We start from the raw sequence: 127071 nt of genomic DNA, 5'->3' as shown, positions 1-127071 counted from the left end.
TGGCTTACAATCTTGCATGTTGAATCGTGACAAGATCTTCTTCAAGTAATTCTTTTGTGAAAGCCAAATCTTCCTATTACTTCTGTCTCAGTGAATTTGCATCCCTAGAATCTTGTTTGCTGATCCCAAGTCCTTCATTTCAAATTCCCTAGCCAGTTGTGCCTTCAATTCTTCAATATGATCTTTGTTGGGTCCTGCAACCAACATGTCATCCACATACAACAGTAATATAACAAAATTGTTATCACCAGACCTCTTGAAATAAGCACAAGGGTCTGCATTAAGTCTGTTGTATCCAAGGCACATAATAAAGGAATCAAATCTCTTATACCAACACCTCGGTACCTGCTTTAGACCGTACAGAGATTTGTTCAACCTGCAAACCAAGTTCTTCTTTTCTTTTTCTTCAAAACCTTCAGGCTGGAGCATGTAAATATCTTCTTCAAGATTTCCATGAAGAAAAGCTGTTTTAACATCTAGCTGCTCTAGATGTAAGTTCAATGTAGCACACATTGCCAAGACTACTCGAACTGTTGTTAGTCAAACCACAGGAGAAAATATTTCATTGAAATCAATACATTCTTTTTGAGCATATCCTTTGACCACCAGTCTTGTACGATACATCTCAACTTGATCGTCACCATTTCGCTTGATTTTGAAGACCCATTTTTTACCAATTGGCTTCCTTCCTTGTGGTAGTGGCACAAGGTCCCATGAATTATTTTTATTAAGGGCTTCAATTTCTTCTTGCATCGCCATCATCTACAGTGAAGCATCTGAGCTGTTTATTGCCTCCTGGTATGTTGATGGCTCACCGTCCTCTGTTAAAAGGCAGTATGCAATATTACCTTCTATAACATAATTTGAGTGTCAATTGGGACGTCTTCTCACACGATTTGATTGACGAGTTATTGGAGCTTCAGAACTCTCTGGTTCTTGTTCATCATGTGCTGGTTCTGCTTCAAAAGAATCTCATTCTTCAAACTCTTTTTCCACAATGTATCTGAGTAGTCTCTGACTTTTCAGCACTATTCTTTTCTTTGTAGTTTATCTTCTACAAAGATAACATCTCTACTAATGATCACTTTGCGGGCAGTGGGATCTCACAAGCGATACCCCTTTACTCCATCAGCATACCCCAAGAATTTGCATTTCCTGGATTTTGGATCCAACTTTGAAATTTATTGGGAGTTGTACATCACGTACACTATACTTCCAAATATATGGAGGTTTGAATAATCAGCTGGTTTTCCAGTCCACATCTCCATTGGTGTCTTCAGCTCTATTGCAGTTGATGGAGCTCGATTCACCAAATAACAGGCGGTATTGACTGCTTCTGCCCAGAATGATTTTTCTAGGCCTGCATCCCTCAATATTGCTCTTGTTCTTTCTAACAAGGTTATGTTCATCCGCTCTGCCACTCCATTTTTTTGAGGAGTGTTCGCCACTATGAACTGTCTTTTGATGCATTCTTTCCTGCAAAAGTCATCAAATTCTTCGCTTGTGTATTCTCCTCCATTATCTGTTCTGAAACACTTGATCTTATTTCCAGAATCAAGTTCCACCCGCGCTTTGAAGTTTTTGAAAGTTGAAAACACGTCTGACTTCTTCTTAATAGGGTGCACCCAACATCTCCTGGAGTAGTCATCAATAAATGAGACAAAGTATTTTGCTCCACCTAGGGATGTTACTGGTGCTTGCCATACGTCAGAGTGAACCAATTCTAGAACACTTTTGCCTCTAGAATTTGATGTGTTGAATTTCAACCGGTGCTGCTTACTTGTTATGCATGCAATGCTCACATAAAGTAAGTGATACATTTGTTAAGTCTGGAAGTAGCTTTTGCTCCATAAGGACTTTCATTCCTTGTTCTAACATGTGTCCAAGTTTCTTATGCCATAACATTGCAGAATCTGAACTACATGAGGCAACAGAGGCTTCTACTTCTAGTAATGTCTCTCCCTTCAGCATGTACAAGTTTGCAACTATCTTTTCACCTTTTAGCACCACAAGCGCTCCATGGAACACCTTCATGATTCATTTCTGTGTTTCAATCTTGCTAGCATTATTATCCAACAATCCGTAGGATAATAAATTTTTCTTCAGGCCTTTCATGTGCCGCACATCTCGAACAACTTTAATTGTTCCATCATACATCTTTAATTTGATGGTTCCCACACCAACGATCTCTAAGGCATGATCATTGTAACTATACACAGATCCTCCTGAGACAGGTTCATAATGATGGAACCATTCTCTTCTTGAGGTCATGTGATATGTCGCTCCCGAATCAATGAGCTATATATCTGTAAATCTTTTTCTGCCTTCCACGGTGGTTGACGCTTCACAGCATAGAGCATCTCCATCATCTGAAGTGTTTGCGGTATTACCTTATGGATTGGAGTTTTTATTTAGACTCCAACAATCCTTCTTCAAGTGATCCTTCTTTCCACAGTTATAGCACTTTAAATTCTTCTTGCTCCTCGACTTTGATCTACCATGTTTGTGACTGCTGCTTTGGCCACATTCTGTTGATCTCCATCTCATCGTTGTCAACGTTTCTGCTTGTTGCAGATTTACTTGTCTGTCTTCCTTGTTCTTGCGCCGATTTTCTTCTTGTAGAACAGCAGCTGCAACGTCATCGAAGACTAGACTGGTGACATTACTATTTGTCAAGTTGATGATGAGTTGATCGTACGAATCCGGTAGACTTTGAAGTAGAAGTTTAACACGTTCTTGTTCTCCTATTTTACAGCTTAAGGATGTAAGCTGAGAAAATAAGGTATTCAGTGTATTTAAGTGCTCCGTCACTGAAGTAGATTCTGGCATACAGAGAGTGTACAATTTCTTCTTAAGGAAAATTTTATTGTGCAGCGATGTGGCCTTGTACAATTTGGTGAGATGATCTCATATCTCCTTAGTTGTCTTCTTCTCCTCGATGCTTGACAATACTTCATCTGCTAATGCTAGATGAAAGTTTGCCATAGTATTCCCGTCCATTTCATTCCATTTGATGTCATCTGCGAAATCCACCGGCCTTTCATTGATAGCCGCTAGACACCCGTCTTTCCTTAGGATGGCCTTCATCTTCAATTTCCACAATGAGAAATTTCTCCCATTGAATTTTTCAATATCAAATTTCGTTGCCATAGCTTCTTTTACGGATAGCTCCCACTATTTCACTATCGTGAATAGTTCTCTGGAACCTTCAAAGAATGGGTAATAACTTCTTATTTTCTTATGTTGGAGGATCCACCTTTTGGTGGCAACCACAAAGACAATAAGCAGATATTACACACTCTAATCTAGCTCGGATACCAATTGTTGCGGAAGACGGCTATCGGATAGAGCAAAATCGCAACTGATAATTTGAGAAAATAAAGATAAAGATAAAAGAGACACAAAATTTACGTGGAAAACCCTTAAAAATTTAGGGTAAAAACCACGGGCAACGGTAGAAGAATTTCACTATGAGAAAATAGGAATTACAACCTCTCTCGATCTACCAAGGAGAAAACAATGATAATTCTCTCTTGATAAAAAAGAGAAAACAACTCTCAAGAAACTCTCTAAATTCTCTAGTATTTGGAAGAAAGCTAGAATGCTTTGGGATGGTTTTGAAGCTAAATGGGCTAGGGTATTTATAGCTAAATCTTAAGGACTTAATCTTGTAAATACCCTAAAGTACAATGAGTAAATGTGTAGTTTTACCATCTATTTTTTTTATCAATTTGGTGGCCAAATTTGACCACTAGCCGCCCCATTTATTCCCATCAACATGCACACTTGTTGCTTGATTGAGAAGCAACAATGAACAAAACCTTCTAATGGTCCAGGTTGGAGAATGAGCATCTAAATAATGCAGGCAAGTTCAGGGCAATCAAGACCGTGCCACTTCCCTTTCATGAAGTAGACGAGGAAGAGTGATGTCCATTGGAAAAAGGTTGGTCTTGGAATTCGATTCGGGTCAACTCACATAATTCTTTTATCAACAGAATTTACGAGATGGAACCATGTCATTGTTGCCGTCATCATCGTTATCGTCTTGTTATTCATTACCAAGGCATAAAGATGCTCGTTATTGTTCCAAAGAAATCTGAGAACAGTTTATACTTTTTAGAAAAATTCTTCAACAAGCAATAGAAAATTGATGCAAGTGTCTCTTATGATAATCTCGAATATAAATATTAAAAATCAATAAATAATATAATAATAAGTAACTATTAGTACTAATTTACTAGGTGCCTCACTCGAATATTCAACCTTTATCACTCCAACTCCAGCAGCTAAACAATGGCTTTGGCAACGAGCAGTATCTGCTTCCCCTCAGCTTTTTCCTTCCCAAAACTTCACTCCCACTATCACAATTACAAACCCATCACTTCCCTTCTATTTAACAACTCCTTCAAATCAATTCCCAGGTAATCCTTAATTTATGGGTTTGTTTTTTCTTTTCAAATTCACTAAATTTTTCTCATTTTTTTTCTAGCCTGAAATTTTTCACATCCCTCACTGGTGCTTCCCGAGCGAGCATTTCGGGTTTTGGCTTCTGATTCTATAGCCGACCCAAATGAAAATGAGGCTAGTTCCAACGCTGTATGATATGATTCACTTTTTCTCTTATATTTTTTGAGCTTCCTTAATCCTGCTACTCTTTTCTTACTCTCTTTATATATCTTTGGAAATATATTACTCTTGCTCAGATAAATCTTAATCGGCTTTAACTTTTCTTGAAGTGAGGACAATTTCCCCCCAAAGATAAATCTTACTCTTGGGCTCCCGAAGAAGACGAATCTCATTAGATCTTGTTTCTTCAATTGTGGTTTTGTTTTAGTTCATATGGTTGTAGGTGTTGCTTTTAATTTGCATTATGTTCTGTTGCGCTATTTTATTCCTACTGCTGGTGGTGTAATTAGAAGTAAGGTGATTAGACTGTGGCTTTGTATGAGGTTATATGAGGTTAAGGTGTTTGTTGTAATGGTGTTCATCACCATGAGAGGATATTCCGTGGTGTCTTTTGTATCGGGTATTATTATCAATAAAATTTGAGGTACTCTTTTCTTCCTTCCAATGTTCGTTAACATAATTTAAGTATGTGAACGAATAAGAAGGGAGTTTTTAATGAGACCTCCAACTTCTATAAAAAAAATATTTCTGTTAATCAGCTTTGGTGTTATTCATATCTATTTCTATCATATTATGGTGCACTTTACGCGAATGACAAACATGTTGATCAGGTTTGAAGTTTGAACGGAGAAAATTTTGCGATAAAGGCGTGTTTGATGATAAGGGGATACAATCTCTATCTGGAGAAGATTAAGAAAGGGTTTGCTAAGAAATAGGCAATGTTAACAAAGCTGCAACAACCTACCTATTTTCAAATGCGTTGGTAGACCTGACAAGAAAAAACTTTCACTCAATTTGATTTGAGGAAAATTAGCACTTTGTTCATAAAATACATTATAGAACTTAATAAAAAAAAAACAGTATGCTGGTTTTCCTAGTGTCACAAACAGAACATCAAATGCAAGATATCATGCATCTTGGTAAAGAATTTCGAACGATGACTTGTTACAGGAAGAGAAGATGGTGATTGGGGCTGCTCTGCATTCTTTCCCTTATTCTTTCTCCTAAGCTGGAAAAATTGTTGCATCATGTCTGCACACTCTGAAGCCAATAGCCCCCGTCTGATTCCCATATTTGGGTGGAATGGATGGACTGGGGCTGCCGGCTTGTCTGTCACTTCTGAACCATTTCCTCCTCTTCCGTCAGGGAAAAGTCTACAAAATATAGGGTAATTCCCTCAGAAAAAGTTCCTATTCTATTTCTTTAGTAGCCCGAATATAAAGACCAAAACCACATGTTATAATCAGCAACAATTTTGTTTTGGCAAGTATGTTGTTGCAATTTTCAAACCATGAAAAGTATAAATTCAAGCTTATAACAGTGAAATCTCACAGTACTACCATCTGCTCCTAGAAGCTTATTGGGAGCTCCCCACACAACAGTGTCAATTCTTTCCTGAAGAATTGCTCCAGCACACATAGGACATGGTTCAAGTGTAACATAAAGTGTTGTATCCTACAGGGGCAAAAGATTCAGTCGCTGAATGGATTTTACTATAGAACCATTTAAAATGGGGAAAAGAAAAGATATTTGTTCTGATATTACAACAATTGGAGTAAAAGCATGAATTTTGTCATCAAACAGAAAGATTACTAGAATTTTTAGGGAAATTATATTCCCTTATCAGGCATGATGCATCGTCATCATTTGGATATAAAATTGAATGCTTATTTATGATATGGTGGCAGGTAGATTACCAAGTTCATCAAACTGCCAATAATAACTACAAAGCTAAAAACCTTTTGACAAATAAGTCCATTGCAAGTTAGAAAACGGCATTGATAGTAACTGCTATTCAAGAGCAATAAGCAGGCCCAAGCATTTTGCTGGGGGCATTACTCATTTGTTAATGAACCATATTTGAACATATAATCCTTATTATCAGAGAAATTTATGTGCACATATCCTTTACATGTTTTCTCAGCAAACTGCCTGGTTAGCAGTGAAACTAGAATTATTGAGGAACTGCATCTTTGGATGTTTTGACATCCCTCTCCACCAAAAAGTTAGTACACTTCAGAACAGAAAAGAAGAAATAGTACCGCAAGCCTCCATGAACATAGTATGCTCGAAGCTTCCCGTATACAGATCATTTCTGCATGTGCAGTTGAATCCCGTAATTCCTCTACCCTGAAATTAAATCATCAATAAAAAATGTTAAGAAATGATAAACAGTCAAACAAAAAGCATGTCAATTTATTGAACTCACAAGTTGCGTCCACGAGCAATTATCTTCACATGCTGCACTAGTACTGCCCCAACAGGCACCTCCCAAGAATCAGCAGCTTTCTTAGCTTCCAGCAATGCTTCTCTCATAAACATTTCATCAATTTTTCGCTGCTCACACTCAAGTCTATATGCTTCTTCCCATTCGTCAAATCTATCTCTTGGAACTTGTTTGGTCGTTGAAGCTTTCTTTGTTTTAATTCCCCCTCCTTCCTGAGGACCTTATGCTTCAGGTATTCTTGAACCGAAAGGTTGGTCCATTGTCCTTATTGAACCACTTCCCTGGATATTAATTTTATCCGTTTCTGAAATCTCTTCTAGAACAAAGAGATGCTTTTGTGCTTCCAGCTGGTAATGGTAAAGATGATTGTACTACCTCCTTGCCTGAAGGGGCTACCTCAGAGCTACTAATGCCATGTTTTTCCTTCTGTGTGGGCAATGAAAAAACTTCTGATGCAGGCACAGTTTCTAATATATCTGAAGATGGTGAAATGTTGCCTTCAAGGTGTCCAACTTTTTCAGTTGTCCTTGTTGAGTCAGAAAAATCTCCTTCACCTTGAGTCCCTTAATATAAAGATGGTGAAATGTTGCCTTCAAGGTGTCCAACTTTTTCAGTTGTCCTTGTTGAGTCAGAAAAAACTCCTTCACCTTGAGTCCCTTGTCCCAACTTATGAGATATGACCTCTGAAGCCAGGTTTCTCCTTTCCCTTCTCAGATTTTCTTCATTGTTTTCATTTGTTTCATGACCAGAAAACGATGTCTCACTGTGAACAGACCCATTAGGTGAAGTCCTTCCTCCGGATTTTGCAGTTAAACTTAAGCTAGGGGTCTGAGCACGTGAACTCCCGCAATCGAACTATATCTCCCATAAGGGCCCACAAGAACCTGCCACTTCTCTTTATGGAAGCATTCCCTGATGTAGAAATTCCCTGAGGAGTTTCTGCTTCAAGCGGTTCCTGAACAGATTACATCCATACCCGTTTATGAGATTTTAGTGGCTCGGGTGAATATAAAAATTAGGCCTCTAATAATAAGTATCGAACAAAAACTAATTTGTAAGAGCAAGAAAAAATAAAAAAATTTGTTTGTAAATTATTTTTAGTACATTTAATAAACTATTTAATAAAAACATAGTTGTCTCAGACATTTTCAAGACCCTAAGCGAAAATAAAAGATAGACTCTTATAAAACGAAAGTATATTATAATACTTTGAATAATTAATTTAATATTATGTTAATAAATAGTATAAAAATGATTAAATTAGGGGCTTAAACTATAAAAGTAAAAAGTATGATTGAAAAAATTAGGAATATAATTATAAAGGTAAAAAGTCATATTAAAAAAAATAGGGACATCAATTTTAAAGGTAAAATGTGAGATTGAAAAAAAAAATTAGGGGCCTAAATTATATAAGTAAAAAATGAGATTGAAAAAATTAGGGGTGTAACATCCCAAACTGGTCAAAATAGTCATTTGATAGGAAAGATATTTTTTCCTATATATGAATGAATCATGTGGGGAAAAGGGGAAGTTATCTTCTTCTTCTTCCTCATTTCTTCTTTTCCATCATGAGCAAGAGAGCAAAGGTAAGATTTCTTAATTTTTGATTATTAGCTGAATTTTAAGTTGAGTTTTGATCATTAGATGATAACTAAACTTAAGGAGAGCTTAAGTTGTCTTATAATCAAAAGATGAAGAAGTTATAAGAGATTAAAGAAATGGGTTTTTAATTGAATTTATGGAAAAAGAGTTGATAAGTGAATTTGAAGTTAAATTTGACTTGCATCATGCTAATTAAGGAATATGAAGTGTTAGAATTGTATTTAGAACATATTGAAATTTGAGTATGATTCTTGAATTACATATGAGGGATAGGATTTTGAGGTTAAAGATGGTTTTCATGGATATAAGTTGGTTTAAGTAATGGTGATTGAGTTTAATGACATGATAGGGGTTTAAAATAGAAGAATTGAGTGAAGAATTGATGATTTTCAGGATTAAAATACAATTTCTGGGCATAGGGAATCGGTACCCTATGAAGGGGTATCGATACCCCCTTTTGAACGAAAATTCCAGTATGTGCAGGGGGAACAGATTCCCCCCTGGGGGGGTATCGATTCCCCCTAAATGAAAAATTGAATTCTGGTTCATTAAAGTGACTTAAGTTATTAACATCAAGTTTAAGGTTTAGGCTTCTGATAGTTGTTTTGAAATGTTATATTTATGTAGATATTGAGCCTAAACAAGTGTCGGAATAATCAAAGAATTAGGATCGAATCGAAGTAAGGCTAAGGTGAGTGCACTTTAATTGTACTTATGTTATTAATCAAACATTGGCTTGCAATGAGCCAGTGAAGGAGTTATTATGGTAAGAAGTAACTCCTAAAATGTTACATGATTGATGTGATTCTTATGAGTATATATGTTAAATAATATGTGTGAGTACATGTTAATGTGATGCTAAATAGGTATAAAAGAAATAAGTGATAATATGAGAATCTATTATATGATATAAAAATGTGATAGTGAACTATGTGAAAGAACCATAAGATACATGAGCTTATATGAATAAGTTTATATGTTATTCTTATGTGACATGACTACATGATTATATGTTATATGCATCATTATACTTAAGCTATGTCTGACATGTTATTCTACAAGCTATGTGACATATGAACATGAAATCATATGAAAAGTGACTGAATTACATGGAAGTAAACTACGTGATTATATGTACATGTGGTATGTGACAGAAGAAAAGAAATATGTGATCATAAGAACAATGATATGAACTGTTATAAATGATAATGCCCATGTTATATGATACGAGAGCTATAGGTATAGTTGGCATGCCAAGAGTAGAGGGTCTACGCGGTCCTTCGGGATAATTCTACGTGGTCCTTCGGGATGTATATGTATTCGTTGGAGCATGTATGAGGTCTTTTGAGACACTTATTTGATCCTTAGTATATGTATATGGTTCTTAAGGAATTTATATGTGGTCCTTATGGAAAATATTATATGGCATTACGGTGCAAATTTCTACACGGTCATTCGGGACAAAATTCTACGTGGCACTTCGGTGAAAATTTATACGAGCTGTGGTGACAGCATAGTGTACAACCTCACAATACTCACATACCTTAGGTTCTCAAAAATGTACATGGGCTAATAAAGAGACAATAACAAATATAATACATATGATGTATATGTTTTTGATGATATGAAATGTTACAAGAATTATATGATGATGTGTATATTGTTTAGTTAAGAATGTTAGATACAAGAGCATATGACTAAGAGATAAAGGATAATGCTAAGAAGGTAAATGATGATATATATTTCTATATGATATGATAGTATTAATTATTTATGCATTGATATGAGTAAAGTAATGTTATATATGATATGTGCATGTATGTATATGTTGCAGAGAATAATATATGTTTTGGTATGATAAGGTAGTATCAAATGTTCATGCATTGTAGAAGTTACAGTTAACATATAATTATGTTTTATATGCCTCACTAAGTCATCGACTTAGCGTGTGATTGTTTCACACGTAGGTTTAGAAAGCGAAAAGAGAAGTAAAGAGGAGCAAGACAGGTTAGTTCTCCTTACCGAAAATCAGATCAGAAATGTAAATTGAATTACATGTATTTTGTTAGAAAGAGTTTAGTTGGCATGTAATAAATAAACGATTTGTATTGGATACACTCTGATCGAGTTTTGAAATGTTTTAAACGTACATATGTAAATGATAATTGTATAATGATGAACGTTTTAAAATTTCATGGGTTTTATACATGTTTTACGGAAATACTGTAGCAGTACTATAACAATACTGTAGCAGGGTATCAGTTCCCTGTAGCAGGGGAATCGGTTCCCCTCCAACATTCTGGAAAATTTTAACATTCGGGTACTGTTTATACGGTACTGTTCATATTGTATTTTGCTATTCATAAATACATTTTTGACTCAAAATTTTATACGAAACATAATTTAATAGAATATTGTGGTATTTTCCTAAAATGAGTCCAAATGTTTTGATATTTTGTAAGAATATCGTTTTTAAAAGTCAATGTGACATCTCGGACTCGTATTCGGGTCGAATATGGGTTAGAGTGTTACATTTAATGGTATCAGAGCTATGGTTTAGCTGATTCTAGGCTAAAAACGAAGTCAAAAGTGTTTTTAAAAGTATACATGCCAACTTAAAGTGAAAAATTTTCTGATCTGATAGTGTAAGGAGTGTACTGTCTTGATAATAGAGTTAAAATGCTATGTTATATTAGATATATGATTATAAGAGTTTTCCAAAGTGAAACATAAGATAATAGACTGAATGTAATAGCATTCACCTGCCCTGGCCAGGCAGGGAGAAGAGCGAAAACCTCAGGGAGTGCATGTACAAGATTAGAGAATGTTCCGTGATGTTGAATGATATTATGATGTGTTTTTAATTTTATACTTTTATAATTCATAGAATGAATGTATCGAGAAGAGTTGAGAACACTCGAGTTCAAAGGTGAATTTTGAGAAATGTTCTACTGTTATAGACATTTGATTTATGATAGAAAGATATTGTTAGAAGGTTTTTATTTCTCCAAATCGGAGAAGTTAAATTGAGTAGTTTCGTTACTACGTGGGAAAGCTAGAGTATGGTGGACAAATGTTACCATAAGAATGTTAAAAGACTCAATGATGTGGGTATTATTTGTAGAAGAATTCAAGAATAAGTACATGGATGACCTGTTCATAAGACAAATGAAGCTAGAATATACGAACATGAAGAAAGGGAATTACACATGCATGTGTATGAGTATAAGTTTAATAAGTTAAGAAAATGTATTGCTGAGTTGATTTTGATTAAGAAGGATAGGAAGAATACATGTGATTGGTTGTTTAAGGCTTGCGCCTTAAATTAAAATAGTGTTACTGATTTTGAATTTGTTCTCATTTCAAGAAACGATTAATTGCGTTAAAGTTTTTGAGAGAGCTCGGAACAAAAGGATTAGAGAATAAAAATCTCAGATGATTAAGAGAATTAGTGCTTCATAAAGTTAAGCACTATAAAAGAAAGATAGAGATTATGGTTTTTAACTTTAAACCAGATATAAATTAGTTGTATTCTCCGCTAGAGAATAAAGTCAATCAGTTCAGACGGATGGGAAATTGTAGTATTAAAGAAACTTTATTATTCTGAAATAGAATAGTTTCTTAACAGCATGGGCAAGATAAAGTGGAAGAGATTGATGTTAATTGGAGAATATTAAAAGACCAAGGAAGGGTTTAAGAATATGTATATCAGTGATCAGTTATAAGACAAAGGTAAATGGAATGGTTGAATTCGAACCAAAGGAATTGTATTATGGACGAGTGAGTATAAAGGACATGATATGAAAGGAATGAAAAAGTATAAGGTAAAAAGGGGTAATGAAAGAATTAAAGTAATGAAGTGAAGTATATGATAGCACGAAAGATTTATTGAACAAGTGGTATGAGAAAAGGAATAGTAGACGTGTAGATAGTATTGTATATCAGCAAGAGTATATATATGATAAGAGTTTATACTTTAGAAGGAAAGAGTTAGCATTGGCTAACAAGATTTTGTGGTGAAAAATGTATTGGATACAGTTGTATATTTTGACCATAATAATGTGATAAAAATGAAGTGAGGATTCATATGGTTGAGTAAAGATGAGGATTGATAAGAAAAGTTTAAGAATGAGTATATTGGTAATCGTTTTATAAGACAAAGCAAATTACAACGTTTGATTTTGAAATAGAGGAATAGTACAATGTGTGAGTAAGAGTTCGAGTTTTAAAAAAAAATTGAGTAAGATATGGTTGAGGAAAAATTTGATGGAAAAGAATGTATATGATTTGGATTGCTAAGGGTTGTATCCTAGATTCAAAAGTTAAGGATTGTGTTCAGAAAATAGAATGTGAAATAGAACAATGTTAGAGAATCTCCACTATCTTAAAGTGGAAAAATTAGATGAAGTAATTTAGTTGCTATGCGGTTGGGCTCAAATATGGTAAATAAATGTTATAATGGGAATAATGGAAGAATCATTAATGTGAATATTATTTTGGAATGAGTTTAAAGAAATAGGTACATCAGTGATTATTTTATAAGATAGAAGATGTTGAAATGTTGAGTGTGAACAAATAAAATTTCATGATGCATGAGAATGAATGTGGATTTGATAAGTTAAGTAAACTATTGTTGAGATAATTCTGATTGAAAAAGGGGTATATGATTAATTGATTAGGGCCTGTGCCCTAAATTGAACAATTGTAAGAGTAAAGGTGATAGAGTTATAAGATTGGAAGAAATTATTAGTACATGAGATGGTAAAAGAAAACGTTCTGTATAAATAAAGGGAATTATCAAAGTTACGAAGATGCGATGAAGATCAATAATCAGGGATAAGTATAAGCGATATGAAAAGAGTATAAGAGTTTGAGAAAAATATATGACATAGGTTGTAAGGAGATTTGGATTTGTGAAGGAATGAAGAACTAAGGAAATTAAATGATGAAGTTTAAAAGCTCAAGTATGACAAGAATTATGATGAGGTATAAAGTATGAGTTAGTATAGAAAAAAATGTTCGTAAGACTATATGAAAAATAGTTGGATTTTGGCAAAGTCTATATATTGATCATCTGTAATGAGGATTTAAGATTATGTTTCTTGGTCAAGTGGACGTGTACAGAGAGATAAAGAATGATTCATACGTATTAAGGAAGTTAAGATGTAGATGAATAATGATAGAATAAAAGTTGGTAATTAGAGACTTATGAGGAAAGTGAATGATTTTGGATTTTGAGTAATACGAATTGATGTTACTATTTATATGATAAGGGATATGATATAGATGTATAAAAGAAAATGGTAATTGAAGGATTGAAGTAAGTTAGCACCTTTTTGTTATAAAAGGGTGATTATTCCTTAGACAAGTACGTGAGATTATATGAAAAGATTTTTTTGGCGTATTGTAGTACATACAAGAATTAAGGAATGAGTAAAGATTTGGTTTATGGTGTAAAGCGATTAAAGAATGATGAAGGAAATCAATTGATTCATAATATTGAGTAGTAAGGATTAGAGTATTGTCTATATAATGAATGACATTATATGGATTTATAAAAGACGAATGTATATGAAGAATTGAGTAAGGGAAAAAGATAAGTCTGTTAGCGATAAACAGGAAAGATTAAGGAAATGAAGCAACATGAGAATATTAGAATATATGTTCTTATTAATGTGGGCAAGGAAAATTCGAGGACGAATTTTCTTAAAAGGAGGGGAGATTTGTAACATCCCAAACTATGGGTTAGTGACTAAATTGTATTGTAAAATTTTAGAATTGATGATTAAAGTGGAAAAGTTGAATAGTTCAATGACTTATTTAAAAATAATTCCTGAAGGGTTATTAGTAATTATTAAAAGAATGACAGGGCAAAATGGTCATTTGATAGAAAATATACTTTTTTGCAATATATGAATGAATCACATGGGGAAAAGGGGAAGTTATCTTCTTCTTCTTCATTTCTTCTTCTCCATCGTGAGCAAGAGAGAAAGGTAAGATTTCTTAATTTTTTATTATTAGCTGAATTTTAAGTTGGGTTTTGATCAATAGATGATAACTAAGCTTAAGGAGAGCTTAAGTTGTCTTATAATCAAAAGATGACGAAGATATAAGAGATTAAAGAAAATGAGTTTTTAATTGAATTTATGGAAAATAGTTGATAAGTTGAATTTGAAGATAAATTTGACTTGTCATCATGCTAATTAAGGAATATGAAGTGTTAGAATTGTATTTAGAACATATTGAAATTTGAGTATGATTCTTGAATTACATATGAGGGATAGGATTTTGAGGTTAAAGATGGTTTTCATGGATATAACTTGGTTTAAGTAATGGTGTAACACCCCCAACCTGTATCCAACCCGGATACGAGTCCGAAGTGTCACATTGACTTTTCAAACATTTATTCGTATAAAATAGTGAGTAATTTAAAAACTTTGATAACAATTAACTCATTCAAAACGTTTACAAAATATATCAGAGTTCATACAATTTATATCTTTAGACTACATGCCAACTACACTCTATAACCAGTACATATATTTTCTGATCTGACATTTGGTAAGGAGAATTGACCTGTCTTGCTCCGCATTACTCTTTACTCTTCTCGAAACCTACGTGTGAAACAATCACACGCTAAGTCAAGACTTAGTGAGGCATAAAAACTTATAATGCACTTTATAACATATATTAATACATGCATGTTCTGTTCTATCATGTTATACCAAATTACATGCTTTCTTCGTATCATATAAAATCATATCAGATTAATTACAGTAAATACATGCATACACATAACATCATTAACAGTTTATCATGTAATCACATACTTTTATGCTTAACCTTTTCAATCAACACTATACACACACAACATCATATCATTTCTATAACATTTATCATACCACTAACATATATTGTTCATATCTCTGGATTAGCCCATGTACATATGTGAGAACTATAGATATGTGAGTTTATGGAGGTTGTGCACTAATGCTGTCACCACAGCTCATATAAATGCACCGAAGTGCCACATAGAATTGCACCGTAGTGCCGCATAGAATTGCACCGTAGTGCCATATAATAATGTCCATAAGGACCACATATCATTCCTTAAGAATCATATACATATACTAGGGATCAAGTATGCGTCTCACCAGACTTCACACATGTTCCAAAGAATACATATATGTCCCAAAGGACCACAATGTCCCGAAGGACCACATATCATTCCTTAAGAATCATATACATATGCTAGGGATCAAGTATGTGTCTCACCAGACTTCACACATGTTCCAAAGAATACATATATGTCCCGAAGGACCACAATGTCCTGAAAGACCACATATCATTCCTTAAGAATATACATAGCTAGGGATCAAGTATGTGTCTCACCAGACTTCACACATGTTCCAAAGAATACATATATGTCCCGAAGGACCACATAGACCCTCGACTCTTGGCATGCCAACTATACCCCTAGCTCTCATGACACATAACATGGGCATTGTCATTTAATAGTTCACATTACTTGTCATTTCTCTTCTGTCACATACCATATGTATGTGTAATCATGTATTCCATATCATATCACATGTTCATATAAGCTCATAGCTTCTTTCACATATACATGTAATCACTTAGTCTATTTTCATGTAATTCTTTTCACTTCTCATATGATTTTATATTCATATCTCACATATTCATATAGTCACTTGGCTTATTTCATTTCACATTGGGCATGTCTCATAGCATATATCACACATGCATATAATCATGTAACATATATAATAACCTAATCCATTTCATGTCTCCATGCACATACCAAAATCATAAATCAAATGACATTGTATTATTACATACTTTGTTCCATAGTCATATTTACATATCTTATACTTACCTAGTTTACTCTATTTCACACATAGTCACATAATCACGTAATATACTTACGCATAGATCATTTTCATACCTAAATCATATAACACCCAATTCTTCCTCATAAAGTTATATATTTATTCATATAATATCATATCCTATAAGTAAATACTTATCTTATGGTTTGGTATCATCATTTATACTCAATTCCCTTCACTAATATATTATTCTCATATTACTCTCTAGTCTAATCTTATTTAACTCCACCTCTCATGTAGTCATATAAATCTATTATATAAATTCTTATAATTGATCACTTATACTATTAACATGTATGGCCATTATATAACTTATTATTCCCATGCAATCATATAGCATTCATATTAATTCCTATACTTATCACAATACATGTATTCACACAATCATTTAACACATATTGTAATATATCATATACCCAAATCAAACATATGCCTATGATCATAAATTAATGCATTATAATATAGGAAATAGACTCGTCGCAAGTCTTATTTGCATTAAACATCATAAACTAACTTGTATGCACTCACCTGGCCTCACTAGTCCATTCCAATCTTATCTTCCCTTTTATCGATCATACTTGTCAATGATTCCGGAACTCGTTTAGGCTCTGAATCTACATAATAATTCATTGATACTTATCAGTATACTAATTAGTATATTCTAAACTATCATTTCTTAGGCTAAAAGAAAGCCATTTTCATCTTTAATGGAGGGCATCGATGCACTCTGATGTATCGATGCACTGAGGGCATTCGATGTTCATTTTATTAGAAATGCATCGATGCACTCCTTATGCATTGCATGCATCGATGCACTTCATATGCATCGATGCACCTTCAACAAATTTCTGGGATTTATCATTGATACATCGGTGCATAATGAATGTGCATCGATGCACATTGCCCAGAAATGCCATTTAAGCACGAAAATCTCTTCTTACTCTACTTGACACTTTATATTTCCCCTCTTTTAATATCCCTAACTTACATACTCTTACTTAAACTAATTATTATCCATTAATACTTCTAAAACTTAGAAATCTAATTCTCCATGTAGAATTTAAGAATCTAACCCAAATTCCAACATGTTCTAATTTGAATTCTAACACCTCATACTTCTTAGTTAGCTTTATGACAAGTCAAATCCCAATTTCAATTATTATTATGAAACTCTACTTCAAGATTTCACTTTTCTACTTCCTTTCTTTAATTCTTCCTATACTCCCATCTTATGGTTTTAAGATAATCTAAGCTTTCCTTAAGCTTAGTTATTATCTAAGGATCAATAAGCAACCTTAAATTCATCAAGAATTTGATTCACAAGAAAACTCACCTTTAGCTTGGCTTCACGGGGAGAAGAAGAAGATGAGAGAAATGTCTAGAACTCTCATTTTCTCCCAAATGCCATCCACGGGTTATAAGATAACCCCAAATAATATTAAATCATTTACTTGATAAAAGACTAGTTGCCCTCTTAACTTTTCCTTATATGCTAATTATCCTTTTCCAAATATTTAATCCAGTTCATGAACTTTCAATTTATCTAATTTGATCACTGAAATTAAAATCTCACAATTTGATCACTAACCCGGTATGAGGGATGTTACAAATCTCCCCCTCTTAAGAAAATTCGTCCTCGAATTTTCACTGCACATCTTAATAAGAACATATCTTCTAATGTTCTTATGTTGCTTCCCTGACTTATTCTTTCTGTCATCATCAGAAACTTACTTTTCAATCCTTTAGTTTTCCAACTATCTTTTTCGTTTATACATTCATCTTCTGTTGCTTATCATATAAACAATAACCAGTAATACCAATCCATTATTGTCTTTTCTCTCATTCGATTATGCATTTTTCCTTTGACCTTTCTAAAATTCCATATAATGTCACTCATCACGTTGACAGTAACATCCATCTCATCACTCTATATCATAAATCCATCTATTTCTTCATAACTCTCTAATTACCTTATAACCATACCAACTTGTATTTCGTCATCATTTGACCAAAACACAACTTTAAATCTTCTTCAATTGTGATTAAACATATACTTTAAGGAGTCAAACATATTTTCACATCACCTTGCACACTTTTCGTGTTTCTATATCGCACTTATCATTTACACTTCCATACAAATCCTCACTTCATTCACTATATCACGTTTATGTAATCAAAATATACAACTATATCTAATACAATTTCATCACAAAATCTTGTTAGTCAACGCTAACTCTTTCATTCTAAAGTATAAATCCTTATCATCTCCACACTCTTCTTATACACAATACTATCCCTTTGTTTCAAATTCATACTCTGATTCCATTCATAATGTTACTTATCCTGTAGACAGTAACATCAATTCTTATCACTAAAAATAAAAAAAATCAATCAATTCATTTCTTTCCTCATTTTCTAATTAATTCACCACAATCCAAACTTTTACTCATTCTTTCATCCTTGTCGGTATTACAATACACATAATCTCTTCATATAACTTACATATTTTCTTACTTCTAATCAAACTTATAATTTGCACTTCCTTATAACCCTTTATCATATTTACTCATTTAAACACCATCTTTTCATTTCTTTATCCATTTATCCTTTATTATCAAAATCTTCTTATATACAAATCATATCTTTCCTTCCATGTTCACATACTCTTGTCTTATCACTTATTTTTATCTCTGTGTAACCATCTTCATTGCATCCTCATAACTTTGATATCCCTATTTCTTCTACCGATCTTTATTCTTTATCATCTTGTATTTGTATTTTCTTCTTTAAAGCCACTTTTAAAACATACCAATGCTTATCTCTTTGCCTACATCATATTGGTATGATCAAGATACATAACCACATCCAGATTCATATCATATTTGATTAACTCCACTTTATCTTTCCTACAATCTTATAACTCTAGCACCTTTACTCTGACAGCTAGATAATAACTTTTGTTCAATCTAGGGCACAAGCCCTATTATACCAATCATATACATCCTTTCCAATCTAAATTATCTCAAAATTCGCTTACTCAACTTATCAATTTCACTTCTATTCTCATACATCCTGAAATTTCTTTTGCTCAAACTCAACATTCTGACTTCCTGTGTCCTATAATCTGATCATCGATATACACATTCTCAAACTCTTCTTATCAATCCTCAGATTTACTTAAATATACAAATTCTTACTTCTTTTTCCTTTACTATACCACATTACTATGATCCAAATATGCAACTGTATCCAGATCCATTGCAGATTTGGTTATCATATCCTGACAATATCTTATAATCTTATAATTCCAGTACATTTTTATCACATACTCTAGTTAGCCAATGCTAACTCTTTCCATCTTAACTGCAAACCCTTATCATAAACATACTCTTGTTTATGCGTAATACTATCACTTCGTTTCAAACTCATAAGCTTTGACTTTATACATCTTATACACTTGTCACTGATGCACTTATCCTTGAGTTCTTCTATACGTACTCACCACGTCATTAAATCTTTTTAACATTCTTATGGTGACACCTGTTCACCATATTCTAGCTTATCCACATAATAACAAAACTACTCTATATCGTGTTTCCGATTCAAAACAATGAAAACTTTCTATCATTATTCAGATATGATTTCAGCTTTCTGAAATCAACTTTTGATCTTACTAGGCATTTCCTGAGGTGTTCGCTCTTCATCCTGCCTGGCCAGGGCAGGTGAATAGCTATCACAATCAGGAATATCACCTTTCACTTATTTCGAAATTATCACGATCGGATTTCTACTGTATTAAACTATTCTTATTCTATTAGCAAGACAACATATTCCTTACACTATCAGATCAGAAATTTTTCAATCTATGTTGGCATGTACACCTTTTATGACACTTTGGACTTCGGTTTATGTCGAGAATCGGCTAAACCTTAGCTCTGATACCATTAAATGTAACACCCCCAACCCGTATCCGACTCGGATACGAGTCCGAAGTGTCACATTGACTTTTCAAACATTTATTCGTATAAAATAGTGAGTAATTTAAAAACTTTGATAACAGTTAACTCATTCAAAACGTTTACAAAATATATCAGAGTTCATACAATTTATATCTTTAGACTACATGCCAACTACACTCTATAACCAGTACATATATTTTCTGATCTGACATTTGGTAAGGAGAAGTGACCTGTCTTGCTCCGCATTACTCTTTACTCTTCTCGAAACCTACGTGTGAAACAATCACACGCTAAGTCGAAGACTTAGTGAGGCATAAAAACTTATAATGCACTTTATAACATATATCAATACATGCATGTTCTGTTCTATCATGTTATACCAAATTACATGCTTTCTTCGTATCATATAAAATCATATCAGATTAATTACAGTAAATACATACATACACATAACTCATCATTAACAGTTTATCATGTAATCACATACTTTTATGCTTAACCTTTTCAATCAAACACTATACACACACAAAATCATATTATTTCTATAACATTTATCATACCACTAACATATATTTGTTCATATCTCTGGATTAGCCCATGTACATATGTGAGAACTATATATATGTGAGTTTATGGAGGTTGTGCACTAATGATGTCACCACAGCTCATATAAATGCACCGAAGTGCCACATAGAATTGCACCGTAGTGCCGCGTAGAATTGCACCGTAGTGCCATATAATAATGTCCATAAGGACCACATATCATTCCTTAAGAATCATATACATATACTAGGGATCAAGTATGTGTCTCACCAGGCTTCACACATGTTCCAAAGAATACATATATGTCACAAAGGACCACAATGTCCCGAAAGACCACATATCATTCCTTAAGAATCATATACATATGCTAGGGATCAAGTATGTGTCTCACCAGACTTCACACATGTTCCAAAGAATACATATATGTCCCGAAGGACCACAATGTCCCGAAGGACCACATATCATTCCTTAAGAATCATATACATATGCTAGGGATCAAGTATGTGTCTCACCAGACTTCACACATGTTCCAAAGAATACATATATGTCCCGAAGGACCACATATCATTCCTTAAGAATCATATACATATGCTAGGGATCAAGTATGTGTCTCACCAGACTTCACACATGTTCCAAAGAATACATATATGTCCCGAAAGACCACATAGACCATCGACTCTTGGCATGCCAACTATACCCCTAGCTCTCATGACACATAACATGGGCATTGTCATTTAACAGTTCACATTACTTGTAATTTCTCTTCTGTCACATACCATATGTATGTGTAATCATGTATTCCATATCATATCACATGTTCATATAAGCTCATAGCTTCTTTCACATATACATGTAATCACTTAGTCTATTTTCATGTAATTCTTTTCACTTCTCATATGATTTTATATTCATATCTCACATATTTCATATAGTCACTTGGCTTATTTCATTTCACATTGGGCATGTCTCATAGCATATATCACACATGCATATAATCATGTAACATATATAATAACCTATATTCATTTCATGTCTCCATGCACATACCAAAATCATAAATCAAATGACATTGTATTATTACATACTTTATTCCATAGCCATATATTTACATATCTTATACTTACCTAGTTTACTCTATTTCACACATAGTCACATAATCACGTAATATACTTACGCATAGATCATTTTCATACCTAAATCATATAACACCCAATTCTTCCTCATAAAGTTATATATTATATTCATATAATATCATATTATCCTATAAGTAAATACTTATCTTATGGTTTGGTATCATCATTTATACTCAATTCCCTTCACTAATATATTATTCTCATATTACTCTCTAGTCTAATCTTATTTAACTCATCACCTTTCTCATGTAGTCATATAAATCTATTATATAAATTCTTATAATTGATCACTTATACTATTAACATGTATGGCCACTTATCATATAACCTATTTCATATTCCCATGCAATCATATAGACCATTCATATTAATTCCTATACTTATCACAATACATGTATTCACACAATCATTTAACACATATTGTAATATATCACATATACCCAAATCAAACATATGCCTATGATCATAAATTAATGCATTATAATATAGGAAATAGACTCGTCGCAAGTCTTATTTCCATTAAACATCATAAACTAACTTGTATGCACTCACCTGGACTCACTAGTCCATTCCAATCTCTTATCTTCCCTTTTTATCGATCTTACTTGTCAATGATTCCGGAACTCGTTTAGGCTCTGAATCTACATAATAATTCATTGATACTTATCAGTATACTAATTAGTATATTCTAAACTATCATTTCTTAGGCTAAAAGAAAAGCCATTTTCATCTTTTAATGGAGGCATGCATCGATGCACTCCTGATGCATCGATGCACTGAGGGCATTCTATGTTCATTTTATTAGAAATGCATCGATGCACTCCTTATGCATCGATGCACTGACGACATTCGATGTTTGTATTTAAATTAATGCATCGATGCACTTCATATGCATCGATGCACCTTTAACAAATTTCTGGGATTTATCATTGATGCATCGGTGCATAATGAATGTGCATCGATGCACATTGCCCAGAAATGTCATTTAAGAACGAAAATCTCTTCTTACTCTACTTGACACTTTATATTTCCCCTCTTTTAATATCCCTAACTTACATACTCTTACTTAAACTAATTATTATCCATTAAATACTTCTAAAACTTAGAAATCTAATTCTCCATGTAGAATTTAAGAATCTAACCCAAATTGCAACATGTTCTAATTTGAATTCTAACACCTCATACTTCTTAGTTAGCTTTATGACAAGTCAAATCCCACTTTCAATTATTATTATGAACTCTACTTCAAGATTTCACTTTTCTACTTCCTTTCTTTAATTCTTCCTATACTCCTCATCTTATGGTTTTAAGATAATCTAAGCTTTCCTTAAGCTTAGTTATTATCTAAGGATCAATAAGCAACCTTAAATTCATCAAGAATTTGATTCACAAGAAAACTCACCTTTAGCTTGGCTTCACGGGGAGAAGAAGAAGAAGATGAGAGAAATGTCTAGAACTCTCATTTTTCTCCCAAATGCCATCCACGTGGGTTATAAGATAACCCCAAATAATATTAAATTCATTTACTTGATAAAAGACTAGTTTGCCCTCTTAACGTTTCCTTATATGCTAAATTATCCTTCTCCAAATATTTTAATCCAGTTCATGAACTTTCAATTTATCTAATTTGGTCACTGAAATTAAAATCTCACAATTTGATCACTAACCCGGTATGAGGGATGTTACAAATGGTGGTTGGGTTTAATGACATGATAGGGGTTTAAAATAGAAGAATTGAGTGAAGAATTGATGATTTTTGGGCTTAAAATACAATTTCTGGGCATAGGGAATCGGTACCCTATGAAGGGGTATCGATAACCCCTCTTGAACAAAAATTCCAGTATGTGCAGGGGGAACAGATTCCCCCTGGGGGTTATCGATTCCCCCTAAATGAAAAATGAAATTTTGGTTCATTAAAGCGACTTAAGTTATTAACATCAAGTTTAAGGTTTAGGCTTCTGATAGTTGTTTTGAAATGTTATATTTATGTAGATATTGAGCCTAAACAAGTGTCGAAATAATCAAAGAATTAGGATCGAATCGAAGCAAGGCTAAGGTGAGTGCACTTTAATTGTACTTATGTTATTAATCAAACATTGGCTTACGATGAGCCAGTGACGGAGTTATTATGGTAAGAAGTAACTCCTAAAATGTTATATGATTGATGTGATTCTTATGAGTGTATATGCTAAATAATATGTGTGAGTACATGTTAATGTGATGTTAAATAGGTATAAAGGAAATAAGTGATAATATGAGAATCTATTATATGATATAAAAATGTGATAGTGAACTATGTGAAAGAACCATAAGATACATGAGCTTATATGAATAAGTTTATATGTTATTCTTATGTGACATGGCCTACATGATTATATGTTATATGCATCATTATACATAAGCTATGTCTGACATGTTATTCTACGAGCTATGTGAAATATGAACATGAAATCATATGAAAAGTGACATGAATTACATGGAAGTAAACTACGTGATTATATGTACATGTGGTATGTGACAGAAGAAAAGAAATATGTGATCATAAGAACAATGATATGAACTGTTATAAATGATAATGCCCATGTTATATGATACGAGAGCTATAGGTATAGTTGGCATGCCAATAGTAGAGGGTCTACGCGGTCCTTCGGGATAATTCTACGCGGTACTTCGGGATAATTCTACGTGGTCCTTCGGGACCTATATGTATTCGTTGGAGCATGTATGAGGTCTTTTGAGACACTTACTTGATCCTTAGTATATGTATATGGTTCTTAAGGAATTTATATGTGGTCCTTATGGAAAATCTTATATGGCACTACGGTGCAAATTTTTACGCGGTCCTTCGAGACAAAATTCTACGTGGCACTTTGGTGCAAATTTATACGAGCTGTGGTGGCATCATAGTGCACAACCTCACAGTACTCACATACCTTAGGTTCTCAAAAATGTACATGGGCTAATAAAGAGACAATAACAAATATAATACATATGATGTATATGCTTTTGATGATATGAAATGTTACAAGAATTATATGATGATGTGTATATTGTTTAGTTAAGAATGTTAGATACAAGAGCATATGACTAAGGGATAAAGGATAATGCTAAGAAGGTAAATGATGATATATATTTCTATATGATATGATAGTATTAATTATTTATGCATTGATATGTGTAAAGTAATGTTATATGATATGTGCATGTATGTATATGTTACAGAGAATAATATATGTTTTGGTATGATAAGGTAGTATCAAATGTTCATGCATTGTAGAAGTTACAGTTAACATATAATTATGTTTTATATGCCTCACTAAGTCATCGACTTAGCGTGTGATTGTTTCACACAAAATGAGGGGGCATGAAAAGTTGCTCAATGTGCACCTCTAATAACAAAAAAAGTAAAAATAAAATAATTTTAATAAAAAGAAAAAAAATAATTTAAAAATATCATATCAATATCGTTTTTGATTTTTTTAATGATAGATAACCATCAAAATTAAAATGTAACGTTAAATATAATTTTAAAAAATAATTAAATAATTAAAACAAAAATAAAATAATATATGAATGACTAAATAAATAACTTATTATTTTTTTAATTATATATGAATTTCATAATTTTGGGTTTCGGGCAAGAGGGACCTGGGCTAGTGCCCCTCTTGCCATGCTCAAATACGGACCTGGTTACATCCCACATTTCATCAGAAGGTCCCCTTCCTCCAGAGCCTTTCAATGACTGCCTCGAGTCATGCCTTTTCAACTTTGATTCTTCCTTGTCATATTGACCAGAAGCGTTTGGCCCATACTTATCACCTTCACATGCTGAACTGAGGTCAGAACTTATATTACACTGTTGGACCCCAGAAATAAAGAAATCACGCCTTGCCTTCTCAACAAACTCCCAACAAAAATGCGATGATGATTCCTCTAATCGTTGAGCAGAATACATAGAATCTTCATGGGTAGTCCAGTTTAAAGATTCCACATAAGTCTCACTCTTTTTTCTTGCATATGGTTCATGGTGTGCAAATGTAGTCCTTCCTCTTGAATGCATGTGTGAGGTGGCAGAGCCACTTTCTGAAGTTTTACCGGAAGCCTCCTCAGTAAAAATCCTAGACATTGAATCATCATGCGGGAGACCTCCAGTTATCGCTTGAGGATGTGGAGGCATCAAAACATACTCCGTGCTCCTCTTTTCTGATTCCTCTAAATTAACATGAGACTGTTGTTCTCGTGTTTCTGAAACCAAACTCAAAGATGCTTGAAAACTGGAGCCCTCCTCAGCTTGTCTGAAAGAACTTGATACACTAGTAGGTTTCAAGTTCTCTTTCTTGATTTCTTTTGCTGAACTCTACCATTGGCTTCATTATGTATTTCACTGCTCTCATTAATCCGAACCAAACCCGAATTGTTACTTTCATGTCCAATCAATCTTTCTCCAGAACTTGTTTGAGTATTGGTAACTATATTAGTGTTGTCAGCATGAACAACAGATATATTTGTAATAGCTGGCATTCCTTTACCGGGCTCAACTCTCTGATATTGTTTCTGATCAGATGTGAAATTTAAACTTGAAAGTATCATCATATTTCATCTTTTGTGTTCTGGACTGTAATATTGAGGCCTTCTTGTTCTTGGCTTCATTAATTTCACTTGAGCATTCCGACTTTCTTCTCATTTCCGTTTGTCGAGTGATCCATTCACCTCTTTGCTGCTGTTGCTTTCTTGTCTGCTGAAATGAAGTCTGAGCCATGGTTGTATCTTCTTCCCAGATCTTCATTTTCGATCCTGATCGGCTCTGAACTAGATTCCTATCTTCTTCCTCAATCTTCATTGTAGATTCAGACTGCCACAGCAAAGTAGAATTTCTTTCAGCACTGTCTTCAAGTTCTGACACTCTCACATTTGCTTCCCTTCCAGTGAATTGCTTCTCTTGGGAAATTTTGCAAACATACGTAGTCAATCAATTGTACCAATGGTTCCAAAATAAACAACTATTAAACTCTGTACAATTCTACTAGCACGATACTTGAAATATATATAAACAAGTGATGGCACTAGAAACAGTAATAAAATTAGAAATAATAGTGGAGAAGGATTACCGTTCAAGGAACAAGTGTTGAAAGTTAACGACGAGACTTAGCACAGAGGCTAGAGAGAGGGGGGAAATGGAGGAAAGAGACGGTTTAAATCTTACGGGGAAATGCAAGTTTTTTAAAACTGAATTTGGTTCTAACATTTAATAAGCTTTCCATTTTTCATACAATATTAATGAAAGTTTTTACCATGTCTTGTATATATCTTGATATTATTTTTTAGGACGATTCTTTTATTTTCGACGAGCATCGATGAACATCGATAACGATGAGCACCATTAGTTTAATTTATAAAAATTTAAAATTTTAAAGGACTCGATGTATAATTATAAATTAGTTAAAAATTTAAAGGTAAATTAGTTAAAATAAAATATTAATTATATTATTTTTCATAGTCCTTTTTGGGTAAACTATAAGAGTGACCACCTAACTATTATTGTAACACCCCAACCCGTATCCGACCCGGATCCGAGTCCGAGGTGTCACATTGACTTTTCAAAACATTTACTTGTATAAAATAGTGAGTAATTTAAAATTTTTATAACATATAACTTATTCAAAATAATTACAGAACTATTCAGAGCTTATGTAATATATTATTTTGAATACATGTCAACTAGAACTTTATATATTAAAATCCATATTATTCACCTTTCTTCTTATCTGACCTTCGGTAAGGAGAACTGACCTGTCTTGCTCCACATTGCTTTTTTACTCTTCTCACTTATGTAACCTACGTGCGAAACAATCACACGCTAAGTCTATGACTTAGTGAGGCATTACATTTATAAAAGAACTCTAATTATTTAAACATGTAGGAACACATCATCTCATGATGTCATACCAAAACAATTTAACATTACATACAATGTAATATACACATATACATATCTCACACTATTTCCATTACTAACCTTATTCCACTATCCATATTCTTATCATTTATGTCTCATAATCATATACTCATATATTCATTCTTTTAAGCCACATATGATTCAATTAATCAAGCAATATACACATCATCTCATATATCATATAATACAATTCATATCACAAAAGCATATACTTTACATGTAATATATTTATTTATTGTTATCTCTTTGTTAGCCCATGTACATCTGTGAGAACTTGCTGAACAATGTAATATACTTCACTCATCATTTCAGGATTTTCAATTCCCAACAACAGTGGAAGTCTAGCCCTAGTGATGCCCGATAATCCAGGTAAAATTTCATCAAAAGCATTTTCCTCAACCTTTTTCTTACGACATAAAGCGGTAATTAAATTAGGAAACACCAAAGCACTTGCCTTTTTACCCAAACAGTCGTGAACTTGCTGAACAATGATACGACCCACATCGATCGGACGGGATACCATTATAGAATGTAAAAGCAATAAGCGTGAAAGTGATACCGTAGTGTTGTGGGAGGTGGGCATGAGTTTATGCTTGAGGAAGTGATTCCATAATTTGGCACGCGGCTGAAGACGTTCCCGGTTGATCGAGTATCGGCTCATCTGGCGACCATTCCACTCAGTGTTTTCGAAACAAAGGTCCTCCAAGACCCCATCGTATGTGTTGCTATCAGCTTCCTCTTTGAACGTGGCATGGTTATCCATAACATCCTGCAAATGAAAATAACGATTAATAGCAGTGGATGTAAAACGAATTTGCTTACCTCGAACGAAGATGGAGTGTTGATTGGGCTTGGAAATATTCGCATAGAACTCCTTAACTAATGAGGCGTTCACCGAACCAGGATGACGGGCAAACTTCTGCCACTTGAGTGGCGTCACAATGTCCATAACTTCGGGTCCAAAACCACCATCGGTTTCCTCGGTAAAAATAAATCTTCTTTGTTAGCATTATGCCATGGCATAGCATTTTGGTAACCTTGAGGCTCATTGTGATTCTGCTGCCTAGTAGGTTGATTAGCATTGTGGGCTCCTTGATTTCCCCATGAAAAATTAGGATGCTGACGCCATCCAGCATTATAAGTGTTTGAGTAAGGATTGTTGCTGCCTCGATTGTAATTACCAACAAAGTTGATGGACTCATGGTTGGTTGGGCATTCACTCTCGTGATGATTGCCTTGGCATAACAGGCATGCCAGATTAGTTGTTTTCACTTCCTTCACATCAGTGGAACATTGTAAGTTCTTCAACATATTAGTAATAGCGGAGAGTTGAGCGGACACCGAATCTTTGGCTTCTAACTCGAATGCTCCAAGTGATCTCCTCCCACTCCCAAGTCTTGAGGAAGGAAATTGATAATCATTGTTAGTAATTCTGTCCAAGATAGCAAACGCCTCCGTAGGTGATTTGTCCAGCAATGTCCCATTTGCCGAGGCATCCAGTAACATCCTCGTGGGTGCATTGACTCCATTATAGAACATGACTACTTGAGTCCAATCATGAAAACCATGATTTGAACACTTTCGAAGCAAACTCTTGTAACGATCCCAACACTCATACATGGATTCGTCGTCGCCCTGGCGAAAAGATGATATTTCATTCCTTAGCTGCGTATTCATGTTTGGTGGGTTGTACCTCAATAAGAAACTCTTGCAAAGATCGGCCCATGATTCCATCGAACCGGCTGGTACACCACTCAACCAAGCTCTTGCTCGGTCACGCAATGAATACGAAAAAAGCTTTAATTTCAGAAAATCCTCATGCACTCCTTCTTGGCGGAAAGAATCACAAACTTCTAGAAAATTGCGAATGTGATGCCTGGCATCTTCAGTTGGCATTCCCCCAAATTGCCCAATGGAATTCAACATGTTGAACATGACTGGTTTCAGCTCGAAATATGCAGCTTGAATTTCGGGTGCCACAATCCCAGGATTTAGATCATCCAACATCGGATTTAAATGATCTCGAATAACACGAGGCCTTATAGCAGGTTCAACATTGTTTAATGTCGCGGCATTCTGATTTCCGTCATCTTGACCAATGCCTTGGTTTCCAATCTGATACATATTTCCTTGAGCACGTCTTCTTCTTCTAAAGAGTCTTTCAATCTCAGGTTCTATTGGTTCCAAAGGCTCTTCAGAATTTCTTCTAGGCATACACTAAATAAACCTGAAAAATAAAACAAAAATATCAAGTAAACTATACAAAAAATAAAAATGCAAAACAAAATAAAATGCTCTGGCAAAACTAAATAACTTCAGGCTGCCAATCCCCGACAACGGCGCCAAAAACTTGTTCGCGTGTTGTGAGTACTATAAAATATACGCAAATGATGTGCAAGTATACACAATCGCTCAAGTAATATAATGATGAGTGAGTATCGTCTCCACAGGGATTGGGTGAAATTACGAAAGTCTAACCAAAGCAATGCACTAAATTATCTAAGTATAGTTAGTCTTGATATATACAAATGTCACGGCAACGGATATGTGTATGCTGGTGGATGCAGATTGATGGTGTGATGGTGTAGCAAATGGAAATGCAGTGGCAATGATGGATGTTTAATGTTGAGTATAGTGAAATGTCGAGGCAATGAAAAATGGTAAAAATAGTAAATAAAAAGATAAATAAAATAAGAAGAAAATAATCCTCACGTGACAAGCTTCCAATGAAATGAATGGTAAGGGTTGGTCTAAGGTTGCTAAACTTATTTCTCAAGTATATTTAAGCTATCTTGTCTTTACTTACTCGACAGGGCTTTCCTACGGTGTTCAAAAGAACCTAACAGAATAGGATGCCAAGGCATCTGCTCTCACTCAACGATGTTGGACAGCCTACTCTATTGATAAAGACACCCTTTTTAGTCATTGAAATCCTAACCTAGTCTCTTCCGAGATCTAAGAGATTAAGTTATAATATTCCTAGGCCGGTTCAAAGCCCCTTGAAAATACCATAACCCATTGCTTATGAGGATCTTATCTTGCATTTCTTCCGAATACTTACAAGTATTTTTAGTTTAGGATTCTTCCGAATACCTAACCTTCATCTAAGAGATGGACATTTCCATACCTCATACAAGCCTAGATGGTGAAGCATTCATAAGCAAAGCAAATAAAGAACCAAAATAAACTTAAATATACCATTAAAAATAAAGTTTGAACAACCATTCAACCAACCACCACCAAATAAGTTAGTTCATGGTGGGGTTCGAAATATCCAAACACAAAGTCATGAAAATATTCGTTCCAATAACCCACAAATTAATAGAAAAATAACAGTAAAAGGGAAGTGAGAAGAAGCCTTCGACGCGCCACCGGAGGTCTCCTCTCGGCCACCATGAACCACCTAGCTTGCTAGCTCCTTTCGGCACCTAGCTTACCACTCCTTGGAGCTTTATCAATGGAGGAATATCCCAAGGAAGAAGAAAGGAAAAGAGAAAATAAAAAATCTGATTTTTCTGCTCTATGCGTGTGCTCTCTGTCCGTATGTCCCTCTCTCCCATGAGGTGTCATATATAATAAATAAAATATCTATGGGGTAATGATGAGTTTGTTGGGTGCAAAATACCCCTAGAATCACATATTGTGCATGATCCTTATCCTCCAAGTGGCGGTGGTCTATTGGCAGCTCTGGTAGGCGGTTACATCAGTCCTTCACGTGCAGAAACAGCTGTCTAGTGCTAGCTGTCCTTATGCAGAAATATCTTTTTGTCTTTTTCTGCGCCAGAAATGCCAAGGCATTTCAATCTGCTTTAGTAACGTGTGATGCCGCGGCATTACTTCCCAAAGAATCCTTTTTCTTGCTATTCCCTGCACACCATAGACAAACTGCACCTTTCTCTCAAACAGCACCATTAAGAAATAAAATAGCACAACCACCACAAATGCAATTATATACAACTACATGATCCTGAAATGACTAAAATGAGCTTTTAAAAAAACAATAACTTAAGTGAAAAAGGCTTTAAAAGTAGTCTTTTTAGGAAGTTAACAGTAACCTACGTGCGAAACAATCACACCCTAAGTCTATGACTTAGTGAGGCATTACATTTATAAAAGAACTCTAATTATTTAAACATGTAGGAACACATCATCTCATGATGTCATACCAAAACAATTTAACATTACATACAATGTAATATACACATATACATATCTCACACTATTTCCATTACTAACCTTATTCCACTATCCATATTCTTATCATTTATGTCTCATAATCATATACTCATATATTCATTCTTTTAAGCCACATATGATTCAATTAATCAAGCAATATACACATCATCTCATATATCATATAATACAATTCATATCACAAAAGCATATACTTTACATGTAATATATTTATTTATTGTTATCTATTTGTTAGCCCATGTACATCTGTGAGAACTGTAGATATGTGAGTCTATTGAGGTTGTGCACTTTATTGTCACTACAGCTCGTATGGGATCCCACTAGGGGCTATGAAATTTGTCCCAAATGACCACTATGAAATATCCCGAAGGATCACTGTAAGTCCCGAAGGACCACGTAGACCCTCGACTCTTGGCATGTCAACTATACCTATAGCTCTCGTATCATATAACATGGGCATTTTCACTTATATCATTCCACATATACACTTTCATATCACATGTCATATAAGCTCATAGCTTCTTTCACATATACATGTAGTCACATAGCTTCTTTTCATATTCTCATAGGATCACATAGCTCATATCTTATAATTTGTTTTCTCATGTTCGCTTATATCATGTCATATGACTCATATCTTTCTCATGCAATTACATAGTTCGGTTTCACATATGTTCATATATATACATCACATAGCACATATTTTTTATATCATTACATACAAAAGCATGTTAACACATATAATCATGCATACATACAATTTATGTAATCCATATACGTATAATCATATATTCATGTGTTCTAACATATGAAATAGACTTGTCGCAAGTCTTGTTTCCATTTAACACAATAAACTAACTAGTATACACTCACATTGGCCTCACTACGTTCCAATCCACTTTTATGATTTTCCTCTCTTTCGATCGAATCTTAACTTGATAATCATTCCAAACTTGTTCGTGTTCCATATCTATATAATCATACATTGATACATATCAGTATCCAATTGATGTATTCTAATATATCATTTCTTAGACCAAAAGAAAAGTATAATTCTATTTTCCCCTTGAAGTGCATCGATACATTCTACAGTGTATCGATGCATTCTTTAACATGTGCATCGATGCACTACCCATGCATCGATACACAAATCACCTTTGATGTTTTCATTTTAAGGGGGTGCATCGATGCACTCCTTATGCATCGATGCACTAATTGCATTCTATGTTCATTTATTTGAGAATGCATCGATGCACATTGAAGATACATTGATGCACACAACCTAGAAATTCCATTTTGAGCCCTAAAATTCTTACTTTGTCCTCAAATTCTACTTATTAACCCCTTCTTATACCATAAAACTTATCTATACATATGTAAACCTTCTTATAGCATTATAACACTTCATCATCCCTCATAATTCACCATAATTCTTGAATAAAAGAATTTCATCAAATTTTTCATGTGTTCTTAATTCAATTCTATCACCTCTAACTTCTTAACTAACCCTTTGACAAGTCAAATTTAACCTCCAACTTCAATTACTCTTTTCCAAGATTTCAATTTGAAACCTCTTATTTTCAATCTCTCATAACTTGATAATCCTTGAGTTTTAATCCATCTTAAGCTTTCCTTAATCTTTTCCATCACTCTAAGAATCAAAACCAACTTTAAAACAAAAGAATTAATCAACTTGGAACCAACTTACCTTTGCCATGGAGCTTACGAGAAGAGAGAAGAAGAAGAAGGTTGAACCAAAGTCTCCAAACTTTTCTATTTTCTTTCTTCCATTTCCACGTGCCATCTCCTATATAAAGGAGAAATAAAAATCTTTCTTATGAAATTACTATTATACCCTTCAAAATTTCCACAATTACCATTTAATATAACACTGAATTTTTTTATTTAAGTCCTTGAACTTTTAACTTGTTTCAAAATTGAGCACAAAGTTTCCAAAAATTCTATTTTAGTCACTAACCCCAATTTTGGGATATTACAATTATCCTTTTTTTTATTTTGACCACCATTTTTGAAATTTTATCAATCATGTCACTAAATTATTCAAATGCATTTGTTGGGCTCGTACGAACAAACGAATATGCCAAGAGGGGGGTGAATTGGCCTTTTAAACAGTTTGGTGGAAGCAATCAAAAAATAAAACTTTTGCACAATGATTTAGAGTGATTCAACTTCTAAACCAAGTCTACATCCACTACCTTAGCATCCACACTAAGGATTTCTCAAATTCACTAGATTTGCTTACCTTTAAGGACAAAGTGTAACCTTACAAACATTTCAAGGTTTATACCCCAAAACCTTGAATACACTCTCTCCCAAAGAGTAATTACAAATTTAGCAAACTAAAAAAAAAACCTCACAAAGGCAAATAAGTTTGCACTAATTAAGCTCCCACCCAAATTACACTTCAGCAAAATAAACAATGTATCTCACAAGTGTGTTTACAACAAAGAATTTTACAAATTAAGCACAAAACTAAGCTTTGATGTTGGTAGATTAGTTCAATATGATTCTTGATGACCTTGGGAAGTTTTTTCCTTCAATTTATACTTTCTCCATTAATTCTAGCTGTTTGGAACCGCTGAGGATCATTATAGTCGTTACCTATAATAAAAAAACAACATTTAATGCACAAGGGATCACCCTTTGTGAAAGGGATCGATTCTTTTTCAAAAATTCTGACTGTTGTAACAAAGGGATCGATCCTTTTCATAGAGGGATCAACCCTTTTTCCTCTATGGATCGATCATTTTTCAAGGGGATTGATCCTTTGGTCAAAGGGATTGATCCTTTGAGCCAAAAATCCTTGGAAACTTAACTTTAGAGTGTGAAAACGATCGAGTTTGTTTTTTAAAATGTTCGACTAAGTCGGAAAACATTTAAAACATATTTTTCAAGTTAATTTGGACTTTGAATTATTTTTGAAAACATTGAATAAATTCAATTTAGTCCAACAAAATTTTTCCCTTATTTTTTATATCAAAATATAAGTTCTACAGTCTCCCCTTTTTTGATATAACAAAACCTTTGAAAATGGTTTTTGACAAAAGCTCCCCCTTATCAAAACATTTAATGAAAAAGAGAAATATTTTATAAAATATTAAAGCTCCCCTTTTTCATTATTGAAATTGAATTTTTCAAACATATACTTCTCCCCTTTTTGTTATATCAAAATAATTCAACAATGGAGAATAAGTAAAAAAAAATAAAAGGTTCAAGCATATAAATCATTTAAAAACAAAGTTCCCCCTTAATAAAAGCATTCCATATAAAATTTTAGCTAAAAACTTTGACACTTCAACTAATATTGAATTTCAATAAGATAAGAGAGAAGCACATTAGTAGCACATGAAGTTCAATAAATCCAAGTCTAAACTACTTTCTGCAATATTAATATGAGACATTAAAACTCATATGCGTAAAGCATTTCAAAATGTTATGCATTCAACATAGATATCAATTGTTAGAGAGATATCATAGGCAATAAAGAACATATACATAAACATTTAATCTCATTTGCATTTGCATATCAAGAATGTAAAAATTAGGCACACATATGCAAATAGACAAAATAAGACATATGCAAGTAAGAATAAAAAAGTTTAAGATTTCTTACATATGCACCTTTTAAAAATGATATCAATTGAAAAAGATTTTAAAGCATTATCAAACTTGGCATCATAGGTTTAAAGTGATTCCATTTGTAAAAAAATATTCAATAAATCATGGATATCACTTGTTGAAAGAAAAATAATTTTCAACAAAAGCACATTTGAGTCTAGATAATTTAAAGAAATTATGAAAGTATTACTAAACCAAAAAAAATATTATGATGAACTAAATAATGATAAAAGCTTTTAATTTTGAAACATGTCCATCATAACACGTTTTCAACATACATGAGATAACAAACAACATGTAATCATTCATGCTCAATACTTATGCATGCATAAAAATCAAAAGGCAACCAACATACAAAATCAATAAACTTTAAGTTTAGAGGTTACCCATCCTTCCTTTGTGTGATTAGAGCATCCAAAATCTTCACCTTTATCATCATTGTTCCAACACACCTACAAGAGACATTTACTTTGTTTTCTTACTTTTCTTTCTTACTATGTACTCAAATTTGTTTTCTTTCTACATTTCTACTCCTTGTTTTCATCCTTATACTTCTCCACTCAACCAAGGCATTTATTCCTAAAAGACCAAGATAAATTTGTGAATCAAATCCTACTATGGCTAGAAGACTAAGTAGTTATTTTGATAATTGACCATTAGAAGTAGAAATGCTTAGCATTTATGAACTTGCTGATTCTTCTCCTCAGTTTATGTCCAAATCAAGCATGTTGAAGCATGGCATCAAGTCAATCATCAAAATGATAAGTAAAGACCAAAACATACTAAAGCCAGTAACAATTTGATCTTACCTTATATTATAAGGACTTTGACCCATCATTTTTGTACATTGATGTGAGTGTCATGGTTTTTCATACTCGATTTAAGCATCACATAATGATTTGGGGCTGGGAGGGAACTTTATTTGAATGGAGCATTAAACTTCGAGTGTATTTGAAGTAGTCTATTGCTGATCCCTTTTTCCTATTATTACATGAGTTGGATGAAGTGTTGCATTTTCATATTGTCTATGCGACGAGCTAGTTTGTTTCTCTTCAGAATTTTTTGATGGTAAAAATCTACTATTGAAGCAAAAAGGAGAATGAAACATTATTATATTATATAGGCTGCATTCTTGCTGTATGTTTTGGGTGTCATTAAGTTAGTTTTGCATGTGATTTTAATATTTCTGAGTTCCAGAGTTTCTACATCTTTTGCCTATAGGTATATATCAAAGTCATCACAGTTTGTCAGCAGCCTACTTTTCCCTTTATGTATTCTGTGACTGACACGGCACAGCAGATATTAATCTAGACTTTCCTGGTGAATTCTGTTTCTTGTTGAAGCTTATCTGCCTTTGCTTAAGTAAGCTGGTTCAACCCTAGGTCTGAATTCTTGTTTGAAATTCAGATTTGCTACAAAACTGCATCTTGAGTATAAATGACCTATGGACAAGATGATGTTACGTCTGTATGGTTGGGTTCAATGCACTGAAATGATATCGGATATGGTGAGGTAGATGCAATTAATTAGTAAATGAACTTCAAATACCATTTTAATAAATATCAATTCTTAATTTGTTGCAGGTTCAAAAGATTAGGTCCTTTGTTTATGTATATGCCATGTGACAGACTTCAAATCATATGATCAAGAAAATGGCAGCGCATTTGGTCCGTGCATGGGATACCAGGAGCTGCTCGATGGTATTGCTAATGTCATACGAAGGAAGATCTCGTTCCCTCCCCCACCCCACTCCTTTTCTTCTCAGGCAGGATCCATGTTTTAGACGAGAGAGGATTTCATTTAAGGTTGTTTCAATTTGTTCTTAGGGAAGTTATATAGATATAGGATTGACAGTTGCTGTGGAAAGGAATTCATTGTTTTCCCAATATGAATTCATCTCTTCTATTCTTCCATCACATGCTTTCACCACGAGTATTTGATCGAGTTAAATAAAAAAGTTAGTTGAATTGACGAGTTATATTTTATAACTCAAATTTCATTTGAAATTTTTACGGGTCAAGTTGTTCGAGTTTTTGTTTAATTTTACTTGTAAATATTTATAATGTTATAATCCTAATTGATTCCAATTTAAACAACTTTCTATAACCATATACGATATATATATATATTTTTTAATATATGATATACATATATTATACATAATTAACGAACTCAACTCGAACTTGAAAGAAATCCAGTGTACAACAGTGTGGGGGCAATAAAGAGATCTTGATGGCATCAAAGGAGACCAATAAGCTAAAAGTACCTGCAATATAGCATCCTTTGCAGAAGCAATAATCACGAATTCATCTTCTCTACACGACATCGAATGCATGGATCGGATTCATCTGACTCTATCTCCATAAACAAGTGTTCTCAACACAAGTGACATCCAAACTTCAAAAGGCAATTCGATGATCATAACAAATCTTTAATGAACTCAAGGTTTAGTGTGTCTCTGACAATAAGAAACAACCCAAGGAGTAAAACGAACATGATGCCAGATGACATAATCCGTTGCTCCAGCTCTAGAGGAAGCTTCTGTCCGCCTCTAGCGGCTTCTAGAAGTACAAGGGCCAGTGAACCTCCATCCAATGCAGGTAAAGGGAGAAGATTAATGACTGCAAGATTAAGATTCAGAAGAGCTGCAAACTCATATAGGCCATCCACGGTGGACCTTGCAACTTCAGCACCCACGGCGATAATAGCTACGGGGCCTGAGACTTTGCTTGCTGATTGTGAGAAATTCATAAAAGTCTGCTTCAAGCTATCCAAAACGTTGTAAGTGAGACCCCAGAATTCCTTTCCAGTATAATTGAAGGCCTCAAAGATATTATTGGGTCTCAATTTAGTTATCTTTATGTTTGGTGATAACTGGACTCCAATCTTCCCTGTTCCATCAAAATTCTCATCTGGAACAACCCCAATTTCAAAATCCTGCTTTGCCCTCTCCACCTTCAAGAACACATTTCGTTTGGGATTTTTCTTTATAATGTCAACAACTTGAGAAACTACGCTAGACCCAGTTTTCTGCAATTCAATACCATTCACAGCAAGGATAACATCACCGGGAAGAAGGCCGTCGCGGGAAGCAGCTGAAAAGGGTCTAACATCCGGGACGAGCACGCCGGAGAATGGCTCTTGCACTGGTAATCCAACAGACAAGACTTGAGTAAAGATGATTGCGTAGGCAAAAATTATATTGGCGACAACACCAGCCGAAATGACGATGACCCTATCTAATATGGGTCTATTCTTAAGCAAATTCACGTCGTCCTCAGGAATATCACTGTCCGGATCATTATCAGGGAACCCCACAAATCCACCCAACGGGAAAGCTCTAAGAGAAAACTCTACATCGTTGGCATTGAACTTCGCCAAAATTGGACCGAAACCAACAGCGAATTTACTTACACGGATCCCCTGGAGATAAGCAGCGAGGAAGTGACCGGTCTCGTGAACGACAATGATGGCAGTCAAGACGCCAGCGGCTTCCAACACGGATTCAACGTTCCCGAAGTCGAGTCCAGGAAGAGCACATGGCCTGAAATCAACCCTATTGGTAGGACACAACAACTTGGTCTTGCTTGAGTGAGAAACGGAAAGAGAAGGAGATTTAACGAGGTGGGTTCTTGGTTTTAATGGGAACTCCGAGTACGGCGGTCTTGAAGTGGATAACCTGCTGGGGAAATAAGTGGAGGAGGAGGAGGAAGGTGGACAAGTAGAAGAAAGAGGAGAGAAGTTAATGAGCATGGCTCCGATCACTTGGGCTGACACAAGAGTGGGGATTAAACACGAAAGTGAAGAGAATTATGGGGTTGGCCAAAAGAATATCGTGTGGCGAAGAACAGAAACAGAGGAGGATAATTCATAATTGTTGGGTTTGGTTGGAGTTCTTCAACTGTGTGGAGGGGAAATACCCCACATTTTTTACCCAAAATCCCTTCACCCTCTCCATATATCCCGTTTTCGTCACTATATTTGTTGTTTTGGATAAATTAAGTTTTTAGTACTTAAATTATCAGTTTTATTCCGTTTTAGTATATAAAGTTTTGATTTTTTTCAAAAGCATACCTACTGTTTAGTTTGTATTTCATTTTGGTACTCGCCATTAAAACTTAACGCGTTTAATACTTAAATTATTAGTTTTGGTTCGTTTTAGTACCTAAACTTTCATTTTTTTAAAACTTAACGTTAAATTTTGAACGGGATACTAAATGAAATAAAATCTAAATTTTATTTATGATTTTGAAAAAAATTGAAAATTGAGGTCCTAAGAAAATCAAAACACATAGTTTACAGACTAAACACGTAATTTACCCTTTTATGTCAAGGGAAAGTATAATTTTCGGTACCAAACTTTGATATTTATGCGTATTGTGGTATCTATTTTTTTTCTTTAATTAGATACTTTTCTAAAATTATATGTACTTATGTATCAAATTTATAACGTATAATTATTATTATTATTTTAATTAAATAGATTTAAAATTTTAAGTATGAACAAATTATATTTGAACATGTGTAGTGAAAAAATATTAGCTAGTTAATAGCTCCAAAAATAAAAGTTGGCACCAAATTTCACCCACAAAAATTAGGTACTTAATTCTACGATTAAAAAAAGTTGGGTACCATATTACACATAAATGTCAAAATTAGATCCCTGATTATACAAAAAAAAAGTTTAATACCCAATTGTACATAAATACCAGGTATCAAAAGTCATATTTATCTTCATTAATTGCATCTTCAAACAATGGCTTAAATTTTGGTTTGTATATAACATTAACGATCTACACACTATTTCAAATCTCAAATTTAATTTTCGTTATTTTTTAAAAATATTTGAGTTCTTCTAATGCTTTTAAAATAGAAAACTTGACTTCGGTCCAATTTGTTATTAGTTATTGACGTGACATTCACTAAAAAATGTCAAAACATTTTTTTAAATCCTTCACATTTACAGTTTTATTAATTTGACCTCAATATTTTCATATTTTTTCAAGATTAAGGGTTAAATTGATAAAAAAAAAACTATGAATATGTATGATTAAAAGGCTATTTTACCTTTTTTTTTTATGAATGTCACATCACCAACTCACAAAAAAATAGGCAGAAATTAATAACGATCAGGATTTTTCAAATAAAAATAAGTACTCAATATTATAAAATCAAAATAAAGAGACTAAATTTTAAATTTTGAAATAATGTAGAAACTCCTAGCATAGTTAAATGCTTAATTAAATTAAATATTAACTAATTTTCTTTTCTAATTCTTTTATTTCTTTATTAAACTTAAATTATATATTTAAGAGGATACTTTTCATAATAATTATAAATAACATTAATTGTATATTTCATTTTAAAGATAAATATCAAAATTATATATAAATTTTGATTAAATATGAAATGTGAACAGAGACAGCTCTTTATTTTATATTAGGAGGAAAATTTATAAAATCGTAATAGATGAAAACATGTTATTAGAAAAAGGGGTAAATTATGCACTTAATACCTAAGCTATAAGTCTTGGTATGTTTTAATACCTAAACTTTTAATTTTTTTTTAAAATCATACATAAAATTTAGTTTTAATGTCATTTTAATACCACTGGTCAAAATTTAGCATTAAGTTTTTTTAAAAAAAAACTAAAAATTCAAATACTAAAACGGACCCAAATTAATAGTTAAGTATTAAACATATTAAGTTTTTTTTTAATGACGGTGTGTTAAAATGAAACAAAAATTAAACATTAGGTATGATTTTAAAAAAATTAAAAGTTTAGGCTCAAAACTGATAGCTTAGATAGTAAATGTATAATTTATTCTAAAATATGTAAGAATTTAAAATTTTCAAGATAGATTGTTCCCTGCATCCATCCCTAGATCACTAGAAGTGAGTAATAGTGTAACCCATTCTGTTAATATTATACTACACTACACGGCGAGCTATAATTGTTTTGGCAGATGAGCTGACCTGATTCTCATCTGACCAGTAAAAAGGCTAGAATTATCATGTCACTTGGGGCCGAAAATGCCTAGCTCAATTTGCTTTGGCAGCATCAACAAGTAAATCAATCTACCATTACACAAACAAATCGGTTATTACATACATCAACAATCATCATTGGAGCACAGATCTACAAAAAAAGAATGTGTCACAATCTTTATGAACAACTTGCACCAGAAACAAACTACGGAGCAAGTTATGCTTACATCATCATCAGAGCTCTGATAGAATCGCAGGGATGTAGTGAGATAGCTCTGCTGTGAGGGACTGAAATCCATTCACCAGTTGTGTGTGGAAATCCTGGTCTTCTTCTCCAATTAGTCTGAAGTGTACTCGTATTGCACGCTTGCAAACAGCCATAAATTCAAGGAGGGCAGCAATAAGTTGCTGTAGCTCCTGAGAACGCAACCTGGTGGCAGGTTCACCGGACAAGAAGGCTGTGCACACGCTCAGAACGCCACTATTCACCTGCATGTGTGAAGTGTCTTCTAAGCATCGAAATCACTCCGACCTAGATAATTACTTCAAAGGGAAGACAGAAATGAACAACCGAACAAAAAAGGGAAAAGAAAATTATTGAGCTCACTTGAACTGCAACACTGCCTTGAAGTATTCTCTGCAGACTCTGGAGACGTGGCAGTTGATCTCCTTCAGAACTACGAGGCTCTTCAAGCTCATTTCGCAAGGCTGCTGTTCGAGTTTCAATCATTCCAATTGCATTCTCCACCGGGGAAAATTCAAGTGATTCAGATTTTATCACCAAGAGCCTATTGACAAGTGCCGGGAACGAGCCCTCAGTCTGAAGAACGGTCCTCCTTTTCCATTGGTCTTCCAATCCACCTTGGGTCTTGCCATTTTTTGTGAACGGAGTGTCAAATAAGAAGCGGTCGAAGACACGTGCACGGACAGTTCCGGTAGAAAGTGAAAAGATCCTCTCCCTTCTGCTTCCCAAATCTTCATCTTCCATGACTGGATCAACAGCCGTTATTTGCAGGTAACAGACTCCCGGCTGCAACTCCTCTGCCTTCACCTGTCTGGAATCAGGAATAATGTGCAAAGTATGACTACCATCCATCCTCGATTCATATATATGACTAAGTTTTTCCATTATATCACCCAAGCGCACATCACGAGGTTCTCGATAAACATATTCCTTCCGGTCCAGCTTACCAAATTTCTCACCATAAAATCCAACCCTATAGTAAGTAGCATCAGTGAAAGTAATAGGGCTTGACTCCTGCTCAAGGATTGATTCATAGATATTTGTGAGCAATGTATGACATTTAGCCAGTTGTCCATATGCCCTTCTGCTCTTATAAACTGGAATAACAAGTTCCAAAATGCTTGCACAGAAATGGTAGAGTTCAGCTTGAGAGAAAAGCTTATTTGCAAGTTGTAAGTACTTAACAGCAGAGTCAACAGTGAGCTTCGAAGCTCCGTATCCCTCAACCTCGGCTGCTGATGCCTCAGACGTGATTTCACTGCTGACCATAGGACAAATTTTACGCAAGGCTGTGACATGATCCTTGCTCCAAACACCATCATTTCTAGCAACAAGGGCCTACAACATAGAGATTCGTAGATAATGCCAAAATATGAACGAATTTGCAATAAATAGAAATCTTAATTTTAACTTCATTTTAATTTCTAATTTATTGACAGCCTTTTTCCCTTCTATGTGTTTAATTCTGGAGCAAGGCCTTTATGTACTTCAGATGGTAATCCTCCCATTTTTTGGAATTAATAGAAAATAAAGACAGTCCTGCTTCACTCATGAAATTTCATTTCTATAACACGTAAATTCAAGATTTACCATCGTTTAATGATCCCAAGTGAGAAAATGTCCAAAGTTACTATCAGATAGTCATGTTGCATAGAAGTCTATAATGGCTGCACGCAAACAATAAGATTTTCTAACCTGCATTACAACACCAGCAACAGCCACAGCACACTGCGCAGCTTCAGCCCAAGACTGCATTTCTTGATGTGCATCACACAAATGCAACAACCACATTATGTGAAGATCAGGGACAGGGGCAAATGCCATTGCAAGCTTATAAAAGCTTTCAGCCGCAGCATATCTATCCATAGACATTACCGAGGACTGCAAACAGAATAATGTTTAGATTTTAATGCAACAATTTTTTCCTTCCAGATGAAAAATAGAAACAGAAGTTGAAACAGTTAACAGTTCCTACAATCAAACTCAGTTTTAAGCCGTGAAACAACATAATTTTCATTGATTTTAAGTTAAACTAGCTTAATCATTTAAAGGGGCTGTTTGCTTTTGGTCAGCTGAACCTATCTATGCATGATTTCACTCTAAAACACCATCAGCAACTGATGTAGTTACCATCCCTGACAAAAGCAGTAGAAAGAATCCTGGTCATTGTCACCAAAAGATGAAAGTAGGTATCCGTTATCACTTCAGATGGGGCATGGTCCTGTATGATGCTTAACTGTATAATTTGAAAATTCCACCTTTTTTTGTGTTAGGATGTAACTCGTCTTAGTTGTACTGTATGTTTTAGTGACAATTTTCTGATCTAACATAGATCGCATGAAGATCATACTGGAAACCGGAAAGTAAAGGCACATATAAGATGTGAACCACAATAAACTCTCCTCTGTGCCTCACAATAATATTTATCGACAAAGATTCCCAGAAGAAGCAGACATCATTTAGACTTACCAACAGTGCATGTTCCAGACTAGCATCAAGGGCCAAAAGAAGGCTTTCAGAGAGAGATTTTACTTCTGACCAAGACAACCGATTCTCTTTAAAACTTTCTGGAGTCACCAATAGAGCATTCTCAGGAAGTCCGCATTCCTTCAAAAGGCCAGAACTCTTGACTTCATCTGCCATTTCCTCTAAAGATTTTCGAAGCCGCCTTGCTTCACCACTTCCTTCAAGTGTCCCATCAGACTTCATCTGAGTCACCTGCATGTCAGACATTAGCTCGGACAAGGTGATAGTCAGCACTACCCTTAACCTAGCAGTCTGCATGAAGTAGAATGAACTCTGCAAGAATGAAGAAATAATCAATGTCAGATTGAACAATAAAAGCAGGCCAGAGGACATAATTCCTCAGAATGCCAAAGGGCCTACCCTCACTAGTATCTGAAGCCCAATAACAGCTCTTTTTCTAATATTGTCATTTTGAAAGACAGCAAGACGAAGAAGATGAAAGGCAACTTGTTTTAAGAAACGGTCATTCTCCCTAGCCATTAGTGTTGCCCCGTGAAGATCAAAAACATGATTGAAGACAGGTAAGACAGCTTTCCAGAAAACCAGTGGTTGATTTCGGGAAAAGAAGCTCATAATTATAGATGATAAACAATCAAGTTTTCCGTAGTCAGTAGCAATGCTATGGGATGCTGCCATTGCAGAAAATTTCTCAGTTATTTCCAAAACCTGAAGACTAACAGCAGCACTCAAGTTTTCTTCCCACAGCTCCTGAAACAAGCAAGAAAACCATGAGCACCTAAAAAAGTCCAGACCGAGACCAAATAGGTAATGGGAATATCTTCTTTTTTATTTCTTGGAGAGAAACAAGATATTCTGATACACCGTACCAGTTTTTGTCGCAAAATTGGATGCAAAGATTCTCTAAGTGCTTGGGCTGAAGCACCAATCCTAGAAGATTGGGCCTGGGCCAAAGCTTCTCTCAAGGAATATGGCTGGCTTGGGGAGCTCAGTTGAGAATTCACCCTCTGCCACAAGTAACCATCTTCAGGAGTTCCCTGAGGCAGCAATAGAGCAATAAAACGGTGTACAATATAATTAGCACATGCGGCCCTCAGTATCTACAAAATTAACCTACTAGCAAACAAATGAACTTTTCGATTTACTAGCAATAGATGAAAGGACAAATATAACTCACTCTAACTTCTTGTCTTGATGCCTCAGATAAATAAGTGTTGATTGCAGGAGAAAGCTTGTCAGAATATTTAGGGGATGTAGGTCCATCACCCACGGGATTGCGAGAGCTACTGCCTATAAGCATACCATCAGCAGGCTTTCTGTGCTGTAAACATATGCAAAGTTAGCATAAGTAGACGTTAAGAAGTTAAAAGGACCAGGCTGCAGACCAACTTTCATATCACGTCTGAAAAGCTCATACTGTTCAAATTTTCCCAGCCAAAATTTAAGCCCGACAATTACAGATTTCAATATCAAGACATGAACAAAGGCTAAAATTTTGCACAATGAGAAAAAGGTGACACACTAAACACAAACAAATAAAACCTTGATACCAACATGAAGCTACCTAAACTAATAAAATCACTGAATTAACATAAAGGAAATTGAATGTTTAGCTGTAATAGCACCTCAAAATGAACTAGGCATTCCTCCATGAGTTTGAAAAATAATCTAGTCCGAGCAATGCTCTGCTGCCAAGCCTTGACAACTGATGCATCATCCAGATTTCGCACGATTTGCAAGATAACAATTAGAACTTCACGCTTTTCTGCGGCATTTAAGTTGTAAAATACAGGCATTTCATCTAGAATCTGCAGAGAGGATAAATTCACTTGCAAGAAATTTTTATGCATCGATAAATTATAAGCATACAGGTTGGAAACTTGGAATAAATGCAGCCTTATAATGCGGGTCATCTTTAACAAAATACCATTCCAAATTTTAGACTACAAAATCATATCTGGTGTCCTATTTCTAATAAAGAAGATTTGAGCAAAGATTTATGTCAAAGTACTGTTCTGTTTAGTGCTTAGACTAAAGTTTTAAAAACATACATTCACCCAATTTTCTTTCTAAACAACTTATTTTTTGTCAGCTCTGAAATTTCATAGTTCTCCATTCATACTAAAGCACAATTTAAGAAAAATGCTATAAGCTCAAGAAGCAGAAAATAGTACCATATATGTAGTTTTTTTTTTTTTTGCATGATACAAATATGATTCCAAACAGCCATGTAATTTGACACTTACCATTAGTTTGTCTCAACTTCAAGCTCATGTAGGTATAGACAATTATAATACCATTAAGATGCAAAATCAGCAATGTCACAATCTTTGCCTAATCCTTAATCATCGTCAGGCCATAAAATTACAGTACAATTTACCTGGCCAATGAGTGGAAAATATAGTTGAGCAATATACAACTTGTCTTCAGGTTTTTGATACCGAGCATCAAACTCATGCTTGCATAAAACAACCACCAAAATTCTAGCTGCCTAATCACACAAAAAGAAAAAGTTATATGCATGATTTTCTGAAACATTTGACCATATTTTATCCTAACTCACCTTAGCACGCTGAGATAAATCATCATGGTCCCAAGTAAGAAAAAGCTCTTGAATCAAGACAGATGAAAGATAGTTCCTAAATCACGATATTCACTTAGTCAAATGAAAGATCCTATCATGTCAGCTACTAATTAATTGGGGTTATGTTGGACAAACATAAAACCAAAAAATAGAACTTGGTTTTCAATAAATCGGGAGAGACAGAGAGAGAGAGAGGAAAAACTATTGTGAGTGAATCTTTGTTCTATATTAAGGTAAAATTAAGATTACTAGAAACAAACTAACATCACAAATTGAACCCTAAATAATGTCAGTTAAACATCTAGATTTTGAGCATTTACAAACAGGTGGCAAAGATGACACCCATGTGAAAACAAGCCAATGTTAACTGCCAATATAATTTAAGATTGTGGTCTTTATTTGCTATTTTAGGACCTTATTTAAGCTGAAACAATGTCATTAAGTCATTTTTATGTATTTAAAGTATAAAAATTTGTTGGCTTTATTTTCATGAGTTTAGTCGGATCTAATGGTAGTTTCCAGATTTCTAGCAGATAAAACATATTAGTCTCTGAGTTTATTTTACTTTGATCTATTTTTTATATTTTAGGTGTTGTTTAAGTCAATCTTGGAGCTTTCTTATTTTGGATTGGATCTCAAGTAGATGAAAGATAGGAATGCTAGAACTGTACAAGCAGTCATGCAACATCTTGCATTAAATGAAGAATTAGTCATGTAGAGTCACTTCTCATGATTTAGTACACCCCACCACCAACCCCCACCCCTCCATCAACAATCCCCTATGTAGGAGGTTTTTATGGTTTAAAAAATCTTTAAACACTGTATTCTACTTAACTTGGAACACACCATAAAATTGCTTCATGCACATATGTATCTTCCACTAAGAAGTTGAAGCCTTTATGCCAGCTTTACAACAGGAAGGGGCTTTTATTACAATTGATGATAGTACCAGAGCAACAAGAAAACAAAGTTACCACTAAATACATCCCAGTTATATAAGTTATCCACCCATAAAGATGGATGTTCTCCATTAAGACATAACATAAAGCAGAAATTATCTATTTACATCATGAAAGTAGTGAAAATAAAAACAGAGGAAGAAAAAGTACCTATCTGAGGGGTCTCTCCCAGGCATTTCCACAAAAAGATCATGATCACATATTATCTGCAGAAATATTAGCTTGCAATCATGCAGAACTGATTGGCATACCCCAGAAAACTTGTCCAGGTATAACGACACCTGCAACACATAAAGAAAGTGGTCATCAAAACAGGAACATGATTTCATATTTTCAGTGTCCTATACACCAGCAAAACATTCGAAAAATTCTTTTCCCTTTCCTCTCCTCTCATACATTAAACAAAACAACTCCTCATGAGTCAAGCCAAAAAATGCAAATATTAGATGGAGTACATATAAGTTGGAGTAAAATTTAAAAGAGCATAAGACATTCCAACCAGTGGCGTAACTCATTAAAAGGCAGTCTACAGATGTAGATGAACTTGAATGACTGCTTGAGAATCACCTCATTAAATTGTAAAAGTTAATGAAAACAAGATATACTCAACTCAGAGAAGCAGTAAACCACGTGTAATTTATTTATTTTCTTCAATCGGAGAGTATATCATCATCACAACAAAGACTGCTGACTAATGGACTTTTTGAGATGCTGACTCATTGCACACATGAAGGAGCCAAGCCAAATCCAAGCTTAACAACCTAAATAACTTTCAAATCTAAATTGCTAAAAAATGGACTTTTAGAGATACAGACTCACTGCAAACATGCACCAGCCTAAATTACTTTTGTAGGTTCTAAAACAGAGCAGTTGGATCTACATTAACAAAAAATATTTATAATACTAGTGATAAGAGTCATAATAGCTTCTAGACACCTGAGATTTCCTAAATTACGCAACACGTCTATTTTCAGCTCCCCACAGCATTTTTTTTTTTTTTTGATAGAAGTTGGAGGTCTCATTAAAAACTCCCTTCTTATTCGTTCACATACTAAGAAGTACGTTAACGAACATTGGAAGGAAGAAAAGAGTACCTCAAATTATATTAATAACAATACCCAATACAAAAGATTACACGAAATATCCTCCTATGGTGATAAACACCATTACAACAAACACCTTAACCTCATATAACCTCAACCAAAGTCGTAATCTAAACACCTTATTTCTAATTACACCTCCAGTAATAGAATTTAAACAACGCAACAGAACATAAAACAAAATAAAAGCAACACCTGCAACCATATAAACTAAATTAAACCACAAATAGAAAGGCAAAATCTAATTAGATTCGTCTTCTTCAGGAGCCCACGAGTTTGGCTTGAATGAAGGCTCTATCTCATGCACCATGATCTTGAAGGAGTTGTCACCCACCTTCAATTCCAACGTCGCATCAATTCTCGCACCAGCCTTTGCTAGGACTTGAATTTTTGCCCGATCAAAGGATGATGGTGATTGAAAGCTTTCGTCGATTGCTAGTAACTGACCCCAACTATCAGCAATGTTCTTGAAGGTATCCCAATTCCATGCGTGAAACGGAACACCCTCGCAAACTAACCATTCTCGGCGACACTCCAATACCAAACTCTCTGACCAAGCTTCGACTATAGAGAACCACTCTGCGAGAGTCTCTGATTTATCGTTCTTCACACTTCTCAATGAAGCAGAATCTTCGAAAATCATTAATACCGCATTTCCAGCAGCTCTCGTTAAGGAGAAGCCAATGAGGCCCTTCGCATGCATTTGTCTAGCGAGATGACTGATTTTGATGAAATTTTTACACCACCCCACTAGACAATAATTCAACACCTGAAGTTTTTCTTCATCAATAACACCTTCGACTTTATAATGCTTCTTCCTCGAATCATCTTCCATCCCGGACTTGTGGAGAACACCTGTGGAAGACTTTCTCCAATAGGATTGACGAGGTTTGAATTTAGCGAAAGAAACGCCAATTTTGCTGCCGTCGATATAAGAGCCATTCATTTTTGAGGTCGCTCTCCTTGCTTCTTCGATTGAAGCGAAGCGAATGAAACCAAAACGAACTCCTTTTGCATTTCTTTTATTTGGAATAAAAGCATCAATAACCCAACCATGGGAGCAAAAAAATGATCCAAACCTCTTCCAATGGATATTCTCTAGTAAATTTTCAACAAATAATGTGTAGCATCCATACTTATCAACATTGCACTCATTTGTGATAGATTCCCTGGTTCCATCGTGGACACCATCAACTGCTGACTTTTCGTCGCAACTCCCAGATTTAAAAGGAACATGAATACTTGGAGATGCTAAAGAGGCTGGATTTGGCAATGGCTGTACTGGAGGAACAGAAGCATCAGAATTAGAAATAATACCTCTTTTAACAACAAGATTCTTCCTTGCCATCTCAATGTGCAAAAGGGACTTCAACTTAGAATCAAAAACCATTTTCTGGAGAGCATCCTTGGCAGCAACTGCAAATTCTGCATTTGAGAAGAGAGCGAAACCCTTAGGCTTTTCTCCTTTATAACTCAAATGAGAATCTTCAAAGCCTGGAAGCCATCTCAGAAGATTCTGCAGCTCTCTCTCTTTGACATCTACAAGCAGACCCATAATGAAGATGGTACGAACCTCCTCAAGATGAGAAGGGAGAGATGACGGAGAAAGTGCGTCTGCAAAGGATGAAGGAGTTTGGCCCTTCGATTTCTGCTGGACAGAAGGGAGGATTCCAGCACCCCGCATGAAGAAAACCGTTTAAGTAAAAACAACCCAGGGACTTGACGGAACTGTTCTGTTAGCGCCCGGCGATGGAAGCTGTGACTGCCGACGATGGAGGCTGTGACTGCCGGCGATGAAGGCTGTGACTGCCGGCGAAAAAAGAAGGGAGTAGGTGATGAATAGAGTCCAACAGGTAGATATAGGACCTGAAGACAGATGAACTTCGTAGTTATCCCAACAAAAAACTAAAACACGAAAAACGCCATGGGTCTGGAAGATAGGAAAAAAATTGTAATGTTCGCAAGAAAAAGGCCAGCCCAGAGGGAAGATGTACAGGCAATGAGACGCTGGCAAAACGGAAACCACGGCGTAAAGATCTTTGACGGAGAAGAAGATGCGTCGCCAACAACTGAAAGCCGAAGGTCCTCGTCCAAGATCCACTGAGTTGAAGGCTCACCCTGACGTAATGATGCCTAGAACCGAGATGATGGCGTCGAGACGAAAAAACCTGGAAGATTTGGTGGTCAACAGCCACCGGATGTGGCGGCCGATGCGGTGACAAATGGCGGCGGTGGGTGGCGGACGGCGGCGGCGGACAACGAATGAATGTCGGAGGGGAGAATAAATTTCAAAAACGCCTGGGATATTTGAAATTTGAAAAACACCTAGGTTTGAGAAAAGCTAGAGCTTCTCTCACTAACACGTTCCTCAACATACCATTACCTGAAATTTAATTCCAATCAGATTTCCAAGATGGACCCTTACATTAGCTCCCCACAGCATTAATAGTGACTCATTGATGTTTTGAGTGGGGTGCTCATAGAGGTTTAGGTTATTGCATTCCATCTTTTGTGCCGAATCACCGGTCCTGTCTACACTTAACTGTGCTTTAGTTTGATGTTTAATTGAACTTTATTATAAAACTTTTACTAGGATTTGCTAGTGTTGGTTCTATTTTAATAGTAATACTTATTTTCATCCTGCTCCCTTGTCTTCTCAGCCTTCCAATTAATGATAACTTTCTTTCTCAGTTCTTCCCATGTCACTACACTGGTGTTGTCCATGAGTAGCCTTCAGCTTTTACATGTTTCACTCAATCAAGATTTGCATCATACAATTAGAAGATCAAAATTAGAGTTTGTAGGTTTTGACATGATTTTTATCGTAGAGAAAGAGGGGTTCATTGATAACAAAATTATATTGACAATTAGAAGGTATCAATTTCTTTAATTTGAAATATGTTATTCTTTTTATATTTCACAGTTTTTATTTTTTATGTAGACATATTTCTAGATCAATAATTTTCGGAAACATCCATCTATATAATTCCTTTTTGTCACACTATTGAAGTAATTCATTAACATTAACCATTTCTGTTTGTTTGGAAACGAAAGTTTTAGTTGTTTTAGTCTAACACATCCCATATCTAAATTAAGTTCTCTTTTGTGCTTATGAGGTATTCGGCAAAGCAAGACTTAGACTGTTTTCAGTTCTTTCTCTGTTGAAGCTTGGGTTTGCAACGTCGGAGGATTGGTGCACATTGTTCAATGTTAGGCAGACGGATTTTTTATCTTTGGGCATTCATCGAGGGTTATGGCAATTGGACAAACATTTAACTACTACAGAATCAAGCCATTACTTAGCTTCTTAAAACTTTCTTGTTTATTATACTCCAAATTTTGGTTGTCAGTGCTGATTTGATTGATACAAATGCAAACAAAGGTAATCTATAACTAAAAATTCTAATACTAGAGATGAGATGTTGATGACTTCCAGTAGTGATAATAATCAACATTGCTATTATGTTTTCCAATTTGTTTGTAGATTGTTTGATAAACAGAAGATTCACCTTTTCCTTGAGGATGTTATGTACCTTAGGAACAGCTTCTGTCAACATTTTATCACAAATATATAAATAATCCTTGTGAACTAGGAAAAGATATTCTCCTAATCCCATCTTTGACAACGTTTGATCTTTCAGATAGATTCAATTTTTAAGTTAACTTACAGTTCATCAAAATAAGAAGGATAGGCTTTATTTAGATATAAATAATAGTAATCACCAGCAGGCATGAGATCTGTTGGTAGAGTTTGAACTCTTAGATTTACTAATCAGAGATCAAAATTTTAGCAATCTCAAGTATAAAAAGAAATAGCAGAAATCCCTGATTCCTAGAACAGGAGTATTATGCAGCTTCAGAATTTTCAAATTAAAATTTTAAATTATGTGAATACTTTGGGTGTTTCTGAAAGAAGTGACAACTTAGGATCTAATCGGAGAATTGAAACAGTTAAATTTCAAATCAAAGAGGTTTTAACATGCAATGGTTAAGGGACATACTAGACTCTGAAACTAATAAGTATATAAAGCACTATGTCCAAGTTAGTACCATTGAACCCAAGCACAAACATACACTATTGAATCGAATAAAAACTTACCAATTCAAAAACTTGCCGAGGCTCAATAATAGCCAAAAGATCATAACAAAAGAATGCTAGACTGCTGTTCAATCGTTTTGCCAAGCTTAGCCCTTTCTTACAACGCTCATGAACTTCAGTTAGAAGGCAATCATACAGCTGGATGATACATCTGAACACACCCTCTTTCAACTGCATTGGGGGAACATCTTCATCTATATTAAAAGAAAGCAAAAGCTGATTTAAATTGATGATAGAATTCATAAGTTATTTTCAATTTTCTCCAACTGAACTCATTGAAGAATTAGCATTTAAAGGAATCATGTCTGAGTCTCCAAGAGCCTGCATGTGTGAGGGTTTTTCGAATGTGAGGGATTATCATACGCCAATGTAATCTTATATACCTTAATCCAAAGTTAAATTTCATGCTTTATTCATGTAATCATGCGGACTAAAATTTCAAGTAATTAAAATTACATGGTTGACTTTTGACATCATAAGAGTTTCAAGCATTAATACACGTGTTCTAAGAATGTAACAGTATGAATATAATGTTAAAGCCAATATTGACTTAAAATTTACAAGATGACGAGTTGATAGAATGTAATGAAACAGTATGAATAAAATTTTAAATCATAAGAGTACACAATAGACATCTTATTGATCTAAAATTTAATGCATGGAAGGTATGAATATAATGTTAAATCCAACATTGACTTGTTAAACCATCAATTATATAGAAAATGACAGAAATATGAAGCAGTAGGCAATTACTATAACATATAGAGAGATTATAAACACGTGCGCCTATATGCCTACACATATGCGTAGGTCGCTGTGTGAGCAGGTTTAAATACTTAATGTAAAATAAGCCTACCTAATGGAAGGCTATGATAGAAAAGACGTGTTTGCTCCAATGCCATTGACTTAACAATTAGCTCAAGAAAAAACCAAGCCATTGCCAGCACATCATCATATACTGGTCCAACACGATAACCCTTAGCCTGCAGAACAACATCTAATTACAAACTATTGAAGGAAAAAAGCACTAAAAAGTTACAGTTTCTAAGCCAAGGCCATCGGAGAATTACAAGTAGCAATGACTCAAGATTACTATAAAAAGTTATTAAATCAGCAAAAGATTGAACTTTCAAGAATTTATAGATTTCTTTAATGAATTTCCCAATGAAAAACGTTGAACAGGTTGATTCTTATTGAGGAAGTAGAATATATTCCAAGTCAGAGGATTATCTTGGAATCGGATTCTACTAGTGCTTTGAAGTGGATTAAAAATCCGAAGCTATGTACTCCTATTTTTCAGTCCTTGGTGAGGGATATAGCTACTCGTGTGGAAGGAAAGGGTATTATCACAAGGCATATTACGAGAGCTGCAAATTGGGAAGCGGATGAGTTAGCTAAAGTTGGTATAGGTTGAGTTATAGGTTATGTGTAGTGATTAAAGGTGATGTGCCTGGGTTGTTATTCTTAAGATTCTTAAGAGAGTTTTGGGTCATGTGTTATGTAATCAGTGTTATGTATTAAGTGTTATGTTGTAAGCAGTTAGATGTTTAGGTTTGGAGGTGTATTATTGTTTTTTTTATAGGAAAGCAGGCCTCGTTAAAAACCCTCTTCATGATTAATGGAGCATAAAGTGCTCCTTAATCAGCGGAAGGAGGAAAAGAGTGCCTTAGGATTCATTAATAACCGAAAAATACATAATGTTTAAAAACCAACATAATCACTCCCTTTACAATAACCAACCCAAAGACTAATTTAGCTTAATGACAACAGTGAACTAGCCAATATCAGCCTTAGCTAAGCTATCAGCCTCAACATTGGTTGTCCTAGCAACCCATTTAATAATACCATTCAAATCTCTTAACATTGTAACAATGTCTTTCACTAAGTTTAAGTAGACACAGGGACAACGATCATAATACTTGATCCACTCCACAGCTAGTTTACTGTCTGATTCCACAATTAAACGTTCCTTAAACCGCTGGTGAAACGATTCAAAGAAAATTAAGCCCCTCTTCACTGCCAAAAGCTCAATCAACACGGGAGGACCTGGACCAGCAACCTCTTGGAAAGAACCCACCACCGAGCCATCCTCAACTCTAAGAATGCCCCCAACACCACTCTTCCTCCAATCTCCATTCACTGTTGCATCCACGTTAAGTTTAATAAAGCCCTTTGGAGGAGGAGACCAAGACACAATTTCAATGATAGAACTCCTTGACTTAGAGCAACAATCCCCAAGAGATGGATCAGTAATGAGAGAGTCCTTTAGAATAGAAACCTCCTTGAAGTTAGCTAAGAACCAAGTAGCCAGCCTACATCTTGCCAAAAAAAAAACAGATCAATCTGATCTAAACTTCCCCCATCAAACATAATATCATTCCTATATTTACAGATAGTCCATAGAACCACTCCCGGAATAAAGGACCAAATTTTAGAATTAGGCACCATCTCTTCCCAAGCTAACATAAAACTCTGAGCATTGGCCTGCAAAACCGAACAAACTCCCCAAAATTTCAAAAATTTATTCCATAGGGTCCATGCCACAAAGCAAGTAAAAAATACATGTGTAGAAGATTCAGCCTCCATTTTACATAGGGGACATGCCACATCTACAATAGTTGAAACTCCTCTCCTTTGAAGTTCTTGTTTAACTGGCAATCTTTGATACACCACCTGCCACATAAATACCTATGTCCTTCATGTTACGAGTGTAACATGTAGGATATGAAGGGGGTTTTTAATGAGGCCTATTATTCTATCCAAAAAAAATCAGTCTGAATGTCATATGACTACAATATAGCATCTCTTTTTTTACAAAAGTATTCAAACAAAATCTTATCAGGTACTTTATTTTCGACATTGCAATTATTTTCGACAAGTTTATTGGAGGTTGGTGAATAAGTAAATAAGTGAAGTTGGTTGCAACTGCCACGATTTTTGTTGAGATTGATTTAGGAGGGTTTGATGCATAAGATAAGGAAGAAAGATTGGTAGGTGCGGCAATGGTTTGGTTTTGTTCAATTAAAGGGTCTACATTCGTAATCTACCATAGGGTTACCAACCTATTTACCAGCACTTATTTTATCCATTCCTTCACGCAATTCATCTAACATTTGGGTTTTAGTTTCATGAACATGCTGCAACATAAAATTTAATATATGTTCTATCTCGGTTTGCATATGCTCGAGCTTCTTGCATATTTCATCTTCTCACCACTCTGCTGACCATTGTTTTGTCATTACGGAGGATTGTTGGCTCTGAATACCAAATTGTTACAATCATGTCTTGGGATTGATAGTTCAACTCATCAAAGGGAGGCTAAAACCTTAGGACTCGTTAAAGAGAGACCCATATCTCTATATAGGATTTTGATAAATATTCTACTTAACTTTTATAATTCCATAGGTCTCTTTAAATAAGATTACAGTAATTAAATAAAGTAAACAAAGTCCTACCGAACACAATTTCTATTTTAAGAGTCCTAAAACAACTTTATTCAAAAAGTCCCGTCTAATATCTTCTCTTGAGAGTCCTACCTAACAACTACTACATGCCCACATAGAGAAACCTGGGTATCGGAGTATGGTGAATAGCTTGGGTGATATAGGAATTCAGAAATTATGCAATCAGAAATTCTGATTAAGAATATAAGTAAAAAGAGGAAACATACACATTATTGAGTTTTACCAATACAAGAGGATATCAAAGAAAGTTTGCACGTTAGTAGGCATTACCTTACTACGAGCTAAGCTACCCCACACAGTAGACAAACCCGGATAAACTGGGGGTTGACGACCACCAAAGTCATCAAAAGCATAATCTACATAGTTAACTAGAGAACGATTTCTTTCAGCATCATCAATTGACTCTTGCTGCACCCTGCAAACACAAACAAAATATTACTGTATATTGTAGATAAGATTTTTTTTATTATTTTGTAAATAGTTTGCTAGTTAGTTTAGGACATATCTCCTAGTTTATCTCTAATTTAAATTTTAAATAGAATTTGAATTAGGTTAGACTACTTGTACAAAAGAGGTCCTTAAAAAAGGATGAGGACTCTCTTCTTTTCTGTAACCCAAGTTAAGAAATAGATATCAGAATTCTATTTCTCCAAAACTACAATTACACATGGTAAAAGAAAAAAAATCAATAAAAAGACTGGAACAAAGACTGTTATTTCTTTGCATGGCAATGATTAGAAGTTTATTGAGTTAGTTAAGATAAACCTTCAAGAATATATTAAAGACTTGGAACGTAAATAATATGACAGTGGTAATTTTTGTTTTAAAATTGTTAATTGTAATAATATATCACCTAACCATCAGTAAATCAGATAAAAGAGCATACCTGGTCAGGATATTAACCATGGCTCTGAATGCAGCAACCTGAAGCAACGAATTAAGAAGAAATTGCAGCATATTCGGTAAGTAAACTGGTATAACAAGGAGAAGCTAAATGATCATAGGGTAGAGGAAAGCTTTGAGGGAGATGGGGCACAAATGTTTTATTTGTGGACAGATAAAAGATGGAAGTTGAAACCTGAAGGGTCTCTCCACCATTCCCTATAAGATGGAGAAGCATATTCAGAATCGGATGAAGAAACTGAAGCAAAGCGGTGGAATCAACATTCTTTAAGCTGTTAATTGCCTGCAACACATTAATCATTTCAAGTCATCGATACATAACTATGTAATGCAATATTGAGAATATTCGCTATGCAGGATATTTGCCATTTTTGCATGAGATGCAAAATGAGAAACAGTATCTGCCTGATTTCGAAGCTTAAAAAACCTTCATAACTCCTTTTTGGGGGAGGGTGGGGACAGTGGTTATAGAACAGATGTAAGAACATGTATACATATAGATTTGTTCACCTTTATTTTCCTGCACAGTACAACTGCAATGTGGCTATTCTAGTTTATGATTATAACCGTTATCATTACAACCTCTATTTATCGTTGTACTAACATGGAAACTAACATAGACTACTCACTATGGCAGCAGATACAAGGCACATAGTAACAGTTTTCACCTAGACATTTTTCTTTCTAGTTAGTTTAAGAGTATTTGCTTTTATTTTGACCTAGGAAGGAAGGATTCACACTGAGCTCTCTAGGAACACAATACGTGAACCTATCATCCAATCAAACACACAGAAGAACTTGCTTTAGAAATTAAATATATATAGTTTTAAATTGCTTGCCACCATAGACAATAGCATATAATTGAAATTTCAGAAATAATATTAATAAACCATTCATTGACTTTATATTTTAATTGACCATAGAAATTAGTATTTCCAAAAGCAATATTCCAAATAAACTAGATAGACATTGATTATGAAAAATGTTAATAAAATACAATTTATTTATCAATAAACATAACAAATTAAATTGACATAAAAATTCATGAATGGATCCAAAATCAATAAACTAAATTTTTAGCATATCAAATCAAATAATAGTTATGCATCTCAGTCAACAATGTCCACCTTACAACAAAATAGTATTCAAATAAATAAAAACCAAGTTATGCAACAATTAGGCTAGAAAAAAATGGGTTAGAAAAAAGAGATAGGCAAACATGGTGGTGAGACAATAAGCATAAAACAAAAGTACCTCCAAAAGTTCAGAACCCCAAGGTGGGCTTGTACGAAGAGTGTGTCTATCATACTCGAGAAAGAAATCTCTGATGCGCTCATTAATGGGGTACAGAGATGAACAAAGTCTTAAGCGCAATTTGAAAACATTTTTTCCATCTTCCAAATAATCCAATCTCTCCTATGAAGAAAAGGAAAAGTAATGAATTTGTAACATCAGGTTCCAATGCCAAGAACCCAATGAGAAAACACACCACAATGACAATAGTAACTGAAGAAAAAATCACAGTTAAAAAGAACAAAACTTCCCACCAACTATAGCATCCAATACCAATAATACCAGAATAAAATAAAGCAACAAGCTTGTCCTCTAACACAAGCAGGAAATTCCCATTTACATTAACCAAATATACAAGAAAAAGCAAACTTACTTAAGCAACTGAATAATCCAGTATCACACATGCAATCAAGACACTATAGCTATTTGATTCACAACAGAAGGACAGGGAAAATCCAAAACAAAAGTACAACAAATAGATTGATTATAAACACAATGAGAATATCTCAATTCTCATCAAACTGCACTATAGAAAAGGATAAGAGTGGGTATGGTATTGATTACTTGATCTTGCAAAACATACCTTGCTAGAATCCAGGAGATAATGCGGAACCAGTTCTCTCATTATTGGTAAAGAAATTTCAGATCTCAATCTGAATTTAAAAAAATATATATCAAATTGTGGAATTAGTGAAGCCGTTGAACAATGATGAAATTGATATGAATAAAACATTCATCCCAAAATAAACAAATAAACAAACCTTTGCCCCTAGATAAAATAAAAATCAGTCACATAAACCATTTGATTTTTCACAAAAGGTGAAGCAGTCGTTCTTTATCCAAAATAAATGATAATGGTTGATTAATGACCCAAAAAATAACAATACCAAACATTTAATACTAAACTAAAAACCAGAAAACTAAGTAGTGATCCCATTTCACGGCTGATTACCATGATTTTAATAGATTTCTCATTTCCGATTTCAAGAGAACTTTTTAAAAAAAGAAGCTGAAATCGAGCATATACATACTGGGCATAGGTGGATAATGGAAGTGATGCATATCCGATAACTACCTGCCAAATGAACAAATTGAATGACTCTTCCCACAAACTTCATACAAAAAAAAAAAGAAAGGGAAGGAACTGAAAGCTCAATAATAGCTCCTTTTAATATAGAATTTTAAGAGGGAAAAGTACAATTCAACACTAAAATAAAAATGAAGTCCAAGCTATCATTACTTCCCAAACATAAATTCATGTAGAACTTACTGGTTTTGGAGCTTCAAGTTTAGTTTGAAGATCAACATGGAAGAAAGTAAATAACAGGTGATGAGATGGTGTCCAGACGGCAGGAAGTGAAACTTTTATCTCATCATGATAGCAGGCAACTCTAGCACCAACAGCGACTTGTGTGTGAGCATATTTCTGCAGCAATGAACCACGCTCCCTTGGATGCATTGCCTGGTTGTATTAGTTAAACCAAATAAACAAGTAAGATAAATATAGAGAACTGTATGCTAAATATCAATCAACACATTTACCTCTAAGGGCTGCCTACGAGCATCAGTATCATCCTTTCTTAGCTCCACTTGTATGAACAGATTCTTTTTCCGGCTTAAATTCACAGTTAAGGGATACACATATAGACAATGAAAAAGCTGCAAGAATGGCTCATTTCTCATTGTTGTCCGGAAGTCAAAAGCTTGGAACTGTCAGAAGAATTACAATAGTAATTTAGATTAAATGAGTTCTACACAAATAGCAATAACAGATATAAAATAAAATGAGTCATGATATACCAGTCCTAAAGATGAGATTCTCAAATGCACAAATAAGGACCTAAATAGCAAAAAATAACATTACAAGGAGCATTTAGTTTGCAAGATAGCAATAAGATCCACAAGGGACAGTAAGGATTACCGATATCACACTAAAATTTATCCAAAATAACCTAAAAGCAGACCCTGCACTTAGTAGTATTACAGAATATGAAAAAATAATGAACAAAACATAGACTAATATCTTCCTATGAGCTGTTAAAGATGACAAATAGAGCAATCATATTCTCAATGATAAGAAGTAAGGTTCATCAATATCTTCCTATAAGCTGTTAAAGATGTAACGGTTAGCTGGTATGCAAATGAAACCCAAAGAATAAAAGCAAAGATAAAGGTTAACTGCTTACATCGTCTGCACAGATATCAAGATTTCCATGGGTATTAGAACCGTTTCCAGAAACATCTTTCCCATCAAGTGCAATCCACTTGGAGTTGCTAGTCTGAGGTCCATCCAAACTGTTTCCAGGACTCTTCGAAAACATTATATCAGCAATAGGGTCCCCGGCATCCAAGGAATCATTTGTTACACTGCCACCTTCTGATATGTTATCCATCTCAGCAAGAGCAGTCTGGTGCTTCTCAATTTCCAATTTCAAAACACCTTTTACAGGTTTATGTGCCTTCCGTTTAGGATCCTATCATATAAGAAGAGATGGAAAAGAAACAGAATTAGAAGATAATTATGTACATAGAAGATATAGAATAACATAATATCTAGACAAATTTTGACAGAATACAAGGATTAATCGACTAATGAACAGGTTATAGATGCTATGGATATGATTGTAGAAATACCAATATATAAATAATAGCTCATGCATCACAAAGGCCCTAAAATTGAAGTGAGCACAATTGTCATTGGCAAATTAGAGAAACAGCCCACTTGATTGACCAGCAATATACAGTTGTGATATGCTTAAAAAACCTTGAGATTACCCATGGCAAAACAAGCATAAAGGACTTCAATTTTTTTGAGTCATCTAACTGTCTAGAGAGCAGCCCCACCATTCTTGGGATGGTTAATGTGGAGCAAAAGGAATAATAGGGCCTGTTAGGTAGCTTGCATGGACAGGCCAAGAGGCATAGTGGTATAAATGAGTATCTTCAAAACCTTCCGTTAGGCACAATTTGTTTTAAAAAAAATTCCTTGTTGAAGGACAATATCTTATGAAGAAAATATGCTTCCCAAAAGAAAATTATATTCTTAACAAACTACCCTAAACCCTTTCCATTAAAAAACTACCCAATTTATTCAGAACAAAACGCATAAAAGCAACTAAACAATACCTGAAGTGACTCTTCGGTATAGCTTTCTTTTACTTTTTTCAGATTAGATATTTCAACAATAACAGAACTACTGCTTGAGCAACCCAGCTTCCCATCTGATGTGACCTTAGCAATGGACTCAAAGGCACCCTCATGATAACTAGAACCAGACATGCTGGGAGCAAGAGGGCTACTAGGAGAAGCAGATCCACCAGAAGCTGCAGTGATGCTGTTATCAAATAAAGGAACAATGGCCCAGGAGAAAGACTCTCTGTAAGGCATTATACGGGACCACACCTGCAGCTTCTGCCTCTCTCTCTCAGTTAAGTGCACCTGTTTGAACAGAGGAAGAGAAAACATGAAATATAAGTGTTCAATTTAAGCAATCCCAAGTTCTCTTAGTGCAGATAATGCACCTTTTTCTCCCATAATTTAAACCCTAGACAAAGATTATTTTTTTTTTTGATAGAAATAGGATAGGCCTCCTCGTTAAAAACCCCCTTCTTAACCTCCATGTTACAACAATAACATGAAGGACATAGGAAGGAGGAAAAGCGTGCCTAATAATTCATTAATACCAGAATAATACAAAGCCAACTCCTCAGAGGTTCTGTTACAACATAAGACTTAAAAGCCAAACAAAGAACATAAATAACCAACTCAATAGTCATACAACCGAGTCAATACCCTAAAATTCAACCTATTCCTTCTTTAGCTAATTTATCCGCTTCCCAATTAGCAGCTCTCAAAATATGCCTAACAACTACACCTCTACTCTCCACAAAGACAAAGATTATTAGTATTTCTTTCAAGGCAATCGAGCTGATAACCTTTCAACTGCAAATGATGTGGGTTCTTTTTTGCTCTTTGTGCAACGAGAACAATCAATAAGCTTCCTTTTTACTATAACATAGCATGCGGCCAAACGACTAATCTACGTGCACCATTCAGTATAAAAACTAAAAAGCCAGATTTATTTCCTCAGATGAAGCCCATTTTAGAAGTGTGTTCTATAACTGAATCAATTCATTCTCTTTAGAATAAGCAGGTATTTGGCGCGGCATTTTGAAAGACCCTCTCCGATAGAAGAACAATGAAGGAGACTGGTACTATGAGAAAACTAACACAGGAAGCTCATGTCATGTCAACTTTCACCATTACAAATTGAGCCATCATTTTTAGTAAACTTTAAACATAAGATGGATGCTAAAATTTAAACTTTAATGAAGACTTTGTTTTCCCCGTTTACAGTATGACTTCCAGAATTATTGCATAACAGCTTTCTAAAGCCTATAATGGTTCTAACTCAAGTTTTCCAAATACTATTTCCACTTTCCTCCATAGCACTTCTAGAACAGCTGTACTCATATACCACTTCTGTTAAACCATCAACTGAGCCAAACAGACTACAAACTTAGATCAAGCACCAAGAAAGCACAGAGAAACTCATATAACACATGTAAAGACATTGATTTCTTCAGGTCAAAAGAATCTAGTCCAAAATGAGGAAGTGATAAGGAGGGTTAAAAGCATTCCTGATAACGCATAGAAAAAAGTAAAGAAATAAAATCTTGAATTCCGGAAGCTAAAATAAAAGGAAGGCAGAGGGACAGGTGTCCATGCAAATACCGGTTCTTTACGTGAATAAACTGAAGGGGTTACACCGCCTTCTTCTGTTGCAGGTTTCTCTAACTGGATTAGCAAACAGACTGATGCTGAAGGAGCATCTAAGTAGAATATTCCACGAGGTTCCAAAGTCACTTTAGCCTGTCAAAAGTGCAACAAAAAGGAAAAATTTTCAGTCATCTTTTATTGAGAATGGTCTCATTACTAGATAAAAAAAGGGCATAAATGTCATCATTGCTTACATCCTGCATTTCACTTGGTAGCACAGAAAAATAAAAATCTTCTGATAATTTTTCTCTTCTCTCCCTATTATATATGCAAATGGTTCCATAGAATGGCTCTGTGAGAAAAAGAGAGTTATCTAAGCCAGAAACCAGGAAACCATAAAAAAATGAAAGTAAAGTAACAACATGATAACGAATCCTTCAAATATTGGGATGGAAATCTAACCAACAATTCCAGCTTGAAAGGAAAGGGATAGAACTTTGACAGAGATCTTCAATCCACTAGGGTCAACCATCCCAAGAGAGAATGGGTTATTCAATGAGAAATTAATCTAAGGAAACCAATAATTCCCGAGTAAAAATTCTTATGGTGGCAATAAGATTCGAACCTTCCATAGTGTGTGGTAGGGGTTTCTGGGATCCTTTGGCCAAATATCATTGACCTTTCATTTCCCCAGTCAAAAGCGGGTTCGTAAGCTGGGAGGGGAGACTGACCAAGATGCTACAAACATATCACAATTTTGAAAGAAAATTACCACTGAAGGAAATAAAAGAGCCTGCATGAGCTAACAAAGTAGGAGAGAAGAAAATAGTAAGAAAATGTTCAAGCAGATCAACCCTTGTAGCATTAGCGTTGGGAGATTGCCTTCCTGGGGAACTTGGCAAGTCATCATCAGTAGCATCTTCAGCCTTAATTTGTCTAGCACTGGCAAGCTGCATTTCTGCAAAAATATAGCAAATCCAGAGCAAATAAGATGCAAATTAGTATATGAATATTTCTTCAAGAAAAAGCACCTGCTAACTAGAATCTCACCAGTCTCAATATCAGTATCTGGCCCTTCAAAAATCTGATTCTGGAATGAATCAGGATTGATGCTTTCGTAGTGGCCATATTTGTTATCATCTTTAATCCAATCGCTTCTATAGCACTGAATGAGTTCAGTTAGATGCGGCCACTGCTCCAAATTGTCATCAAGCTGAGTGCAAGAAAACAGCACAAGAAAATCACCTCTTTTAATACGCATAACATAAATATAATTTACACTATCTAATCTAACAGACAGTATGCCTGTATGAGGGTTTACACTTAATGTTACTATTTAATAAATAAGAAACATTGTTTTTATCTTCCTAGTTCTGAGTAATTTGTTCAGGTAAGTACAAAACTAAATGTATATATAAATAAATGCAATATGTAAGAGACGAAGAGAGAATGAGTGACCAAGGGATCCAGCTTGAGATGAGCTAGCGAATGTCGAGGTATTCTCCGAAAGCGATATCCACCGCTCCCGTTGCCATTGCTAGCAACATTGCCATCCATTACACCAGATTCTGCATTTTTACAAAGAGAAATTAATCATCAAAAGCATGAATCAGCCAAAATGCAGTGTCAATTCTGCAGATCTGAAGCAAAAACACGGTGCTCTGGCAAATGAGAGAGGGGGGAAGAATACCTAAAGCCAACGGATCGATTAGCTACAACAAAACAATAGATCTGGTAGGAAAGGCTGAACCCGCAGCTATGCGAATTGGGGCGTAGAGAGCAGGGGAGAGAAGCACGGACGCACAACAAAAAACAGGAGTCAATATCAGTCTCAGATCCGCAAATAAGAACTGTCTTTTTATCTCATTCATTTCCCCGCTCCCGGTTCTGTTCTCGTTTCGTCGCGCTGCTATTTTAATTTGAGGCAAGTACACTAGAAGTCACTACAAAATGGTCATCGCATTTATCAAAATATTACTAAATGGTCACCACAATATTATAATAAGTGTAAAAAATCAATAAATTTAATCATTATTGTAACGTTTGATAAAAAATGAATAACCATTTTGTAGTATTTTAATAAAATTTAATGATTATTTTACAATAATTTGATAAGTTTAACAATTATTTTGTAACTTTTGAAAAATTAGTGATCAACATGACTATTCATGGAACTTTGGTATACCATGCCCTTTATTTTCCCTTCTTACAATTTCACTGGATATAATTTTTAAGTGAGATGTACGGATCAAGTGACTTCAATAGTTAAAGGGATGATTATTATCCCTTAAGATTATAGGTTCGAATGAGTGTATGAGTATTCATTGTCATTTTTTTTTTAGAATGAGAAAATTGATAGCTTATGTACTAAAGTTAAACAAAACAAATTTATATACTGAAATGATAAATGAGTATAGTTCAAGGGTCAAAATGAGCATTAACCCCATATGAACAGTCAAATATGATTGTTTAAACTCAAGTCTAAAATGGTAAAACCAAATGTATCTAACCATGGTGAAGCATTAAAGACAGTCGCGGATTTTTGGAGCTATAGTTTGAGGAGGCCTAGTCAAATTTTTTAGAAGTCTGGTCAAAACTTTTAAAATTTTAAGAATTTTAATAAGATTTTAAAAAAATTATACATGTGTTTATTTGAAAAATGTAAAAAAATAGAGGTTTAATAAAAAAGGGTAAAGTATAGTAATGGTCACCAAACTTTTCTAACGCTTGCATTTAGGTCTCCTAACTTTTAAAACTTGCAATACAATCCTCTAACATTTAGTATGTTTGCAATATGGTCCCAACGTAATCGGTCTTTTGACGTCGTTACACTGCCGTTACCTGTATCTAACATTGCACCTTGAATCGTTGATGGTCCCGATAGTCCCTTGGTCGGGTCTTCTCTCAATGGACCCTTACTCAAGTCAACACCTCCTCATAATTCAAAGTTAGATTAGAATTTCCCATGCATCCCCGATTGAGAAGTTGCACTGGAAATGAAAAGAGAGAAGCGAAAAAGGAAAATCGAGATTGAAAATGAATTTGGGGTTTAGAATGAAATTGAGGATTGTGTTGCAAGTTTTAAAAGTTATGAGACCTAAATGCAAGCTCTTGAAAAGTTCAGTGACCATATTGCAAACGGACTAAATGTTGAAGGACTACCACGTTATCTTCTTCTAACGGCAGCCTAACGACGTCAAACGGACGGTTATCTCGGGGACCATATTACAAACGGACTAAATATTGGAGGACCGTATTGTAAGTTTTAAAAGTTGGAGGACCTAAATGCAAGTTTTAAAAAAGTCCAATGACCATTACTATACTTAACCCTACAAAATTAACAATTTTGAGGAAGTTATTTAACAATTAATATAATAATAAAATCTTATTAGCAAATTTCTGTGAAATATGAAACGATGGGATCAATTGGATGGTAGAAGAAGTAGATGCTAAGGCAGTTGATGGTGAAAAAAAATAATATCAGCTTCTACTAATGCCTTCAATGATAATGCCTCGTGCTGAGAGGTATGAGATGTCCTCCACTCAGCTAGGCACACTTTAAAAATCAAAAGAACTAATACAATGTTTAATTAAATCAAGGGTAAAGTATAGTAATGGTCACTTAACTTTTTTGAAGCTTTCATTTAGGTCCTCTAACTTTTAAAACTTGCAATACAATCCCCTAACATTTAGTCTGTTTGCAAACAAACTAAATGTTGGGGGATTTTATTGCAAGTTTTAAAAGTTGGGGGACCTAAATGAAAGCTTTAGAAAAGTTCAATGACCATTACTATACTTTACCCTTAAATCAATCTTAACTTAAAAGTAAATGTTGAAATTATATGCTTCTTTTATTATAGGTGTTTTGAGTTCTTTTTAGTGGCGTTAAATGTTTAATATTTCATCTTGTTACAATTCCAAGTTTAAAGCATTAATATTTTTTAAAAGAATAGAATAATTGTAAATAAAATTTGATGGGAAAAAAATAGAAAATGGTGGTTGATTGGAAGATGATAATAAAATGATTTTAGAAAATTTAAAAAATTATAAAATTTTAAAATTTTAAAAAGTCGAAAATTTATTAAATGACATGTTTTTAGTAGACATTAATGGTTTAACCTTAAAAAATAAAATTTTAAGCGCTTGTCTCTTCTTTTTAAGACTTAAAACTAAAACAATAATTTAAACGATATTTTTAACTAATTTTTATTTTAAAAATGAGAAAATATTAGTACCAGATTAAATAATAAAGTCTCGGAAAAAATGCTTAAATTATTAATTGATTTTTTATGCTTAAATAATTTTTTTTTTGTTAAAAATAAGTGTATAATGTTTTTTCCGTTATATTTTTAGGTGCTTATCATTAGAAAAACGTTAGGTGACATGTTGTCACATTTATATTTTTTTATGATTTTAAAATAAAATATTATTAAAAATATATTTTTTGAAAAATCTGTACATATCACGTGTTACTTAACGGTTTTTCAACGATAGACAACTAAAAGTGTAATGGAAAAATATTAGAACCATATTTTTAACCAAAAAAAAAACAAAAATCAGTTTTTTTTTTATTAATTTGAAGCAAGTATAAGGTCGTATATATTCAAAATCATTTGTCATTAAATGTCCACATCACTGACATTCTTAATATTCGAACTTAAGAACTCAAAGAATATCAACAATTCATTTAATATTGAAATTACTCGATTCGTACCTAGAAATCAATTTTAAATACAATTTAAACACTTATTTTTATAGTAAACACAATAAACAAATGAAGGACATAAAATAGGGAGAAGGAGAACCTCAACATATCAAAGGGCAGTGATCCACACATTTCTTGATATCCATGCCACAAGTCTCCACATATCAGATGAATAACACGGAACGCTTAAAACGCACATAGAACTTGACTTTCAAAACTGAGAGAGGGAAGTAAAAATGGTGGTTCTACCTCTTTCTCAGCCAATGCCTCAAGCCCTTGCCTTCCGCTCTTTCCCTGTTTACGCTGCACTTTCTTCTAATTGTGAGTCTTTTTGAACTTATCGATATGAACATGTCCATTTTGTCTTTTAAGCTAACAAGTAATTGCTTTTTTTCCCCAATAAATTTCCCAAGTTTATGGTCGACATGGAATTGGAACAACGGGGAGGAAACAGTTCAATGTATTTTCTTGTGCTAATGGTAATGGGCAGAGGGAGAGAAACCTCCTTCACAGAAGGTTCTTTTCTCTTTTGATATTTTCCTCTTCAGTTTATGAATGCCGAATGTCATGTTTCTTCGATTAGGCTGTTTTTGAATTCTTATCGATATGATGATTTGTATTCATGCATTGTTTAGGCTCAAATGCAAACTCAATTCGAACTGTTATGATGTTGATAATTTTTGGGGTTTTCTCTCTCTCTGGAATGGGCCCTACTCTTAAGCATTTGACAGCCTTCGTATTTTGTTTCACTTAATCCTTCTTTTTACATTGGTAGCCCAGTTAATTTCCCGCTTTGTTTAAGCATCCACAATTTGGTTATTGCAGCTTGCATGCTTAACTATTTGTTTCAGGAAGGTGGTGGACCACATATGTCTACTCAAAGCAAACAAGGGTTTATCTGATGAGGAGGAGAAGGATATGTTGGATTATCTTTACACATCTCAATATCAGATGCGTGGAATTGTTGCAATATCTTTGGGTTTGAACACTTTCTATTTGGCTGTAAACAGTTTCCTCTGAATGCCCTTTTCCGTGATAGTAATTTAATATAAGTTACAAGGATGGACTAATACAAATTTACAGCGAAAATCCGGGTAGAATTTGTTATATTAAATTGTGGTTAGGATGTATAAGAGGTAGACTAATACACCATGCTTCTTGGGCAGAGTTTTTTGCTTGATCAAGTACAACTGGAATCAAAGTTCCCTCACATGTGATTCATATAATTTTTGTTTTTGCTAATTATGTGACTGTACATATATCCCTATCTGATATTTGATATAGGCTTAAGATTTCCTCAAGGATGAAACATGAGACTATAATCTATAAAAGCACCAAACTGAATGTGGGTTTACTGATGATATATGCACATAAAAATGATAAATTCATCTCATTATGTTCTTCTTCATAAGATAAACCGGCTTATATATGTTCTAATTCATTAGGTCAAATATCTGCTCAAGCTAAAGAAGATTATACTCATGCTGTCTTCATGCGATTCCAAAGCAAGGAAGTCCTAGAAAAGTTCTATGAGAACCCTCTCTACCTGCAACTTATGAAGGAGCATGTACTGCCTTACTGTCATGTATGCCCTGACATGTAAACACCAAACTCAATTGCTTTAAATTACTTTTTCCTCTGTTCATTACGCAATAATCTGAGCAAAAATGCATATATAACTGAAACAGATCTGTTAATACTTGGCAAAAAAGGTTTTATTAATAGAGTTCAAATCTTTCTTTATATATATTTGTAGGGGCTAATAAATGTGGATTATGAATCTGAAGTGGAAGACGATATGCTTCATATATTTCGTAAAGGAGAGGTTAGATGCAACATACCCTTTCATTTCCATTGACATCAGAGCTTGGTTTCAATAGATTAGTATGCTTTTGGTGACAGGAGTACAGCTATGGTGTAGAATTTGTGCTTCTGATTGCATTTGTTGAGGCTGCCATTGGTGGACCTGCGAAAGATGCATTACTGTCTCTTCAAGAGCTAACTATTGAACATCCATCCTTAGTTCTCCAATGCACTCAAGGTACATGCAATGAAAAGAAAAATTTTAATTCACCATGCTGCCTAATGATCGTCCCTGGTATTTGACCTTTTAAATTGGAAAGCTTCCTCAGGATGTCATACAGTTATACATTAGATCTATATCTTATCCTTGCTGCATGCCTGCACCTATCAAGCCATTTTTCACATCATGTGATCATATGATAATTGGTAGTTACTTGTTATGTTTAATTTCTTAGCAATACAGATTTATTCACACAAATTTCATGTTGTAAATATGATTTAAAAAACTCAGACACATACTATTTTGATTTATCAAAGTTACAATCTTTGAAAGTTTTTTAGAATAAAATAAATTCTTTAATTATTTTCATCAGTAAAGTTCTGATCCAACATGATTGTTAGTTACTTTAATAGTCTTTTAGACTTGATCAAGAAAAGATAAACATAATTGACCTCTTTTATGTTGATGAAGCAAGATTGAAGAGAAAGTTTGGATCCAAAGTTCTTCCTGACTTAACCTTGAATAGATAAAATCTACTTCAAAAGTCCTTTTGAAAATTGGTCTTGAATTAGATTTATTTTGAAACTAAGAATTTGCTCTATAAGATTTTGGAGATGTTTGTGATTGATATGTTTTTTTGAAAAACTTGCTACAATTATAATATCTAGGGTCAACTATCTATTTAGTCACCCTATCTTTGTTGAATTAGGACCAAATTGATAGAATTTGTACATATAGAAGGTTAAATTTGTTGAATTATTTATAAATTGGGTGAAATTGACAGAATTTTAATGACTAAATATTTTTTTGATAAAAATAGGAGGTCTCATTAAAAACTTCCTTCTTAATTGTCAATCTACCATGAGGGAGACCGACAAACTGCGAAAGGAAGGAAAGAGTACTTCAAGTATTATTGAGAAAATGGTTTAAAAGAACCCACAACAGTACAACCTGATCAAAATAGACACCCCATTACAATGAGCAAACAACCTAAACTAGACCCAGAAATTCCTAACTTCGGCCAATCCCTCTTTTTGCCAACTCATCCGCCTTCCAATTGGCACTTCTTTGAATAAGGTGAAGTAACACCTCAGACATTGCATAAGACCTGATCTCCCTAAAAATGGACTCATAACAAGAGGGACATGAAGCAGGATTTTTTAACCATTCTAAAGTGTTTCTGCGGTCACTTTCTAGGATTAAAAGGCCCTTTGACCCCCATTCTGATTATAAGAAAAACAATAACCCAGATCTGATTGCCTTCAATTCTGTTAAAGCCGGAGGACCAGGTCCCGTAGGTTCTGAAAAAGAAACCAAAATACTTTTGGAAGTGTCCCTAAGTAAGCCCCCAATTGCCTTCCAATTCCTGTTCACTGCTCCGTCAACATCTAACTTGAAGAAACCCTCAGGTGTAGCAAGCCCCAACAGAACATAATTATTCCAGCTGTGATCTTCTCTTACCTTGCGTGTCATTAGCTTCACGCATAACTTTACCTTGTATATACCTTCCCTGTTCCCGGTCCATAGCAAACAATCTTCCTCAGCTGCATTAGGATTTAAATTGCTAAGCATAGACTTCAATTCTACCCATTGATCCAGTTCCCAGTCACATAGATTTCTTCTCAATTGGATGTACCAAATCCAACCTGAAGAGCCATAGTTTTCGAATTCAACCACTCTTCCTTCTTTGTTGATTGATAGAGTGAATAACCTTGGAAATTTGTCTTCAAGGAAACACTGCACAGCCAAATATCTTGCCAAAATAAAACAATCTCCCCATTTCGCACTTGAAAATGGTTGCGATAACACTCCCCAAATTTTTCATCTTTCACACAATTGTTGTGCACTCCCCTACAAACCCATGAGGCTTGTGGAAATTGAAGATTATTGACTGCCATTGACCTTATGTCTAAATTATACCTGCTGCACAGCAACCTGTTCCACCACGAATCCTTTTCATTACCAAACTTCCTGGCCCATTTCCCAAGTAAGGCTTGATTCATTAGATTGAGGTCTATAACACCCAAATCTCCACTCCCCTTTGGTTGACAAACAATTGACCACTTGATCCAATGGATGCGATTTTTCTCCCGCCCGTCCCCCCCCCCCCAAATAAACCTTGCCATGATTGAGTTAAGCTTTCTAATCAGATTTTATGATGCATTATTATTTTTTTGGTGAGTAAATAGTTAGTTTACCTTATAACATAACACACATTCATTTATGTTATCATTTTAACGACCAGTGACCAAAAAAACAGAATAAAATGATAAAGACAGTGACTAAAATAAAAGTTTTAATAGTTTGGTGAGTAAATAGTTAGTTTACCCTAATATCTATAAAAAATCTTTAGTTTAATTTAGTTAAAGAAAAAAATAATAATACATGGTAAAATCTGATTAGTTATCTGTGCATAATTAATTTATTCAACAAAAAAAATACATGTGGAGTGGTATAAGATTTCTATAATTTTTATTAATTACATGTTTATCCTTGAGTGCTTAAATTTTTAGTAGTGGTTTTTACTTGTTTAATTCAAGTATGAAACACTCTTATGATAATACTTATTATAATTTAAAAAATGGTTTTTAAGTCTTTATCTGATCGAATAATAAATTTATTACCTTAAAATGGTTTTTCATTCTATTTCCAACTGAGTTGGTAGCTGGTTAAGACATGACACCAACTCATTCAGGGGTTTAACATTAATAGAGATATTTACATATAAGGTCTTTACTTTTTACATTATGTCTGATTATTTTAAAATTTCTTTAACACAAGATGATTTGATATTGATCGAACTATTTTCATTTATAATGTTGCAGGCTCAAACTTCAATAGCAATTCGAGAGGGGAATATACACATGGAGTGGTGATAAGATTTCGATCATGTTTGTCCCTTTTCATGTTGATTCAGTATTCAATTATTTAACACTTTTCTGCATTTGATTGCTATTTACCAATATGCTTGCAGTTGATGCCTTGGAGATATTTTTTAGCAGCTCAAGATACAAAGACGTAAGAAACCTTATGCTGTGGATTTCAAAATTCTAATATGATGCATCACTTGTGACTATCTTGGTGTGGTTTCAAGTTTTAACTAGTATAATAGTCTAATGACATTTTTTTGCCCTCAAACATGTTTCAATTTCCAAAAATCTTTTTTAAAATTCCAACCAAACATGTTTTCTTCCTTGTTTTCCATTTTCTAAGAAAACGAAAGCAAAAATGGTCTTTGTTTTCTGAAACCAAACGCAACCTTCCTCTCTTGGTAGTCTATTCCTATTTTCATTTATACTGATAACATCTTGTATTTTTTGAAAACAGGTGTGGGAATCTAAACTTCAATCAATAACCAAGAAAACATTAGCCATTCATTTTTCTGTTGATCCTGTGGGCACAGAGATAATGTAGTAAGAATCAATAAAGTTGTGATTTTTACATCATAATAACATATTTACATATATACAAGAACTAATGGTTACATTGGTTTGTAACACATCCTAACTTTTTTCTCTCTACCCTTTCCTCTTTTATCCTCGCCTACCTAAACTTCGCTCTTCAGATCTTTTTTTTTTATTTACCAAAACGAGACTGCATTGGATAAACTCTACAAATTTTTTTATTTAGGTCTAGTGCTTCAAGCTTGGGAATTAGGCTAAGGTTGGACCGAATTTGGGATTTTGGGGTTGGGTTTAAGGTTCGCTACAATTGATCAATGAATAAGTTTGGTTTACGGTTTGAATCTTAGGTTTCGAGATCCCAGGTACTATGGCCAATATACCATATTGGCGAATTTGATTTATGGATTCTTGGATTTGAGCTCTTTAGTTTAAAGTTCAGGCTGTCTAAGACTTCCTGAGTTTTTCTTTTATAGGGTCTGATTTAGGTGTCCTTTATTTTGATAATCTGAGATTTGTGGGTTTTGTGTTTTGGTTCAGTTGTCCAATATCCAAGGGTTCAAAGTTTCAGGTCCGAAGGCCTTTTGATCTTGCACTCTTAGGCTCAAGAGCTTCAAGGTTTTAATGCTCAGTTTTGAGGTTTAGAGATCCTTATCTAGGGTCCGTCGGCCTACTATCCTGGGTTTATGGTTTGTAGACAATTTTGCCTCTAAAGTCTACTAGGGTTGGCTCACATCACTCTCCCATTATTCAACCATTGATATATTGCATAATTACTATACGAATTGTAGTGTTCATCCTTCTGCTGAATGGTTAAAATGCTTAAGCATTGGATCTTGATTTATGTTTTGCATTTTAGGAAGTAGATTGAAGAATTGGATTCAAAGGAGTTTGAAATTTAGTGCTCAGCATGATTTGAGTAAAATTTTACATTTTGGAGGAGATTTGTTATTTAAAGGAATAATCAAAGGATAATTGAGGTTGTAATACTTCAAGGATTGTAATTGTTTTGGTTTTGTTGTTCAAGGAATTAAACTTTTAATTGTTTTAAATGCTCTAATGTAAAATACTAAATAACATGATTGTTCATGAGAAAGGCATTTAAGTTATGGAGGTACATAGATTTGGTGGTTTCTCTAGGATGATTAATTCATTACATGGTCACAACTTTGGCTTAACAATGAATTTTCCAATATCCAAAACATTACTTGCAAAATTCTTACAGCCACCTTGAATAATAGTAACAACCTGGGTGATATGAGTTCAACCCTTTTTACGTGCACAATTTCCAGTGTTAGGAGGAATTATGAGTAGTTTAGCCGTAGTATCAAAAAAACCACCCGGGATCTTTTTCAGAGAAGTTCTCGAGAAAATGGTACTAAAAATCCCTTGTTATTCACTTCACCTTTCAGAACACAAAGACAAAAATCCTTCTACCAATTAACCCTATTAGACTCGAATGAATGCACATTCGAGCAACCAAAAGAATGACAAAAAACAATGGTTTCTTTTGTCCCTTTCAAACAAGATACGATAACTACTTTGTAAGACACATCTACATAAACACAGCAGGAAATATTAACATTTTTCAGTTGGAGAAGTTAAGGAAATTACAAAAAATAGTCGGGTGTTCTCCGTGCAGTCTCAGGCTCAATCTGACGTGGAGCTGGGTCAAACTGAAGAAAACTTTGCTCCATATTCCCTCCAATCTCCAGTATAGCAGCCATATTTCCACAGCGATAGCAGTAATTTGGGGCACTGAACACTGTTACCACATTCTTGACCTACAATAATACATAGATTAGTATAATAAATAGCAATCAGAGAGAATAGATTACACAAAAATTGTTTCTTTTTTTATTGGGGTTCCACAAACCTGGGACCAATTATATCCTTCCATAACAAGCTGGTGAGCTCTAGATATCAGGGTGAGCTCATGTGTGGTTGAACTGCCCAGAAATATCCTGCCCAAAGTTATACCCTGCTCCTCGAGGAGATATTCCCCACCCACATCAGTCGTCGGGCTCAGATCATAAGAGATCACACATTGGACCCTCGTGCAGAACCTACACAACCAACAAATACAAAGATGCTAGTAAAATTTAAAATACAGTAATACAGAGGAAGGCATATTTGATGTGATGACCCCAGTTAGGCTTCTAAAAAAACAGTGACAAACTGACAATAATGCTAACTGATAGATGATATAATGATCTCCCTGGATAGAAGTGGACACCATTACCAGTATTGCTGCATTCGTAGGGCCGATCTCGTTTTATGAGTCATGGTATCTTCAGTTAGTGAGTCGGGAAAATCAATAAGTTTTACTCCAACCTACCTCTTATTTTCAGAAAGTAATACCCATTACAAACTCCACATGTGGATACTCCACGAAGTACTTTATACTTTATAGTTTATATGCTCTACTAAGTTTTGAAAAGGTTTTCTATTTGGCAGATACTATTATTTGTAACAAGGCCATCTCCTCAGACTATTTAACTTTCAAGTGCAATGGATAGTGGAACTGCAGACTGCAGTTTTACCTCTTGAATACGGTCAAGAGAACTGATGTTATCTAATGCATCCAAAGATGGAGAGAGTCCACCATGTAAGCAGAAAATCTGCAAGGAACACAAATGTTATCAGCTAAGATCTTGGAAATACTCAAGACTGGGTATAAGAATTCAAACCTGACTTTCAATCAGTGCAGTCAGAGGTAAATAATCAAATAGGTCCGCGAAATACTTCCATACATTAGCATTTCCATATTTTCTCAAGCATTCGTCATAGAAGCCATATCTGAAAAGAGAAGCAGCTGATTACATACTGATCCAGCGATATCACTAAATAACTTCCACTCCTTGATATTAGGATATCATGAACCAAATACCTATTACTGGTTTATCAAGTATCCATACTCCATTTTTCCAACTTTCTTACGAGAAACATTAGTCTGTCATAGCAACATAAAAGAAGAAAACTTAAGAAAAGTGTTAGTATCCAAAGAACAATCAAGAGTACTTCGCTCCAGGGTGCAGAAATTTATTTGTTCAATGAAAAAAATAGACTGCAAGTGCATTACAGAATGAAAAGGAGAAAAAACAATAAATATGAATATCTCACACTTGAGTTATCTGGCGGCTCTCATGGTTTCCCCTTAAAATAGTTAATCTATCTCTATAACGAACTTTCAGAGCAACTAAAAGTGTGACAGTCTCCACAGAGTAATATCCTCGATCAGCATACACCAAGGGAAAAATAATCAGCTGTATAAGCACCTATACTAAAGACACATGGTTATGAATGATTTATGGCAACATTAGACAAGAACAGAGCCAGCACAAACGATGCCAGAGAAAACCAAACAGTGCAGAAAAGACACTAGACTGAATAATACTCGGTATCAAGACTCTCCATTATCTTTCTACAAATTTCTGTCCTAAAGGCAGAGTAGTTATTTCTTTTAAAACATGAAGTTTATGCAATTTTATCTTTTTCTGTACTTGTGGCTCACGTTACCAAATTGAGCAGACGAAACTATGAAACAAACAACATTCCAAACATCCAAATTCTTTGATCTATCGTTAAATGGTTGGATTGGTTGAAAGCAAATAAAAGATGTTCAGGTTCAGTTCAATATGAAATACTCTTAAAATAAATCTCTACTCTAACAGCCCTATCTTGATTTTATCAACAGTTCTAGTTCAAATGGCTAGATTTTTAATACAAGTTTATTATCTAAAACTCCCCTATCAATAGTTCAACTTTGCTTTGTACAGACAAGCTAAATCAAGTTTCAATTAGCAATAAATTTAAAGCTTACGCGCATAACATTTCCTTTCCTAAAATTTCCTTTTTTTTCAATAAATGATAATTATGATCTAAAAACCAAGCTCATACTAACAATTTATTTCATATGAAAAGTATTCGATGGCAATTAAATGCGATAAAAAGTGGACCAACTCACGTAATCTCCCATAAAGAGATAATTAGTATCGGGAGCTTTGCCGCCTATGCGAAACAGCTCGACGAGATCGTGGAATTGTCCGTGGATATCGCCGCAGACAGTGACGGGACACTTCACCGGCTAACATTCCACTCCTCCACGAGGATCGCACGCGCCTGCTCGCACAGAGTCCTCATCTCCGCCTCCAGAAGCGGCTTGCACTGCATTAAGTGCTCGATCTGACGGTCTAGATCGCCGTGAGACGGCATCGTTTAGCAATTGAGCTTTTCGGTGTTCTTTTGCAGCTACATAATTTTATGCTGGGGGTTTCGATCGAGCGGGCGAGAACAAAGCTGGAGGTCTGAGGATTTTGGCGATCAGGTCATCGTTAGGGTTTGGGGAGATTGGACTTGGTCCTCAAACCTCAGCCTTTTCCCCTTCCTACTAGAAGGTAAGCTCAGATAACTTTTGGAATTTACGCCTGCGAGCCACCGGTTTTCCTTCTATTTATGCATTGCGTCCCTTCCTTTGAATAATCCCTTTTTTCAAAGATTAGAGTTTCACCTTTCTCAATTTCGTACTTTATTGAAACTGTTAAATTAGGTTTCTGTTAAACAAATCTGAGATTCTTGCATTTCCACAACTCCAATTACATTTTTCATAGAAAATGAACTTTCTCTGGATTTTACATTCAATTATTCATCCTATAATTTTTCAAATTTTCTGAAACTAAAATATAATTATAATGCCACGAATAATTATATTATAAAATACAATTGAAAATGAAAAAAAGATAAAATAATTTATTTGAGAGTAAAAACGAGTGGATAAATTATAAAAACAATCATATTTAAACTAGATTTCATCACACTTATATAGTAGATGGAATGCAATATTTTATTAAAAATTATATTTGTCATAATTTACTTTACAAAATTAAAACTAAATTACTATTATACTGCTTGCAATAATTCAATTTAAGTCTTTAATAAAAAAATTATGCCTTCGACCCTCAAGATTTCAGCCGGCCTTCGATACAGTCGACGAACACCTCTGGTAATGTGATTCGTACTCAGATTTCATACAAAAGCACAACTATTTCTTGTTATTTCTTTGGGTAAACTACGTATTTAGTAGTCCAACTATTCTTGCAATTCTATTTTGATCATCTAATTATTTTTTCTTCCAAAATCATATATAAAATTATATTTTGATTCCATTTTAGTCATCCGTCGTTGAATAATGAACACTGATATAAATGTGTCACCATAAGATAATGTCATGTCAACAATTATAACCTTTAACGGCGGGTGACTAAAACATAACTTTAACTAAGATTTTAAAATAAAATAGTTGGGTGTTTAAATAGATAGTTTAGTCTATTTTTTTTTGCTTGTGGAGCCGGAGAGAATTCAGCCTTTGGGACGATTCTCAACAAGCTGCCGAGAAGCCCCTCCCCTCTATTTTCTCGATCGAAATGAGCAGGCAGCACTTGGCCTCAGTCCTCCAACACCTCACTAAATTATTCGGCAGAGCCAGTCAAAAGTGCTTCATCACCACAGTTCTTTCGACACTCAAACAAGTAATCCTCGATCCTCTACACAAGTTTTACTAGTAGGTAACATCAAACTTTTTACATGTTTTTGCAGACTTCTAACTTGCAAGTTTAACAAAGAACACCCCCATCTGCCTCTGGTTATGGACCCTATACTGGGACACCACTTGTCAAAAAATTAAATGCCGAGTCACAGGACATGACACCATATGCTCAGAATCACCACTAAAAGATGAGCTTTGCAGAAGGGAACATGGGGGGTCCTCTCTAGCTTGAAAGACTCCTATTAGTGCGGGGACCAATCACAGTCTGCCACGTTTAAGCTACTCTATAGGGTGCTGAAATCAAAGCATCTTCCATTGTCTATCAGTGTGATGAACTAAAATGTAAGATCAAATTAAACAATATGAACAACTGCTCAAACATAACGATGATTCTGTATTTTCTAAACCAGATACAAAGGTACTGCATTTAGAAGAAGAATGTGTTCATACAGGGTGAGACCACTTGAAAAGGGACTTAAATATCCTACTCCTTTGTTCTTCTTATGGAAAAGCAATGTACAAGCTACAAATGAGGGGGGGAACACTGCTTTATGATTCCAAAAGTTTTGCTATACTAGATATGCTTTTTTAGCTTTGAAATTGTACACTTGTCTTAAACAAGAGAACATACAACTTTTGATCCATTGAGAAATAGAGAAACCCACCAACTGAATGTGTTACAAAAGACCCAAAACTCGTCCCCACAATACAATGCCATGCCGGTCCATACACACCATCAAACTCTTGCATACACATAACTAAGTTGCTCAATTATGTCACTCGTAAACTAAAATCCCCAGATCATTGCTCATAGAATCAACAACAAGAACAACAAAAATTCATAAACAAATAGTATCAAAGGGGGAAAATTCTTTCTTTTTAATCAAATTAATAAGAATTACCTTCTTGAGAGTGAGTGCAAGGGCCTTAGAAGTGAACTTTTCAAGGCTATCATGAGTCTTCCGGGCACAATCAACCGCATGGATCTGCATAAACGGTGGCATATCAACTGAAACAATTATGACACCACAATTTGCAAGAACACTACTCAACTCTACTTTTGAGTCGCTTAAGGATCTTCTCCTGCTCAATGAAGCTGAAGCCTTATTCATATCGACATCACCATCGTGCCCTTCATGTAGAATCTTCAACTGTTTCTCCTTCACTGTTGTCAAAGATAATTTCTTGCTATCAAGCACTGATCTTTGTTGTTGTTGGTTCTTTCCACCCAAATCCTTCGATGCTTTCCTGAACGTATCTTTCAAAGATTCTTTGGCCTTCTCATGGGCTAGGCGGTGGGTCGCTTTGATAAGCGAAAACTTGGAGGAATCGGCATCAGCTGAGACCGTCAAAGCTTTGGCTTGTAAACGAATGTCTCTATTATGGTGGATGTCGGTGGGTTTTGAGGGTGCGCGGGTTTTGTGATTGAGGTTCAATCTAGAGAAGTGATTGGACATGAAAAATGGCTTCTCGGAAGCTATTAATGGATCTGAGGTTTGGGTTGTAGGATGAGTAGTTATGGTTTGTTTGGGAGACTTTTTCAAGGTGATATCTAAGGGATGGGGAGATGAGTTCGGTTCCGGTGCGGCCGAACTGCGGCGTTGGTTGGGGCGGTGCGCCATGTTTATCGAATTGCCGGTGGTGTTTGAATTTGAGGAAAGGGAGGAGAGATGCCGTTGAGTAAGGCGTTTTTTAAGGGGCGGGTGGGGCTTGTGCATTGCGGTGGGTACTGTTGAAAAAAATTCTGATTGATTGATTTTCTTTTTTACCCAAAATAACCATATAAATTTGATCTTATTTATAAATAGTCCCTATACTATTTATAAATTATAAATTTAGTCTTTATACTTTAATTTAATTAGTTTTAATATTATAATCTATATCCAAGTGGCACTTCAATAATATGACTAAATTAAAAATACTTAAAATTATTAAACCAGAGAATAAAAATTAAATTTATAATTTATACATAAAATAAAAATCAATACTAACTTCGACTTAATAGATTTAACAATTATCTATTTGAGTTGAGATTAAAATTTTAAAAACTCAAAAACCAATCGGATTAGAATACATATTTCTAAATCTATAAATTATAGATAAGACAAGAACTAATTGAAGAATTGGACCTATAAATTTTACAAGGAAATTGGATTCGGACCTTTAGAAGGTCCAATCACCGTATAAGGAATTAGGACGTTTAATGTATTGCCAATGTTAATGCGTTCTAACATTGCGGCAGAGAAAGGGTGGGTGATTGTGTTGACCATTGACTTTGTCTATTTTTGTTTCTCTGTGAAAAATGTTTTGATATTGTGAAATCCATCAAGTTTGACCCAGCAGCCTTCGTTACTTTGCCTCCAACATGCATTTTTCGCTCTCAAGACCTTCTTTGAAGGATTTAGACCAGGGATGAAGCTCGCCGAAGAGTACAATGATGCACAAAGACTTTTAGAAACCATAGTTATAGACAAGAAATTTACAGAGCTTGAAAGGGCCAAGCCAATTAACATGGAGTTGTCTGAACCCACACCCAGGGAAAGCAGCAAGGGTGAAGGAGCCCAAAGAAAGGTGCAGAAGGAAGATGATGGAAAAAGCTCTTCGAATGACCAAGGTAGACCACCGACTGATCGTATCCAAGGGATGTCATCAAGGAGGATTGGCAAGGCTAACACAATTAATCGCGTGGCTTTGACAAATAATTTAATTTTTAACAAAAAGAAATGAACATAAAACTATTTGTTCAAGTTCGATTCATTTATCACCTTTTAAGTTTAATTAGGGGTTCATAGTAAGGAAAGGAAAAGGAAAAAATGAATTTGGATAAGGATACATATTAAGAGCATGAATCATAGTAAGAGTAAGAGGCAACCACCCCAATAGTACAAGGGTATATAGAGCCACACTAACTAAAACCTGTTTTTTTCTTCTCAGCTATAAATATTTGTTAAAAAAAGGGTTATTGTACATTCAAGTTGTGAGTTATAATTTAATGTAAACACCAATATTTTACTTTGACACTAACTTTAGAACTCTACCTTATCTCAAACTCTTGAAAACACTTGTATATATCTCCTTTTGTAAAATCATATTATGTAGTGAAAAATAAAAGCCTTTTTCTTGAGAATTAATTTTCTACATGGTATAAGTTGTCGGCGTTGATCCGACCGTTGCTCCCGCTTCCGTTAGTTAAAAATTCGACCGGTCGTGTGCTTCCATTGATATGCCGCCCTCCAAGTCCAACAAAATCCCATAAAACCATATCAGAACATCCCCTCCTCACCACGCCACTTCCCACACCGTCGCCCAACCCACCACTTCAACCAACTCACAATGTCGGACCCATTACAACACTTCCCCAGTCACAACCGTCGCCCTCTCCATCATGCAAAATCTCCTCACCACACAGATTCACTCGCATCGTCACTCTCATCGTCACGCCATTCACCTCGTTGCGCCAGAGAAATCACAGCGTTTCTCCATTCGATGCTCCATTCGTTGCCATATTGCTGCCCTAATCACAGCGTTTACTGAATCCTTTTTTTGTTTTTTTTTCGCAACACCATTGTAAGTTTTCCCCCCGATACATGAATATTCATTATTAAAAAAATGAAAAATAGGAAAAAACAAGAAATAAATAGGTTCTTTTTTCGATAATGGTTCATCCGTAATAATCTGAAGTTCCTCCAGAGGTAGGCACCTCCATCGTCCACCCACTCACAACAGATGCAGGCTCCTCTTCCATCACATGTCATCGTTTGAATGGCGATAATTATCTTCATTGATCTCAATCAGTTCGTCTATATATCACGGGTCACTGAAAACATGCATGTACTGTGAGTGAAAGTATATCTAACTTTGCTCTATTCTCAAAAGGTTATGTTTCTTGGATTGTTGATTCAAGCGCAAATGACCACATGACGAGTGATCTCACCCTCTTTTAGAATTTTACAAAGACAGATTCTTCCTGTAGTGTTCGAACGATCGATGGTTCACTTTCTTCTATTATGGGAAGTGACTCAATTCAGATTAACAACCATATCACTTTATCTAATGTATATATGTCCCAAATTTAGCTTGCAATCTTCTTTTGGCCAGTAAATTATCTTCGAATTTGGGTTGTGCTTCCTGATTTAACTATGATATTTGTGAATTTCAGGATTTGAGCTCGGGATGGTGATTGGCAATGATAAGCATCGTAATGGCTTATGCATCCTTGAAGCACATTCTTTGGTTCACAAAACAACAACCTCTACTATTGTATCCTCATATGTTTCCATATCTCATTCTCTAGTGATACGTCTACTGAAATTGTTTTATGGCATTTCAGGTTAGGTCATTCGAGTTTTAGTTATATTGCTAAATTGTTTCCCAAGTTGTTCATTAACAAAAATCCTTCAACTTTTTCTTGTTATATATGTCATCTTGCTAAACACATTCACAGTACGTATTCTCCTTCGCCTTATCATTCTTCCAAACTGTTTTTTATGATACATAGTGATATTTGGGGTCATTCTTGTGTCAAAGGCTTACATGAGGTACATTGGCTCATCTTTTTCATCAACGATCACTCTCGTACCACATAGACTTTCTCATGAAAGATAAATTCGAGGCTGGGGAAATTTTTAAACATTTCCATAAAAATGATCGAGACCCAATTTCAAAGTTATATTGGTATTCTCAAATCTGATAATGGTAGTGAATATTTTTCTAACATGTTAAGGTCTTTCTTTCAGGAAAAAAGCATTGTCCATCTTACTTCTTGTGTGGATACACCATAACAAAATGAGGGTAGCCAAACATAAAAATCGTCATCTTCTTGAGGTAACCCAAACTTTTCTTTTTCCTACTCATGTTCCTAACTACTTTTAGGGTGAGGCTTTCTTAACCGCAACATATCTCATTAATCGCATACCCAGTAAAGTCATTAAATTTCAATGTCCATGAGATGTTTTTTCTCAAATTTTCCTCATTTTAAATTGTTCACTATTGTTATTCCTCTTCGTGTCTTTGATTGTACATTTTTCTGCCATGATCATTTCCCCACTAAGTCCAAACTTGATCCACAGGCAGTTCGTTGTGTCTTTGTTAGGTCATTATCTTTAGAAAATGTTCACTTCCATGAATGTTATCTTTCTTGAACATAAACCTTTCTTCTCTAAAACTGAAATCCAGTGGGAAAGTGAGTGTGAATTTCAACACTTTCCTATTCATACATAGTTACCCATCAACCTATCTCCCATTGAACCTATATAACTTCAACTATCGCCTGAATCATTCAAATACCACCTAGTGCCCAAACACCACACCAAGCTGATTCACCCAAAACACCTAATCCATTTATGTATCCATATATTTCCCATAATGATATACATCTAACAAAAGGCGACCAAAATTTACCCCACCTATTCTCACACTGTCGACACATTGTCAGGAACCACAACCAGGCTCAGATTCCTTGGAAGGTGAAGAAGGTGATCAAAGTAAGTTAGATGTTTTGGTTGATACTAGTGAACTACCCATTGCTCAAAGAAATAGAGTGAGAAGGTGTACAACTGATCCTATCAAAAAAATTATTGCTTATGGTAAACTAATGTCTGGATTTAAGTCATTTACAGCCAAGGTTGAAAACATCTGCATTTCAGATACCATAGGAAAAGCTCTAAAAATTCTCGAATTGAAGAAAACAATAGAAGAAGAACTCTCAGCTCTTGAAAACAACAAAACCTGGACTATTTGCAATCTTCCTAAAGACAATAAGCTAGTCGGGTACACCAGAATTCAAGGAAAGTCACTTCCTTCAACCAGAATTCACATTTGGAGAGTTTAGCATAAAGCTTCTTTTCTCTTAGAATTTGCAAAATGATCCTCAGATGTGTGTTATGCTCTTCTTGGGATTTCGAGTACACCAATATGTCATCAATAAAGACAACAACAAACTGATCCAAATAGGGCTAAAAAATCCTGTTCATGAGGTCCATGAAAGCAACTGGTGCATTCGCAACTCCAAATGGCATCACGATAAACTCATAGTGATCATATCTCGTTCTAAATGTCGTCTTTGGAATATCCTTATCTTGAATCTTTAATTGATGATAACCAGAACGTAAATCAATTTTCGAGAACACTGAAGCTCCCTTTAACTGATCAAATAAATCGTCAATTCGGGAAAGGGGATACTTATTCTTGATGGTTACTTTATTGAGTTGCCTATAATCAATGCAAAGACGCATTGAACCATATTTCTTTTTTACAAACAAAATCGGAGCTCCCCATGGTGAGACACTTGGTCTAATAAATCTCTTTTCTAGCAACTCTTGCAATTGCTTCTTTAATTCTTACAATTCTTTCGGAGCCATACGATAAGATGTCATTGCAATAGGAGCTGTTCCCGGCATAACTTCAATTTGAAACTCTATCTCTCTATCTGGAGGTAATCCTTGTAACTCAACAAGGAACACATCAGGAAATTCTTCGACTATCAGAACCTCATCTAACCCTTTCTCTTTAACTCTTGTATCTACTACATTTGCAAGAAAACCTTGACATCCTTGTAGCATCAACTTCTTTGCTGCCATTACCGATATTACATTTGTTAAAGGATTAATTCTTTCACTAATCACATTTACTTCTATCCCTTTTGGACTCTTCAGGTTTACCTTTTTGAATCTACAATCAACATTTCCATAATAACAAAACAACCAATCCATTCCCAGAATCACTTCGAATTCCTCAAAAGGTAGTTCCATCATATTAGCAGGAAACTCAATTCCCCGAATCTTTAGAGGACACCCCTTACAAACCTTGTTTACCCGAGCACTATGCCCTAAAGGGTTAGTTACTATCACCTCATTACTCGTAGCCTCTAATAGAATTCTCAATTTTTTTTACTAATTTACTGGTAATATAAGAATAATTGGAACCCATATCAATCAACACCAATTCTAATTTATCATACAGCTGGAAAGTACCTGCTATAATATCAGGATCATCACGGTCTTCACTTGTCTTTAAATTATATACTCGTGCAGTGGAGCGAATTTTAGGTTATGTAGAGGATTCAGATTGATTCCTTCCTCTACCTCTTCCTCGTCCTCTTTGTGAGGCAGAAACATTTCTTTCAGATGGTGTAGACTCACCAACCATTAATGGGCAATCTCGAATAAAATGTTCGGCTTCACCGCATCGAAAACAGACTCCAAAAGCCATTCAACATGTTCCAAAATGATTTTTCCCACAATGCTGACACTGTCTTGCTTGACCCGGAGTGGATCTCCCAATACCATATCCCACTGATTGTGTCTGTCGAGCTCTCATCTGACTTGCTTCTCTAGCAGAAGATGCAATTGATTCTGATCTAGCTTGAGGTCGGAATCTTGAATATCTTCCTCTTTTTGGTAGTGTTGTGCTTGAAAAAACACCTATCCTCTTAGATGTTTGAACTTTTGAGTCCTGAGCTTTAGCACGATTAATCACCTCTTGGAATGAGGACAAGATCAGTACTATCAGCATCTCTTTCAATCTAGGGCGCAAGCCCTCCACAAACCATTCACAAGCATATTTTTCTGTAGGCACAAGCTCTGAAGAAAACCGACTCAGCTTATTAAATTCATATTCATATTCGTATACAGAGCGATTCATCTACTTTAAATTCATAAACTCCTGCTTCATTTGTCTGATGAATTGATCTCCAATATATTTGTGTTTAAATTCTTCCAAGAACAGATACCACGTCAACTGGTCACTTGACATCCTCATGGTGACGTTCATCCACCATATCCTCGCTTGACCCCTTAGTAATGACACAACTCCATCCAGTTTCTCTACTTCAGAACAGTGAAGACCATCTAACATGATTTTCAAATCATTCAGCCAAAGATCCGCTGCAACCGAACCTTCCTCGGCTTCTCCCTTAAATTCGGGAGCTTCTAATCCTCTCAACTCCTTTGCTACATTTACTCTGGGAGTTTATGGAGCAGGAGGTTGGAAACGCGTCAATACTGCATCTAATGTTCTAAAGAACACATCTTGATCAGCTACAGGCACTCCAGAAGGTGTATGTTCTTCACTATGCCTGGCCAGAGCAGGTGAATTATTACTTTCAGCGGGTCTATCATCTCCTGCTTCATTCTTAGAACTACCTTGTCCGAACATCTATAAAAATACAACCTTATAATTCTATTAGCAAAACAACATACTTACTATTCCATCAGATCAGAAGTTTTCACTATTTGTTGGCATGTATATATTATATGACACTCTAGACTCCGGTTTATGCCGAGAATCGACTAAACCTTAGCTCTGATGCCATTAAATGTAACACCCCAACCCGTACCCGATCCGAATACGAGTCAGAGATGTCACATTGCCTTTTTAAAACATTTTTCCTTACAAAATAACAAAACATTTGAACTTATTTTAAGAAAGTACTATAATAAATTATTGAATTATGTTTATTATAAAATTTTAGGCAAAAACGTATTTGTGTACATTAAAATACGTATGATCAATTCCCTGCTACAGTAACCAGCTACAATACCGATTACATAAATTTTCCAAAATGCAAATAGGGAATCGGTACCCGCTACAGGGAATCAATTCCCCTGCTACAGTACTTCCGTAAAACGTACATAAAACTCGTAAAAATTTAACCGTTCATTACTATACATTTACTTTTACATAAATACGTTCAAAACATTAGAAAAGTTGATCAGAGCGTTAGTACTAACAACTTATTACATTTCTTACATGCCAACATATTATACACAATCAAAATACATACTTTATTAATTACTTTTGATCTAATCTTCTAGCAGTGTTGTTGTTTTTGCCACTTCTATTTCTGCTAATCTTGGTTCTTCGTACTTACGTGTAAATCGCTTACACGCTAAGTCATAGACTTAGTGAGGCATAATAATAATAACAATGAAATATAACAATGTTGCTATAATAAAATGAAACGTAACAAAGACATCTATGCAATCAATGTAAGCTACATAACAATGTACCTTACCAATAATCTTCTCAATTTAATCATCATAAATTCATATAATAAATTCCGTAAGTTCAATAGATTCAATAGCCCATGATACAATACTGAGAACCCGAGGTATGTGAGTACTGTGAGGTTGTGCACTATGCTGTCACCACAGCTCATATAAATTTGCACTGAAGTGCCGCATAGAATTTGTCCCAAAGGACCGCGTAGAGATGCACCGAAGTGCCACGTATAATTGCACCGTAGTGCCATATAATATGTCCCTAAGGACCATATAGAAATTCTTTAAGAATCATATACATACACCAAGGATCAAGTAAATGTCTCAAAAGACATCATACATGCTCCAAAGAATACATATACGTCCCGAAGGACCACGTAGAATTTTATCCCGAAAGACCACGTAGACCCTCTACTCTTGGCATGCCAACTATACCTATAGTTCTCATCTACATAACATGGGCTTTTATATTTCACGTAGTTTATATCGCGTAGACATGTAACTTCTTACCTTTATCACATAGCTCATATCATCTTTTCATGTAATCATATAACTCCATGTTGCATAACTAGTCTCACATTTTCATGTAATACATAAATCAGGTAAAACAATGCATATAACACACATAACATATTATCATAGTAATGTACACTTAGAAGTCATATTATTATTCATGTATCAAGATATAAAATCTAGACTTATCACAAGTCTAGACCTGAATGTATTTCTATAATCATGCTATGCATATACACTCACCTAAATCTCTTTGTCTTTCCCTCGATCGATCTTACTTGTCCCTTGTTCCGGAACTCGTTTAGGCTCGATATCTACATGAACATAATTTTTGAGACAATTATCAAAATCCTAAACCTTGCTAATCCTCTCAACTCCTTTGCTACATTTACTCTGGGAGTTTATGGAGCAGGAGGTTGGAAACGCGTCAATACTGCATCTAATGTTCTAAAGAACACATCTTGATCAGCTACAGGCACTCCAGAAGGTGTATGTTCTTCACTATGCCTGGCCAGAGCAGGTGAATTATTACTTTCAGCGGGTCTATCATCTCCTGCTTCATTCTTAGAACTACCTTGTCCGAACATCTATAAAAATACAACCTTATAATTCTATTAGCAAAACAACATACTTACTATTCCATCAGATCAGAAGTTTTCACTATTTGTTGGCATGTATATATTATATGACACTCTAGACTCCGGTTTATGCCGAGAATCGACTAAACCTTAGCTCTGATGCCATTAAATGTAACACCCCAACCCGTACCCGATCCGAATACGAGTCAGAGATGTCACATTGCCTTTTTAAAACATTTTTCCTTACAAAATAACAAAACATTTGAACTTATTTTAAGAAAGTACTATAATAAATTATTGAATTATGTTTATTATAAAATTTTAGGCAAAAACGTATTTGTGTACATTAAAATACGTATGATCAATTCCCCGCTACAGTAACCTGCTACAGTACCGATTACATAAATTTTCCAAAATGCAAATAGGGAATCGGTACCCGCTACAGGGAATCAATTCCCCTGCTACAGTACTTCCGTAAAACGTACATAAAACTCGTAAAAATTTAACCGTTCATTACTATACATTTACTTTTACATAAATACGTTCAAAACATTAGAAAAGTTGATCAGAGCGTTAGTACTAACAACTTATTACATTTCTTACATGCCAACATATTATACACAATCAAAATACATACTTTATTAATTACTTCTGATCTAATCTTCTAGCAGTGTTGTTGTTTTTGCCACTTCTATTTCTGCTAATCTTGGTTCTTCGTACTTACGTGTAAATCGCTTACACGCTAAGTCATAGACTTAGTGAGGCATAATAATAATAACAATGAAATATAACAATGTTGCTATAATAAAATGAAACGTAACAAAGACATCTATGCAATCAATGTAAGCTACATAACAATGTACCTTACCAATAATCTTCTCAATTTAATCATCATAAATTCATATAATAAATTCCGTAAGTTCAATAGATTCAATAGCCCATGATACAATACTGAGAACCCGAGGTATGTGAGTACTGTGAGGTTGTGCACTATGCTGTCACCACAGCTCATATAAATTTGCACTGAAGTGCCGCATAGAATTTGTCCCAAAGGACCGCGTAGAGATGCACCGAAGTGCCACGTATAATTGCACCGTAGTGCCATATAATATGTCCCTAAGGACCATATAGAAATTCTTTAAGAATCATATACATACACCAAGGATCAAGTAAATGTCTCAAAAGACATCATACATGCTCCAAAGAATACATATACGTCCCGAAGGACCACGTAGAATTTTATCCCGAAAGACCACGTAGACCCTCTACTCTTGGCATGCCAACTATACCTATAGTTCTCATCTACATAACATGGGCTTTTATATTTCACGTAGTTTATATCGCGTAGACATGTAACTTCTTACCTTTATCACATAGTCTCACATTTTCATGTAATACATAAATCAGGTAAAACAATGCATATAACACACATAACATATTATCATAGTAATGTACACTTAGAAGTCATATTATTATTCATGTATCAAGATATAAAATCTAGACTTATCACAAGTCTAGACCTGAATGTATTTCTATAATCATGCTATGCATATACACTCACCTAAATCTCTTTGTCTTTCCCTCGATCGATCTTACTTGTCCCTTGTTCCGGAACTCGTTTAGGCTCGATATCTACATGAACATAATTTTTGAGACAATTATCAAAATCCTAAACCTTGCAATTAACCTCTAACAACTTAAACAAATTTAATGAACCAATTTCAACTTTTCCTTTAGGGGGAATCGATTTCCCCCAGGGGTATCGGTTCCCTCCGCATATTCTGTAAATTTTATCTAGAAATTTACTGTTCAAATCCGAAAATCATCAATTCTTCACTAAATTTTCTCATACAAAATTCCTTTCATACCACTAAACTTAACTACAACCATTTTAACTAACTTCTATCATTTCACCACTTTAAAATCTCTCATCCTTCATTCAAATTCTTAATGCTAAGAATCATACACAAATTTCAAACATGTTATTAATCAATTCTAACACTCTATATTCCTTAATTAACCTCTTGACAAGTCAAAAATCTTATTCAAACCTCAAAAACTCATCCATATCAAAATTTCATCTAAAAACCCATTTTTCAAATCTATCTCTAAAACATTTATCTTGTTGTTTTAATGTCATATAAGCTTTCCTTTAGCTTATATAACATCCAAACTTTAATTTCCAAGCTAAAAATCAAAGAAACGACCAAGGTTTAGATTCTTACCTTAAGCTTGGGTACTTCACGTTGAGAGAAGAAGATGAAGAAGATAAGTTTCTTATCTCTTCAATTCATCCACATGGGTATTATAATACCCACAATTTATTATTTTATTCTTTTATTTGTTCAATGACCCTTTTACTTCTCATTTACTTATTAATTCATCCTACACCAATATCTTTTAATTAATTCCTTCACTTTTTGATTTATTTAATTTGGTCACTGAATTTTTAAAATCTTACACTTAAATCACTAACCCGGTATTGAGGATGTTACATTAGCAGTTAATAAGGATTGGACACTCCATCAACTTGATGTCAAAAATGCATTTCTCAATGGCAATCTTGAATAGGAGGTTTATATGCAAATTCCATCGGGTGTACAAATGAAATCTAAAAATCAACAGGTATGCAAATTGTTGAAGTCGTTGTATGGACTAAAATAATCCCCCGTGCTTGGTTTGATAGATTCATGAAGGTACTCTTACAAGACAACTATAAGCAATGTCAATCTAATCGTACTCTGTTTGTGAAGACTGATCTAAACAATAAAAAAATAATCTTATTTTTCTACGTTGATGACATCAACATCACAGGTGATGACTTCAAAGAATTTGAGAATTTGAAACCAATGACTTAGGGACCCTGAGGTATTTTTAGGGCATGGAAGTGACAAGATCAAAAGAATAGATTGTCATAAATCAGAGAAAGTATATTATGGACTTACTATTTTAAACCAGATTTACATGTTGCAAGCCTTCAGAAACCCCCATAGAAGCAAATTTAAAGTTAAAGGAAAATAGAACTCTAGTAAACAAAGAACAATATCAAAGGTTAGTGGGCAAGCTCATCTACTTGTCACTTACTAGACCATACATAGCCTTCTCTGTGAGTATCGTGAGTCAGTACATGAATAATCCTAGAGAAAAACATTTGGAAGCAATATCTCGTATTTTAAGGTATTTGAAGATGACACTGGGTTATGGGTTAATTTTCAGAAAACATGAAGATGGAACAATCAAGATCTTCTCATACTCAAGTTGGGCTGGAGAGTTAACAGATAGGTGATCAACAACAAGATATTGTTCGTTTGTTTGGGGAAATTTGGTGACTTGGAGAAGCAAGAATCAGGTCGTAATTTTTTAAAGTAGTCTAGAAGTAGAATATCGGGCAATGACACTTGAAATTTGTGAAGCCATTTAGTTACACCGACTTTTAACTGAGCTAGGAGTTAACGAAAAAAAGCCCCACTTTGAACTTCATAATGATAGTAAGTTGACTATAAGCATTGCTAAAAATCCGGTACAACGCGACAAAACAAAGCATGTGGAGATCGACAGACACTTCATTTCATAAAAAGTGAATGATGGAACCGTAAGACTCAATTATGTCTCTTCAAAAGTCAACTAGCCGATATTTTGACCAAGGCACTTCCAAGAATCAATTTCGACGAGATTACATCCAAGCTGGGTCTTTACAACATATATTCCCCAACTTGAGGGGAGTGTGAGTTATAATTGAATGTAAACACTAGTATTCTACTTTGACACTAACTTTAGAACTCTACCTTATCTCAAGCTCTTGAAAACACTTGTATATATCTCTTCTTGTAAAATCAGATTGTGTAGTGAAAAATAAAAGCCTTTTTTCTTGAGAATTCAATTTCTACACAAGTGGATAAACTAAAAACTCCTGAATCCCCATAGACCAAGATTGCCTTAGGTTTGTTTCAATGTAGACATGCTAAAAAATTGATTACCTAATCTACAGGTCTCTCTCATCATGTTGCTTCCATCCTGCAAGGGATTGCATCCAGGTAGAGTGAAGCCTTGGAGGAATGCCGACCATAACTTCCTCAATAGGCTTATCGCAAAAGGAGTTGGACATCTTGATGGACCCATCTGTATCAAAAGCAAATCCAAATTCTATTTGATTAAGAAACATGTAACACCCCCAACCCGTACTCGACCCAGATACGAGTCCGAGGTGTCACATTGACTTTTCAAACTTTGACTCTTGACAAAATTCAAAGAAAATTTAAAATTTTCATTAAAGTAAAAGCAGTTTAGTTACATAATTTGACCACAATAACCAAAATCAATCAGAGCATATTTAACTCAATCAATTAGTACATGCCAACTATATTCAAAATAACAAAAATCATTTAACTCATTTATTTTCTGATCTGAAATCTTGTAAGGGAGATGATGACCTGTATTGCTCCTCACAGCTTCTATATTCACTTTCGGTAACCTGCGGGTGAAACACTCACACGCTAAGTCGATGACTTAGTGAGGCATAAAGAAAACACATCTAATGGAATTCATACCCACTAATCATGCATGACTGTTTTATGCTATCAAATTATACAACTTATTTACATATACATCAACATATATTCATGTATATTATGTAACAGATACCGAAACCCCTATCACACATATATCATATCATGCAATTCATATCAGACATCATATACATATATCACATACATTATTCTCATATCACCAACATGTTTATCCTTACTAATTCCCTTGTCATTACTTCAATTCCGTCATATGAGCATATAATGAATATAAACATATTATATATATTTTAATATGCCACAATACATTACTAATTTCTATAATCATATAATACATAAACGCATAGCATCTCATATCACCATGACATATATGCACTTCTACCATGTCACGAGAAATACATATATCATTATATCAAATTATGTTCTCTTTTCAAAGCCCATGTACACATGTGAGAACTATAGATATGTGAGTCTATAGAGGTTGTGCACTATGCTGTCACCACAGCTCGTATAATTACACCGAAGTGCCACGTAGAATTGCATCAGAGTGCCGCGTAGAATTGCACCGGAGTGCCATAAAATAATGTCCATAAGGACCACATATCATTCCTTAAGAATCATATACATATACTAGGGATCAAGTATGTGTCTCACCAGACTTCACACATGTTCCAAAGAATACATATATGTCCCGAAGGACCACATATCATTCCTTAAGAATCATATACATATGCCAAGGATCAAGTATGTGTCTCACCAGACTTCACACATATTCCAAAGAATACATATATGTCCCGAAGAACCACATAGACCCTCGACTCTTGGCATGCCAACTATACCCCTAGCTCTCATGACACATAACATGGGCATTACTATTTATGTTAACATACATTCACATATACACATAGTCATATAGTTCTTTCACATATCTCATCGTCATATAAATCACATATCCCATATACATATAAACACATGGTTCACTTACGCGTAGAACATTTTCATATAATCGCATAGTCATATAATATTTCATATAACATATATTTTCTCTTTCATATATCTCATATCATGTATAATATCTTGTGATCATATAATCATGTTACTTATAATCACATAACTTCTACTCATAGAGTTCAACATCATTAAACTTAGTTCACTTTTTTCATATTATCATACATTTATATACTCTTATATGTCCTATCAATAACCTATAAACTTACTCATATTCTCATATATACTATTTTAATATAATTTGTATAGTAATATTCTATAATTGTATCATATAATGATTTTACCAAAGTACTCCTTTATAAAGTTTATATTACATGTTCAATTAGTATCATTCTATCCTATAAATAATTTCACTTATTTTATATCATTTTCCCTTTTCACTCACATAAACCATCTATTTATTTAGTTTAATTTCTCATGACTTCCACAATACTCTTTAATAAAACTTTGTAGCTCTTCACTTTAATACATAAACCATAGTTTCCTTTAATTTATCAATATTCTCTATATAACTTATGTATCCTTATTTATGCCCTCGAATTCATACTATTCTCTTAGAGTCTCCTAACATTTCTCGTATAATCACTTATAACATATCATATGACTTATACTTGATTATCTTATTCTCTCATGTTCATTTCATTTCTTATGCCTCTATCATATAACTTATTCCATGTTCTTCCATTATTACATAATAAAGTCTTACATAAATCATATAGCATATACAAAGCATATCATTATCTTTAGTCATGCATACATACAATCAATGTAATACATATAATCACATATAGTTATAACCAACACATAATCATGTCTATGACTTCATGCATATTACTCTAGGAAATAGACTCATCGCAAGTCTTATTTCCATTAAACACTACATGTCACTAGTATGCACTCACCTTGGCCTCACTAGTCAATTCCAATCTCTTATCTTTCCCTTGATCGATCTTACTTGCCAAATGTTCCGGAATTGCTTTACGCATAGAATCTATATAAATGTACATTTTGAGGCAATCATTAGATACCTACACCTTGTAATTGGATACTAGCAACTTAAACGAACTTATTAAACCCATATTCACAATTTTCCTTTAGGGGGAATCGGTTCCCTCCTGTGGGAGAATCGGTTCCCCTATGAGATTCTGGAATTTCTGGTTCGTTTGAGGGGGTATCGATTCCCCTTGAATGGGTACCGATTCCCCTAGCCCAGAAATCATATTTTCAACACGAAATTTACTTCATTTCATCTTAAACACTTCATATTTCAACCTCTTTCATATACTAAACTCAAACACACATACTTAAGCCCATTTGTACTCATTTAACCCATCTTAATTTGTTGAAAACATTTTTGATATTTCGATATAACAAATTAAGTTAAATGAATTTTAAGATTTCACAAATGATTTTACAAATTTATATTCGATTCAATTAACCGAATATCAAATTATTACTCTAAGTTTTTCAAGATCAATTTTAATCCTTACTAAATGTGTAAAATTGTGATTTGTACTTAAACTATTTTTGAAACAATTTTCACAAAGTATTTTGAACCAAAAACAAGCCTTAAATCAATTATTCAAAGGCATGCACCGATGCATCAGTCCATGCATCGATGCATCGATGAATTAATTGAACATCGAATGCACTCCATGCACCGATGCACTCTCCATGCATCGATGCACTCTGAATATTTTCAAAACATCGAATACATTTGATGCATCGATGCACAAGCCATGCATCGATGCACCAGGCTATTTTTCAAACATCGAATGCATTTCATGCATCGATGCACACTTGGTGCACCGATGCATCAAGTGTTCCAACGGTCAAAATATTTGAATTTTACACGAATGCACCGATGCATCCTTGATCATGCATCGATGCATGAGACGCTCCACCTAGAAAAATTAATTGTTTTCACACTTAAACGGCTCTATTGACTCCACTAATTATCACCAACGTTCAAAATTGATTCAAGGGGTATTTAAACAAGTTCTGAAGCCATTGATCAACAACAAGAAACATCAAGCAACTAGAATCAAGAGAGAATAAAAGAGAAAGCATCAAACCTCAAGTTTGAGCATTTCAAGCCTATTTTTCATCCAATATTCATTTGCTTTCAAGAACACTTTTGTACTCAATTGTATTTATCTTTGAGTGTTCTTTTCTTTATTCTAGAATTGTGCAAACATCTTACTTTGTGAGGTTTTCTTGTAAGTTTGCAAATTTGTAATCTTCTCTTTGGGAAAAAGAGTGTTCTCAAGAGTTGGGGTATACTCTTGAGGGATTTTGTAAGGTTATCTCTTTGGCCTCAAAAGAAAGAACAAATTAGTGAATTTGTTGGAAAATCCTTAGTGTGGATAGCTAAGGTAGTGGACGTAGACTTTGTTTGAGAAAGTCGAACCACTGTAAATTGCTGTGCAATTACTTTCAATTTTCTACAAAAGCTTCCACGAAATTTTTAATTGCCAATTCACCCCCCTTTTGGCCGATTCCGTCGATCGATTAACTCAACAATTGGTATCAGAGCCTCACTCATTTGAAGGTTTAATCGCCTCTTGAGTCAATTCGGGAAGAGTTACATCGATTACAAAGTCATCAATGGCCTCCACTTCAAATTACGACTCCGGTCTCGTTTCGATGCCCGTCAACAAGCCTCCTTTCTTCAATGGGGCTAATTATGCCTATTGGAAGAATAGAATGATGTACTTCATTCAAGCAAGTGACATGGGAGCATGGAATGTCGTAGAAGAAGGATACATCAAGCCTCTCACTCATCCAAGGTTGTGGAGTGAAGGAGACACAAGAATGTTCCAGCTCAACTCCAAAGCCATCCATATTATTTTTTGTGCTCTTGGACCAGATGAATACGGAAGAGTTTCATAGTGTACAACCGCCAAAGAAATATGGGACAAGCTTCAAGTCACACATGAAGGTACAGATGAGGTAAAGAAATCAAAAATTAGTATTCTAACGCATATCTATGAAAATTTCAGGATGAAACCAAATGAAGACATCAAAGCTATGATGGATAGATTTTCAACGATTGTCAATGGTCTTAAATCGTATGGAGAGATCATCTCAAATGAAAAGCTTGTGAGGAAGTTAGTCTACTCCCTCCCAAAATCATGGCAATCAAAGAAGACGGCAATCATCGAGTCTAAGGACCTATCGACCTTAACTCTTGAAGAACTTATCGGTTCACTCCTCACTCATGAGATGATGCTTGAAGATGAGGTGGACCTTGATAAAGTTGAAGAGACACCAAAGGAGAATGAGAAGAAGAAAAACATTGGAGTTGCTCTCAAATCCACAAAAGATGAGAGTGATTCTAATAATGATAATGATGACGAGGAAATGGCATTATTTGCCAAATGGTTCAGAAAAATGATGAGACCTTACCGAGGAAGAAAATTCAAAAGAAACAAAGGCCTCAAAAATGAACCAAAAGAGAAGGACCCAATCATTTGCTATGAATGCAAAAAGCCGGGGCATGTCAAATATGATTGCCCACAATTGAAGAAAAATGGTCAATTAAAGAATAAGCACAAGGCTCATGTGGCTACATGGAGCGATGAAGAAAGTTCCGATGAAGAGGAACAAGAAGTAGCAAACTTGTGCTTGATGACATTCGGGGAAGATTCTAAGGTAACCTCTAACTCATCCGATTTTGATGATTTATCTTATGATGAGTTATTTGAGGAATACAATGGGTTGGCTTCGGATTATGAGAAATTATTTTTAAAATATAAAAATGATGTTTCAAAATTGAAAAATGAAAACAAACTCATATCCAAAACCAACAACGATCTTGAAAGTAAAATCAAAGACTTGCAAATCAAACTAGAAGAGTTTGAAAAGAAAAACTTAGATTTGCAAAATTTACTTTCAAAGATCAATGATGATCATCAAAAGAAAATTGATGATCTTAAAACTTCTTTTGATAAAGTTGGAACAAAACATTTTGAAAAAGGTGGAAATTCAAAATCCAACTTTGTTAGAAAAAGTTTTAGAAACTACAATCATAGAGGTCCCCAAAGAACCTCTAATGGAAAAATCGTTAGAAGTATGTGGGTTCCTAAAGAACTCATTACTACTAAAGATAAAAATATCCTACACAAATAGATACCTAAGGGGACTAGGATTTTGGAAACTAATGAATATGGACCCAAAAGAATTTGGGTACCAAAAATCAAAAGTTAATCTATGTTTGTAGGGAAATGAGCATTGCTACAAGGCACGGGAAACAAATTCAAATTCATGGTACCTTGATAGTGGATGCTCAAGACATATGACCGGAGACAAAAGCCGGTTCATTGAGCTTAACGCCAAAAATGGAGTAGAAGTGACTTTTGGAGACAATTCAAAAGGTCACATTGAAGGTACTGGTATAATAGGTAATACCTCTTCCATACAAATTAAGAATGTTTTATATGTAAATGGATTAAAGCATAATCTATTGAGTATTAGTCAATTATGCGATAAAGGATTCAATGTCTTATTTGAAATTAATGGTTGTAAAGTCATTGACATTGCATCTAATCGGATTATGCTTGTTGGTCATAGAATAGGGAACATTTACATGGTGCATTTAGATTCTTTTGATATGATTAATTTATGCCTAGTTGCTAAGGATGAGCATGATAGTTGGTTATGGCATAGGAGACTATGACATGCTAGTATGAGTGTTTTGCAATGGTTAATTCAAGGAGACTTAGTAAGAGGGTTGCCTAAGCTTAAATTTGATAATAATAAAATATGTGATGCTTGTGCTAAAGGAAAACAAAAACGAGTTTCTTTTAAATCTATTAATGATGTATCAACTAGTAGAGTATTACAATTGATCCATTTAGATCTTTTTGGGCCAACTAGAACTACTAGCTTGGGTGGAAAACAATATGCATTTGTCTTGGTAGATGACTATTCTAGATATACTTGGGTTCTATTCTTAAGTACTAAAGATGAAGCATTAGAACATTTCATCACATTTTCAAAAATAATCTAAAATGAAAAAGGTTACTCTATAACTAGTGTTAGGAGTGATCATAGAACTGAATTTGAAAATCTTGGATTTATTGAGTTTTGTAATTCTAATGGTATTAGCCATAATTTTTCAGCACCTAGAACCCCTCAACAAAATGGAGTTGTTGAGAGGAAAAATCGAACTTTAGAAGAAATGGCTAGAACCATGCTTTGTGAAAATAATTTGCCAAAATATTTTTGGGCGGAAGCCACAAATACCGCTTGTTATGTTGTAAATCGAGTAATGATTAGGCCAATTTTAAAGAAAACTCCATATGAAATTCTCAAAAATAAAAAGCTTAACATTAGCTATTTTCATCCTTTTGGATGTAAATGTTTTGTTTTAAACAACGGTAAAGAAAACCTTGGCAAATTTGATGCTAAAAGTGATGAAGGAATTTTTCTGGGTATTTTTCTGGGTTATTCCTTAAATTCTAAAGCTTATCGTGTATTTAATAAAAGAACTTTAGTTTTAGAAGAGTCTATACATGTTGTTTTCGATGATAATCCCCTTCTGAGGAAGGATTCTTCTGTTAATGATGATGTAGGTATTGTACAAGCAAATGAAGTTAGACATGACGTTGGAGAATCATCATCAAAGGAAGAAACAAAAGATGAGGAAACTCATGATCCCCTCGAGAATCCAACCAGTGAAGAAAGGGAAGTATCTTTTCCAAGAGAGTACAACTATGTCAAGGATGGTGAAATTATAGGTGATCCATCCAAAGGGGTAACTACTCGATCTTCTCTTAGAAATGTTTGTAACTATGTTGCATTTATTTCATGCATAGAGCCTAAGAACATCAAAGAAGCATTAAAAGATGAACATTGGATTATGGCTATGCAAGAAGAATTAAATCAATTTGAGAGAAGTAAAGTATGGACATTAGTTGAAAGGCCTAGTAATAAATCTACTGTAGGTACTAGATGGGTTTTTAGAAATAAGCTTGATGAAAGTGGTAATATAGTGAGAAACAAGGCTAGACTTGTTGCTCAAGGGTATACTCAAGAAGAGGGCATAGACTATGATGAAGCATACGCTCCCGTAGCTAGGATGGAAGCAATTAGAATGTTATTAGCATTTGCATGTTTTCATGAATTTAAATTATATCAAATGGATGTTAAAAGTGCATTTTTAAATGGTTTTATAAAAGAAGAAGTGTATGTGGAACAACCTCCAGGTTTTGAAGATTCAAAATTTCCAGATCATGTTCTTAAATTGACAAAAGCTCTTTATGGTTTAAAACAAGCTCCTAGAGCTTGGTATGAAAGATTGTCAAATTTTTTAATTGAAAAAGGTTTTTCAAAAGGAAAGGTTGACACTACATTGTTTTTAAAGCATAAAGGTAAAGATTTATTAGTAGTTCAAATTTATGTTGATGATATAATATTTGGTTCTACTAATGATGTTCTTTGCCAAGAATTTTCTAAGCTAATGCAAAGTGAGTTTGAGATGAGCATGATGGGGGAGCTCTCATTTTTCTTGGGACTCCAAATCAAGCAAAGAAAAGATGGCATCTTCATTAATCAAGCTAAGTACGTCAAAGATATGCTCAAGAAATTTGGATTGGAAAATGGGAAGCCTTATGCCACTCCAATGAGCTCTTCTACAAAGCTTGACTTAGATGAAGGAGGTAAATGTGTGGATGTTAAATTATATAGATCCATGATTGGCTCATTGCTTTATCTAACCGCAAGTAGACCGGATATTATATTTAGTGTTTGCTTGTGTGTTAGGTTTCAATCATGTCCTAAAGAATCATATTTACTAGCCGTTAAGAGGATCTTTAGATACCTTAAGGACTCTCCTAGTATAGGTCTTTGGTACCCTATAGACTCTAGTTTTAGCTTGCATGCCTTCTCTGATGTAGATTATGAAGGATGCAAATTAGATAGGAAAAACACCTCCTGTACTTGCCAATTCCTTGGAAATATGCTGATTTCTTGGTTTTCAAAGAAACAAAATTGTGTTGCATTATCTACTACTGAAGCATAATACATTTCAGTCGGTAGTTGTTGTGCACAAGTTTTATGGATGAAACAACAACTTTTTGATTATGGAATTGAAGTAGGTACCATTCCTATCAAGTGTGACAATATTAGTGCTATTTGTCTCACTAAAAATTCAATCCAACACTCTAGAACTAAGCACATTGAAATAAGACTTCACTTCATTAGAGACCATGTCACTAAAGAAGATGTAGTTCTAGAATATGTTGATACTTTGCATCAATTAGCGGATATCTTTACAAAACCCTTAGACAAGGAAAGGTTTTGGACACTTAGAAGAGAATTAGGTTTAACTGACCTATCTTCACTTAGTGTTTAAAATAATTTAGCACTTTTAATAAATACTGAAAAATGCTTATAATAATAATTTTTGATTGCATTCTTGCTATTAGTTAGGGGGAGTTTATGATTCTTAATGAAAATTAATTTTATGTTCAAATAAAGTTTGAAGATTGAACATAATTAATTTTTGATATATGAGTTACCATTACCATTAGAGCCAAATTATTTAGCATTTTAAGTGTTTAAAATGGATTTTTGACATTTTTGTGCTTTATGCACCGATGCATTTAACAATGCATCGATGCATCCCTTTGAATGTGTATCGATGCATGAGGCCATGCACCGATGCATCCGTCGGGTTTTAGGTTAAAATGCTTTATCTTCTTCATTTTTCTCAAAACCTAAAACACTAAACACACGGCCGTTCGTCACCCTCTCATCCTAAATCTCCATTTTGCTCAAAATCTTCGGGAAAACATCGGATTCTTCAAGTTTTATATCCTACAAACCTGCTACAATCATTAAATCGCACAAAACATCTCCACATTCTCCTCAATCCGAATTTTTCAAGGTATTTTTTACAAAAACTCTATTTTATTAATTTTTGAACTTAGGACTAGTTTAGATTAGTTCTAGTTTAAAATAATTATCGGGCATTGGTTATATGGTGATTCTAAACTAGTTTCTACAATGAATTTCATCAAAAACGCATAATTTTTCAAAATTGTTTTTGAAATTTCGAATTAAAAAAATCGAAAATTACTGATTCAATTGTGTTGTTTTCATGAAAACTATGCGTATTATGATATTAATTTTAAATAGTTTTCAAAACTTTGCCCATTAGGACTTTGTTAGAGAACCTTGAATTATTGAGGACTCGTTTGAGTTTTGGGATTAATTGTTGTGCATACATGTGTTTTAAAATTGCAGGTGATATTCCTTTTCCGATTTTCCTTACCATGACTAATCCTAAACGCCCTAGGACATCCTCTAGTCGGTCTCACCAAAACCGTCCTCCCGTTCCTCAACATCCTCCTCCCGATCCTCCGATGGAGTAGACTTACTTGCCATGCTTTCTTGTTCTTAAAACTTGGATTTAATTTTTGTGGTTTGATTGATACTTTAAACTTGATTAGTTGTTGGATGTTTGTTTGAGGATGCTTGAACTTATTATATATATTTGGTTTGACATTTTAACGCTTTCTGTTTATTAATTTTGCATCATTAGAAATTTATGACCAAATTATGCCATTTCACATTTTATTATGAATATTGTTTATGAAAACTAATGGCTAATCTCTCTTTTGATTGTGATCTTAGCAGCTTATTATTAATAAATCAATTGGCTAATGTTTTTCAAAATTCTTGTTTAAAACGTTTTTATAGAGTCTTTTTGATTTAACAAAAAGGGGGAGAAAATTTAAGATGTGCTATAGTAAGGGGGAGTAAGTTTTTCAAAATCGATTTCAAAAATAATTTCTTAAACAAATCTTAAAATTATTCAAATGTTTTGTTATATCAAAAAGGGGGAGATTGTTGAAAACATTTTTGATATTTCGATATAACAAATTAAGTTAAATGAATTTTAAGATTTCACAAATGATTTTACAAATTTATATTCGATTCAATTAACCGAATATCAAATTATTACTCCAAGTTTTTCAAGATCAATTTTAATCCTTACTAAATGTGTAAAATTGTGATTTGTACTTAAACTATTTTTGAAACAATTTTCACAAAGTATTTTGAACCAAAAACAAGCCTTAAATCAATTATTCAAAGGCATGCACCGATGCATCAGTCCATGCATCGATGCATCGATGAATTAATTGAACATCAAATGCATTCCATGCACCAATGCACTCTCCATGCATCGATGCACACTTGGTGCACCGATGCATCAAGTGTTCCAACGGTCAAAATATTTGAATTTTACACGAATGCACCGACGCATCCTTGATCATGCATCGATGCATGAGACGCTCCACCTAGAAAAATTAATTGTTTTCATACTTAAACGGCTCTATTGACTCCACTAATTATCACCAACGTTCAAAATTGATTCAAGGGGTATTTAAACAAGTTCTGAAGCCATTGATCAACAACAAGAAACATCAAGCAACTAGAATCAAGAGAGAATCAAAGAGAAAGCATCAAACCTCAAGTTTGAGCATTTCAAGCCTATTTTTCATCCAATATTCATTTGCTTTCAAGAACACTTTTGTACTCAATTGTATTTATCTTTGAGTATTCTTTTCTTTGTTCTAGAATTGTGCAAACATCTTACCTTGTGAGGTTTTCTTGTAAGTTTGCAAATTTGTAATCTTCTCTTTGGGAAAAAGAGTGTTCTCAAGAGTTGGGGTATACTCTTGAGGGATTTTGTAAGGTTATCTCTTTGGCCTCAAAAGAAAGAACAAATTAGTGAATTTGTTGGAAAATCCTTAGTGTGGATAGCTAAGGTAGTGGACGTAGACTTTGTTTGAGAAAGTCGAACCACTGTAAATCGTTGTGCAATTACTTTCAATTTTCTGCAAAAGCTTCCACGAAATTTTTAATTGCCAATTCACCCCCCTCTTGGCCGATTCCGTCGATCAATTAACTCAACATAATTCTCAAAATCCTCTCCTCTTAATGAAATTCAATAATTATACTCAAATTTCAACATGTTCTAAATTCTTTTCTATCACTCCAAATCTCTTAATTCAACTATTGACAAGTCAAATTCAACTTAAAATTCAACTTATCAACTTTATTTCAAGATTTCATTAAAAAACTCAAAATCTTTAATCTCTCCTAATTCCACCATCCTTTGTTTTTAAGATGATTTAAGCTTTCCTTAAGCTTAATTATCATCCAATAATCATAACCAAATCCTAAATTCAGCAAAATATCAACTAACAAGAGATCTTACCTTTGCTTATGGCTTCACGGTGGAAAAGAAGAGAATAAAGAAGAAAAGTCTGGAACTCTCTCATATTTCCCACGTTTATATAATACTCAAAAAGGGAAGATAAAAATCTTTCCCATGAAAAGACCATTTTGCCCCTTTAGTTCATCTATCTTTGCTATTTAATCCAATATTAAAATTCTTTACTTAAATCCTGAGACTTTTAATTTCATTTCTAAATTGAACACAAAACTTTCAAAGTTTGCAATTTAGTCAGTGACCCTGATTTGGGATGTTACAAAACCTCTAGGATGGATGAGAGCGCATTGTTTGTTACGGAAGAAGACTATCGGATAGAGCAAAATCGCAACTGATAATTTGAGAAAATAAAAATGAAGATAAAAGAGATACAAAATTTACGTAGAAAACCCCTAAATAAATTAGGGTAAAAACCACGGGCAACGGTAGAAGAATTTCACTATGAGAAAATAGGAATTACAACTTCTCTCGATCGACCAAGGAGAAAACAATGATAATTCTCTCTTGATAAAAAGAAAGCTAGAATGCTTTGGGATGGTTTTGAAGCTAAATGAGCTAGGGTATTTATAGTTGAAGTATAAGGACTAATTTGTAAATACCCTAAAGTTTAGTGACTAAATTTTAGTAATTTTACCATACAAAAATAATAAAATTTAAGCTATTTTTTGACCATTTAGCCGCCCCACTTGGGCTGCTATGACTTTCAGCAATCTCCCACTTGAAGATTTGATTGAACAATCATATCTTCACACCATTCTATCTACCTTGTACCATCATGTTGCTTACGTCTCTGACAGGCCACGAGAGGATCGACACTAGGTAAATTTATCAGTGTTGATTGCCTTCGTCATGAAATCTGCTATGTTGCCTTTGGTATGGATCTTCTGCATATCTATCGTTCCTTCTTCCACCTTTTCAAGAATGAAATGGTACTGAACTCGTATGTGCTTTGTTCTTGAATAAAATGTTGGATTCCTTGCTAGATGCAAGGCGCTTTGACTGTCACAAAACAGAGAGACATACTCTTGATTGTGCCCAAGCTCCTCCAATAGCATCTTCAACCAAATTGCTTCTTTACTGGCTTGTGTAGCTGCTACATATTCTGCTTCTGTTGTGGATGTAGCCATAATTGACTGTAATTTTGAAACCCAGCTTACAGCTCCATCAGCAACTTTGAACACATATCCTGTAGTAGATTTGCTTTTATCTAAATCCCCTGCATAGTCAAAATCTACATACCCATTGATTAGTAAGTTTGATCCTCCATAACATAATGCAACATTTAAGGTCCCTTTGATGTATCTCAGGATCCTCTTTACTGTATTCCAATGCTCTTTGCCTGGATTCACCATGTACCGACTAACTACTCTCATTGCTTGTGCAATGTCTGGTCTTGTGCATATCATAGCGAACATTAAACTTCCCACTGCTGATGCATACGGTACTTGAGACATTTTCATCCTCTCTTCTTCACTGCTAGGACTCATACTGGAGGATAATTTGAAGTTAATAGGAAGAGGGGTAGAAATTGGCTTACAATCTTGCAAGCTGAATCGTGACAAGATCTTCTTCAAGTAATTCTTTTGTGAAAGCCAAATCTTCCTATTACTTCTGTCTCGGTGAATTTGCATCCCTAGAATCTTGTTTGCTGATCCCAAGTCCTTCATTTCAAATTCTCTAGCTAGTTGTGCCTTCAATTCTTCAATATGATCTTTGTTGGGTCCTGCAACCAACATATCATCCACATACAATAACAATATAACAAAATTATTATCACCAGACCTCTTGAAATAAGCGCAAGGGTCTGCATTAAGTCTGTTGTATCTAAGGCACATAATGAAGGAATCAAATCTCTTATACAAACACCTCGGCGCCTGCTTTAGACCGTACAGAGATTTGTTTAACCTGCAAACCAAGTTCTTCTTTTCTTCTTCTTCAAAACCTTCAGGCTGGAGCATATAAATTTATTCTTCAAGATTTCCATGAAGAAAAGCTGTTTTAACATCTAGCTGCTCTAGATGTAAATTCAATATAGCACACATTGCCAAAACTACTCAAACTGTTATTAGTTGAACCACAGGAGAAAATATTTCATTGAAATCAATACCTTCTTTTTGAGCATATCATTTGACTACCAGTCTTGCACGATACCTCTCAACTTGATCGTCACCATTTCGCTTGATTTTGAAGACCCATTTGTTACCAATTGGCTTCTTTCCTTGTGGTAGTGGCACAAGGTCCCATGTATTATTTTTATGAAGGGATTCGATTTCTTCTTGCATCGCCATCATCCACAATGAAGCATCTGAGCTGTTTATTGCCTCCTGTTATGTTGATGGCTCACCGTCCTTTGTTAAAAAGCAGTATGCAACATTTCCTTCTATAATATAATCTGAGTGCCAATTGGGACGTCTTCTCACACGATCTGATTGACGAGTTGTTGGAGCTTCAGAACTCTCTGGTTCTTTTTCATCATGTGCTGGTTCTACTTCAGAAGAATCTCCTTGTTCAACATCTTTTTCCACATGTATTTGTGTAGCCTCTGACTTTTCAGCGCTATCATCATCTTCTTTTCTTTGTAGTTTATCTTCTACAAAGATAACATCCCTGCTGATGATCACTTTGAGGGCAGTGGGATCCCACAAGCGATACCCCTTGACTCCATCAGCATACCCCAAGAATTTGCATTTCCTGGATTTTGGATCCAACTTTGAGATTTCTTGGGAGTTGTACATCACGTACACAATACTTCCAAATACATGGAGATTTGAATAATCAGCTGGTTTACCAGTCCACATCTCCATTGGTGTCTTCAGCTCTATTGCAGTTGATGGAGCTCGATTCACTAAATAATAGGCGGTATTGACTGCTTCTGCCCAGGATGATTTTTCTAGGCCTGCATCCCTCAACATTGCTCTTGTTCTTTCTAACAAGATTCTGTTCATCCGCTCTGCCACTCCATTTTGTTGAGGAGTGTTCGCCACTATGAACTGTCTTTTGATTCATTCTTTCCTGCAAAAGTCATCAAATTCTTCGCTTGTGTATTCTCCTCCATTATCTGTTCTGAAACACTTGATATTATTTCCAGAATCAAGTTCCACCCACGCCTTGAAGTTTTTGAAAGTTGAAAACACATATGACTTCTTCTTAATAGGGTACACCCAACATCTCCTGGAGTAGTCATCAATAAATGAGACAAAGTATTTTGCTCCGCCTAGGGATGTAACTGGTGCTTGCCATACGTCAGAGTGAACCAATTCTAGAACACTTTTGCCTCTAGAATTTGATGTGTTGAATTTCAACTGGTGCTGCTTACTTGTTATGCAATGCTCACACAAAGTAAGTGATACATTCGTTAAGCCTGGAAGTAGCTTTTTCTCCACAAGGACTTTCATTTCTTGTTCTGACATGTGTCCAAGTTTCTGATGCCATAGCATTGCAGAATCTGAACTACATGAGGCAACAGAGGCTTCTGCTTCTAACAAAGTCTCCCCCTTCAGCATGTATAAGTTTGCTGCTATCTTTTCGCCTTTCAGTACCACAAACGCTCCACGGAACACCTTCATGATTCTTTTCCGTGTTTCAATCTTGCTTGCATTATTATCCAACAATCCGTAGGATAATAAATTTTTCTTCAGGCCTTTCACGTGTCACACATCTTGAGCAACTTTAATTGTTCCATCATACATCTTCAATTTGATGGTTCCCACGCCAATGATCTTTAAGGCATGATCATTGTAACTATACACAGATCCTCCTGAGACAGGTTCATAATGATGGAATCATTCTCTTCTTGAGGTCATGTGGTATGTCGCTCCCGAATCAATGAGCCATATATCTGCAAATCTTTTTCTGCCTTCCACGGTGGTTGACGCTTCACAGCATAGAGCATCTCCATCATCTGAAGTGTTTGCGGTATTGCCTTGTGGATTGGAGTTTTTATTTAGACTCCAATAATCCTTCTTCAAGTGACCCTTCTTTCCACAGTTGTAGCACTTTAAATTCTTCTTGCTCCTCGACTTCGATCTACCATATTTGTGACTGCTGCTTTGGTCATGTTCTGTTGATCTCCCTCTCATCGTTGTCAATGTTTATTCTTGTTGCAGATTTACTTGTCTATCTTCCTTGTTCTTGCGCCGATTTTCTTCTTGTAGAACAGCAACATCAACGTCATCGAAGACTAGACTGGTGACATTATTGTTTGTCAAGTTGATGATGAGTTGATCATACGAATCCGGTAGACTTTGAAGTAGAAGTTCAGCACGTTCTTGTTCTACTATTTTACAGCTTAAGGGTGTAAGCTGAGAAAATAAAGTGTTCGGTGTGTTTAAGTGCTCCGTCACTGAAGTAGATTCTGACATCCGGAGAGTGTACAATTTTCTCTTCAGGAAAATTTTATTGTGCAGCGATGTGACCTCGTATAATTTGGTGAGATGATCACATATCTCCTTAGCTGTCTTTTTCTCCTCGGTGCTTTACAATACTTCATCTGCTAATGCTAGATGAAAGTTTGTCATAGCATTTCCGTCCATTTCGATCCATTTGCTGTCATCTGCAAAATTCACCGGCCTTTCACTGATAGCCGCTAGACACCCGTCTTTCCTCAGGATGGCCTTCATCTTTAATTTCCATAATGAGAAATTTCTCCCATTGAATTTTTCAATATCAAATTTCGTTGTCATATCTTCAATTAAGGATAGCTCCCACTATTTCACTATCGTGAATAGTTCTCTAGAACCTTCAAAGAATGGGTAATACCTTCTTACTTTCTTATGTTGGAGGATCCACCTTTTGGTGGCAACCACAAAGGCAATAAGCAGATATTACACACTCTAATCTGGCTCGGATACCAATTGTTGCGGAAGATGACTATCGGATAGAGCAAAATCGCAACTGATAATTTGAGAAAATAAAAATGAAGATAAAAGAGACAAAATTTACGTGGAAAACCCTTAAATAAATTAGGGTAAAAACCACGGGCAACGGTAGAAGAATTTCACTATGAGAAAATAGGAATTACAACTTCTCTCGATCGACCAATGAGAAAACAATGATAATTCTCTCTTGATAAAAAGAAAGCTAGAATGCTTTGGGATGATTTTGAAACTAAATGAGCTAGGGTATTTATGGTTGAAGCATAAAAACTAATTTATAAATACCTTAAAATTTAGTGACTAAATTTTAATAATTTTACCATACAAAAATAATAAAATTTAAGCCATTTTTTTTACCAGGGCTGCTATGACTTTCAGCATTGTTTCCAAAGAAATATTGGGAATAATCCAATTGATTTTCTTCTACTCTGGCAAGGAACCATTCAAAGAGATTTGAAAGAAATTCTACAGAGCTGTATCAAATAAAAGAATCTAGCTGCATTCAAAATCTTGATTTCACTATACGCCGACTGAAATTCCTTGCTGATGTCTTAATCTTGTACAGGTAAATTTTTCTGAAACAATTTTGAAGACTAATTAAAATTTATTTGAATAATTTCTACTTTAAATATTTTTGTCTGCCGGGAAATACCTCTATCGTCATTCCTTACGCTATTATTTATTTATCATCATGTCCAGACTTTCAGAAGTTGTTATCTTATTTGCAGCAATGCCTTGCATAAGCTCTTTACCCTGTCTTGGTTGATGTTTCCAACATTCAGCTGTCTCTGCCCACCCGAGATCTCTATATCTTGAGTCATATTGAACACTTACTGTATTTGCTGCATGGCAATAATCAAAAGAGGATACCGGAAAATGAGTTCGTGGGGGAGCTGTGCCAAAAACTAGAGCCCTTGGTGATGAACATTGACAAAAAGTTTAGTTTACAAGAAAATGAGGTATAAAATTATTTATTTTTTTCCATTCTTATACAGGAAAGTAGGATAAGATGGGCTCTACTGAAGCTTCGATTTTCAGTACTTTATCTCTTTGTAATTACAAACCCATTACATGTCCAATAATAACTCACTGAAGTTTTATCCAGATGACTGCCATTAACCAATTATTAAAAACGTTTGCTACATTTTCCTTTGACACTTCGCCAGTTTCTTTCAGGTATTCCCTGTCATTAGCAGGAACTGCAGTAAAGAAATGCAACAGAAGCTTCTGTACTTAAGTCTCCAGGTGGTGCCACTTGGATTGCTAAACTGTGTGATCACCTGGTTTGCTGCTCATTTATCTGAGGATGAATCTAGGACCATCCTGCAGATTATGAAGCAGGGAAATTCTTTGACCTATAAATCTTTTGCGTCCCTTTTATTGGAGTGGTTCCATAGAGGTTATTCAGGAAAAGTATCAGTTGAAAATTTTAGGAGGGGCTTGGAGAAATTGTTCAGCTGCAGATGCTCTTTTTTTCCCTGTGTCAATTGAGGAGGATGCTGAATCTTGTTCCTTTCTTTCCGATATGTCTCTTGGTAAAGGATCTAAATCTAAGCTAATTAAACCAGTCTTTGTTAACAAAGGAAAGAAGGATTTCCCTTTTCTCCAGCCAGCTCCCATGGCATTAAGCACATTGAGACATCATACTGCAGTGCAATCAACCTGCATATATTTTTCCCAAAAATGAAAAAGGATTTATATTCTTCTTAAGACTTTTCTGTTAAGAAAAGTTGTGTTGATTGTGATGTTGGTGAACCCGTACCGCTGGATTTGATTTTCTTCTTTCATAAGGCTTTAAAGAAAGATTTAGATTACCTTGTCCTTGGTTCAGCTCTGCTGGCTGAAAATGCTGGGTTTCTCCCTGAGTTCCACCAACGCTTCCATTTGATACACTTCTTATATCAGATCCAAAGTGATGCAGAGGATGAGGTAGCTTTTCCAGCTTTGGAAGCAAAGAGAAAACACAGAGACATCAGCCACTCTTACTCGGTGGACCATAAAATAGAAGCTGAAAATTTCAGCAAAATATCCCTAATTTTGGATGAGATATATGAACTGCAACTTGGATATTCTAGTGATGAACCAATGACACTGGACCGGGTGGTAAAGCGCCAGAAGCTGTGTATTAATCTCCAAGATGCATGCAAATCTATGCATAAGTTACTGTCTGATCATGTGTACCATGAAGAAGTTGAACTTTGGCCCTTATTTGGAGAATGCTTCACCTCAAGGAGCAAGAAAGGATCATAGGAAGCATGCTTGGAAGAACAGGAGCATAAATATTACAAGATATGATACCCTGGCTTATAGCATCTTTGACTCCAGATGAGCAGCAAACTGTTATGTCCTTATGGCACAATGCCACCAGAAATACAATGTTTGATGAATGGTTAGGAGAATGGTAGGAAGGACATAAAATAGCCAAGGAAACAGAGAGGTCAACTGTTCCTTCATGGAGCGCAGATCCGTTGGAGATTATCTCAACATATTTTCCAGAAGTCCTTGACAAAAAGAAGCCATTTGTGATAGTCACTTAAGAACTAATTTGAATGGTGCTGAGATTGAGCTGTTAGGATTGTCCAACATAGATGATAAAGTAAGGGCGTGTAAAGGTGATGAAAACTGTTCTGAATGTTCAGGACTGCTTGGTAGGAACAGTGACAAGCAATGCAATGAAGCAGTTGATCCGATGGGCAGGACTTATGAACCAGATCAAAAGTTTCAGGTGACTCAGAATACTGGGAAATGGAAGCAGCTATAGACTATGAGTCAAGAAGATCTGGAGGCTGCCATAAGAAGAGTGTCCTCTGACACATCCTTAGATCCTAAAAGGAAATCATATGTGATGCAGAACTTGCCAATGAGGTAGGTAATAAGAATTCCTTTTCCATAAAATGGTATCTTTTAAACTTTAGGAGAATATTGAGGTCCTTGTAGGCTGCTTTTAGGATCATCTAGACACCAAACACTTATTTCACATGATTATAATTGGCTTGGTAGGTAGAAAATCCTATCTGCAAGAACCAATGAGCTAGCTGCTAATACATTAGTCTCAAATGAGACAATTTGAAGCTACAAAATATAATTAATACCTGAGTTTTTATTAGTTTATGTATTTATTTATTTTATAGTGCTTACATGTTTTCTATATCTTCATAGAATTCTGATGATAGTTTAACCTGGTACAGTCGTTGGATTCTTAAGCAACAGATGTCCAATCTGGAAGTAAACAAATCAAGTAATGGAGAAGGAATTACAGGTCAGCATCCATCTTATCGAGATCCTATGGAACTAGCTTTTGGTTGTAAACACTACAAGAGGAACTGTAAACTTTTTGCCCCGTGTTGCAACCAGCTTCATACATGCATTCATTGCCATAATGAGGTGGCTGATCATAAATTGCATAGGTCATAAATCATAACACTTTACATAAAAGTTTGTTTTACCCTTTAAAAGTTCTAAATTTTGTCTCTTCCTCACATTTTCCTTCTGTTCCCAACAAATATGCAGAAAATCTGTCACAAAAATGATGTGCATGAAATGCTTGGTAATTCAGCCAATTGCATTATCATGCTCAACGGTTTCCTGCCATAATCTATCAATGGGAAAGTATTATTGCAAAATCTGCAAGTTATTCGATGATGAAAGGTAATGTATTTTTTTATTGTTCTGATATAATTTCATTACTGTGTTGAAGATTGATTTTGGACATATCTGGACACCTTACTTGGTGCAACTAAGCTATGGTTCTCTTTGATCTTAATGTATGGATTTCTGATTTCATTCTCAATTTATATACCAAATGAAATCCAAATCCAAAATTTCAAATATGTTTCCAAACATAACTTTAATCTAGGCCAAGTTTAAAGCTATTGTGAACTACCTATCATGTGATATAGAGGGTTGTTAACTCCTTGAATCTATATTTATGAATGGTTTAACATGGAAAATTTTCAACAGGCAAATTTATCACTGCCCCTACTGTAACCTCTGCCAAGTGGGGAAGGGATTGAGTATGGACTACTTTCACTGCATGAACTGCAATGCCTGCATGTCACGATCTCTGTCAGTGCACACATGCAGAGAAAAATCTTGAGGACAACTGTCCTATTTGCCATGAAGATTTCTTCAACTCTACAGCTCCAGTAAAAGCACTTCCATGTGGACATATGATGCACTCAGCTTGTTTTCAGGTACTCGAGTCTGATGTTCTCTCTATCTCCCCGCAACTTTCACCTAAATGCAGCCAAATTTATCTGCTTATCATGTTGTTTCTAGGACTATACTTGTATGCACTACACCTGCCCAATCTGTAGCAAGTCACTTGGGGACATGCAGGTTTGTTTCTCCTCTCTCAATGAATGTTACCATGATAGTGCTAACTTGACTTCATCTTCTAATTATGTCAGCACAAATCAGTCCTCATCTGAAATTGCCTATTGCATTTGATACAATTTTCGGAGAGAATTCTTATGGTTTCTCGTAGTAGTGCTTCACTGCTGATTGCAATATATTATATGGTGATTCTTTCCTAAAATGTACTTGTTTGAGATCTACACTAATTGATTAATATATGAAGTGAACCTGCTGGGAATCAAAATCATCTATACAGTGTCATGAAGAGATTTGAACTCTACAAACTAAACAATTAAGTAATTGAATAACTAAATTAAGAACGCCTCTCATGTGTATCGGTTTGATCCATGTTTGAATTTGATTTAATCTTTTACATGTGAGTATATACGTGAGTCCTATTATCAGAGATGAACGTTCTATCCCCCAATATACTTGACTTCAACTTTTAGTCGTTTCCTTTTTACATGAAACTTGGATTAGCTGCCTGTTTAAATTGATTATATCGAGTGCATTGGAACTATCTATACAAAATGACGATGACTTGATCCTTTGAGGAGGAGTTGAACGATCCTTGAACCTTTAAGGACGTTTTGCAGGTCTACTTTAAGATGCTGGATGCATTTTTGGCTGAAGAGAAAATTCCAGACGACTATCATGGCCGAACTTAATTTCTCCTGGTTTATCATATGCACTCTTCCTCTAATGTTATAGAATCTGTGTTTTGACTGAATAGAGAACTTGTATTTAACATTCCAGGTAATACTGTGCAATGACTGAGAAAAAGGAACAGCTCCCTTCCATTGGAAGTATCACAAATGCTCAAACAGCGGTTCATATAACACACGAGTTCTGTGATTCTGCTACCATAGATAGACGATTCTCTCTGCATCGCTCGGCTTTATTGACGGTCGAAACCTCACCTCGACCACGAGGATCATATCTAAGGTCGGTCTTCCTTGTTAGTACTTTCATATCTAAGGTCGGTTTTCGTTAAATAAAACCAAGAAACTGATTCTTGTTATCCAAGTGTTTGTTCAGTGATGTTTTGCCATTAAACTGTATGCAAAGATTCTAAAACGGAATAAAATTGATAGTTTAGGTACTAAATGTTCTAAGTTTTTAACGGTGGATACTAAAATAAAACAAAAATTAAATGTTATGTATGGTTTTGAAAAATTTAATAGTTTAGAGACTAAAATTTACTAAAATTTATAGTTTAGGTATTACATAGATTACCCTAAAAAAATAAATTCGAAATGAAGAAAGTTGAAGCTTTGAAGGTGAGTTTTCGGATTCGGGTCTCTTCTCGGATCTTTTGTCTTTCCCATTGATGATGTTTTGTTAGATCCCGGAAACCTCAACGTCTTGGGGTTTAACACTTGAGCCGGTTCGGGTCAGAATTAAAATGGATCCTTGAATGGGCTCCTATTGGATATATGACCCAAAATATGTTCTCTTCCATGTTTCTATAGGCCTAAATTTGGACCGCCGAGGCTTCCATAAAAAATAGAATGAAAAGCGGCCGCGCTTATAAAAATTTTCGGTCGAATTATTAATGTGGTCCCTCTACCTTACTCAAATATGGGATTTATACTTCAATTTGATATAATTTAATTCTTTTATTTTTATAATACCATAAAATTTTAAAGATAATTATAAATATTATTTACTTCAATTAAAATAATATGATGTTTTACTAGAATTAACTGCATTTTTATATAAAAAATTAAAAATTAATTATATACTTCCAATGAAATTAACATCATAATTCATGTATGAAATCATTATTCTACAAATATATAAAAGCTGCATAATCTACCTCACCCTCTTCGAAAAGTTGAAATAAATGGATAGACGTTACAATTTTATTTTAGGATAAATTACACCGATCATCACTAAATTTCATTATCTTTTGTTTCATTCATTATATTTTAAATTCGTTCAATTTTCTCACTGAATTTAACACAATTAGCATCTTTGGTCACTCGATCGTTTCCTCACTAAACATCGTTATAAATGAGCTGTTATATAGAGACAGAACGACGTTGTTTTGGTGAAAATTTTGTTTTTCTAAAACGGAGGCATTTTAACGTCATTAAATATTTAACAAAAATGCTAATTGTATTAAATTCAGTGAGAAAATTGAACATATTTAAAGTACATTGAATGAAATAGGAGAGAGAATAAAGCCCAGTGATGATTGATGTAATTTACCCTCTATTTCAGTCCTACACTGTATATAATATAAACACTTAAATAAATATAACTTTTTTATTTTTATATCGTGTAAATGAATAATATATATATATATATATATATTGTTTTATTTGAAAAATGTATTGCAATTAATTTTACTTTATTCACAATAATAATGCCAAGTAGCATTGCATCCAATTATTGGGGTTTTTGCTTTTTGTACGAAGAGATTTGTGTGCTTATTTTGCTTTATCGTTCTACCGAAAGCAGCCGTCCACCCATACATCCAAGTACTTTTTTAAAAAGTTCGGACAATAACAATCACAACTCATATATATATATATATATATATATATATATCAGATTCAATTTAATATGCTTGTCCACGATTTGGTTAGTTGGACTCTTAGAATTACAAATACTTATTTTTCGATTTATCTCGAGATAATTTATTTTATTGTTTTGAACGATGTAAGATTTCGTTAATTTAATTATAATTAAGTACTTTTTTCCTTATAGGTCCAACATTCTTGTGTTGATTCAGAATGAATTTTTAACGAGGCTCGTTTTATTTTCAAGAAAAATAATACATTTATTTTGACTCAGTTAAGTGTTTTAATATGTGGATAGGAACATATATGTTTCCTCTCTAGAGGTTTTAGGTTTAAGCAGTTGATTCTGCAGGATATGTGTGTATTGTCAATTATTTATTAAGAAAATTCTGAATAGATACATTCTTAAGACTATCCCATATTATTAAAAAAATTACGAGTAAAACTTTGAAATTATTACAAAAATTCAATAAAAAGGCATAAATGAATTGACACCTCATTTCAATGAATTCAAATCTTATTTACATATCAGATTTCCATTCTTGACACAGGCAAGAACGTAAATGCTTCATGTTGCGCCTATATACATGGTGGAACCCCAGCATTTCGTGTACGTGGCTACCATTATATATATATATATATCCTTATGGCTAAGTTTAGGTAGGACGTGGACTTGTCCAGATAACGAAAACATATATGTTTTTTATATATACACCCAACTTAATGTTGGTGTTGAACACATGGTCTGGTTGGCAATCTAAAACTAGAACTAGAAGAGAAAAGAGAGACAAGGGTCCATGCAATTGAATCCATCTACGAAGGCAATCTGAATCTGATCTCATTGAGCTGTCTTCTGTTCCATGTTCCCTTTCCTCGAACAATCGGCAATGCAATGGATAATGATGGAGGATATGTAAACTATATGATTTCATTTTCTTGGGTTATTTTATTTTAATTATTTACTTTCAATTTTTCATCTTGAATCAAAATGATGTTTTAATGAATAAAAAGCATTAATGCGCTGATATTTGATATGAATCGGTATTAGTGATAAAAGGGAGTATCGTGTTCTCTAGGAGTCACGTCACGAGTTTGAGTAGTTACGCATGTATAAAGTGTCTTGTTAGAAGTTAAGAAAGATTATGAATATATATTATATTGTAATCACCACGTATTATTGAAAAATCAATCTATAATGCATCTTGTTAATTAGGATGATCTACGTGGAATGTTGATATGGCATTTTTATGTGTAATCTATCGTGTCAGTATTTTTTTATAAATTAACAATTAAAATAAAAATAATTTACATGAAATAATTTTTCTGACATGACATTCAATTTATACGTAGCGATATCATATCAATATTACATTATGCGTGAATCATTATAGTTAATAAAATGAATTGATTGTTAATCAATTAACGGATTTAATTAACTAAATATTATTTCAAATCAAAATTAAACGTTGAAAATTAAAGTACTTCAAAGAAATTGAGGATCTAATTGTTTAAATAAACATTAAGAGTGATTTTTTTAACAACTACGGAGAAGAGAAAGAGAAATGTGTTCTTAATGGCTATTAAACCTATAATCTAGAAAAAAAACGAGGTGTCAAGTGAAAGGCATAACATGGTCGGTAAATTTTACTCAAATGATCGTTTCAATTACTAAATTTTTAAAAATTATAAGATGATCATTAAATTTTGTCGAATTATTATAAAATAATCATTAAATCTATAAAAAAAAAAGTTTATCATCATTATAATCTCATAGTGATTATTTATAATAATATATAAACATCATAATCATTTTACAGTTTCTGAAATCTCAATGGCGAAGATAATGATTTAATTATAGTTTAATGGTCTCTTATGTATTTTATCCAAATTTTACTTGTGTTATTGTCGTGGGCGTTTCACTATAAAAAGGTGAAAAGGGAATATAACGAGGGGTACGGCTTTGTACGTTTTCAAAAGGGTCTCACTTTTTGTTTTTTTTTTTTTTGTTGATAAAAAAAAACGAAAGTGGGTCGGTGTGGCTAAAGAAAACGAGTGGAGTTAGCACCAATGTCCAAGCAATAGGACATGTGCCACATGGGTCGTGGGCCTCACTCTTTGCTCACTGCCACATGCAATGAAAAGGAGACCCTTACACAATTCTCATTTTATTTTCACGCCAAAGTTGAAAATAATTGAGTAAAAAATAAGTTAATGTGCTCCCAACTATACGTTACTATTTTATTAAATTTCTCGATTATTAAAAGTTATAAAACAATTTTTTAATTATAGAGTGTTACTTTGTTAAGTCTTTTGACTATTAAAAGTTACAAAATAGTCACCCAACTATTTATTATGTTTCAAACGCATCCTATTCCGTTAAACATTGACGGTATTCTGAGTCGAATGTTAACATGCTGACTGTGTTACGGTGAAATCTAATTCCAGAATCTCGAACGATTATCATATTTCAGACATCATGTTAACATTTAGCTTAGATAACCGTAATTTTTTTACGGGAAAATATGAATTTGGAACATAATGAATAGTCAGGTGACTATTTTGTAATTTTTAATACTCGATAAACTTAACAAAACAATATTCTATAGTTATATGACCATTTTGTTAATTTTAAGCATAATAACAAGATTACCCCCAACTTTGCACGAATGATCACTTTGTCTCCTACTATTTTTGGGAGCATTTTAGCCCCCAACATTTTATTTTAGAGCAAATGCCCTATGTGTGGATGAAAATCGTAGTTGACAATGAGTCAACGTTTCCTATTGATGTGGTAGGTCGTATCATAAAAAAAACATTTTTAATATATTTTTATAAGTTGTATATATAATTAATTATAATTATAAATTACTCTAAAAATATTTTTTATTCAAGTGATATCACACATGGACTTGTCACGTATGTATGAAACATTATCAGTTAGTTAATTAATAATTTTCATCTAACTTGAAGACATTTGCTCCAAAATAAAACACTGAAACTAAAATGCTCCATAAAAGGATAGGGGTAAAGTGACATTAGTGCAAATATTAGGAGATAATTTTATTATTATACCTAAATTTTATCAGTCGAGAAATTTAATAAAATAATATTTTATAATCGAGATTATTTATGTACTTTACCCTAAAAATATATGATACCAAAATATGAATTTGTTCTAAACTTTATACAATATGGATTTGGGGTTATGTGAACTTTTAAGTATTTATATTTCTTTTTTTTCCTTCTTTATTTTATGTAAATTATGTCTAAATTGTCTTACACTTTATTCTCATCTTATGCATCTATTTTTCGTTAAAAAAGTTATCTTCAGTTTTATCCAGTGGCTCGTAAAATTATACTCTTCATGTCCAGTTAAATTTATATATGGTTAACTTTTGCGGTTAATTTTTTAATTTTAATTAATTATTATTCAAAACTTACTATTAATAAAAATATGAATAATATATTTTAAAAAATTCAATTGTTTAAAATATTTAGAATAATAATAGTTAAAATTTAAAATTTTCACTGTTGAAAATTTAATAATAGACACGTTTATTGGAATGACATAATATTTAACGAGAAAAATGAAATTATAATGATCGTAAATGATTATTCTCTTATGATTTTAACATAAAGATGTAATTGATTATTTTAGGATTAAGAGTCACCTTTGTCCTTGTGCTAGACCCAGTTTATCATTTTTGTTTATATCGTATTTTTGCATCAATTTAACCATCAAAATTGTTTAATTGCATCATTCTATACCATACTCTAACTTAAAACCTTAAATTATAAACCCTAAATCATAACCCGTAACATCTAAATAATTCACCCTAAACACTAAATTTTACTTAAGGTTTATAAATTAAGGTTTTAAGTTAGAGGTATAATATAGAATAATACAAGTGAAAAACTTCGATAATTAAATTGAGAGACAAAAATGATAAATTGTCTCCCTTAATGGTGACTTATGTAGTTATATACTAATATTTAGTGTTAGTGTAACACTTAAGATATGATAGTTATTTATAAATTATCAAGTTAAATATATGATTATAGAATAATAATTTAACTCTGACATATAACACAAATTTACCAGTAATCTTATCAGATTATTACAAATGACCAATTAATCGAAACTTTGCATACCTTTATAGGCATAGAAGTGGGCAAGTGGCCACAAAGGTGCAACCTTAGTGCGGCCTGCGGAGAACTTGCATCCACCACAAAATAATATATTTATAACTAATAATTTATTACATATCAATTAATTTTTTTATAAAAAATATTTGATGTTTATCTTTTAATTAATAAAAATTCACAGGTAAATCTAATATTTGTTTTTATCTATTCGTAGACTGTCAAGTTAAATAGAGATAACCGTCATACAATAGGCTTGATTTTGACATGTAACGTGGGTTTAATAGTGATATTATCAAACTATTTCAATTGATCAGATGATTAAAACTCTGCATGCCTTCGTAGGTCTAAAGGTTATGGATTCAAATATTAGTGATCGTAGAGTATTTGAACGTTTATTAGTATAATGTTTTTTACGATAAAGATCGAAGAAGATTGTGGTTTTATTCTTCTTTTTTAGACCGTCGTTATTAAAGTGCTAATCAACCTCAATTAGGGAGATTCTCATGTCTAAGAGAATCTTAGTTGATGGGTTTTGCGTTCGTGCCGTCAAATAAATCTTTAGAGATTGTATGGTTACAGAACATGTTATTGCAACCTGTTTTGAATTAAAATATTAAATTTTAGGTAAATTATGTTATTGTACGATTTTATTTTGGTTACTAAGTTATTTTTTTCTCATAATCATGCTTAACATTAGATTTTTGTTTCATTTTGATCATCCATCGTTAAAAAATTGGCGGTGAAATTGACGTTTTACCATAAGATAATATCACGTCATCATTAATAAAAAAAATAAATGTCATTCCGTCAGTTTTGTTAAATTTTAATGGTGGGTGACAAAAATAAAATCAAAATATAATGTTAGATATAATTTTATAAAAATAGTTGATTATCAAAATAAAACTGTACAAATATACATGATTTATATTAAACATATCTTAATTTGTACGAGATGGTGAAATTTTCTGTCATTTTTAAATAAAAATAAATATTTATTAAACAAATAAAAGTAAAATTCTAAGATTCACAATTGCACACAACACTTAATGATTGAATAAATATTTTATTAATTTATTTGAAAAAATGGATTTAAATGTACTTAAACATTTTCATTTTTATTGTAATATTAAGAAATATAAGTAAGAAGTTAAGAACATATTTAGATGTATATTTTTTTTTTTAAAATTTTACAAATGGAAAAAATAAACATTATATAATTTTTTTTATCAAACGTTACACGAGTGTTTCATTTATTACGTGGTTCTAAAATCAAACAAAATCTTCTTTCCTTAATTTATAAGTTGATGGTTACGTGTAAAACAATGAATATATACCTACTTTTTAATTTCCTTTAATATAACAATAAAATTAAGTAATTGTTAAAAAAAGTTGACAACAAGCTATTGAATTGGCTGATTTTTTTTTTTTTTGCAATAATGCATTCGAAAAAAAATTTATTTAAATAATGTACCTGAAAGATTATTTGTTCGAATATGGTGAATGTTACAATATAGAACAGAGTTACATTATGCTCCCCGCGTCTCCACAAGGTCACATGGAACAACATGCGACTCCCCCTTCCCCAGATCACCATTCGTCTTTCCCCTAATATTTTAACCTTTTGAATGCTTATTATAAAGCCTTTAATTTTGCAATTTAGTTGAAAATCAAAAAGCATTAAAAAGAAGGCAAAGCTTTTGAAAATCAAAAAGCATTCAAAAAAAGGCAAAGCAAAATTGGGGGAAAGACTCATGGTGACCGGGGAGGGGGAGTCGTGAGGTGTTTCATGCGACCTTGGGGAGACGTGAGGAGCCCAATGCGACTCCGTTATATACTGTAATATTCATCCTATTTGAACAAATAATCTCTCAAGTGCATTATTCAAACATTTTTTTCCACTACATTATTGAAGAAATTCAGCCTATTGAATTGAAAAGAAAAACAAAATCTTTAAAGCATGTTTAAGATTGGTCAAATCTTTTACCAGTCCCGTAAGTTATGAACTTCATCTATGTATTCTAATTTGATTGTTTTCAATTTCTGCATTTTTTAATTATATTGTTAGTCCATATATTTTATGCAAATTATAAATTTAGTTTATGTTGTTCAATTTGATTTCAGGATCATGTAAGTTAATCATATGATATTGTATTGATTTTAAATTTTTAAGAATATTAAAACTAAAATGAATGAAATTAAAGTGTATGGACTAAATTTATGATTTTAAGTATAGTATAAGGATGAATAACAAAAATGGGCGTGTAGAATTCAATCCGTGCCACTTGTCTACCTCACCGTTTTTTAAAAAGCAAAGTTTACCAATAGAGGTTGGTTTAAGTGGTAAGTAATTTGATTCGATTTAAGTAAAGTCTCAGATTCGAGTCATTATGTACGTAGAAAATCTCTACTGGGAGACTCTAACACCAAAGCTAAGTGTACGATACGGGTAGATCTGGATTAATCATGACAAAACATTGTAATCGAGAGGGCAATAAAAAAAACTAAGTTTAAATTTATTCGGCTTTAGAAGATACAACAAACACACAAGTTCAAAATAATTATCTCATACGCCATAAAGTATGGCTTTCCACTTCATCAAAGCATGTTCCTCTTTTTTTCTCTTTTCCAAATCTACAAGATAAAAATGAAAATTCAACAAAAAAATAATGAATATATTTTTGAAAATTAAAAAAAAATATCTTTTCATGTTAAAAATTTGACAATATAATAATAAATATAATATTGAATTTGTATTATTTTCTGAATCTGATCTTAATTTTTAAAATTATTTTTTAATATTTTAATGTTCTACCAACTTAATCACTTTTGATCCATTTTTATTCAATTTGATCGTCATCCTCCACCACTCACCCTTAAAATTTCCCATTTTTTCTTGATTCATTTCATTAATGGAACTACAAGAACAAATTGAAAAGCAGTTTCTTTTACAAAAATGGTTTGTTTTAAGATCTTTTATAATTGATTAAGGATTTTCGAGCTTGATGATTTAAGATTTTATGAATTAAGGTTTTTAATTTTGTGTTTAGATTTGATTTATAATTGGTTTAACTACACGGATGATCACCTATGTTTATGTTCCGTCCACTTTTAGTCATTGATTTCAAAAAACATAAGATATGCTCACTTTAGTTTTTATTTAATTAAGATGTGATCATCACGGGTTAATTGCCGTTAACAATTAACAGAATATGTGATATGATAATTGGAATAATCATACATTTGGTCTATGGTATTTATTTATTCTCTCAATTCAGTCATACTTTTAAATAAATTTTAACATAAAATACATTTTTTAAAATGAAAATAAAAATAAAATATTTTTAAATTAAGTTAATAATAAAATAAGTTAATATAATTTTTAAGTTAATATATAAAAAAATTTATGAATTTAAGTATTTATACACAAAGATACAAAATATATACACTATGTTGTTTACTTTAGACCAAGCTATGGTCTTGACATGTTTAGTTTCTTAAGCGATCAAGGTTTAAATCTTTTTTGTCTCAATTTACTTTCTTTTGTTTTCTTTCTACTAGAATGTGACACATGCTACTCTTTGATTGATGGAAATAAATATATAAAATTAAAATAAAATTAGTCCTCCAACCGAATGATGACACATGGCATCATTCGATTAGAGGATTAAATTTATTTCAATTTATTAAAAACATGACTAAATTGAGAGAATATGTAAATAAGTTGGACCAAATGCGAGACTATATCAAAATATTTAACCGCTGTTAACGTCAGTTAACTCGGTGGGACTACATATTAATTAAATAAAAACGAAAGTGACAATATCTTATGTTTTTTGAAACCACTTACCAAAAGTGGACAAAACACAAATATAAGTGATCATCCGTGTAATTAATTCTTTATAATTTATGATTTAAGATTTTTTATTTTATAATTTTATGTTCAGATTTAATTTAAATTTTATAATTTAAGATTGAAAGTTTTAATATTTAGCGGTCGTCTTGTCATAATTTTGAATGACTTTAAGTAAAGTTTGAAAAACACATATATTAAACATGTGCAATATTGAGTGATTGATTGATTTAAACATATATTATGAAGGATTAAGTTTAATTTTGATATATTTAATTATATTTGAGAAAATCAAAATTAATAAAGAAATAAATGACGGTAAGATGAGTTCATTCATATCTATAGTGATCGTTAAAAAATGTCAATAAATGAAGGTGTTCGATGACAATTGAAAATAAATAAAAAAATCTTAAATTTTAATAAAAAATATTTTATTAATTTATACAATCATATTAAACTGTCACCACATCTACTATTAATTAACCTAATATCCTAATTAAATTAGAACTAAAGTTTATGTTAAAATTAAAACACGCACATTTAATTAAAATAAATACATAAATTAGAATTTAGTGAGTAATGGTATAGTTTACCTAAAAATTAAATTACATGAAATAAACGGCCTATTCTATGTAGTGGACCACTGTATACATTGTGCATGTGCATTTGTTTAATTATGTAACATAATGTATGGGCATTGCTGGTTGGTATTAACTTTCGTCCTCGAAAAAAGCCAAACGGAAGAAAAAGAAAGAAGTGTAAAGAAGTAATGAATACAGATACCTTGAAATTCCCAACTAATCCCTTGAAAAAGCTTAAAAAATTCAGAAAAGGCCCAAAGGTCCATCATATCTTCAAGACCTCAGGTACAATCTTTGACAAGCGGGAGAGCAATAGAGCATGAGTTTCAGGAAACAAAATTATTTACAAAATTAGGTAAAAATAACACAAACAAGTTTAGAAATGACTGTTACTAGGCATATATATTAATACCAACACTACTACTATTTTAGCGGTTTTTCTTTCTCTGGTTTTTTTTTTTTTTTTGGTGGTAGATTTGAAGTTGTTGGGTCGTTCTCATTTTGGTTCCTGAACTAAAGTTCAAGTCTTTGAAACTGGGTATGACTTGTTTCGTTTGCTTGTTCAAGGAGCGCTTTTTTTTTCCTTCTAGTTTTGGTGGTTATGTTTTTTTTTGGTTGTTCTGTAATGGATATTTCCTTTTTCTTTTTTCAGCAACGTGACGTTTCTCTTGGTGGGTGTTTTGAGCTTTGGAGGGAGAAAAGATGGGGGACAAAAATGAAGTCTTGGAGGCTGTTGTGAAAGAAACCGTGGATTTGGTAAACAGATCTGAGCAAACGTTGAAGCATTTTGTCTGTGAACTACGTTATCTTTCGTGTTTGATTTGTGTTTTGAGCAGGAAAATATACCCATTGAAGAAGTTTTTGAGAATCTGAGATGTAGCAAAGAAGGTCTTACTACTGAGGCTGCTGAGGAAAGGCTGACAATTTTTGGACACAACAAGCTCGAGGAGAAGAAAGTAGTCTTTTTTGTCTTGATGATTCAAAATTTCCCCTTGTTTTTTCTCAAATTTGATCCAGGTTTCATCATTACTTTCTAAATTTATCAATTTTTGTTGTTATTATTCAGGATAGCAAATTCTTGAAGTTTTTGGGGTTTATGTGGAATCCTCTCTCATGGGTTATGGAAGCTGCTGCTATCATGGCCATTGCTCTTGCAAATGGAGGAGTGAGTTCTTCCTTTTTAATGGATTTATGGGTTATTTTATCCAAATTCATTGGGAGATCTTTGTCTTTTTAGACTTTTTTCCCCCAGCAATTTTATCCTCTATCTTTTTGCAGGGGAAGCCGCCAGATTGGCAAGACTTTGTTGGTATCATTACCCTGCTTATCATCAACTCCACCATCAGTTTTATTGAGGAAAACAATGCTGGTAATGCTGCAGCTGCTCTCATGGCTCGTCTTGCTCCTAAAGCAAAGGTATCGTTCGTGTTTCTGTTTATGAATTTGTAGTTTCGATATGATTTCTTTTAGTATTTCGTGTCCATTGTTAATCGCTAATGAAGTCTTTAATTAAAGGTTCTTCGAGATGGAAGGTGGAACGAGCAGGACGCTGCTGTTCTGGTGCCTGGA

At 34.1% G+C, this 127071-nt stretch overlaps 6 protein-coding genes, 1 long non-coding RNA gene and 2 pseudogenes across 9 annotated transcripts in view; 4 read left to right on the top strand and 5 right to left on the bottom strand.

Moving 5' to 3' along the window:
* Positions 1 to 5506: 5506 nt before the first annotated feature.
* LOC120215779 (tRNA(adenine(34)) deaminase, chloroplastic-like) lies at positions 5507 to 7022 on the bottom strand. Its single transcript, XM_039213350.1, has 4 exons — positions 6836 to 7022; positions 6669 to 6756; positions 5967 to 6081; positions 5507 to 5760 (listed from the first exon to the last, which is right to left on the bottom strand). The coding sequence occupies exons 1-4, from the start codon at positions 6946 to 6948 to the stop codon at positions 5507 to 5509; spliced, it is 570 nt and encodes a 189-aa protein (XP_039069281.1). The 5' UTR covers positions 6949 to 7022.
* Positions 7023 to 38120: 31098 nt separating this feature from the next.
* LOC120215978 (probable membrane metalloprotease ARASP2, chloroplastic) lies at positions 38121 to 39664 on the bottom strand. The gene has a single exon (XM_039213507.1). It carries the CDS (start codon positions 39540 to 39542, stop codon positions 38208 to 38210), a length of 1335 nt encoding a protein of 444 aa, XP_039069438.1. The 5' UTR covers positions 39543 to 39664; the 3' UTR covers positions 38121 to 38207.
* Positions 39665 to 41846: 2182 nt separating this feature from the next.
* On the bottom strand, positions 41847 to 65502 carry LOC120215975 (guanine nucleotide exchange factor SPIKE 1). 3 transcript variants are annotated; one of them, XM_039213504.1, is made up of 31 exons: positions 65317 to 65502; positions 65085 to 65194; positions 64677 to 64839; positions 64463 to 64584; positions 64252 to 64364; positions 64089 to 64144; positions 63881 to 63978; positions 63642 to 63779; positions 62034 to 62345; positions 61094 to 61381; positions 60450 to 60617; positions 60178 to 60369; positions 59939 to 59982; positions 59491 to 59560; positions 58869 to 59030; positions 57790 to 57897; positions 57598 to 57635; positions 56982 to 57126; positions 54104 to 54230; positions 53248 to 53441; positions 48199 to 48329; positions 47069 to 47144; positions 46886 to 46996; positions 46131 to 46313; positions 45683 to 45826; positions 45375 to 45548; positions 44908 to 45255; positions 44491 to 44820; positions 43717 to 43902; positions 42385 to 43359; positions 41847 to 42266 (listed from the first exon to the last, which is right to left on the bottom strand). In XM_039213504.1, exons 2-31 carry the CDS (start codon positions 65181 to 65183, stop codon positions 42012 to 42014), a joined length of 5550 nt encoding a protein of 1849 aa, XP_039069435.1. In that variant the 5' UTR covers positions 65184 to 65194; positions 65317 to 65502; the 3' UTR covers positions 41847 to 42011. The 3 variants fall into 3 exon arrangements, with proteins under 3 accessions (XP_039069435.1, XP_039069436.1, XP_039069437.1); XM_039213505.1 differs by having other exon boundaries at positions 64481 to 64584; XM_039213506.1 differs by lacking the exons at positions 64677 to 64839; positions 65085 to 65194; positions 65317 to 65502 and having other exon boundaries at positions 64252 to 64368; positions 64485 to 64584.
* LOC120215976 lies at positions 64701 to 65271 on the top strand. Its single transcript, XR_005525011.1, has 2 exons — positions 64701 to 64843; positions 65089 to 65271. It is a non-coding gene; the product is annotated as an uncharacterized LOC120215976 (long non-coding RNA).
* A 2925-nt stretch (positions 65503 to 68427) lies between the features above and the next one.
* Positions 68428 to 74733, top strand: LOC120215974 (stress-response A/B barrel domain-containing protein UP3). Its single transcript, XM_039213503.1, has 10 exons — positions 68428 to 68652; positions 68745 to 68847; positions 69183 to 69310; positions 69777 to 69916; positions 70088 to 70156; positions 70234 to 70372; positions 73180 to 73245; positions 73329 to 73372; positions 73682 to 73767; positions 74615 to 74733. Coding segments are annotated over exons 1-10 (861 nt in total). The 5' UTR covers positions 68428 to 68567; the 3' UTR covers positions 74616 to 74733.
* A 416-nt stretch (positions 74734 to 75149) lies between these two features.
* LOC120215973 lies at positions 75150 to 78148 on the bottom strand (annotated as a pseudogene).
* Positions 78149 to 79795: 1647 nt separating this feature from the next.
* Positions 79796 to 81017, bottom strand: LOC120215972. Its single transcript, XM_039213502.1, has 2 exons — positions 80203 to 81017; positions 79796 to 80044 (listed from the first exon to the last, which is right to left on the bottom strand). Exons 1-2 carry the CDS (start codon positions 80920 to 80922, stop codon positions 79889 to 79891), a joined length of 876 nt encoding a protein of 291 aa, XP_039069433.1. The 5' UTR covers positions 80923 to 81017; the 3' UTR covers positions 79796 to 79888.
* Positions 81018 to 81712: 695 nt separating this feature from the next.
* LOC120215778 lies at positions 81713 to 115065 on the top strand (annotated as a pseudogene).
* A 10868-nt stretch (positions 115066 to 125933) lies between these two features.
* LOC120215971 (ATPase 11, plasma membrane-type) overlaps positions 125934 to 127071 on the top strand; it is a 6134-nt gene continuing 4996 nt past the window's right edge. Inside the window, exons 1-6 of the mRNA XM_039213501.1 lie at positions 125934 to 126040; positions 126155 to 126258; positions 126339 to 126458; positions 126569 to 126667; positions 126781 to 126918; positions 127018 to 127071. The exon at positions 127018 to 127071 is cut by the window's right edge and continues 81 nt beyond it. Of these exons, the coding sequence (XP_039069432.1) occupies positions 126205 to 126258; positions 126339 to 126458; positions 126569 to 126667; positions 126781 to 126918; positions 127018 to 127071 (465 nt within the window). The 5' untranslated portion in view covers positions 125934 to 126040; positions 126155 to 126204. The remainder of the gene's footprint in view (positions 126041 to 126154; positions 126259 to 126338; positions 126459 to 126568; positions 126668 to 126780; positions 126919 to 127017) is intronic.

This window comes from Hibiscus syriacus, unplaced genomic scaffold, assembly GCF_006381635.1.
Source record: "Hibiscus syriacus cultivar Baekdansim isolate YM2019G1 unplaced genomic scaffold, ASM638163v2 tig00110156_pilon, whole genome shotgun sequence".
NCBI classification, from domain to species: Eukaryota; Viridiplantae; Streptophyta; class Magnoliopsida; order Malvales; family Malvaceae; genus Hibiscus; species Hibiscus syriacus.
This window is presented reverse-complemented; position numbering and strand designations above follow the sequence as displayed.

Coding starts and splice junctions, on each gene's coding strand:
- LOC120215978 (XM_039213507.1), bottom strand. CDS start 39,542: ATGCTCATTAACTTCTCTCCTCTTTCTTCTACTTGTCCACCTTCCTCC.
- LOC120215779 (XM_039213350.1), bottom strand. CDS start 6,948: ATGTTTATGAGAGAAGCATTGCTGGAAGCTAAGAAAGCTGCTGATTCT. Junction 6,757..6,835: donor ATTGCTCGTGGACGCAACTT/GTGAGTTCAATA, acceptor ATTTAATTTCAG/GGTAGAGGAATTACGGGATT. Junction 5,761..5,966: donor TAAGCTTCTAGGAGCAGATG/GTAGTACTGTGA, acceptor CTGACGGAAGAG/GAGGAAATGGTTCAGAAGTG.
- LOC120215974 (XM_039213503.1), top strand. CDS start 68,568: ATGGTGGTTCTACCTCTTTCTCAGCCAATGCCTCAAGCCCTTGCCTTC. Junction 69,311..69,776: donor AATTGTTGCAATATCTTTGG/GTTTGAACACTT, acceptor CTAATTCATTAG/GTCAAATATCTGCTCAAGCT. Junction 69,917..70,087: donor ATGTACTGCCTTACTGTCAT/GTATGCCCTGAC, acceptor ATATATTTGTAG/GGGCTAATAAATGTGGATTA.
- LOC120215972 (XM_039213502.1), bottom strand. CDS start 80,922: ATGGCGCACCGCCCCAACCAACGCCGCAGTTCGGCCGCACCGGAACCG. Junction 80,045..80,202: donor TTGCACTCACTCTCAAGAAG/GTAATTCTTATT, acceptor ATGTGTATGCAA/GAGTTTGATGGTGTGTATGG.
- LOC120215975 (XM_039213504.1), bottom strand. CDS start 65,183: ATGGATGGCAATGTTGCTAGCAATGGCAACGGGAGCGGTGGATATCGC. Junction 64,365..64,462: donor GGGTTGATCTGCTTGAACAT/TTTCTTACTATT, acceptor ATATGTTTGTAG/CATCTTGGTCAGTCTCCCCT. Junction 63,979..64,088: donor CTTTCAAGCTGGAATTGTTG/GTTAGATTTCCA, acceptor TTTTTCTCACAG/AGCCATTCTATGGAACCATT.